We start from the raw sequence: 143,782 nt of genomic DNA, 5'->3' as shown, positions 1-143,782 counted from the left end.
CATCACATTCCCCCATGTTCTCATCCCCCATGCCCTCCCCTTTACCACACCCTGACTTCCAGTTTACCCAGAAGGACTCATCTATTTCCCCTTCCCAAGGTGATCCATGCATCCTTTTTAGGGTCCTCCTAAGTTATGAAGTTTCTCTGGAGCTGTGTATTGTGATCTGATTATCCTTTACATCTGGTATTCACTTCTGAGTGAATACATACCATGTTTGTCTTTCTGGATCTGGGTTACTGTGCTCAGGATAATTTTTTCTAGTTCCATCCATTTGCCGGCAAATTTCATGAAGTCATTGTTTTTACAGGTGAGTAATACTCCATTGTGTAAATGTACCATATTTTCTTTATTCATTCCTTTTGAGGGGCATCTAGATTGTTTCCAGGTTCTGGCTCTTATGAAAAAATGCTGCTATGAACACAGTTGTGCAAGTGTCCTTGTGGTATGATTGATCTTCCTTTGGGTATATGCCCAAGAGTGGTAATGCTGTGTCTCAAGGTAGATTGCTTTCCAAGGTAGATTGTTTTCTAAGAAACCCCCACACTGATTTCCAAAGTGGCTGTACTGCAAGTTATGTTCTGAACAAAACACCAGAGACTCAATCCAGTCCAGGAGGAGAGTCAGATGGAGGAGGTACAGCAATGAGAGTGCTCCCCTCATACATCTGAAATACTGCCTGCCAGTTCCTAAGGAGCTCAGTGTGACAAGATCTCAAGGTAACCTCTGCGTTTGACTAAGTCTGGATTTTTATTGCATGTGTAAGTCACAGGAGCCCTTGAGTGGCACACTGAACAGATTTCTCTCTCTCTCTCTCTCTCTCTCTCTCTCTCTCTCTCTCTCTCTCTCGTCAGAAATTCCAAAGAGGCTGATATCTAAAAAGTAAATTCTATTGAGAGGAGAAATTTATAACGGACCCCCCCCATCCTCCACTGCCACCTATTACAGGTGGAAGTTTATCCTCATAGCCTGTATAGTTGCTTCACTCAGATCAAGTTCATTATCTAGAATCAAGTCAAATAAAGTTACTGCAGGAATAAGTATATGCCAGTTATGTCAAAGAAGAATCTTTTAGGTGAAAATATCAGAAGATCTGACTATCAATGGGATAAATAAACAATATAAATCACATGGCAGTTGTATTGAGTCAGGCTGTTGTTGACATCAGTTACAAGCTCTATTATGTCAGTCTTCTAAGATGTTGGTTAGCTTGTAAGCAAGCCTTTCGTACACTTTCTTGATTGATGGTTGATACAAGAGGACCCAGATTACTGTGGGCGGGTAACTTGGGCTGATGGTTGAAGGTGCTATAACAAAGTAGTTTGAGCAAGCCATGAGCAGCAAGCCAGTAAACAGCATTCCTCCATGGCTTCTGTATCAGCTCCTGCCTCCATGTTCCTGCATTGTGTGAGTTCTAACCCCGAATTCCCTTAGTGATGGACTGTGCTGTATACAGTAAGATGAAAAAACCCTTTCCTCCCATTGTTTTAGGCATGGTATCTTCTCACAGCAATACAAACTCTATCTAATGATAATTAGGAAATATGTCCAATTGCAAACATGGGGATCAGTACTTAATTTCATTGTAGTATTAATAGAAATAATAAAGAACAGACTTCTGAAGAACATAGAGCTCATAGCACCACACTGAAAGGGAAAAGAAGTTCTCACCAGTCACTAACTGATAGCTTAGTGGTGGACTTCATCCCCTAGAACTCTAGGGAAAAATATCTTTTCTTTATAAATTATTTTTTGTTAAAGGGACGGAGAGGGTAAGGAAATGGGGGAGAGAGACCAGTAGCATATAAGGGACCCTATAGATTCGGATTTAGATCAAGCACTGAGCCAAATCAGCCATAAGAAGAGACACCTCTAAGCTCTTGTCTTTGATGTCAGCTTGAGCTATTTGGGTACAATGATTCCATCAGAGTGACTGAACTCTGCTTCTGGAATCAGAAAGCTAAACAAACCTAGATGAACATGTTTGTGAGGGTAGTGTAGGTATGGCTACGCTCCTCAGGATGAAGTCTGAGGTAACAGAGACAGGAGAGGAAGAGGAGAGAAGGCAAGCATGCTTTCCTTCTCAAAATCGCTTCAAGTTCTCCCAGTTTAATCGGCAGCCCCATGCTCTGTAGATTGCTTTTCTTCTCTATTCTTTTTATACAGAACAATGTTTTAAAACGACAGAAATTATTACAGCAACACTACATCTTTTGTTTTTGAGAAAGTTGAATGTAATGACCTGGACACTTAACAATTACACAAATGCCTTAAATGGTACTTAAAATTATTGCTCAGTATAGCAGAGGGGGGAAATAGGAGGGACAACATTAAAAGGAGGGAATGCAATTGGCAAAATCAGTACAGCTCGTTGGGCACTTGCTGTTTTTAGCAATTGGCTGGGCTCCTGTGACTGCCACCCATTAGGATGGTTTCTATGCAGTACACATTCTCTGTGACTCAGTACACCAAGCACTAGGAGGCAAAGGAAAACTGGCAGAAACCAAAGGAGAGCTGGCCAGTCACATCCCTGCTAGCCAGGAGAGCAGGCATCTCCCACCTTGGCACATATTCTCAGGATATCCTTTGCTCTGCCTTCTCTTATGTAATTCAGCCCTCTCCCCTCTGCATCTTCCCAGACTGACTCCTTTCTTATAGTTTTATTTGAGCAGGCCAAAGCTGCTCCAGTTCTCTTGACTATTTGTCAGGGAAACCAAGAGCAGGACTTCATTTTTGAGGATGTGGTAAGACATTTCTTTGGACTAAATAATAACCTGGTTGTTGAAGAATTTGCTGTTTTAGCATATGTGGGTTAATATGCTAGAGAGCACATTGATGAATGTGTCTACTTTTATGTTTACAGGTTGTTTTCTTCGAGGCGGGAGAGGAAGGGAGGGAGGGAGGGAGGGAGGGAGGGAGGGAGGGAGAGGTGATTCAATTTTCTGCAACTAGATAGCACTAAACACAACTCAATGAAATGCTGAAGCAGAAGCGTAGGTTGGGGCCTGCGTGAATCTCTCTCTCCTAAGGCTCAGCCTAAACAGAACCTTAAGAAATATTCTCAGAAGCAGATCTCTGTGTGTTTCCATGTTCCATCTGGCAAGAATGTTGGAAATCCAGGTTGAGAATTCTGACAGTGGCAGTCAGCTGTACAAGAGAGCAGTGGAATGAGACAGCCTGCACAGGACCAGTGCCATGAGTCTCCTTTCCGGGGGGGGGGGGGGGGGGGAGGGGGGGGCGGGTGGAGAGGCTGCTCTACTCATCCTCTGCCCCATATCTCCAAGTCCCTGCTTTTTGCTGCTCTGTGAATGTCCATTCATCTGCCATTTTGGGTGTGGGTTGGTAAATGTCAGGGGAGGCAGAGGCGACCAACATTACAGACATAGCCTTAGTCCTCCTTTCCCCTCAAACCTCAAGTTCAGTCACTTGGATTTTTAAATGCATCTATCATTGTCCACAGGGTCCAGGCAGCCTATTGGACAAAACAGGCTAATCCTAGCTGTGTCTTCCATCTTCTGTGACTTCTCACAGATGTGAAATACATGTACGTAGACACACAAGTGCAAATGAAAAAAAAAAGTTGTATTTCTCTACTTTGGTTATTTACTTTTTTTTTCCTTTGGCCAAAACATATGGTACACCAGCCATCTAAAATATATAGTGGGAGACACAGACTCCATCTGCTCTAATTGGTTCAACTGGCAGGTCTTTGTTCTTCTAGCTGATCACTCCAGCCTATAGGCTTTAGGCCCAGGGGCTCACACATGCCCCAATACCCCTACACATTGCAGCCCCACTTGCAAGCCAGCAGGCAGGACTCCTGCAGGCAGGCTGGAGTACCATTATCCCCCACCAGACCCTGCAACCTACAAGCCCCACCCTGCCCCCAAACCCACCCATCCTCTGAGATCACATCTGCTCCCAGAGACACAGAGTACCCCAGCTGCAAGTAGTCCAAGAGTTCTGAATGGACCAAGAGCTCCCATTGGAATAAGAGCTCCCATTGGACCAAGAGTGCCAGTTACAGTTAAAGAGGCTCCCTAAGACACAGACACTATTTATACCAATTGGAGGAAGAAATGGGTAGATACCAGTGCAAAAATACATTCAACAACACAAAGAGCAATATGGCAAAACTAGAGCCTAGTGGTTCTACATCAGTGAGACTTGACCATCACAATACAGAAGAAACAGAAGAAATCAACTTTAAAAATGACTTTAAGAAGATGATAGAGGCCTTTAAAAGAGAGATGAAAAATTGCCTTAAAGAAATCGAAGAAAAGACAAACAAAAAAATTGGAAGAAATCAATAAGTCCTTTAAAGAAAGCCAAGAAAACCGAGAAAAAGCAATCAAACTGGTGAAGGAAACACTTCAAGACTTGAAAACTGAAATAGAGGCAATAAGGAAGACACAAACTGGGGGAATGCTGGAAATGGAAAATCTGGTAAATGAACAGGAACTACAGATGCAAGCATAACAAACAATGCAAGAGATGGCATTGAAGATAAGATAGAGGAAATAGATTGATTAGTCAAAGAAAACATTAAAGCCAACAAAGTCATACCACAAAACATCCAGGAAAACTGGGACACCAGGAAAAGACAAAACCTAAGAATAATAGGGAAAGAAGGAGAAGAATACCAGCTCAAAGACACAGAGAATATACTCAACAAAATCATAGAAGAAAACTTTCCCAGTATAATGAAAGAAAGCCTTTGAAAATACAAGAAGCTTACAGACCACCAACTAGACTGGACCCCCAAAAAAGTCCCCTCGACACATTGTAATCAGACCAGTAAACATACAGAATAAAGAAAAAAATTAATAGCTGCAAAGGAAAAAGGCCAAGTAACATATAATGGGTGACTTGTCAGAATAACACCTGATTCTCAGATTCTCAATGGAGACTCTGAAAGCCAGAAGGTCCTGGACAGACCTTATACAGACACTAAGAGACCATGGATGCCAACCCAGACTATTATACCCAAAAAAACTGTCAATTGGCATAGACTAAGTAAACAAAATATTCCATAATAGAAACTGATTTCAACAATACTATCCACAAATCCAGCCCTACAGAAAGCAGTAGGAGGAAAAAACCAACCTAAGTCAGTTAGATACATCCATAAAAACACAGGCAATAGATAATTCCACAACAAAAAATACCAATGAAGGGAAACACACAACACTACAACCATAAAATAACAGGAATTAAAACCACTGGTTATTAATATCCCTTAATATCAATGGACTCAATTTGCCTATAAAAAGACACAGGCTAACAGAATGGATATGAAAATAGGATCTATCCTTCAGCCTCATATAACAAACACACATCAACTTCAAAGGCAGATAGCATTTCAGAGTAAAAGGCTGGGAAAAGATTTTCCAATTAAATAGACCCAAGAAACAAGGTGGTGTAGCTATCATAATATCTAAGAAAAGAGACTTCAAACTAAAATCAATCAAAAGAGATCAAGAAGGATATTATATATTCATCACAGGAAAAAATCCACTAAATTAAGTCTCAATTCTGAACATTTATGTCCCCAATACAAGGGCACCCACATTTGTAAAAGAAACATTACTAAAGCTTAAATCGCACATCAAACTGCACACACTAGTAGTGAGAGACTTCAACACCCCACACTCACCAATGGACAGGTCTACCAGACAGAAACTTAGCAGTGATTAAGGGAGCTAACAGATATTATGACTCAAGTGGACTTAATAGATACTACAGAACATTCTACCCTAAAAGAAAAAAAACAATATACCATCTTCTCAGTACTCCATGGAAACTTCTCTAAAATCGACCACATATTTGGTCACAAAGCAAAACTCAACAGATACAAAAAATTGGAATAAACTCCTGTATTCTATCAGACCACCATGGTTTAAAATTAGATTTCAACAACAACAAAAATTACAGAAAGCCTACACTCTCATGGAAACTGAATAATGCTCAACTGAATCACCAGTGGATCAAGGAAGAAATAAAGAAAGAAATTAAAGATTTCCTAGAATTCAATGAAAATGATTATACAACATACTCAAACGTATGAGATACTATGAAAGCAGTGGTAAGAGGAAATTCATAGCATGAAATACCCACATAAAGAAGATGGAGAAATCTCACACTAGTGCCTTAACAGCACACCCGAAAGTTCTATAACAAAAATAGCAAACCCACACTGGAGGAATAAATGCCAGGAATTAATCAAAATGCAGATTGAAATCAATAAAATAGAAAAAAAGAAAACAATACAAAGAAACAAAGTGTTGGGTCTTTGAGAAAATCAACAAGATAGACAAGCCCTTATCCAGACTAACCAAAAGGTAGAGAGAGGGCATCCAAATTAACAAAATAAGAAATGAAAAGGGAGACATAACAACAGACAATGAGGAAATCCAGAGAATCATCATGTCATACTTCAAAACCTATACTGCACAAAATTGGAAAAATCTGAAAGAAATGGAAAATTTTCTGGATAGATACCTCATACCAAATTTAAATGAAGATCAGATAAACAATGTAAATAGACCAATAGCCCCTAAGGAAATAGAAACAGTCATTAAAAGTCTCCCAACCAAAGAAATCCCAGGACCAGATGGTTTCAGCACAGAATTCTACCATAATTTCAAAGAACTAATGTCAATACTCTTCAAATTTTTCCATACAATACAAACAGAAGGAACATTATCAAACTCTTTTTTTAATACTACAGTTACCCTGGTACCCAAATCATACAAAGGTGCAAGAAGAAAGAGAATTACAGACCAATCTCCCTCATGAACATTGATGCAGAAATACTGAATAAAATACTGTCAAACCAAACCCAAGAATACATAAAAAAAATATACACCATGGCCAAGCAGGCTTCATTCCAGAGACACAAGGATGGTGGGACATACGAAAATCTGTCAATGTAATATACCATATAAAAAAACTGAAAGAAAAAAAAAACATGATCATCTCATTAGATGCCAAAAAAGCCTTTGATAAAATCCAACATTCCTTCATGATAAAGATGTTGAGAGATCAGGAATACAAGGAACATACCTAAACATTACAAGGCAATTTACAGCAAGCCAACAGTCAATAACAAATTAAGTGTAGAGAAACTCAAAGTGATTCCATGATGAAATTTGCAGGCAAACGGATGGAACTAGAAAATATCATCCTGAGTGAGGTACCCAGAAGGACAAACATGGTATGTACTCACTCATAAATGGATACTAGAAGTAAAGCAAAAGGGTAGCTAGACTAAAATTCACAGCCCCAGAAAAGCTAGCTTAAAAAGGAGAACCCTAAGAGGGACACATGGATTGCCCTGGCAAGGGGAAAAAGATGAGATCTCCATGAGTAAACTGGGGCTGGGAGGACAATGAATGGTAGGGGGTAGGGGATGAGAACATAAGGGAATGGAATGGTCGACTTGGAACAGAGACAGAGTGGGCGAACAAGGAAAGAGATACCATGATAGAGGAAGACATCATGGGAATAGAGAGAAACAGGGTGCTAGGGAAGTTACCAGGAATCCACAGGATGAACACACCTTAGGCTACTAGCAATAGTGGAGAGGTTGCCTGATCTGGCTTACCCTGTTAATCAGATTTGTCAATACCCTGTCATCATAGAGCCTTCATTTAGTAACTGATGGAAGCAGATGCAGAGATCCACAGCCAAGCACCAGGTTGAGCTCCAGGAGTGCAGTCAAAGAGAGAGAAGAAAGATTCTATAAGCCAGGGGCATCAAGATCGTGATGGGGAAACCTTCAGAGACAACCAAACCAGACTAGGGAACTTATGAACTGTGGACCAATAGCTGCTGAGCCTCCATATGACTGGACTATGTTCTCTGCACAGGAGAGACAGTTGTGTAGCTTGACCTGCTTAAAGGGCCCCCTGGCAGTGAGATCAGGATCTGTCCCTGGTACATGTGTGGGGCTTTTGGAGCCCAGTGCCTATGATGGAACACCTTACACAGTCTTGGTGCAGGGAAAGATACTTGCACCTGCCTCAACTGAAGGTACCAGGCTCTGCTGACTCCCCATGTGAGGCCTTGGCTTGGAGGAGATGGAAATCGGGGATGTATTAGGAGGAAGGCTGAGGGGGGAGGAGAGAGGTATCTGTGGTTAGTATGTAAAATTAATAGAAAACTTCTTAATAATAAAAAAGAAAAATAAAATATATAGTGTGCTTCTTTGTGGTACATTCACAGCCTTAGCACAGATTATTTTTGTCTTCTATTATGAGTAAAATGTAGGCATTATTTCCTCTCTGGTATCTCAGAAAGTTCCCATGCCAAAGCTGTGATACCTGTGCCTTTCCCTGGTGGGATGAACTGTAGCTCAGTAGCGGTACTAGAGGGAGATTCTGGGCTTTGAAGGCTATCTGTGCCTCTGTTGCCCCAAACTAGCAAACTGGGCAGAGGTTTGTTGAAGGAATGGACCGAACTGTGCCTCTGACAAGGGAACTGTACATATGATGAGCCAGCACCTGGTGGTGCTGTGGTCACAGCATTGGGGAGTTCCTCCTAAGCATAGTTCCACCTGACAGATTATACTGCTATGGCCTAAGAGACAGAAGGGGCCTTAAGAGTCAGACACACATTAATTTGTACTGTGATACCAGTGAAATCATGACATCTTATTTAGAGACTATAGTCGGATGTGTTGGTCAAATCTCAGAGCTCCGAGATTGTCTTGCTCTTCTTTATTGGAAACTCAACTCTCTCTTGCCTTCCTCTCAAATCCCAAGTCTTTTTATGTTTTTTTAGCTGTAAATATATTTTATTTTATAATTATTAATAAAATTCATACAATTTCAATGATCTTTAACATTTTTTAAAATTTTTTATTCATTTTGCATACCAACCATAAATTCCCCTCTCATCCTTCCTCCCTCTCTTCCTTTTACCTTTCCACTCCCCAACTTACCCCTCATCCCTTGCTTCAACAAGGTAAGTTCTCCCATTGGGGGACAGCTAAGCCTGGTACATTCAGTTGAGGCAGGACCAAGCCCCTCCCTGTTGCATCAAGGCAGAGCAAGGTGTCCGACCACAGGTAATGGGTTCCAGAAAGCCAGCTCATGCACCAGGGATAGATCTTGATCCCACTGCCCCTCAAATAGACCCAGCTACACAGCTGTCTCCTATGTGCAGAGGGTCTAGTCTGGTCCCTTGCAGAGTGCTAGTAATAGTGGTGAGGGTTCCTGAACTGGCTTACACTAGTAATCAGATTGGTGAATACCCTAACTGTCATCATAGAGTCTTCATCCAGTAAGTGATGGAAGCAGGTGCAGAGAATTTATAGCCAACTACCAGGCTGAGCTCCAGGAGTCCAGTTAAAGAAATGGAAGAGGGATTATATGAGCTACGGAGGTCAAGATCATGAGGGGAAATCTGCAGAGACAACTGAACCAAGCTCAGAGAAATTTACAGATTTAGGCTGACTGCTGTGGAACCTGCATGGGGACTGACCAAACCCCAGGTCTTTCAAACTGTATTTTCCTGTTCTGCTTTAATAAGAAGCTTCAGAATTCAGTTCAAGATTCTATGCCATTCAAGAGCTTGATTGTCTCAGTCACCCCTCAGACTTCTAGCTTCTATCCTAGCATAGTACTTTGAAAAGAGGACATAGTTAATACTGGCTGTTTGTTGATGAATTAAGTGACTAAATGACGAGTGAAACAACGGTTAATATGGGCACCTCAAGTACCATGTGTGGCTGTAATTTTCCCCTGAATTTATCAAGTCATATCCACAAGAATCAAACTCCATCATTACCCCTGGTAGAACTGGTGTCAGAAGAAAAAGTGGCTGTTGTCTAGATTCAAGTGTCTGGTCTTCCTAATGTCTATTTTGATCTTGAATAAAGATGTGCCAGCAAACTATACTTTGAAATTCTTGTATTTTGGTACATTTGGTAAAGGAAAAAGAATCCTGCTGGGACTCAAAAGTCCAATGTCTGTTGTTGATAAAAAATATTAGTTAAAGATGTGTTATATTTGTTGATGCTGTGGAATATTTGTTTAATGATGCAAAGATGTGTTGCATCCTTTTATGTTGCATTTGTTTAACTCTGTGCAATTATGTTACTTTGCCTGTTTAAAACACCTGGTTGGTCTAATAAAGAGCTGAACAGCCAATAGCTAGGCATGTACAGAACAAGACAACAAGGACCATAAAAATACGGCTCCTGGATTATGTTCACGGTGTCAGAAAGGAAGACACTGGAGGAATGTATGCGAATCCAAGTTCCACAAAGATGGATGGAACTCCTTTAACAGGAGAAAAAGGGTTTTAAGAGCCCCCTTGATAAGAAGTAGATAAGGAACTAAAATGGGATAAAAAGATAATAATTATAAATAAGTTATGGGCCATAAAGTGTAAAAAAAAAGACTCTATAGATATAAAACAGAACTTTGTAAAAGGTATGGGACATAATGAGTCTAAATAAAAAAGATTCATTATAGATATAATACAACATATTAAAAAAGTTAAATTACCAGTTCAAGATACCAAAAAATTATGCTTTTGTTTCCACAGAAAAAGTAAAAATTTACATGAGTTTTGGTCATTTGAGTTCCATGGGTTACAAATATTTGTCATCATTTAAAAACATTGTTTTCAAATTATTGTTGGTTAAGATAAAAGTTTAAATAAATGATTTTTTTGGTTTAAAGAAGCAGTTTAAGATATAAAAATTTAAAGGCTTAAACATGTCATGAGGGTTTAAGTACGTGATATTTTGGGTCTGAGTAAGTAATTTAAGATATAAAAATATGAAACTTTAAAGTCTGACTTGTAGTGGGTAGCCATTCCAGCTTTGATCTGGAAGTTCCAACCCCCATTGAGACTCTGGCAACTGTCATGCCTACCAGGCTGGGCCAGGGGAGGCGCCTGGAGACCCGAGATCTGGATGGGCCAGTGCTCTCTCTGTTCCGGGACCCTGAATGTTGGAGGTGGACTGAGCAGAACTCCAGAGAATACCGCTGGACAGCGATACACCTTCCCCAGACCCCGCAACCTACCTATCCCTTAATTTCTAAGTTACACCATTAAATAAATATCCTTTTAACTACGTGGAGTGGCCTTAATAATTTCACCAATACTAACTTTAAAGTTTAAGTAAGTTGTGAGGTTTGATATAAGTAAAGTTTATGTAGGGTCTAAGATATAAAGGTTTTAAGTATGGAAATATAAAAAAATATGGAAAGTATGTAATGTAAAAACAACTTATAAAGGGCTGAGGATACAAAGGCTTAAATAATGATTTTAAAAAAATGCTTTAAGATGTATAAAAAATAAAACATGTTTCAGATTTCTCTCTTTTGCTATTCTACTGTTATATTGAGACTCCAAAGTTTCATAATTTTCCTCTAACAAAATACCATTTGGAATTTTTATCTCTTTAAGAAGGTTCTTACAGGCTTCAAGAGATCTAAATCCACCAATGCCCACAGGCAAAGACAGACTTCAAAAAATTACTATCAATCTATGGTTTGTTTCTCCAACTGCCTATTTCCTTGAGAGGCACATCTTTTTTCTCTCTCTGAATATTGGAACTCCTCTTTCTTTTCTGCCAAAACCAGGCACTTAAAATTTCCAAATGTACACCTAAAAAAATTCCCCTTTAAAATTTCTTAACTTCATGTTCTGTCCATTAATATATATTTGTTTAAACAGATTTCTAATCACTTAAAGGTTACAGACTATTCTAACTGCTGTCTGCATGTCCCTAGCCTCACATGATCCTACATCATCTGGACAACAAATAGAGCAGTCTACTCTTCCTGGACTTGGTCAAAATTCCAGCCTTTTCGGTCCCCAACTAAGCTCCAAATTTCAACAAAAAGTAGTAAGATGATTACATTGTCCCTTATCATTCATTTATTAACAAAGGGCTGGAACATTGATTTCCTAACCTGGGATATACGGCTGAGGTGCCTACTTAACATATGCTATCAAAAAAAATTACTAATGTTCTCAATAGGCTAAAAGATTTATTGCTACTTTAATTTTGGGCATCACTATACTCATTACTACTATGAAAACTGTTGCTGCATTAATTTTAGGCATATCTGCTTTAATAGTTATTATTACCACCTTTGCTGTAGCTACCACTGCCTTAGTGCAAGAAATCCATACTACTCATTTTGTTAATGCATTAAATAAGAATGTTACCTTGGTTTTGTCAGAACAGTCCCTTATAGGTAAAAAATTAAAAACCAAGATTAATATATTAAAACAAAGGTACCAATCTTGGACAAGATTTGGCTAATATTCAAAATAGATTAGAGATTAGGTGTCATGCTACATATCAATATATTTGTGTCATTCCTCTGCCTTATAATGCTAGTCAAAGTTAAAAAAAGATAAAAAACATCTACAAAGAGTCTAAAAAGATTCAGATACCACTCATGACATAGAAGCTTTACAAAAAGTTATTAAGGCTATGAACAAAGCTCATTTCGAAAATGACTCTTTGGGGGCCGGGCGTTGGTGGCGCACGCCTTTAATCCCAGCACTCGGGAGGCAGAGCCAGGCGGATCTCTGTGAGTTCGAGGCCAGCCTGGGCTACCAAGTGAGCTCCAGGAAAGGCGCAAAGCTACACAGAGAAACCCTGTCTCGAAAAACCAAAAAAAAAAAAAAAAAAAAAAAAAAAAAAAAAAAAAAAAAGAAAATGACTCTTTGGATGCCTTAGCTCATGAACTTGAGTCAAATGTCTTCTCTCTTAATCCTCTAGATTGGACACAATATTTTACATTCATTGGGATATTGATTCTTCTTCTTCTTCTTTTTTTTTTTTTTTTGGTTTTTCGAGACAGGGTTTCTCTATGTAGCTTTGCGCCTTTCCTGGAACTCACTCGGTAGCCCAGGCTGGCCTTGAACTCACAGAGATCTGCCTGCCTCTGCCTCCCAAGTGCTGGGATTAAAGGCGTGCGCCACCACTGCCAGGCCAATTCTTATTTTTATCTTGGTTGTGCTATTATTTCCTTGTCTTTTCAAAATTATCCTACATTCCCTACACACAGTGAGGCATGATCTGCAGGAGCTGCATCTTAAAAACAAAAAGCCGGGAAATGCCACACCAACTCCAGTGTCATCCATGTGACAATACTTGCCTGTGACCTGCTTCTAGGGCTGACCTGCCCCTGGGGCATGGCTGAGAGGGAGCCCCTTAAGACTCCAGGTGCATATGTGTTTGGCCTCTTCTGGATATCTCATGGTCCTGGAAGCTGGATGGGACACCAAGCCAGAGTTCTCTGCTGGATGGCATCTCATCTCTCCTGGATCCTATAACCAACCCACATTGGCTGTACATTATTTCAGAAATAAACCTCTTTGATTACCAGATAAATTACATGGAATTTCCTCATTAGTTACAGTAATAATGTGATACCCTCCATGATGTAGTATGACACCCTTCACTGAAAGCTGAGCAGATCCTCAGGTTGTGTGTTCTCTGGTCTCTGCTATCTACTGTTTATTCCACATCTCTACTGTCACAGGTAGTAGATAATGGAGGCATTGGGTCAAAGTCAAGTTCACCATGGATGGGTTTGGAGAGGTAAGACCAAATACTAAGTTTCTAGGCTTTTAGTCTTGGGCTCTTCCCACTAAAGTAAAAAATCTGAGAGCCCAAGTCTGGGTTACTGAGGTAACCTTCTCCTATTTCTGAATATTTTCTTACTGAAAAGTTCAACTAAGGGAGAAATGTAGGTGTGTGTGGAAAGAGAGAGAGAGAGAGAGAGAGAGAGAGAGAGAGAGAGAGTGAGAGAGAGAGAATTGGCTTTTCAATAAACCTTATTCAGTATTTCAGTATTTAGGGGCATTAACCTACTAAAGAGAGTATATGAGTTACTGGTAAGCATCTCTAACACTAATATTGATAATCTCAGTGAAGACAGAAGTAACAGAACCCAGGATTTAAACCACTAAATGTAGAATCAAGGGGATACTGGTCATTATAAATAAATTATAACTCTCTCTATATATATTAATTATATATCATAATTAGTTCAGACAAGTGAGTACTGAGACATTCACTATTAACTCCTCCTAATGTTTCAGGCCAAATGGGTTTTATCACTTCTATATACACACACATTCTCATTTGTTCAAATTTAGCCCCCTTAGCAACTTCTGAATGCTTTCTTTTGTCCCTATCCCAATCTACTACAAGAAATTTTCTGAGGAGGGTTGAGCAAGGCACTAAGCACAGTATACATCATTAGCAGCCATTTTATTGTATGTTGTTTTAACAGAATAATAGTATTAGGCTTTCCCCTAGACCCATGGCTTACCTAGTCTCAGTTTCTTGGGTACTTTGTCAATGTCAGTTATGTATTCCTTCTCATGGTGTGGTACTTAAACCCAAATTAAATCATAGTTGGTTACTTTTTCAACATTGTACCACTGTTACAGAAGTATTATTTGTAGGCAGACTGCTGTTGCAGGTCTCAGGTTTTGTAACTGGGTGATATTGATGAATTCCTTTCTCCTCTGATAATGCTTAATGTATTTCAAGCACCATGAATGTTAGTAAAAGGTGTGTGTGTGTGTGTGTGTGTGTGTGTGTGAGAGAGAGAGAGAGAGAGAGAGAGAGAGAGAGAGAGAGAGAGAGAGAGAGAAGAGAGAGAGAGAGAGAGAGAGAGAGAGAGAGAGAGAGAGAGAGAGAGAGAGAGAGAGAGAGAGAGAGAGAGAGAGAGAGAGAGAGGATCACAGGAGTCAGAATCACACTGTTAAGTGTATCAAGCCAACTGAAACTCTTCGGTAAATCAACAGTTGAATCAAGGGCAATTGCATAGAGAGGGGCCTTGTGTGTACTCTGTATATCATTCCACTTAATATTTCTTAATCATTGCTGAACTGAGGAAGGATTGGAATGTTAGGATTGACCTGTTTCATCTCCAATGAAGGACTTTGTCCCTCTCACATAGCACTCTGTTCTCTCATGCATCACTCTGTCCTTGGTGTTCTGTTCTGTAAATTCCAGCCAGATGTCATGTCCTTCCTAAAATCTGAATCCAGTTCTCTCACTCCGGGAGAAGGCCTGAACAGATTTGAATTTTCCTCTATCATCTGAATTCTGAAAACTAAGTCCAGTTAGTACTGAGTGTTCTGTACTTCCTAATGAACAACGTGTGAATAACATTTTACCCAGATAGTTTTTCTAGTTTAGTTTTTAATCATTTCAAACAGAAAGCAGATCTACCTATTGCTTCCTTTTGGTCAAATTTCTTTTTGGAAAATATTTTATTGGGTTACAAACTCAACATAATTAAAATAAATAATTATACACATATGGATGTTCATATTTGTCTATATTTTTATCTCTGATCACAATGAGGATTTGTCATCACAGAAGATTTCTCCTATATAACACTTCATAACTTTTGCTGCTGGCCATCTTATTTTCCAATTGCCATTTTTGGTCAATAAATATTTTTACTATGTTTGTTTTTATCTTCTGCACCATATATAAATTGGGATCTTAAATTAGATTTTCTATTATGGTATTGTTTTAAATGTAAGTTATTATGTTAAGATTCATTCATAATATTTGTGAGTAATTCATTGTGTTTCTTAGTCATAGTCTATTATATGCATTGTCACAGTTAATACATTTCTTTTTCTATTGATAGAATCTAGGCTATTTATAGTTTTGTCAGGTGAAAAAAGTAGCCTATTGTAAATGTTTTGTACACATATATACACACACAGACACACTTATGCACACACACATTTCTGTATAAAAACTATTTTCTCTACCTTGGTGGATGGAAATACAGTACCTGAATGTTTTTATGTGGAATTTCATACATATGAGTAATGCATTCTGGTCATAATTTCTCCTCCATTCTCTCTATCTCCTCATCTACTTCCTTTCCTCTTGAAGTCTCACTCCCATTCATATCTTTGTGCTTGTGTGTGTGTGTTTGTGTATGTGTGTGTATGTAACTGTGAGTGTTAGTGTGAGTGTGTGTGTGTTTGTATGTGTGTGAGAGAGAGAGAATAGGCATCTGTGTGTAATATGTGTGTGTTTGTGTGTATATGTGAGTGTGACACTTCATATATACATATGTGAACATGTATGTGGAAGCCAGAGGACACTAGGTGTCATTAGTTATCTTCCTTTATACTGCTCACCCTACTTATGAGACAGGGTCTTTTATTGGACCTGGAGCTTGTCAAGTAATCTAGACTGTCAGGCCAGCAAGCCCAGGATGTACCTATCTCTACCTTCCTGGATCTGGAATTATATTGCCTATCTTTTTATGTGAGTACTGGGTATCTGAACTCAGGTCCACAGGTGCTTCATGTACCTAACCAATTCCCCAGTCCTTGAGGTCTGATGTTGGTTGGTGAGGTGAAGATGGGTGTCTCAGCTCCAGAAGAGGGAGGAAGAGAGAATCTATATTTACTTTTTAATTTTTTTATTTCTAGTCATCAACAGATGTGACAGTGCTCAGACATTTGGTGAAAGTGGAATTTTTTTACTCTTTTCACTAATTCAAAAGCTACTCCCATATGGAAGTACACATGATCAGAAGTAAAGCCTTTCCATCTATCTGAATATCTTCAGTTGCATAACTGTAAAATAAACATGATTATATACAAATGTATTTGTAGATAGAGTTTTCTCTCCAGGTCCCGCCAAGTCCCGGCAGTCCCTTAACCCACTTATAAAATAAACATATAGATGCTTATATTATTTAAACTGCTTTGCCATTAGCTCAGGCCTATCATTGTCTAGCTCTTACTCTTTTTTTTTTTTTTTTTTTTTTTTGGTTTTTTCGAGACAGGGTTTCTATGTGTAGCTTTGCGCCTTTCCTGGAGCTCACTTGGTAGCCCAGGCTGGCCTCGAAATCACAGCGATCCACCTGGCTCTGCCTCCCGAGTGCTGGGATTAAAGGCGTGTACCACCATCGCCCGGCTAGCTCTTACTCTTATATTCAGCCCATTTCTATTAATCTATACTTTGCCATGTGGCTCATGGCTCACTGGTACCTTACATCTTCCTTGTCCTGGTGGCTCCAGGCAGTCACTTCCTTCCCTTCCTGTCCTTTTTTTCCTTTTATTTTATTTTACAATAACATTCAGTTCTACATATCAGCCACAGATACCCTTGTTCTCCCCCCTCCTGCTCCTCCCCTTCCCCCCAGTCCACCTCCCAATCCCAACTCCACCCGGGCAAAGCCTCCCCTGAGGACTGAGATCAACCTGGTAGACTCAGTCTAGGCAGGTCCAGTTCCCTCCTCCCAGGTTGAGCCAAGTGTCCCTGCATAAGTCCCAGGTTCCAAACAGTCAACTCATGCAATGAGCCCAGGGCCTGGTACCACTGCCTAGATGCCTCCCAAACAGATCAAGCCAATCAACTGTCTCACTTATTCAGAGGGCCTGATCCAGTTGGGGGTCCCTCAGCCTTTGGTTCATAGTTCATGCGTTTATATTCATTTGGCTATTTGTCCCTGTGCTTTATCCAGGTTTCAACAATTCTCGCTCATATAAACCCTCCTCTTTCTCACTAATTAGACTCCCAGAGCTCCACCCGGGGCCTAGCTGTGGATCTCTGCATCCAGATTCCTCAGTCCTTGGATGGGGTTTCTGGCACAACTATTAAGGTGTTTGGGTGTTTGGCCATCCCATCACCAGAGTAGGTCAGTCCTGGCTGTCTCTCGACCATTGCCAGCAGTCTATTGTGGGGGTATCTTTGTGGATTTCTGTGGGCCTCTTTAGCACTTTGCTTCTTCCTTTCCTCATGTGATCTTCATTTACCATAGTCTCCTATTCCTTGTTCTCCCTCTCTGTTCTTGATCCAGCTGGGATCTCCCGCTCCCACAGGCTCTCTTTCCCTCGACCCTTGCTGTTCATTACTCCCACTCATGTCCAGGTTGTTCATGTAGATCTCAGCCATTTCTCCATCATTGGGCAATCCTCGTTTCTTTCTTGGGGTCTTGTTTTCCAGGTAGCCTCCCTGGTTATGTGAGTAGCAGTCCAGTCATCCTTGTTCCACCTCTCGTATCCTCCTATGAGTGAGTACATACCATATTTGTCTTTCTGAGTTTGGGTTACTTCACTCAGGATGATATTTTCTAGATCTATCCATTTGCCTGCAAACCTCATGATGTCATTGTTTTTCTCTGCTGAGTAGTATTCCATTGTGTATATGTGCCACAATTTATTTATCCATTCTTCAGTTGAAGGGCATCTAGGTTGTTTCCAGGTTTTGGCTATTACCAACAATGCTGATATGAACATAGGTGAGCAAGTGCTCTTGTAGTATGATTGAGCATTTCTTGGGTATATGCCCAAGAATAGTATAGCTGGATCTTGGGGGAGATTGATTCCCAGTTTTCTAAGAAAGCACCATATTGATTTCCAAAGTGGTTGTACAAGCTTGCATTCCCACCAGCAGTGGAGGAGAGTTCCACATCCTCTCCAGCATAAAGTGTCCTCAGTGTTTTTGATCTTAGCCATTCTGACAGGTGTAAGGTGGTATCTCAGAGTTGTTTTGACTTGCATTTCCCTGATGATTAGGGATGTTGAGCAATTCCTTAAATGTCTGTCAGCCATTTGAATTTCCTCTGTTGAGAATTCTTTGTTTAGTTCTATAGCCCATTTCTTAATTGGACTGTTGGTTGTTTTGATGTCTAATTTCTTGAGTTCCTTATATATTCTGGATATCAGTTCTCTGTCAGATGTGGGGTTGGTGAAGACCTTTTCCCATTCTGTAGGCTGTCGCTTTGCCTTGTTGACTGTATCCTTTGCTTTACAAAAGCTTCTCAGTTTTTAGAGGTCCCATTGATTGATTGTTTCTCTCAGTGTCTGTGCTACTGGTGTTATATTTAGAAAGTGATCTCCTATGTCAATGCATTCAAGACTACTTCCTATTTTCTCTTCTAGCAGGTTTAGAGTAGCTGGATTTATGTTGAGGTCCTTGATCCACTTGGACTTAAATTTTTTGCACTGTGACAGATATGGATCTATTTGCAGCCTTCTACACGTTGATATCCAGTTATGCCAGCACCGTTTGTTGAAGATGCTTTCTTTTTTCCATTGTACACTTTTGGCTTCTTTGTCAAAAATTATATGTCCATAGGTGTGTGGGTTAATGTCAGGGTCTTCAATTCGATTCCATTGGTCCACATGTCGGTTTTTATGCCAATACCAAGCTGTTTTTACTACTGTAGCTCTATAGTAGAGCTTGAAGTCAGGGATTGTGATGCCTCTAGAGGTTGTTTTATTGTACAGGATTCTTTTGGCTATCCTGGGTTTTTTTGTTTTTCCATATGAAGTTGAGTATTATTCTTTCCAGGTCTGTGAAGAATTGTGTTGGTATATTGATGGGGATTGCATTGAATCTGTAAATTGCTTTTGGTAAAATTGCCATTTTTACTATGTTGGTCCTGCCTATCCATGAGCATGGGAGATCTTTCCATTTTCTGACATCTTCTTCAATTTCTTTTTTCAGGGACTTAAAGTTCTTGTCATATAGGTCCTTCACTTGTCTGGTTAGAGTTACCCCAAGGTATTTTATGTCATTTTTGGCTATTGTAAAGGGTTATGTATCTCTGATTTCCTTCTCAGCTTCTTTGTCCATTGTATATAGGAGGGCTACTGATTTTTTTGACTTGATCTTGTATCCTGCTATGTTGCTGAAGGTGTTTATAAGCTTTATCAGTTCCTTGGTGGAATCTTTGGGGTCACTCAAATATACTATCATGTCATCTGCAAAGAGGGAAAGCTTGCCTTCTTCCTTTCCAATTTGTATCCCCTTAATCTCCTTATGTTGTCTTATTGCTCTGGCTAGAACTTCAAGTACTATATTGAATAAGTATGGAGAGAGTAGACAGCCTTTCCTTGTTCCTGATTTTAGCGGAATTGCTTTGAGTTTCTCTCCATTTAATTTGATGTTGGCTATTGGCTTGCTGTAAATTGCCTTTATTATGTTTAGGTATGTTCCCTATATTCCTGATCGCTCCAAGACTTTTATCATGAAGGAGTGTTGGATTTTGTCAAATGCCTTTTCTGCATCTTGTGAGATGATTATGTGTTTTTTTTCTTTGAGTTTATTTATATGGTGTATTACATTGACAGACTTTCGTATGTTGAACCACCCTTGCATCCCTGGGATGAAGCCTACTTGATCACGGTGGATAATTGTTTTGATGTGTTCTTGGAGTCTGTTTTGCAGTATTTTATTGAGTATTTTTGCATCAATGGTCATGAGGGAGATTGGTCTGTATTTCTCTTTCTTTGTTGTATCTTTGTTTGGTTTAGGAATCAGGGTAATTGTAGCCTCATAGAAGGAGTTTGGTAATGTTCCTTCTGTTTCTATTGTGTGGAACAATTTAGAGAGTATTAGTATTAACTCTTCTTTGAAGATCTGGTAGAATTCTGCACCGAAACCATCTGGTCCTGGGCTTTTTTTGCTTGGGAGACTTTTAATGACTGTTTCTATTTCCTTAGGGGTTATTGGACAATTTAAATGGTTCATCTGGTCTTGATTTAACTTAGGTATGTGGTACCTATCCTGAAAAATTGTCCATTTCTTTTAGGTTTTCCAGTTTTGTGGAGTAGAGTTTTTGAAGTATGACCTGATGATTCTCTGGATTTCCTCAATGTCTGTTGTTATGTCCCCCTTTTCATTTCTGATTTTGTTGATTTGGATTCTCTCTCTCTCTCTCTCTCTGTCTTTTGGTTAGTTTGGATAAGGGCTTGTCTATCTTGTTGATTTTCTCAAAGAACCAACTCTTTGTTTCATTAATTTTTTGTATTGTTCTCTTAGTTTCTGTTTTATTGATTTCACCTCTCACTTTGATAATTTCTTGGCGTCTATTCTTCCTGGGTGTCTTTGCTTCTTCTTGTTCTAGAGCTTTCAGGTGTGCTGCTAAGTCACTAGTGTGAGATTTCTCCAACTTCTTTATGTGGACATTTAGTGCTATGAATTTCCCTCTTAGCACTGCTTTCATAGTGTCCCATAAGTTTGGGTATGTGGTGCCTTCATTTTTATTGATCTCTAGGAAGTCTTTAATTTCTTTTTTTATTTCTTCCTTAACCCATTGGTGATTCAGTTGAGCATTATTCAGTTTCTATGAGATTGTAGGTTTTCTGTAGTTTTTGTTGTTGTTGAAATCTAACTTTAAACCATGGTGGTCTGATAGAACACAGGGAGTTATTCCCATTATTTTGTGTCTGTTGAGATTTGCTTTGTGGCTAAGTATGTGTCAATTTTAAAGAAAGTTCCATGGGGTGCTGAGAAGAAGGTATATTCTTTTTTGTTAGGGTGGAAGGTTCTGTAGATATCTATTAGGTCCATTTGGGTCATGACATCAGTTAAGTCCTTTATTTCTCTGTTAAGTTTTGATTTGGGAGATCTGTCCAGTGGTGAAAGTGGGGTGTTGATATCTCCCACTATTAATGTGTGGGGTTTTATATGTGGTTTAAGCTTTAGTAATGTTTCTTTTACATATGTGGGTACCCTTGTGTTTGGGGCATAAATGTTCAGAATTGAAACTTCATCTTGGTGGATCTTTCCTGTGATGAGTATATAATGCTCTTCTTGATCTCTTTTGATTGATTTTAGTTTGAAGGCTATTTTGTTGGATATCAGCATGGCTACACCCGCTTGTTTCTTAAGACTGTTTGATTGAAAAGTCTTTTCCCAGCCTTTTATTCTTAGGTAGTGTCTGTCTTTGAATTTGAGATGTGTTTCTTGTATGCAGCAGAAAGATGGGTCCTGCTTTCATATCCATTCTGCAAGCCTATGTCTTTTTATAGGTGAATTAAGTCCATTGATATTAAGGGATATTAATGACCAGTGATTGTTCATCCCCATTATTTTGGTGGTAGTATGTGTGTACTTCTCTTCTTTGGGGTTTACTGCTGTGGCTTTATCTATTGCCTGTGTTTTTGAGTGTGTATCTGACTTCCTTAGGTTGGAATTTTCCTTCTAGTGCTTTCTGTAGGGCTGGGATTGTGGATAAGTATTGTTTAAATCTGGCTTTGTTTTGGAATGTCTTGTTCATTCCATCTATGATGGTTGAAAGTTTTGCTGGGTATATTAGTCTGGGCTGACATCCATGGTCTCTTAGTGTCTGCATTACATCTGTCCAGGTCCTTCTGGCTTTCAAATCTCCATTGAGAAATCGGGTGTTATTCTGATGGGTTTGCCTTTATAGGTCACTTGGCCTTTTTCCTTTGCTGCTCTTAATATTCTTTCTTTATTCTGTATGTTTAGTTGTTTAATTATTTTGTGTCAAGGGGACTTTTTGGGGGGGTCTAGTTTGTTTGGTGTTCTATAGGCTTCTTGTATCTTCATAGGTATTTCCTTCTTTAAGTTGGGAGAGTTTTCTTCTATGATTTTGTTGAATATATTTTCTGTGCCTTTGAGTTGGTATTCTTCTCCTTCTTCTATCCCTATTATTCATAGGTTGGTCTTTTCATAGTGTCCCAAATTTCTTGGACATTTTGGTTTATGACTTTGTTGGCTTTAGTGTTTTCTTTGACTGAAGAATCTATCTCTTCTACTGTATCTTCAACACCAGAGATCCTCTCTTCCATCTCTTGCATTCTGTTGGTTATACTTGCATCTGAAGTTCCTAATCGTTTACTCAGATTTTCTATTTCCAGCATTCCCTCTGTTTATGTATTCTTCATTTTTTTCTATTTCCCTTTTTAGGTCTCAGACCATTTCCTTTATTTGTTTCATTGCTTTTTCATGGTTTTCTTTCAGTACTTTAATGTTTTCTTCCAGGACTTTATTGTTTTCTTCTAATTTGTTTGCCCTTTCCTCTAGTTGTTTATAGTGTTCTTCCCATTTTTTTTTCTTTTCCTCTACACAAGCCTATACCTTCTTCATGATGTTATTCATAAGGCTGTTTTCTTCTGCTTCTTCCAATTTTTGATGATGAGGTCTAGATGTTGGAGGCAGGCTAGGTTCTGGTGATGCTGTATTGCTCTTCATTTTGTTGTATGTACTTCTGCCTTGACATCTGCCCATCTCCTTGTGGTTTGTTCTTGGTCTTATCAGCGCACTTGGTTCAGACAGAGCTGATAGATTCAGGAAGTCTCTCTCTCTCTTGTCCAGATGGGAGCTTTCTTGTCCAAATGGGAACTCCAGGGCAGGATGAAAGCTCTTATCTAGATGGGAAGTCCGGGGCAGGATGGGAGCTCTTGTCCAGACAGGAAGTCCGGGGCAGGATGGGAGCTCTTGTCCAGACAGGAAGTCTGGGGCAGGATGGGAGCTCTTGTCCTGAAGGGAAGTCTAGGTCAGGATGGGTGCTTTTGTCCACAAGGGATGTCCAGGGCAGGATGGGAGCTTTTTTCCACAAGGAAAGTCCAGGGCAGGATGGGAGTTGTTGTCCAGAAGGGAAGTCTGGGGCAGGATGGGAGTCCTCTCTGGTCCAGAAGGGAAGTCTGGGGCAGGATGGGAGTCCTCTCTGGTCCAGAAGGGAAGTCTGAGGCAGGATGGGAGCTCTCTCTCTCTGGTCCAGAAGGGAAGTCTGGGGCAGGATGGGAGCTCTCTCTCTCTGGTCCAGAAGGGAAGTCCGGGGGAAGGTTGGGTGCTGGGGGCCAGTCTCTAAGTCTCAGGAAGTGGCTGGGGTCTTGGGCAGATGGGCGTGGGGGCAGTGTGTGGAGATTGCAGGGTCTGCCGGGGGTCTTGGAGTAGGGGATCGTTCCTGGTGGCACTAGAAGGGAACCTGCTGCATGGCCAGAACCTGGGGCCAAGTTGGGCAGGTCTTTCCATGTGGCTGGTGCCCAGGGATGGGGTCCGGGCTGAGCCAGGACACTCACCTCTGGTCCTGAAGGGAAGTCTGGGCCCCTTCCTGTTCTGTAGCTACAGTTTTCCTGCCTTGCCCACAGTCAGGACAAATTCTTGTCACCCGCCAGTCCCACAGCCGCTCAACCCAACCAAGTAAACACAGAGACTTACATTGCTTTATAAACTGTATGGCCATGGCAGGCTTCTTGCTAACTGTTCTTATAGCTTAAATTAATCCATTTCCACAAATCCATACCCTGCCACACAGCTCATGGCTTACTGGCATCTTTTCATGCTGCTTGTCAGGGTGGAGGCTTGCAGTGAGTCTTTCTGCCTTCCTGTTCTTTTATTTCTCCTCTCTGTTAGTCCCGCCTATACTTCCTGCCTAGCCGCAGCCAATCAGGTTTTATTTATTGACCAATCAGAGCAACTTGACATCCCACAGCACGGCCAAGTGCAGACCATCTCAGACACCTGCACTCAGGCCCGTGGTCCTAATCATCCTCTATGTGGACCTGCTGGGTAAAGCCATGAGGAACCTGAGAACGGGCTCCCACAGGACATACAGAACATCCCACAGCACTGTTCCCTTAATTCTCTTCTCTGTTAGTCCTGCCTATACTTCCTGTCTGGCTATTAGCCAATCAGTGTTTTATTTATTAACATATTTACCATATAAAACATCCCACAGCATGTAATGTTTAAATTTGGACATAGATAAAGACTTGTAGACACAAAATACAATACTACACAGCAGAATTCAAGGCTGTATTCTTCTACATGCTTGGAAAGTGCTGAAGTAGATTCTCTTCTTTGTAGGTGGACTTTACTGTCCTACCAGCCATTTCCCAAATTAACTACACAGAGGCACATTAATTATAAATGCTCGGGCAATAGGTTATACTTGTTACTAACTAGCTCTTACAACTTAAATTAACCCAAATTTCTCATTTACTTATTCTCTGCCACATGGTGGTACCTTCTTGAGCATGGTCTGTTTATCTCTTGCTTCTTTTGTGTCTGGCTGGTAACCCTGACAGTACAACCTTCTTCTTCCCAGAATCCTCCTAGTCTTGCTCTCTCACTCACACTCTTTGTGCACAACTATTGGTCAGTCAGCTCTTTTATATAAAGCAATCAAGAGGTGCCTTGGCAAAGATACATCTTTACACTGTACAAAAGGATTATTCCACAGCATCTGTTTTGTGGCTACACTGGGAAACTTCACAAAACTGTTTAATGTTAGACTAGAATGTGAAGATGACAGTATAGGGCTGTATGGTCCTCTTCTTGGGTTGATTTACAAGTGGGCAGAATTTGATGGCACCTCCAACTTGCTCTTGGGAGGATTGTGCAATATTTCCATTCTGTTTTATGATGTTTATTCAGAACTGTAGGCTTCAATCTTAATTATTCTGTTGTTCTGGAATATTAGTTATAGATGTGTTACATGTTTTTATGCTGTGGAAAATTTGTTTAATGATGTAAATATTTGTTGCATTCTATTATGTTGCATTTGTTTAACTCTGTAAAGCTGTTTTAATTTGCCTGTCTAAAACACCTGGTTTGTCTAAAAAAGATCTGAATGATCAATAGCTAGGCAGGAGAAAGAATAGGTAGGGCTGGCATGCAGAGAGAATAAATAAGAGGGGAAATCTGTGAAGAGAGATTGGGGTGCAAATGGAGAAAGAGAAGAGGACTCCAGAGTCCAGTCACCTAGCTAAAGAGCAAGCCACAGAGTAAGAAGTAAAGGAATGTATATAGAAAGTTAAAAGCCTGGAAGCAAAAGATAGTCTGGATAATTTCAGTTAAGAAAATTTGTCTAGAAACAAGCCAAGCAAGAGCCATTCATTTATAAGTAAGAATAAGATGCCGTGTAATTCTTTGGGTGCTGGATAGTGGGCCTCCAGCCCCCAAGGAAAAAAGAGGAAAAAGTGTAAAAACAAACAAGTATATTTTGGCATTCACTGTGGGTCTTAAATATTCCTATAGCCTGAGGAAACCAGAAAAAAAAAAAGCCCACAAAAACCAAAATAAATACTACTCCATTAAGAAAATCTGTCTTGTTGCACAGCACTGAAACAGTCTATTTCTCACCAAATAGAAACCAAAAGCCAAGTAAATATGTCTGCCAAAGTGCAGGGCACCAACATTCCATAGTTTGGGAGTTGAAGGTACCTCTGATTAGGCAGTCTGACTGGGTCTTAAATTTTAAGGTTGGCTTTCATAACCAAGGACGTGGGGTAAAGCCAGCCACCAAAGCATTAGCATAGGTCCTTCCACTTAGCAGTTTAAAGTTTGTTCACATTTCAAAAAAGACTAGAGATATGCAGTAAAGCAGGTTCACACAAGGAAAAAAAAAACCTCTAAATAGGTTCCACTGTGTTTTACAATGCATGAAAGTTTAAGAAAAAAGAAAAAAAGGCTATTACCAGTCATAGAAAGAAATAAATTATTTAAAGAGAGAGTATAAATAATGTAAAAGAAAAAGACACATAGTGATGCAAAATACACAGGGAATCTGGATCCTGTATAGTATTGTGTTTATTTTGAATTTTTTGAATGCCGAGGAGTAAATAACAGCTGCTATCAGACATGAACATGTGAACTTGACTGACAAATTGAGCCACCTAAATACTTTGGGGGTTATCTTAACTTTAAAATAATGTCAAAAATACGTTACATTGGAGAAGAGGTTTTGCTTTTGTTTCCATAGGAAATGAGAGTCTGTATGTTCCTTCTGAGTTGATGTGGATCATGTTTGTTTGGTGAAGACCTCCTGAATCTTGACAGGTGATATATATCAATAAAGGAAACAGCTAGTCTTCCCATGACTTGGCTGTCACCTCATGTTTTCTCAGGGAATCCTAAAGATGCCTTTACCTACAGACAACAGGAAGCAGTCTGGAGTACATGATGCCTACATTCCCAAAAGATGGGGTAGGTAGTCTCTTGTTATTTGGTGAGTTATGTCTATTTTGTAACATTTACAGGAATATAGAAATATAGGGTAAAAAGACAACTCTCAGTCTCATATGTTATGCATTGGAATGGGTTTTGACAAATTGATATAAATTTACAATTATTTTTGTTACATTGTGTATAAGCTTGTACTCATGTTTGGTGTATAGTGCTTATGTAGCTCATTTAAAAATGCAAAGTATAATTAAGAGATGAGTTTAGTAGTTAATTTATAATAATCAAACATGTAGTCACATCTGGTATGTTTTCATGATTAAACAGGTATATTTTAGACAGATAGATGGTTTTCAAATACTTCAAAGACCTACAGAATATAGCATTTAAGAAGTTTAATAACCTAAGATTTTCATGACAATAAGACATAATCTGATCCTGGAAGCACTAATTTACTTCATAAAGGGATGATAGGCATCAGAGAAACTCCAGGTGGAGTTTATTTTCAATGTGGTAAGACTAACCATTTGGGCAAGAAACTGCTTTTGCCTTGAGTGTTGACAGACTGCACATGTAATACTCACAGGAAAGTCACTGCTGAACTTCGTCAAAACAAGGCTGGACAGTCTTTCAAAATTGTCACTTCACAGAGGAGTCTGTTAGATATTCTGCAGGATTCAGAGGAAAGCAACTGATGAACATTGCCAATACAAGGCAGGAGAGTCCTTCAAATTTCCTGATTCACTGAAAAGTCTGTCAGATATTGTAGGCCTGGGCTGAAGGTGCATGCCCCAATAATACAGAGGAATTTTAGGTGACTGTCCAAAAAGCCAGTTGTCTCTGCTCTTAGGTCATCCTTTATTCTGGGGTCTTTGGTGTTAAAGACTAAATAGTTACAGTTTTTCTTCAGTTATGTTAAAACAAACTAGTTATAAAACTTTAGAATCACTAAGATAAGATAGACAATGTAATTTTTCTTTAAATTGTAAAATACTCATGGACTGAATATTGTAAATGTAATTCTTACTTAATAACTGTTTTGTTGTGTATAATTTTACTATGCTAAGTTAAAACTTTTCATTTTTATTTACTTTTTTTTGTTTGTTTTTCAAGACAGAGTTTCTCTGTGTAGTTTTGTGCCTTTCCTGGAACTCACTTTGTAGACCAGGCTGGCCTTGAACTCACAGAGATCCGCTTGCCTCTGTCTGCCAGGTGTTGGGATTACAGGCATGCGCCACCACAGCCTGGCAAATCTTTTCATTTTTGCTTAGGCCAAAAGGGGGAAATGTTATGGAATATTAGTTAAAGATGTGTTACATTTGTTTATGCTGTGGAACACTTGCTTAATGATGCAAGGATATGTTGCATTTGCTTAACTCTGTGAAGCTGTGTTACTTTACCTGTCTAAAACATCTGATTTGTACAATAAAGAGTTGAATGACCAAAAGCAAGGCAAGAGAAAGTATAGATAGGACTGGCAGACTGAGAGATTAAATAGGAGGAGAAATCTGGGAAAAAAGAACAGGAAGTGAAAGGAGAAGGAGTAGAGGACTCTATGGTCCAGCCTCCCAGCTACACAACAAGCCACAGAGTAAGAAGTAAAGAAAGGTACGTATTTTATTTTGGGGGTAAAGTTCTGCACTTAGGCCACTAACACATGTTCATGAGTTTGTGTTCATGAGATCTTGAGCAATAATCTTAGGTGTTTTCCTGAATCATTAGCTTACATTGACACTATCGGAGATTTTAATACTGGCACCTGGCATAATGGGTTATAGATATGGCAATAGGATACAAATGACAAATGACAGGGGAGGCAGAGTCTTGTAAGTTAGGGGGGAATGGGCCTATAAAAGGTTCATGCTACATGTCACTTCAAGATGCTGTCATTGACAGGATTCCACAGGGTTCCTTCATTCACAATTTAGAGAGTTAGAGGCAGTAAAGAGGATATTTTGGCTAGAGGACAAGGTAAATATTAACTCAGCACCCGTTCTTCTATCAACTCTGGTGAAGGAGGGTGAAACAGAATGTCCAATGGAAAGAGACCAGCAGAGACAAGGCAAAGAGCAAGAAGACATTTGGAAGAGCAGAGTAAGATCTCATTTTACCTCATTTCAAGGGCACAGCCAGTGCTTTGTGACAGAGGCTCACAGGGTCCCTTAGTGGCACACAGTTCTCAAGCTGTGCATCCTGTGCCTGTGCTCCACTTGATTTACAAATGGCTGAGCATCAGATTGGGCTTCTAGTGAGCTTATTTCTTCTTGAGGTTCTTCTCTTGGATGCTGCAAAAATCCTGACTATATCTACAGTTGGTGAGTGCTTGTTGGCAAATTAGAGTCTTATGAGACCAGTATACTTGGGTTAACATGTCTCATGCAAACAGCATGTACTGGACAGACCATGCAAGAGATTTTCAAACTAGGCTTAGATCAAACCTGGGGGAGGAAGGATGCATTGTAAAATATGGTGCTCAGAAGTGATTCTACCAAAGAGTGGGGGTAAATAGTAGATGGAAATAGCATCTGATGTGGAAACAGTAGCGGAAGACTGAGTAGTGTATTGTAAGGAAGACAAGAAAGGCTTCTCTACTAGCAGTTTAGATTGTGAGTAGATGGGAGGCATATTAGTCAAAGTGATCAGTCTATTCTTCCAAAAAAGGGAGCAATGAGCCTTTATTGATTTTCAGGGGTTTGGCTATGTCCATAAATATTTTTGTTTCCAAAAGTATTTCTTGTTCTTCTGAATAAGCACACAGTCACTGAAGTTTGCATGTCATTAGGGTGTCATCTTATTGTAGGTACTTCTAAGTTACTCTGAACACCACAAATATCCATGCTCTGTTTTTTGGACTGAGGCTCATAATAATTGGGTAGGGCTTTATATGCATGAATCACTGATAAAAGTCAGGGTTGGGTAGGGGAAATACATACTAGTACCAAAGGCAACAAACAACATCAAACCCATATATAGGCTTTGTGAAAACCCCCTTTTTTTTTTTTTTTTTTTTTACAATTTTTAACCTGTTTGCATTCATAGCTGAATAGGATTTCCCAAGGATTAGGACAGGAAAGGACACAGATAGAATAAGAAAGCAGAATTGATGAATGCATTATGTTATTTTAATCCTAATTTGGATACCTAGTGTTTCTGGTAAAGAGTCAAGATTCTAACATAGGTAACCTTCAAGCTTCTGCAAAAAAGAACATAGACACTTAATTTGTAATGTGTGAACACAATACACTCATAATAGATATTACCCAAAGCCAAATTGTCAGCAAATAACTCACATGTTGTACTTTAGGACCTCTAAAATTAATGATTTTTAAAAGTTAACCAAAAGCAAATGAAGCTGGATGGCTTAGTTAGATTTTTTTGTTTATTATAAGGAAAAACATTCTGAAGGGACTATGATTCTGCTCTTACTGACTTCTGACATCTGAGCTTACTCTGTAGCATTACTAAGGAGCTTTTGCAAATTAAGATATCTTGTCACTAACCCTTTTGTGCCTACAATTTGTGTATCTATCTCAAACTCTACCTCCTTTAGCTGTCATTGTCATAAGGGAATGCTCGTCTATAAGCATTTCATCGTTGGCTTCTAATGCTACTTTAGAGCAAAGCTATTGACATTATGGATTCAACAATGAACAGTAAGTTAGCTGTATCTGGTCCTCTTCACTACTACTCACTATCTCAGCAAGATGATGATAAAAATATATTCCTATTTGTGCTTATTGTAGAAGTATTTTTACCTGCATGTCTGTCTGTTTGCTACTTATGTGCCCAGGCACTGTGGGGTTCCTGAGAAGGCATCAGATCTTCTGGAACTGGAGTTACATGTGACTAGGAGCCCCCTTGACAGTGCCTGGAATTGAACCTGGGTCCTCTGGAAGAAGATCCAGTACTTTAAACACAGAGCAAACTCTCCTGCTCTCCCCCTTTGCAGTCTTTTTGTTTTGTGCTTTTTTTCTTTTTCTTTTCTTTTGAGAGAGCTTCTTTATGTTGTCCTGGCTGTCTCATAACTCTCTCTGTAGACCACCTGGCCTCAAACTTATAGAGATCCACCTGCCTCTGCCTCCTGAGTGCTAGGATTAAAGGTGTGAGCCACCTCTGCCTGGCAGATGATAATTATGTAAAGCAGGAGTTTTCTTTCAGCTGCTGTAGAAGTAACCATTACACAGAACTGGGCACTAGAATTTAGATGTACTCCTAAACCCTAGAATAACAGTCTCCTCAGACGGATAAAGGGACTGGGCTGCATCTGGCAAGGCTACAACTCACATTTATAATGTCCCATAATGAATTCATATACATTTTCTTTTTTTTTTACAATAAAGTTATATTTATTAGAAGAAAATATTAGCAATTAATTCATAAAACTGTGCTTTTAAAGTTTATCAGTATAGATATATTCTTGGTGATTTTACATTTCCTCTATGCCATATTTAATATTTTTTATTTTATAATTTAATCTAATTTTGCATACCATTTTTTTTGTTTGTTTTTTTTCGAGACAGGGTTGGTTTCTCTGTGTAGCTTTGCGCCTTTCCTGTAACTCACTTGGTAGCCCACTGATTCAATGTTAATTTTGTTAACAGTCTTGGAGTGTCACAGTTTTATCAAATATATCAACACAATGTCAATTTTGTATTGGATAAACAATTACTGTTGTCTTCACTAGGTAAGACTGGTTCTCCTATTTTCACCATTTCTTAGTTGACTCTGTATTTATGTTTGTTTTTGCTGTGTGTGTGTGAAGGGTTGAAGGATCTGTGCTTTCCTACATCAACTTTAGCATTTTTATGTTGTTCTTATTTGGTTCATGTCTTGCTGGTGAGACTTCATGAATATAGATTCTGATATTCTTAGGAGACACAATCTCACAGCAAACTCCATGTTCTTCTGATTCTTAATCATTCTGTCCCCTCTTCTGAAATGATATCTGAGCCTCAGGTGCAGAAGTTGTTTCATCCATCTGCTTTTGTGCTGGTATTTTTAATGTAATGAAGGTGAAGACACAACTCTTGATACTTCACTTTTTTTCCTGGGCTCACTGGCTCAGTTTGTGCAGTTTGAAATTCTCAGATTTTCTCCAGGATGAGCTCTTTCTTGTGAGTACTCATTAGAATGGCTGTTTCACTGGGCACCCCTTCTAAGTCTAATAAGAACAAGAACAGGAAAATCAGGGTGTAGTAGGCTTTTATCTGTGTTGTGTTATTTCAGACTACACAAATGTGAATGAAAAGAGTGATTCATACAATGTATAGATTCAACTTTCCTGACTTTTTCCTGCTCTGCCCCATTTTAATCATGGTGCTCTGAGTTCTCCCAATCACTTTGATCTCCCAGCTTTTATTGTACAAATTCCATTTCTCTTCTTAATTTATCATTCTCTGCTTCAGCTCTGGACTCAAACTATTGTTCTAAAGAAATTGTAGCCACAGAGAAGCTATTGTTTGATGATACTTGTGTAATATTTATACACTGTGTAAAGACATATCGCTGTGATAGGATTAATAAAGAGATAAATTGTCAATAACTAGGCAAGATGTAAAGGCAGGATTTCCAGACCTAGAGAGGAAATGGGGAACACAATCAAGGCACAGAAGAGATGGCAAGAAGATTGGGGGAAATCAGACATACAGAATGGAAGAAAGATAAAAAGCCACAAGGTAAAATGTAGATTACTATAAATGGATTAATTTAAATTATAAGAGCTAGTGGGACAAGCCTAAGCTAGGGACTATCATTATTACTTGATAATAAGTTTCTGGGTCATTATTTGTGAGCCATTAGCCCAAGTAAAAATCCTTCTATAGATACTTGTACCTTTCCTGAAGATCCTAGGATTGTTGAAGAATTTGTTGCCCCAGTTCCTCATGCATCTGATGTTCTTCATGAGCACCCCAGAATTATTGAGACCTCATGATGACCCTTAATGGCTTTATTCAAAATGGTAGAAACTCAGGTCCAAGAAGAGAAATTTCTTAAGGGTTCAATAAGCATCTCTCCCCATGAAATTTCTTTCACTGAAAAAATATCAGCCATCTTATTGTGATGTATTTTCCATCTCTGGTAATTTATTGAACAAAATGACTGGATGAAGCAACTTCTGCACCTGAGGCTCAGGGATCATTTTAGAAGAAGAGGCAGAATGATTAATGTAGTTATGAGAAGACACAGTGGAAAATGTACATGGATCAAGGATAAAGATTGTCTATTGTCCAAGCAGAGAAGCTCGTTAATCAAGAACCGTTAGATTTTTTTTAAAATTTTATTTTAAAATACTATTCAGTTCTACATAATAGCCACAGATTCCCTTGTTCTCTCCCTTCCTGCCCCCTCCTCTTCCCCCCAGGCCACCCCCCATTCCTGGAGAGATGGCTCAGCCATTAAAGGCTAGGCTCACAACCAAAAATATAAGAACCTTCAGATTTTTAAAATAATTTATTTTTAAGTTTGTGATTATGAGTCCTTTGCCTACACATAAAATATATAAGTGCATCATGTGCATGAAATGACCATGGAGGCCAGAAGAAGGTGTTAGAAATCCTAGAAGTAGAGTTTCAGGTGGTTGTGAGGTATCATGTGAGCGCTTGGAATGGAACCTGAGTCCTATATGAGAGCAGTAACTGCTTTTAACTGCTGAGCCATCTTTTCAGGCATTACCTTCCTATCTTTGGTAGTCAGAGCTCTGGGTTCACATCCTGGATATCATCTAAAATGTAATTGAGGGCATGGAAGTTTTGGTTTCCATTTATTCATTATGAGGCTTTCTGTGTCTTTACACTTACTTTTGGATTTCTTTATGTCAGCTATTTATGGTAAGCAGAATTCTTTTCATTAGCTTCACCAAAATGAACTTATGTTTTATTTCTAGGTGGAAGCCACTATGTGGTGATAAACCATGTGTCACAAATTCTTCAAGACCATGGACATAATGTGACTAATCTGCTTAATGAAAAGCTTATTATCCCAGGTACTTTTAAAATCAATTAATAAATTAAGTCACTTTAAATAAAAAATAATAGATTTTGTATAGAACTGTTTGATATAAGTTCTGTATTTGATCTTATTTAGATATAAATTGTGGTATGTGTGTTTGTGTGTGTGTATGTGTGTGTTTGTGTGTGTGTGTGTATGTGTGTGTGTGAAAGTATATATATATGTGCATATATAAGTTTTGGAGATCTCATTAGACTTTGTGGTCTTGTCCTCATATGATATACTTCTGTATTTTACATAGTGGTGTAGGTTGACTGTGATTGCCAGAACCTTTGGTATTGAACATTAGTGATCCTTAAGTATTAGGCCTACTAAAAGCTGATTGGCCTATGAAGGTATACACTTGGAAAGGAATTACATTGTCCATCCATGGGTAGATATTTTTACTCAGTGGAGTAGGTGTTTATGAAAGAATGAGCCTTTTCTTCTCTGGCCTCTTTCTTCTCTTTTGTCGTGTGGCTCAAGTGCTCACTATATATTAAACACATCCCCTTCCGTATTATGATGCAGTGAAAAGGCATCCAGCCAAGGCTCCACACAATAATCATCCTGGAGTGTTAATCTTTAAAACTATGAGATAAATAATTTTTTATGTTTATGTTTATTTTCATTGTGTATATTTATGTGTTATGGTGTATATTTCTGCATATGGGTACAAGTGCCCAAGGAGGCCAACCCAAGTGGTTGAATCACCTGGACCTGGAGTTAGCCAGAAGATGGGAACTGCCTAATGTGGATTTTTGGAACTGAACATGGGTCCTCTGCAAGAGTAGTATACACTTTAAACTGCTGAGCCATCTCAGTAAAATATTAACATGATAAATTAACAAACATCAGATATTTTTATGGCATTAAAAACAGATTAAATAACCCATTACTTGAATATCACTCACAGTCAACACTACACATCATTATTGATCATTTTGAGAAATTTTATGTCAAGTATGTCTAAAAGTAGTGTTGATTAGACATATTCTGCCATATTTAGGATTTTAATTATCTAAGGATATCTATATTCAGTGCCACATAAATCTGTTTCTATCTTTAAAAGACCTAAAATTTAAGAAATATTTTTCTAATTATCTTTTTATTTATGCTCAAAGTTTAGGATGTTTGACTGAGAAAACTCCAGATTCTTGAAGAATAACTGGCTCCCCCAAAACTCTGCAGAATGATATTAGAAGTTCTTACCTAGCTTATTGAGTACAGAGAATCATAAGTAAACCAAAACCCACCAGTCTCTGCTGATAGATTCAGGCAGAAGCCCAGAAAACTTCAATTCTTTGTTTATTGAATGTATTTTTTTTTGAGACAGGGTTTCTGTGTGTAGTTTTGGTGCCTGTCCTGGATCTTGCTCTTTAGACCATGCTGGCTTTGAACTAACGGAGATCCACCTGGCTCTGCCTCCAGAGTGCTGAGATTAAAAGTCACCACCGCCTGGCTATTTGATGTATTTATATATTTAATTTGCCTTAATATTCTGGGTTCATAAGTGGAGTTCATGTTTATCCTGTTTTGTCTAGTCTCATAACCTTTGACTATTGCTCAAAGCTATAGACTCTCTGATCTTTTAACAAGCTATGCACAAAAGGTCTGCAAAGAAATCCTCCATGTCTGTTGACCAATTGTCTTTAATTCTTAGATGCAAGTGTCGTTGACCTAAATTTTCTTTTGTCTTTTATATTCTTTTTCTTCTCTCTCCCTGTCACCATGCCCTGCTATTTGCCCCCCTTCCTGTGTTCTCTTCTTTCTTTTTCTTTTTCTTATTTTTTCTCAGACAGGCCCAAGCTTTCATGGAACATATTCATATACCCATGGTTGTTCTCAAACTCAAGGAATGCTCTTATCCTAGCTTCTCAACTTCTGGGTTTATAGGCATGAGTCACCAGTCCCAACTCAGAGGTCCTTTCTACTTCCATAAACATTGGACATTTCAGATGTGATAATGGGTTAGACTTTCTTTTTATTTCCCAGTAGACTTTAAGTGGATTTGTGATTAGTGGATTTAAGTGGATTAGTAACAACATTACTAGAGCATGTTTATCCAACCTTCAACTGAAACTCTGTATTGAAACATGTGAACATTAATTATTTGTCTGGATCACTTAATTCTGTGGTTATTCAACCTGAAAAACTGTATGACAGACAACTTGAAGAAATAAAGGTATTTGGCATTCACATGATTTGCAAATATTTGATAGTGCCAGGACGGAAGGGTGAATGGTTTGACCTTGTAGTTCTTTCGTTTCTATAACACGCTTCCTTACACTTACTGTCAACCTTCATTGACCTATGCAGATCTGTCTTCAAGACCTGGAATTTGAAGAACTTAGGGAATCAATTAGACTACTGTTTATAATGTTAACAGAAACATATTATTTCAATTTCAATGTACTTTATACACAACTGTAACAATCAATACAATGATCCAAGAAGATTGTTTGAATTCAGAAATACATGATCAGGAAAAACAAGGAAATAGACACCAGTGATCATGTATTAAATTTAAGCAGAGTAACTGTTTCCTAGAACTCTCCCAGGACAGGTCAGTTTTAACATGTACTATAGATTATACCTGGGAAAGCACAAAAGTACACCAAAAGGCCATATCCAGATTCAGGATACCCTGAGGAGAGCGCTAGGAATATCCTTTTACAAGATTGGGTTCTATAGCTATGTTCTATCATGCAACAAAAAATAACATATCTTATAAATTGAATTTAAGTATCTGTTGCAGCAAGTATGAAATCATGTCTGAGAACAATCCAGAGAACAAATACACTTGAGGTAAAAGGCCCTCTCCTCTTTTCCCTGGAGCTTCTCTCACAGATCCCCAAGGCCTTATTCATAATGTGTTAATCTTTTGACCACATTAGCACTCACCATAAAGAAATCTATGTAACCAGATGGTTCTCTCCTGCCTGCCAGTACCTGATTATTCATTCAGAGACTTTTATTAGTCATAAATCCTTGGTCAACAGCTCAGGCTTATTACTAGCTAGCACTTACAATTAAATTAACTCATATTTCTTATCTATGCCTTGACATGTGGTTCGTGACTTGTTAACCTATTTTTTCTACACATCCTGCTTCCTTGGCAGCTGGATGGCATCTGCCCCATCTCTGCCCTTCTTCATCCCCATCTTAATTTAATTGTATCACCTAACCTTATTCTGCCTGGCCATTGGCTAAAACAGTTTTATTCATCAACCAATTACAGCAACACATATTCACAGTGTACAGAAAGACATCCCACAGCATATGTATGTATGTATGTATGTATGTATGTATGTATGTATCTGTCTGTCTATGTATCTATCTATGTATCTAGATATCTACCTAACTGCCTACTTACCTATCTGTCTATCTATCATCTAGTGAAAGGTTTCCATGTATACCAGGCTGGCTTCACAACTGCTTTGTATTAAATGATAACCTTGATTTTGTGGTCAAACTTCCTTTACTTTCTGAGTTCTGGGATAATAGATGTATGCCATAAAGTTTTGTATGGTTCTTGAGTACAAATACACTAGCCAGGCACTATAACAACTGAGCCACATATAAATACCTGTCTGCCCCAACTTTCAAAAGGAACATATATCAATCTAAATGTTGTTTTTGTTTTGGGGCACCAGTCCAATAACAGCAGAGATCCTCGGTGATTTGCTACAAATATTCAAGCCAGGACTTGTTTGTATATATGTCCTGCCTGACCAGACAACCTTCATCCCTTCTAGTAGGCTGGTTCTTCTTTGTCATGGTAGTTAGTTAAAAAAGCAGATAGAGCAGATATGATGATATCCCTAACTTAGAATTTAGTTTCAGATTAGAACACAGGCATTTTGTTCTCTATCTGTTTATTGACTTTAGTCCATAGCAACACAATGTATGAAACTTTCATTCACTATGTAAGGTGAAGTTGATTTAATACTTTTGGTTCTACATCTTAAAACATACCATTATCATTAAATATCAGAATTCTCAACCTGACAGACAGACAGACACACACACACACACACACAATCTCTCTCTCTCTCATATACACAGGCAGCGACAGAGAGGCAGACACACACACACACACACACACACACACACACAGAGAGAGAGAGAGAGAGAGAGAGAGAGAGAGAGAGAGAGAGAGAGAGAAAGAGGATTCTCATAGGAGTCAGAATAGCACTCTTAATTGTTCCAAGCCAGTTGAAACTCTTCTGTAAATTAAGAGTTGAATCAAGGACATTGACATAGAGAGGGATTGCTGTGGATATTATTCTGTATAAATAAAATGCTGATTGGCCAGTAGCCAGGCAGGAAGTACAGGTGGAACAAGGAGAGAGGAGAATTCTGGGAACAGGAAGGCTGAGGCAGAGAGACACTGCCAGTCACCTCCATGAGAAGATGTTAAGATACTGGTAAGCCACGAGCCATGTGGCAACTTATAGATTATTAGAAATGTGTTGATTTAAGATAAAAGAATAGTTAGCAAGAAGCCTGCCATGGCCATACAGTTTATAAGTAATATAAGTCTCTTTGTGTTTTCTTGGTTGGGTTTGAGCAGCTGTGGGACTGGCAGGTGAGAGAGATTTGTCCTAGCCGTGGGCCAGGCAGGACTGGAGAAAACCCTATCTACAAGGGACCATCTGTGCCTTCTGTATATCGTTCCATTGACTATTTCTTAATCATTGCTGAACTGAGGAGGGATTGGAATATTAGGATTGACCTGTTTCTTGAAAATCTCCAATGAAGGACTTCTTCCCTCTAACATAGCACTCTGTTCTCTCATGCATAACTCTATCCTTGCTGTTCTGTCCTGTAAATTCCAGCCAGATATCAGGTCCTTCCTAAAATCTGAATCCAGTCCTCTCACTCAGGAAGAAGGCCTGACCTAATTTGAATATTTTTCCATGAGTTGAGTTTTGAAAACTAAGTCCTATTAGTACTGAGTGTCCTGTACTTTCTAATGAACAAATGAATAACATTTTCCCCACATAGTGTTTCCAGTTTAGTTTTTAATCACTTAAAATACAAAGAACACCTATTATTTCTTTTTGGTCACATTTCACTTTGGAAAGTATTTTATTGGGTTACAATTGACAAAGTCATCATAATTACTATATATTTACACGTATATTTATATCTATACCTACCTATACTTAAATATCTGAACACATGTACATTTATCATCACAGAAGATTTCTCCTCCATGGCTCTTCATAATCTTTGCTGTTGGCCATATTACTTCTCAATAGCTACTGGTGGTCAACAACTAATATTACTATGTTAGTTTTTGTCTTCCTTGTTTTATATAAATTGGATTATAAGTTATATATACTTTTATTGTAGTGTTTTAAACAAAGTTGTTGTATAAAGGTTCATTCATAGTGTCTGCAAATAATTCTTTGTGGTTTTTAGTCATATTCTATTGTGTGCATTGCCATAGTTAACTTATTTAGTTACTATTGATAGAGAACAGGCTACTTATAGCTTTGTGTGGTTAAAATTAACCTGTTGTGAATATTTTTATATACACATGCACACACACAGACACACACAAACACATTTCTATATACAAATTATTTTTTCTACATTGGTAGCTGGGAGTTCAGTGCCTGAAAGTTTTTTTTTTTTATATAATTTCATGCACATATGTAATGTATATTCTGATAAATACTTACTCCCCCATGTTTTCTATCTTTTTATCTAGTTCCCTATTTACTTCCCTTCCACTTGCAAATTTTCCTCCCATATTCTTGTCTTGGTGTGTGTGTGTGTGTGTGTGTGGTGTATGAGAAAGAATGTAGTGTGTGAGAGAGAGAGAAAAAGAGAGAGAGAGTGAGAGAGAGAGAGAGAGGAAGAGAGAGAGAGAGAGAGAGAGAGAGAGAGAGAGAGAGAGAAAGAGAGAGAGAATCCCACTGTATTTAATATTTAACCAGAACCACTGAATTTATTATTATCCAGAACCACTGTATTTAACCAGGGCAATCATTGAGTGAGCCTGGGTGTGGAGCTATCTTCTGGAGTTGGGTGACTCACTCGTGGCCCAACCACTGATGGCAATGTCCTTCCCTCCCCCAGTATCCATGGACAGTCAGCAGTTTTCCCCCATGAAGGGCAGAGTTGCATGGGTCATTCCTCATCCTGATTGAAAGTAAGATCCAGTGTAGGCAGACCAAGCTCCTGTGAGATCATGAATGCAACAGGCATGGCATGTTCAGAAGGAGAGTGTTTTATGACCCTTCTCCCCACCATCCAGCTCTTATCTTCTTTTTTCCCTTATTCTGCTGTGTTCCTTGAGTCCCAGAGGGAGGGATATAGATGCCCTTTTGAGGACCAAGTACTCAATAGTCATTTACTCTCAGTACATCAAACAGACATGAGTCTTTGCATTTACTGTATTTATTGTAATTGCTGTAAAAACAAGCTCTTAGATGAATGCTGGGAGCAAGGCTTATAATACATGGGTATAATCATACATATCTGGAAGGTCATTTGAAATCTTGAACATTTAGTGAAACAATAGAAGTAGTTTCCTCTGTAGGCTATAAGACCTCCTTTGTAATGGGCTTTTGATGAGGTTTACAGTGACAGGTCTTTTTTTCTCCTCTGTACAACAGGCTTGAAATTCAGTCACAAGGAGGGTGATTACCTCTCTAACAGCTCCACCACTATTACACCACTGGGCACATTTTCCCTGTGTATTAGTGTTGTAACATGGAAGTTCAATTGCTAGATAAAAGCTCTGATTTTTCCACCTAGGCCAGTGTAGCACTGTGTGCCAATATGAAAGCTAGCCAAAGTAGTGGAGATTTCAATCAATTCCTGCTTGATTTTCTTCTGCCTGATAACCACACTCTGTGGTGACTCTAGAAATACCGTCTTCTGTTCTAGTTGGGCCATTAAGATCAATTGCAATGGCATATGGTGTCTTGAGGGCTTATGGGCTTCCTGACCAACAAATCATAGGAACCTGTCCCATATCTGACACTGGAATTTTTGTTTGATCACCGTGGCTTCTGAGATCAGCATTATCTAAATAAGCATAATATCTCTATTTAAAAAAGTAAAAAGTTGTTGTATGAGTGTTCTTGACATTAAATTTGTGTACTTATTGTGTGTATGCATGCTCATGTGTGGACACATGTGAAGATCATGGGAAAACCTACCGGAGTTGAAACTCTCTTTCCAGTGTCTGAGTCTTAGGAATCAAACTAAGCCCATCAGGCTTGGCAGTGAGTGCCTTAACCTGATAAACTGTCTACTGGCCCTTTGAGGTTTTATGTTTTTCTTTCAAAATTAGCTTTTAGACTAGCAGATTTCCATATGGTTTCTGTATAATCTTTAGTTTTGTGTAGTCCTTCTCCACATTTCCCCCAAATTTCTGCCCTCTTTACCATTGAAATTTTGCTATTCTCACAATTTTCTCTACTTCCCTTTTCAGATGTCCTACTGTCAGTACTATTTTTCAGGATTCCCCTCCCGAGCCATTTCCTCTTTACAATCTCTACAAACATTTGAAGATTAGAAATGGACACATTGCTAGCATATCCCTAAAACAGGCAGTGAATCTTTTTCTCCCATTTCTAGTCATTTATTCATAGATATTTGAATCCTGACTATATGGGAAACATGATCATCTACAGATAAAGTTAAGAATACATATAGTAACATGAAGTACATTGTCCTAGACTCTCAATCTAGTTCTACCTTTCTGAATCTGTACACATGTGTTCAATTGCCATCTATTATTCTGTTGAATCAGTTTCTTCAAGATGGGGGCGAGCACGGTAAGAGAGTGCATTAACACAAAAAAGATTTCACTACAAATAAGCACCTTCTATGCTTTTACAAAGTCACTAAATATAAAGCTAGAGAAAAATAAAGATTGATCCCTCCTCAGTGAGACTAAGTATTCACAGTCTTAAGTATAAGGTAATTTCCCAAAACATCCCATGATGGGCTTGGTTGTGCAACTAATGAATACTAAAGTTCTTAGCACTTAGCTTAGTCAGTTTGACAAAAAAGTAGTGCTATGGATTCCCTATAACTCAGAATATTTAACAATGCTACCAAAAATGGAAGGAAACTGAGTCTTCAATGACTAGAATCTATCAGAAAATATCTTTTTAAACCAAAGATGTTTTGTCCACCCTATTATAGCTGAAAGTTTTCCTGTGTCTACCCGGCTCCCAAATCCTCACAGTCCTGTAGCTGCTCAGACCCAAATGAACACACAGAGGCTTAATATTATTTATAACTGCATGGCCATAGCTCAGTCTTTTCACTAGCTAGATCTTAAAATCTTAAATTAACCCATTTCTATAAATTTATACTTTGCCACATGGCTTGTTTATTACTGGTATCTTTACATCTTGTTTCTCATGGTGGCAGCTGGTAGACTCTCCTCTGTTTTGCCTTTCTCTTTCTTCCTCTCTAGTTAGAATGTCCCACCTAACCCTATTCTGCCTCACCATTGGACAAACATCTTTATTTATCAACCAATCAGAGCAACATGTTTTCACAGCATACAAAAGACAGTCCCCCATCACTTCCCCTTTTCTTTCTAAACAAAAGGAAGGTTTTAACTTTAACCGAGTATAATTACATATATCAAGCAAGAATTACAGTTACAATGTCTAGTCTATTTGTATTTTGTAAAATTAAAGAAAATATTTTATCTATTCTATATTTATGAGTCTAAATATTATATCTAATTTATCTTTTATTATAACCAAGGAAAACCATAATTGTAACTATCTAGTCTTCAACTACATCAATGATTTCAGAAGGATATAATATTACCTAAGAAAACAGGAAGAGCACTGTAAGCAACTTCCAAAAAATCTAGAATGACAGAGACAGCTGGCTGCCTGGACAGTCATCCAAAGTTCCTATGTAACATTTGGGCATCCATCTTAGGAATATAGGCCTAGTCTCTCAGTCATTTTTTCATGAGTCTTGTAGAAGGTCTAGCAGTTTCTTCTGTGAAGCAGGAACCTGAAGGACCATCTTGCCTTGCAAAGATCAGCGGTCACCTTTCTATGGGTCCTGCATGTCCAGTCGATACAACATTTTGTCAAGCAGTCTAGGCAAGAACAGCTTCTTGCCCAAATGGCTATTTTTGCCAGGAAGATAAACTCCATATGGACTATATTCAATGCCCATTTTTCTCTTTGAAGTAAATAGGTGCTTCCAGGAGCAGAAGTAGTCTAAGTTTTTAAAACATTTTAAATGCCATATTCTATAGGTCTTTGAAGTTTTGAAGATTGCCTACCTAACTGAATTATATGTATGTATACCTAGAAAAGTTAACATAACTATAAGTTTGACTATCATAGAAGACTAATTATTACTCTGTATTTCTTAATTATCCATTACAATTTAAATGAGTTATAGTATATATAAACATAATACTTTAAATGAGAGTAGAAATATACATACAGTATAACAAAATTAACTCTAAATTTGTATCAATAAACTAAAATCCATAGCAATGTAAAACATTTTTAAACAAGCTGCTCTTTAAAAGTAGATTCAATAATCTGTCCTTTCATGCTATCATATTTATATCATATCTCCCTTTTTTCCTTAGAAAGATATTGAGTATGAGCAATAACAATTTATAACCAATAACTTAAACAAAGCCAAATATCCACAATCCATTTTTTTTGGGAATGTGGGCAAAGTTTTCTAGGCTACTTCATGCTGATAAAGGGCGCTATATTCTTATGGGGATCCTGAGAAAATTAAGAATTATGGTCAACTCCTGACTGGAGTGGTCTGTGACATTGTATTTCTGGGCCAGTAGCCTTGAAGCTGTTTTTGGATGTTGGATCATCTTGGCCATGGTGTCATTAGAGACCTTTCAGGGGGCCTTGGCTTGTCAAATCTGATGTATCTTAATCTAGAACAAATCCATTGCCTCTTGCTTCCTGTGGAAACAAAAGCAGACCCTCCTTTCCAAAGCAACATATCCTTAGATCCAAATTTGGAAGTCAAGTTACCTTTAAAATATGTATATTGGCTTAATTTAGCAGCCTTTACCATCAATGTCTTCCTGCAGTTTAAAATATCAAATACAACATAATCCGATTCTCTGTGTAATATCCATCTTTACATGGCCTATTTTTGTAGTACCTTTACCATCTCTTTAAAGACTTTATTTTTTTAAAAAAACTATTTCTTTATATAACTGTCTATATTCATTTTCTTCTCTCTTCCAAGCCTACATGTACATTTTTACACACACTATACACCATTTAAAGTCTTGTTCCATTTGAATCTGTCTTATTGTGAATCTATTGCTTTAAATTGCATCATTACTAGAACTGAAATGGAAGCTTTGGCTGCTGGCTCTGCCCACCTCAGTTTTCCAACAGGGTGGTGGTATGGTGGTACATCTACTGCCATCTCTGGGTCTGGAAGCCAAATGTACCATGACCTATCAGAAGCAGTGTGTAGTGAAGAAATCTTTCATGTGTTATTTTTTGTATGTACTAGCAAAGTCCAAATCTACAAAGCACCGCATTTTATGGCTTGGAGACACCTCTGTGTACTATGGCCGGAATCCGCAGCCATGCTGCAGATCAAGTCCACATGCCATGAACCCGTCATAGGGTAGCTGAAGCCTACAGGATGGCAGGCAGAGTCTCTGTGTGTTCAGATTAAGGGCATGTGCTACCACCACCTGAGTTCTGTTTATGGCTGGCTATGACCTCTGATCTCCAGGCAAATTTTATTATCATACAAATAAAATATCACCACACCTTATCTCCATTTAAAAATAAAGTTTGCAGTATTTTTAGATTTATAAAGAAACAATTCCTGAAACAATATTGTTGCAACTGCTGGCATCATAATAATAAGGGCACGGTATAGTCCATATCATAAGAACACTTTTATAGAATAAATATTCATGTACTTTGCTTAAGCATGTCAATACGTACTCACTGCTGATGTGGTTACCACTCTAGAGGATGTAGGGTCTGGTATAATGAAGTCAATAATTAGGTAGACTAGTCTCATGCAATAGCCAGCTTTATTCAGAGCATCAGACAATTTAAACTCTAGGGGTTAAGAAGAGTCACCTGAGCAAAGTATCCAAGGGTCTTTGTAAACTTTGTTCTGATATGCCTTAATGCCATTAATAATGTTTCTACTGGTGCAATTCCTCTGATATTATTGCTAATTTAGAGATATGAAATGTAAGGAAATTCTTTTGTAATTTTCTCTAAAATTATTGTGTATGTTCATCTATAACCCTTGACGCACACCCAATTCCTTCTTTTGATTGTTTCTTGACTTCCCTCAGTGATGATGGGTGTCATTCTAAGCTTCTCATATTTATAGCTTCCTCCAGAGAGACCTAACCAGAATTGTCAAAGAGAATGACAATTTTGAGAGGTCTAAGGCTAAAATCAAGCTCGAAGTGAACCTATGATTGTGTTGTAATGATTCTGTGGGTGCTTTTCCATGCAACATCATTAATAGCATTTTTTATCTGTAGATATGGAATCAGTAGGGATATAAAGGGCATTTTCCAGGATCCTTTGTCACTGTTATCTGTGTTGAGTGGGCATCAATATTCAGTTGGATCTATTAATTGGATATTATGTCGTACAGAGTAGTGATCCTAACTATTTACTATGAGCACTACTCCCTTGCAGACACAAAGGTGAGAGTCCTTCCACAGAGGACACACATTCATAGTGAATGCTGCAATCTACAATCATGACTGAGTCTGAGATTCTAATATGAGATTGGGTTGAGACACGTGATTCATCAACAATGCAAAGGAAATCCCAATCCTATATTCTGTCTTCAAATACTAATAGAAACTACAGGGAGTCTCATGTGAGGATACTGTTGTTGGCTTACTTGCCTTGATTTGAAATTCTTACCAACATCAAGAATGGATGCATTGAGATTTTTCCTGTAAATGAGAAATATAGATTGAAATTGTCAGGAGTTAAACTTCAATACTGCAATCAGACTTTTAATTAATACATGAGTAATAAGGACAAGTGCCAGAGTGGCCAGTTAAGGAATGGTGGCCTTTTTCTTTCTTTCTCTCTCTTTCTTTCTTTCTTTCTTTCTTTCTTTCTTTCTTTCTTTCTTTCTTTCTTTCTTTCTTTCTTTCTTTCTTTCCTTCTTTCTTTTTCTTTTCTCCTCTCCCTCCCTCCCTCCCTCCCTTCCTTTCTTTTTTTTGAACAAGCATTTTGCCAAAAGCTAGAACCCTTGAATTTTCAAACAAACCTCAAACAAACATGGAAACAACACTCTGTTCTGGCACCTGTTTATTCTCCAAGCGCTTGGCTGCCTCAAGAAACAGGTTTGTGAGTTGAAAGCCAATGGGGCCCCAAAACATGACCCAGCCGCAAATCAAAGAAACAAATAACCAAACTCCAAACATGAAATGAACAGCAACAAAAAGGCAAGCAAGCAAATCAACACTTTGCATATTTCATTTTAATTTTTGTATGAAATTCAGGGGCTCTGCAGTCAAACTGACTTATAGTTAACTATAAACTCTAACCCACTATAGTGACAAAGTAATGAATAATTTAGACTGTTTTCCTTTATACTTTCTCACATGTAAAATGAAAAATGATAGCTGTGTCTTTAAATGAAAGTGGTTGCTAGAATTTTACATTACTGTAGACTATATAAATGCTCTTGTATTATTGTAAAGTCTCAATAAATGTGGTGATAATTTTTTGTGCTCTAACAAATAAAGTTTGCTGGAGATCAGTGTGTGGAGCTAGCCACTAGTTAACCACAGAAGCCAGCCGGTGGTGGCACACACCATTAACCCCAGCACTTGGGATCTCATGCCTTTGATCCTAGTACTTGGGATTCACATGCCTTTAATCCCAGTACTAGGGAGGTGGAGACAGGAAGTGATATGGCTGGGTGGAGAGAGGAATATAAGGGAGGAGAAGACAGGAGCTTGGCCCTTTCAGGCTGAGGAGCTGGCAAGGTAAGAGGTGGCTGTGGCTTGCTCCTTGTCTCTCTGATCATTCAGCATTTACCCCAGTATCTGGCTCCAGGTTTTTAGTCTGATCAGTTAATATTTATACTACAAATAAATATTGCTGGATTACAGAATTGAATGGATCAAAAGAACAAAATCACTGAAGAAGAAAAACCAAATTTCTGCACTGATATAAAATTAAATTAATTATATTTATCCCCATAATAATGTGTGGTATATTATGATAAATTTAAATTTTACTCAATTGATGTTTTCTTAGAATTTAAAGTGGAGAAAACATCATACCAGGTTATCAACTGGCATCTATCTGAAGATAAGCAAAAAGAAATTGATAATAGAAGACAACTCCTTGTAGAAGAATTAGTTCATTACAGGTAACTTGTTTCAATTCTTGGAACCAAATATTGCTAATCAAATATTATGCTCACATGATGCTTTGAGTGAATTTAAGAGAAATGATGACTGGGTGAATTGGTAGATGTGAGGATGGTTTTTGTTTGGTGGTGCATGGGGGATGACTGACAACTTGATAAATCATAGGATAATCCATAGAAAGTGGAAGATGAGCCGTCTAGGCCTTGTTTTTTACCTGTCATCTGTGCATGTAGTCTCAATGAAGTCAACTTCTCTATTCAGGGAAGGAGGAGCCACCTTCTTCCATCTACCTTGTCACCTTCTTACATAAGTTCCTTAATGGAGGAAGTCACTTGACATGGCTGGACCATGCTTTGGTCCTTTTCCTGTTAAACTCATTTAAAAGCTTTCCTTCTTCCTTTTTATTGAAAGCAGTTCTTTTTATCATATGATATATCCTGATACCAGTTTCCCCTCCTTCTATCCTCCCAATTTCTCCCCACCATCCTCCCACCCAGATCCACTCAATTTCTGTCCCTGTGTCACTCTCAAAAACCTAACAATATTCTGAGGGATAATAATAAAATATAATAACATAAAAGCAAAAATATCTAGCCAGGCAGTGGTGGCACACGCCTTTAATCCCAGGAAATGAGTTCCAGGAAAGGCACAAAGGTACACAGAGAAACCCTGTCTCAAAAAACAAAAAACAAACAAACAAAGCAAAAATATCAAACCCTATTTGGACAAGAAAAAACAAAGAAAAGGAAAAGAGTGCAAGAGAAGGCACAAGAATCAGAGACCTACTCTTGTACATACTCATAAATCCTATAAAAATCACTAAATTTTCCTCATATTGATTTAGAGGTCCTTATTTTCTTGAGGTGGCCCATACCCTCTGGTTCTTTCACTGCCTCCTATTTCTCTGGGTTCCCTAACCACCAAAGGGAGAGAATTGATGGAGACATCCCAGTTAGAGTTGAGTGTTCCAAGATCTCTCATACTCTGCATAATATCTGGCTATGGGTCTCTATATTTGTTCCCATCTGTTATAGCAGGAAGCTTCTCTGATTATGTCTGAACAAGGCCCTTATCTACCAGTATTGCAAAATGCCTTTAGAAGTCATTTCATTGCTACATTTCTTGTCTTGTTTTTATAGACCAATATTATTTGGTTTTACCCTAGGTCCTTGGGCTATTTAGTTTCAGGTTCTTGATCACCCATGCAATGTTTGGTATGTTTCATCTCATGGAGTGTATTTAAAGTCAGATCAGTTAGTGGTTGGTTACTCCTACAAGCTTTGTGCCTCCATTGGCCTAGCACATCTTGCAGGCAGGACACCATTGTAGATCACTGGTTTTGTGACTGGCTTGGTGTTTATGTTTCTATTTTGGTACTGTGCAGATTATGTTTCTGTACCAAAGATGCTAGAACCTCAGCTCTATCTAGGCAACAGCTCACTTTCTCCATGTTCAATGGTCTGTGTATGTGTTGTCTTCAGCAATAGAGTCTTGCTGTCAGTTTGTGGAGAGTAACCTATAGTTTTGGCAACTGCCTGTTGTTTTGCGGGGACTTCTGTGGGACCCCTTTGTCCAAATCTCAATTAGGCTGACTCAATTATGGTACTGGAAGTTCGTTTGGTGGCAGGAGATGGCGAGTTGGGACTCTGTCTTGTTCATCATTTGACAATTTTACTGAGATCACCTTCATATATGTATACATTTAGCAAGTGTCTATTATGATAGGTTTCCATTGTACCCCTAAAAGGTCCATTTATTTTATCTGTGTCTCCCTGTATTCCCTCCCTCATCACTCTCCTCCCATCCCACTTGATACACCCATCCCAGACCCTCTCTTCTATCCAATAACTATCTAGTCTATTTTCCTTTCTTAATGAGTTTCCCCATTCATGTGGCCCCTTACTCTACACCGAACCTCTGTGGTTCTATGAATTGTATCTTGCTTATCATTGACTTAACAGCTAATGGTCAGATGTTTGTTTAAAATATTTCAATGGCTAGGTCATACAGATGAGTCTGAGGCTTTTAGTCTTTGACTACAGAACCTCCTTTGTCTTCTATATGGATGACAAGTATAGATTTGTCTCTTAGTTAATGTCCTTTTGTCGCTAGAGTTTTCCTGCCTTGCCTACAGTCAGGACAAATCTCTGTCACCCGCCAGTCCCACAGCCGCTCAGACCCAACCAAGTAAACACAGAGACTTATATTGCTTACAAACTGTATGGCCGTGGCAGGCTTCTTGTTAACTATTCTTATATCTTAAAGTAACGCATTTCTACAAATCTATACCTTGCCACGTGGCTCGTGGCTTACCAGCATCTTCACATGCTGCTTATCCTGGCGGTGGCTGGCAGCATCTCCTTCTGCCTTCCTGTTCTTTTATTTCTCCTCTCTGTTAGTCCCGCCTATACTTCCTGCCTAGCCACGACCAATCAGGTTTTATTTATTGACCAATCAGAGCAACTTGACATACAGACCATCCCCCAGTACAGCCAAGTGCAGACCATCTCAGACACCTGCACTCAGGCCCATGGTCCTAATCATCCTCTATGCAAACCTGCTGGGTAACGCCACAACAAACCCAAGAAGGGCTCCCACAGGACATACAGAACATCCCACAGCATCCTTTTTTAATATTTAAAATTTTTTCTTTTCTTTTTATTAAGAGATTTTTCTATTCATTTTACATATCACCACAGATTCTCCTGTTCTTCCTCCTCCCAACTCCCAGCCTTCATCGCTCAACCTACCCCTCCTTCCCACCTCTTCCAAGGCAAGTTCTCCCCTGGGGAGTCAGCAGAGCCTGGTATCTTCAGTTCAGGCAGGTCCAGTCCCCTCCTCCCTGCACCAAGATTGAGCAAAGTGTCTCACTAGGTATCCAAAACCCAGCTCATGCAGTAAGGACAGGTCACTGTCTCACTGCCTGGGGGCCTCCTAAACAGTTCAATCTAAACAACTGTCTCACTTATCCAGAGGGCCTAGTCCGGTTCCATGCAGGTTCCTCAGCTATTGATTCTCGGTTCATGTGTTTCCACTAGATTGGCTAATTGTCTCTGTCCTTTTTCCAATCATGGTCTCGATATATCTTGCTCATATAATCCCTCTTCTCTCTCATCGATTGGAGTCCTGGTGCTTTGCCTGTGGCTTGCCCATGGATCTCTGCATCTGCTTCCATAAGTAACTGGATGACGGTTCTATCATGACAGTTAGGGTGTTTGGCCATTCAATCATCAGAGTAGATCAGCTCAGACACCATCTCGATGACCGTTGGTGGTCGTCTATAGTGGAGTCATCTTTTTTGGATTCCTGGCGACCTCTCTAGCACTCTGATTCTTCCTATTCCCATTTTGTTTTCATTTATCATGGTATTTCTTTCCTTGTTCTCCTACTTTGTTCCAGATCCAGCTAGGACATCATGCTTCCCAGAGATCTCTTTCCCCCAATCCTTGCCCTCCATTAACCCACCCCCTCACCCCAAGTTTGCTCATGTTGATCTCATCCCTTATTCTGTTGCTGGGTGATCCCTGTGTCTTTCCTAGGCTCTTCTTTATTAGGTAGCCTTCATGGTGCTGTGAGTTGTAGTCTGATTATCCTTTGCTTTACATCTAGTGTCCACTTATGAGTGAGTACATACCATGTTTGTCTTTCTGAGTATGGGTTTCCTCACTCAGGATGATATATTTTAGTTCCAACCATTTGCCCACAAACCACATGATGTCATTGCTTTTCTCTGCTGAGTAGTACTCTATTTTTTTTTTTGTTTGTTTTTTTCGAGACAGAGTTTCTCTGTGTAGCTTTGCGCCTTTCCTGGAACTCGCTTTGGAGACCAGGCTGGCCTCGAACTCACAGAGATCCACCTGCCTCTGCCTCCCGAGTGCTGGGATTAAAGGCGTGAGCCACCACCGCCCGGCTGAGTAGTACTCTATTGAGTATATGTGCCACATTTTCTTTATCCATTCTTCAGTTGAAGGGCATCTAGTTTGTTTCCAGATTCTGGCTATTACAAATAATGCTGCTATGAACATAGCTGAGCATGTGTCCTTGTGGTATGATTGAGTATTCCTCGGTTATGTGCCCAAGAGTGGTATAGCTGAATCTTGAGAGTGATTGATTCCCAATTTTCTTTTTTTTTTTTTAATAATTATTTTAGTTTTACATATCAGCCATGGATTGCCCTGTCCTCCCTCCTCCCACCCCCTACTTTTCTCCCCTGATCCTCCCCCATTCCCACCGCCTCCAAGGCAAGGTCTCCCCTGGGGATTCAGCTCAGCCTGGTAGATTCAGCTGAGGCAGGTCCAGTCCCCTCCATACTATACCAAGGCTAAGCAAAATGTCTCAGCATAGGCCCTAGGTTCCAGAAAGCCAGCTCATGCACTAAGGACAGATCCTGTCCCACTGCCTGAGGGCCTCCTAAATAGTTCAAGCTAATCAACTGTCTCACTTATTCAGAGGACCTGATCCAGTTTCATGGGGGCTCCTCAGCTATTGATTCATAGTTCATGTGTTTCCTCTAGTCTGGCCATTTGTTCCAGTGCTTTTTCCAATCATGGTCTCAATATCTCTTGCTCATATAATCCCTCCTCTCTCTTGCCAATTGGAATCCTCGAGCTCCATCTGGGGCTTGGCCATGGATCTCTGCATCTACTTCCATCAGTCACTGAATGAGGGTTCTATCATGACAATTGGGGTGTTCGGCCATCAGATCAACAGAGTAGGTCAGCTCAGGCTTTCTCTTGACCATTGCCAGTAGTCTATTGTGGAGGTATTTTTGTGGATTTCTGGGGACATCTCTAGCACTCTGATTCTTCCTATTCCCATGGGGTCTTCATTATCCCAGCACTTGGGAGGCAGAGGCATGTAGATTTCTGTGAGTTTTAGGCCAGCCTGGCCTACAGAATGAGATCCTTGACAGGCACCAAACCTACACAGAGAAACCCTGTCTCAAAAAACAAACAAACAAACAAGCAAAAGGCTCTCTACATGAGCAACCTGGACATGGGGTCGGGGGTAATGGAGGGCAAGGGTCTGGGGAAAGAAAGCTTAGGGGAGCGGGATGTCCTAGCTGGATCAGAAACAGAGTGGGTGAACAAGGAAAGAGATTCCCAATTTTTTGAGAAAGCGCCATACTGATTTCCAAAGGGGCTGTACCAGTTTGTATTCTCACCAACAGCGTAGGAGTGTTCCCCTTGCTCCACATCCTCTTCAACATAAGTTGTCTTCAGTGATTTTGATCTTAGTCATTCTGATGCGTGTAAGGTGGTATCTCAGAGTTGTTTTGATTTGCATTTCCCTGATGACTAAGGATGTTGAGCAATTCCTTAAATGTCTTTCAGCCATTTGATCTTCTTCTGTTGAGATTACTATGTTTAGCTCTAGAGCCCATTTTTTAATTGGGCTGTTAGGTATTTTGATGTCTCAATTTTTGGGTTCTTTATATATTCTGGATATCAGCCCTCTGTCAGATGTGGGGTTGGTGAAGATATTTTCCCATTCTGTAGGCTGTTGTTTTGTATTATTGACTGAGTCTTTTGCTCTGCAAAAGCTTCTCAGTTTCAAGAGGTCCCATTTATTAATTGTTGCTCTCAGGGTCTGTGCTACAGGTGCTATATTTAGGAAGTAATCCCTGGTGCCAATGCATTCAAGACTACTTCCTACTTTCTCTTCTTTTTTATTTTATAATTTAATTTAATTTTATGTATCAGCCAGAGATTGCCTTGTTCTCCTCCCTCCAGCCCCCTCCCCCTGCACCTTACCCCCAGCCCACCCCCCATTCCCATCTCTTCCAGGGCAAAGACTCCCCTAAGGATTGAGTTCAACCTGGTAGATTCAGTTCAGGCAGGTCCAGTCCCCTCCTCCCAGGCTGTGCCAAGTGTCCCTGTATAAGCCCCAGGTTTCAAACAGTCAACTCATGCACTGAGTACAGGACCCGGTCCCATTGCCTGGATGCCTTTCTCTTCTTTCAGGATCCGAGTAACTGGATTTATGTTGAGATCTTTGACCTATTTGGACTTAAGTTTTGTGCACAATGACAGATATGAGTCTATTTGCAGTCTTCTACATATTGACATTTAGTTATGCCAGCACCATTTGTTGAAGATGCTTTTATTTTCCATTGTACAGTTTTGGCTTCTTTGTCAAAAATTAGGTGTTTATACATGCGGATTAATGTCAGGGTCCTCAATTCAGTTCCAGTGGTCTACATGTCAGTTTTATGCCAGTACCAAGCTGTTTTTATTACTGTAGCTCTATAGTAGAGCTTGAAGTCAGGGATCATGATGCCTCCAGAGTTTGCTTTATTGTACAGGATTCTTTTGGCTATCCTGGATTTTTTGTTTTTCCATATAAAGTTGAGTATTGTTCTTTCCAGGTCTGTGAAGAATTGTGTTGGGATTTTGATGGGGATTGCATTGAATCTGTAGATTGCTTTTGGTAAAGTTGTCATGTTTACTATGTTAATTCTACTTATCCATGAGCATGGGAGATCTTTGCATATTCTGACATCTTCTTCATTTTTTTTTTCAGGGACTTAAAGTTCTTGTGATACAGGTCCTTTGCTTGCTTAATTAGAGTTACCCCCAAGTTTTTTTTATATCATTAGTGGCTATTGTAAAGAGTGATGTTACTCTGATTTCTTTCTCAGCTCTTTTGTCATTTGAATGTAGGAGGGCTAAGGATTTTTTTTAGTTAATCTTGTAAATCACCACATTACTGAAGGTGTTTATCAGCTGTAAGAGTTCCTTGGTTGAATTTTTGGGGTCACTCATATATAATAACATGTCATCTGCAAATAGGGAAAGTTTGACTTCTTCCTTTCCAAGTCGTATCCCCTTGATCTCCTTATGTTGTCTTATTGCTATAGCTAGAACTTCAAGTACTATATTGAACAAATATGGGGAGAGTGGACAGCTTTGTCTTGTTCCTGATTTTATTGGAACCACTTTGAGTTTCTCTCCATTTACTTTGATGTTGGCTGTTGGCTTGCTGTAAATTGCCTTTATTTTGTTTAGGTATGTTCCCTCTACTCCTGATCTCTCCAAGATCTTTATCATGAAGGGGTGTTGGATTTTGTCAAATGCCTTTTCTGCATCTAGTGAGATGATCATGTGGTGTTTTTTATTGATTATATGGTGTATTACATTGATAGATTTTCTTATGTTGAACCATCCTTGAATGCCTGGGATGAAACCTGCTTGATCATGGTGGATAATTGTTTTGATGTGTTGTTGGAGTCTGTTTGCCAGTATTTCATTGAGTATTTTTGCATCTATGTTCATGAGGGAGATTGGTCTGTAGTTCTCTTTCATTGTTGCATCTTTGTTTGGCTTGGGAATCAGAGTAACTGTAGCCTCATAGAAGGAGTTTGGTAATGTTCCTTCTGTTTCTATTATGTGGAACAATTTAGAGAGTATTGGTATTAACTCTTCTTTGAAGATCTGCTAGTATTCTGCACTGAAATCATCTGCTCCTGTGCTTTTTTTGGTTGGGAGACTTTTAATGACTGATTCTATTTCCTTAGGGGGTTATTGGACAATTTAAATAGTTCATCTTGTCTTGACTAAATTTAGGTGTGTGGTACTTATTCAGAAAACTGTCCATTTCTTTTAGATTTTCCAGTTTTTTGGAGTAGAGGTTTTTTAAGTATGACCTGATGATTCTCTGGATTTCCTCAGTGTTCATTGTTATGTCTTTCTTTTTATTTCTGATTTTGCTAATTTGGATGCTCTCTCTCTCTCTGCCTTTTTTTAGTCTGGATAAGGGCTTGTTTATCTTGTTGATTTTCTCAAAGAAGCAACTCTTTGTTTCATTAATTATTTGTATAGTTCTTTGTTTCTATTTTATTGATTTCAGCTCTCAATTTGATTATATCATGGAGTCTGTTACTCCTGAGTGACTTTGCTTCTTCTTGTTCTAGAGCTTTCAGGTGTACTGTTAAGTCACTAGTGTGAGATTTCTCCCACTTCTTTATGCAAGCCTTTAATGCTATGAATTTTCCTCTTAGTACAGCTTTCATAGTGTCCCATAAGTGTGGGTATGTGGTATATTTGTTTTCATTGGTTTCTAGGAAGTCTTTAATTTCTTTCTTTATTTCTTCCTTGATCCATTGGTGATTCAGTTGAACATTATACAGTTTCCATGAGATTGTAGGATTGCTGTAGTTTTTGTTGTTGTTGAAATCTGATAGAATACAGGAGGTTATTCCAATTTTTTGTATCTGTTGAGATTTGCATTGTGGCCAAGTATGTGCTCCATTTTAGAGAAGTGCTGAGAAGAAGGTATATTCTTTTTTGTTAGGATGGAATGTTCTGTAGATATCAATTAAGTCCATTTGAGTCATAATATCAGTTATGCACCTTTTTCTCTGTTAAGTTTTGATTTGGCAGATCTGTTCAGTGGTGAGAGTGAGATGTTGAAATCTCCCACTATTAATGTGTGAGGTTATATGTGTGATTTAAGCTTTAGTAATGTTTCTTTTACATATGTGGGTGCCCTTGTGTTTGGCGCATAAATGTTCAGAATTGAAACTTCATCTTGGTGGATCTTTCCTGTATGTAATGCCCTTCTTGATCTCTTTTGATTGATTTTAGTTTGAAGTCTACTTTGCTGGATATTAGTATAGCTACACTAGTTTTCTTCTTAAGACCATTTGATTGGTAAGACTTTTCCCAGTCTTTTATTCTTAGGTAGTGTCTATATTTGAATTTGAGGTGTGTTTCTTGTATGCAGCAGAAAGATGGGTCCTGCTTTCGTTTCCATTCTGTAAGCCTATGTCTTTTTATAGGTGAATTAAGTCCATTGATATTAAGGGATATTAATGACCAGTGACTGTTAGTTCCTCTTATCCTTTGATGGTAGTGTGTGTGTATTTCTCTTCTTTGGGGTTTACTGCTGTGGAGTTATCTATTGCCTGTGTTTCTTTGGTGTATCTGACTTCCTTAGGTTAGTATTTTCCTTCTAGTGCTTTCTGTAGGGCTGGATATATGGATAGGCATTGTTTTAGTCTGTCTTTGTCTTGGAATGTCTTGTTTACTCCGTCTACGGTGATTGAAAGTTTTGCTGGGTATATAAGTTTAGGCTGGCATCCATGGTCTCTTAGTGTCTGCATTACATCTGTCCAAGTCCTTTTGGCTTTCAAAGTCTCCATTGAGAAATCAGGTGTTATTCTGATGAGTCTGACTTTATAAGTCACTTGGCCTTTTTCCTTTGCTGCTCTTAATATTCTTTCTTTATTCTGTATGTTTAATGGTTTAATTATTGTGTAGCAAGGGGACTTTTTGGGGGAGTCTAGTCTGTTTGGTGTCCTATAGGCTTCTTGTATCTTCACAGGTATTTCCTTCTTTAAATCGGGAAAGTTTTCTTCTATGATCTTCTTGAATATATTTTCTGTGCCTTTGAGTTGGTATTCTTCTCCTTCTGTCCTTATTATTCTTAGATTTGGCCTTTTCATGGTGTCCCAGATTTCCTGGATGTTTTGTGTTATGACTTTTGTGGCTTCAGTATTTTCTTTGATTGATGAATCTATTTCCCCTATTGTATCCTCTACACCAGAGATTCTCTCTTCTATCTTTTGTATTCTGTTGGTTATAGCTGCATCTGCATTTCCTGTTCGTTTACTCAGTTTTTCTATTTCCAGCGTTCCCTTTGTTTGTGTCTTCTTTATCGTTTCTATTTCATTTTTCAGGTCTTGAACTGTTTCCCTCACATGTTTAGTTGCTTTTTCATGGTTTTCTTGGCTTTCTTTAAGGGATTTATTGATTTCTTCCAATTTGTAATTTTTCTTTTCCTCTATTTCTTCATTGATTTCTTCCAATTTTTTTGTTGTCTTTTCGTCAATTTAAGTTTTCATTTTTTCTTAAAAGGCTTCTAGCATCTTCATGATGCTATACTTAGGGTCACTTTCTTCTACTTCTTTTACATTGTGATATTCAGGTCTTGCTGTTGGAGGATGTGTGGCTTCTGGTGATGCCGTATTGCTGTTAATGTTGTTGTATGTAATTTTGCATTGATGTCTGCCCATCTCCTCCTCTAATAGGTGTAAGTGGTGCCTGTGTCTGAGCAAGTTGCTATTGGTCCACTCTCTGCTTGTTGTGTGTGTGTCTCAGGGGCCCCCTCTGGTTCCAATCTTAGTTCTTGGTCTCATTGGAGCAGGCAGATTTTGTGTCTCCAGGAGCTGCTCTTAGGTCAACCCTAACTTGTTGGTTCTGTGACTCATGAGCCATTTTTGGTCTTATCAGGAACCTTGGTCCAGTCAGAGATGACAGACTCTGTGTTTCAGGAAGCCTTTCTTGGTCCAATGAGAGGTGGAAGATTCGACATCTCAGACAGCCACTCTTCCTCTAATGAGGGGTGGCAGATTCCCTGTCTCAGGAGGTTACTCTTGTTTCAATGAGAGCTCTTTGTCCTATGAGAGATGGCAGTTTGGTTTCTGTGCCTCGGGAAGTGGCTGGGGTCTCAGGCAGGTGGGTATGGGGGCAGGGTGTGTAGCTTGCAGGGTCGGGTGTGGGATCTTGATGAGGGGAGCCTTCTTGCAGGAGCCCTACCTGCTGGCCAGCAACTGGAACAGAGCTCCTCAGTGGTTCCTGGGGATGGGCTGTGTTCCAGGGATGGGTCCAAGGGGCAGGACTCTCTGGGTATGAGCAGAGTCACTCACCTCTTGGTCCAGTGAGAGCTGGTGGTTTGCTTTCTGTGCCTCAGGAGGTGGCTGGGTTCTCAGGCAGATGGGTATGGGGCCAGGGCATGGAGATTGCCGTGTCCAGTGGGGGGTCTTGGTGAGTCAGGGGGCCTTGCCTAGGTGCCTTGCCTTCTGGCCAGCAACTGGAACACAGCTGGGCAGGGGATCTGGGCAATGGGCTGTTTCTTAGCTAGTTTCATTGGTCTCACTCATCTCTCTCTTAGAAAATTCTACTTAATACTCAAGATGGTACTCACAGCATCATGATTGTTTTTAGAAATATTTCATACTCACAGAATTAAAGATCACATATCTTTTGTCATATATTTGAAAGAAATCAAATTTTACTTTAGGCTAACATGGTTGTTATTTATTTACATTTTTGACATATGTATTGTATTTTCTTTTCAAGCTTGAACTCTTAAGGTGTGGTTCAAATTACAGGCAAAATACAGTCAAGTTGATGAGAATAGTTACTTCTTGAGAATTTTTACTCCCAGCACTCTGAAGGCAGAGCCAGGAGGATCTTTGTGAGTTCAAGGCCAGCCTAGTCTACAGAGTGAGTTCCAGGAAAGGTGCAAAGCTACACAGAGAATCCCTGTGTCAAAAAGAAAAAAAAAACAAAAAAAGAGAGAATTTTTACAATTGATTTACTTTAAAGGGATTAACATTCTACTACAGGTATTTAGTGATTATTATATAAAATATGTAAAAATGGAATTTAGGTGATAAATATTAATTATGCCATATTTTGATCTACATTCCATTATTATAACAGAACAACTCAATTTGGGTGAGTTTATAATGAAAAGAAGCTTATTCAGGTTATTGTTGTGGAAGTTCAAACTCATGGTGTCAACATCAGTCAGGGTGATTGAAAGCATCATGACAATGGCAACATAATGGCTTAAGAATGTGTGACTTGAAAAGTCAAGAGAAGAGAAAGAACAGGTTTATGTCTCCCATAGAAGTTAACTCAAAGGACTATTTGTACCATCTATAGGGTAAGGATTTCTAATAACCTTCTACAAAGATGTCTTCCTAAAGATCCCACTATATCTACACAGCCATATTGGGCACCAACTCTCTGACAGATGAACCTTTGAAGACAAATGATCAGAGAGCTAAAAGGGTATATATATGAATATATGTCAATTTATTCATGGATGCTAAGGGAAAACAGATGCACATATACAGGATAAGGTAGATCCAGTTGCAGAATCCTTCTGTTTTGCCCATGGATGAACAGCCCTCTAGTCTCTGGCCACACAAAGAGAGAGAAAGTACACACTCCCTCCTCAGTTTTAAACAGTCACATAACCAGAAAAAAATGCCTCTATCGGGCCAGATATCCCAAGGTCATTAGCAGTGTGAATTCCCACAACAGACAAACCACAGCTCTTTTAACTTGAAGTGGAGTTTAAAAGTGAGCAAAAGTAAGCCAGCCTGTGGGCTCCATCTTGTGGATCTTTTCACATAGGATGATATGGTTCACCCACCATATTGCTTATCTGCAAAGCATTGATGTGGAAAATTCCCGGGAAAAGTGCTGTAGGCAAGAGTCATCAGTACAATGACTAAAGTTGAAGACAGTCTTCAGTGTCAGTTTGATCAGTACAAGTTGTAAATTCTAACAATAAGCTTCCAATCACATTTATCTGTCCCATTAGAAAGTTAAGTTTGTATATAAAGTAATAGGCTTTGCTATTGACTTTTTAGAAAACATAAATGCCAGTATCTTTTGTTCTTGGTTCCCTCCTTCCTCCATAGCACTATTCCATGATACATGTATCTCTTTTGATGACTTTGTTATGTACTCTCATTGCCTCCTTTCTAATTTCATCACCTAAAAAGGCACACACACACACACACACACACACACACACACACACACACACACGCACTCATGCACGCACGCATGCACGCGCGCGCGCGCGCACACACACACACACACACACACTTATGTTTAGGTTTCATATATAAGAGAAAAAATGTGTGGGCTTTATATTTTATTTTTCTAACTGCTTAGTTGCTAGGCAGCAACTTGAAACATGATCTTGTTATTCCAATATTATCATTGGAAAGTTCCTTTGTGGGATAAATCATTAATGCAAAGATACGCAGAATTAAAAGAAATTGTGGGAGGCCAGTTCCAACCTTTTAAAGGGATCCAATGAGGAGAAGAGAGGAATAAAAAAACATTTTAGATAGAAAGATATCAAAGAGGAGAAAGACAGAAACACCGGATAGCTTTGGGAGGACCTGGATCAAAATCCAGCAGCCCCTTCTGCCTCTTCAAAAAGGCTTTTTATAACAATGCCAAGGGGCTGGGCAGAAGACCTCCTCCTTGCCATTAAAGCACACATCACAGTTAAGTGAGAAGCTTCCAAACACCTGGTAACCATGTCCATGGTCTGATCATTCCCTTATGCATCCCTGCTGGCTAGAGCAAGCTCAGATCCCACTAGGAAACTTCTGTGGGTCTCCAAAACTCTCCCTTCTTAATATTTTAGAGGGTCCCTCGGACTCCTCAGATAGACTTAGGTCTTTCTTCTCTAGTCAGCCTTACCCTTCCTTGAGATACACTTTCCATCAAGCATACTACCCTGTCTTAGGTTGGAAGCTAGCAAGAAGAATGTTACCTGTCCATGACTACCAGCCTCTGGCACGGGGGAAGTACAGAACTTAACTCAGCTTTAAATCAGGTCTCTAAGAGCTTGCAAATAGTTGAAAAAACCACAGCAATTCCTAGGGCTGCCACGCCCCCACCCCCAGTAAAGGAGTAGAGGATGACTAAGAGGAATATCCTTTTTGAATTGGTCTAAGATGTTTATAACAGCCTTAACTTTTCCAAGCCCTTTTTATACATTAATAATCTCTTGATTCAAATGCATTAAACAAATCAATAAACTACTGATGAAACTGCATCAAACTTGGAGACTCACTTAGCTTCACCAAATCATGGTTCATTAATATCACCAGGTTAACTAGTGTGAATATTCTATACATTCTCGTCTGAATTTTACTAGTCTGAATATTACTATACATATTTACAACTAGCATGAATATTACTATACATATTTACAATTCAAACTTACATTCAAAAGCAAATTCTCTACAGGACTACTTTGCAAACTTTAGCAAACATCTAAAAGAGATGTCTTAATAGAACCATTACATTTTCTTCCAATAAGACAGAGGGTACATGAATCATGATTAGTTACCATAGTGAACTCAAAATTGTTTCATTTCTGAGGTTTGCAAAATCTCAGAAAAGTCAGTCCTAATAATAGACTTAAAGTTCTCCTGAAAGTTTGAAACCAGAGCCTAATTCATTAGCAACTCTAGAGTCTTTGTATCCATTCCCTTGACCCCAGGATTTGGTGAATGCTGTAACACTCAGTACAATGCCACTCCGCCTGAGACAACTTTCCACTGGACCTTCCTAGCCATTCCAGAACCAGTGAAAATGTGCCCAGCAGTGGATAGTCACTGGTAGTGGTGGTAGTGGTCCTTTTATCTAATTTCATTGCAATTCTCCTGAATGCAAGAATTCAACTAAGTTCAAACAAATGTTGCTGAAACTTCACTCCCAGCTACAGAAGCAATTTCAATTAGCTCTCCCTACAGTGAAGGTGGAATTAGCATACTGAGCTACATTTTTTTTCAGCTAGTAAGACTCAGAAACTGTTTCTTCAAGGATCCTCTCATTGTTTTACAGCTGGCAATCAGAAGTAGTGTGGCTCTGGGCTCTATTTCATTCCAGCTTTTACATTCTCAGTACTTGAACACCAAATAGTGACAAAACCTTTGTTCCAAACTTCCTCTCAGCAGTGGGAGGGGGGAGTGCTGTGGGATGGTCTGTATGTCAAATTGCTCTGATTGGTCAATAAATAAAACACTGATTGGCCAGTGGCCAGGCAGGAAGTAGGTGGGACAAGGAGAGAGGAGAGTTCTGGGAAGCAGAAGGTTGAGGAGAGACACTGCAGCCACCACCAGGATAAGCAGCATGTAAAGATGCCGGTAAGCCACCAGCCACATGGCAAGGTATAGATTTATGGAAATGGATTAATTTAAGCTATAAGAACAGTTAGCAAGAAGCCTGCCACGGCCATACAGTTTGTGAGCAATATAAGTCTCTGTGTTTACTTGGCTGGGTCTGAGCAACTGGGGGACTGGCAGGTGACAAAGATTTGTCCTGACTGTGGGCAAGGCAGGAAAACTCTAGCTACAAATAGCACCCAACGTGGGGCAAGAGTTTCCACCTAAAACCTGAGTAAAAAGATTCTAAAACGGAGCTAAAAACAGTTCCTAGTTGTCTCTTTCAAGTTAGCAGCAGCGTGAGTGTTTGAGCTAATAGCTACTATGGCGGGTTCCTGGTGTTTGCGCTCGACCTGCAGTGTGGCGGGAATGAGGCCTCTGCAAGTGGCACATTAAGCTGCTTGGTGGATTTAGCCTTTGCTAGTACAAAACAAAAAGAGGTTTCTGGGCTACACGCTGCCTTGATATAAGCATAGACCCACTATTTCTGAGAGTTGATGGCTCCCAGAGCTGTTGGAAAACATACCACCATCATGTTGGGAAGCTGAAGTGGGAGAAGCCAGCAGCCACAACGCCTTTTCAGCCTTAGAAGGCTGCTGTTTAAAGCAATAGGCTCAAGGTAATATAAAGCATAAGCCACATAAAGATGGCTACCACACAGAGAATCTGGATTATGTTCTCTTTGATATTTGTAACTGAAGAAAAACATTTTATTGCAAAAGCTGTTGAGTTATGCCAAAATGTATATTTTAAAGGTACCTTGACTTCAAAATTTGGATATAAGGATATGTTACTTTGGAAAAGAGGTTCTGCTTTTGTTTCCACAGAAAGCCAGAGGCTATGGATTTGTTTCAGATTAAGATACATCAGGTTTGGCCAGCCAAGACCACCTGAAAGGTCTCTGATGACACCATGGCCCAGATGATTCAACATCCAGAATCGTTTCAAGGCAACTGGCTCAGATGATACAGCCTCATGGACTACTCCATGATCCTAAAATTTTCTTTGTATCCCCATAAGATACAGCGCCCCCCTCCAGCAGGAAGTAGTAAGAGAAGCTACGCCCAAATTCCTAAATATACCAAGCTGGCTTTGGAGATGTGTAAAAGTTAAAACCTTCCTTTTTAAAAAAAAAGAAAAGGGGAAGTGCTGTGGTATGGTCTGTATGTCAAATTGCTCTGATTGGTCAATAAATAAAAGACTGGCCAGTGGCCAGGCAGGAAGTAGGTGGGACAAGGAGAGAGGAGAGTTCTGGGAAGTGGAAGGCTGAGGAGAGACACTGCAGCCACCACCAGGACAAGCAGCATGTAAAGACGCCGGTAAGCCACCAGCCATGTGGCAAGGTATAGATTTATAGAAATGGGTTAATTTAAGCTATAAGAACAGTTAGCAAGAAGCCTGCCACGGCCATACAGTTTGTAAGCAATATAAGTCTCTGTGTTTACTTGGTTGGGTCTGAGCGGCTATGGGACTGGTGGGTGACAAAGATTTGTCCTGACTGTGGGCAAGGCAGGAAAACTCTAGCTACAGGGGAGGATTAGTCTCCTGCTTTCCCCAGACTGCAGGATGGAACATCAATGTCAGGAACATTGGTTCAGCTGCTCTCACTCCAACTCCTCTGGAGGAGCATCAGCAGCTAAGGTGTCATAAGAGCTGACATTCCTCTGTTCCACACAGTGCACCAAGTGCTCAGGCAGTCATCAAGCTTCATTTGGTGACTGAGGGTACAATACCTTCCTCTTTATTTTTTGAAGCTGCATCTTAAGACTGCCAGGAGCTCTTTCTACTATGTCTTGTTCTTGATAGACTTTTATTAGCCCAATGTTTCCCTCACTTGCATCTCAGGCAAAACCCAGGTTCATTATGTGCCCTTAAGCTTTTTCTACACCCAAAGCAACTTCCTGGTGTTTGACAGTTCTGCCTTGCCATGAGCTTTAATTTTTAAAGGGTCTCAAAGCAGACTGACAAGTAGCATTAGCATTTTAATTGCCTCCCGACAGGCAAGCTATGATCATCTCTTTCCAGTCCACCACCTTAACCTTAATATAAAACTGGACATGTCTGACTGCTTCCATGGGGTTTTTCTACTCTCACTACCTCCCCACCCAAGTCCCTGTTTAGGCACCATCTGTGGGAGGCCAGCTCCCACCTTTTAAAAGGTTCCTATGAGGAGGAGAGAGGAATAAGAAACATTTTAGACAAAAAGACAGCAGAGAGGAGAAAGACAGAAACACAGGATAGCTTCTGAAATACCTGGATCAAAATCGAATGGCCCTTTCTGACTCTTCCTAAGGGCTTTTTGTAAAAAAGGGGCAGGGCAAAAGATCTCTCCATTGCCATCAAAGCACACTGCACAAGCAAGTGCAGACCCTTCCAAACATCTATTAACCATGCCCATGGTCCAGTCATTCCCTTATGTAGCACTGCTGGGAAGAGGAAGCTCAGATCTCAGTAGGAAACCTCTCTGGGTCTCCACGGAAAATGACTTTAACATTGATGACTATAAAAAGCTGTAATCATGCAACTTACACAGATTGGTTAAGAGAGCAAGATTCTCAACAACAACAACAAATCATTATATAATGTGAAGTAAACAGCATTATACACCAGCCCATGGAGACTGCTTCTTTGAGATCTATATCATTGATGGCTTCTACTTCTTTGAGATCTACTATAATCCTTGATGGCTTCTAAGGCAGAAGAAAATAAACCAACACCTATGATGGACAGGAATAGATCCTTAAAGGAAATGTGATTCAAGAAGAAATAGTTTGGGAAGCAGAGCTATATCTATAGCAGAATAACTAAAGCTGAAGATTTTGAACAACAGCTGTAATTCACATGGAAATGTGGTGCAGCATTATTACCTGGAATATCCTCCCCAACTCTGATAAGCAAATATCATTAGGAAGAAAATAAATATCTCCCTGTAGTAAGGAGAGGAATAGAAAATGAATTTGTATGGGCCTATTTATTTTTAATTAAGAATATTTTATTTTATGAAAAGCAATGTGTTTTACATATTAAGTAACACTATAATTTGTATAGTGTTAAACAGGAGGGAAAAAATTCAAGCCACAGAGCCTCTTCTCATGAAATATATTAAAAATAATTTATTCTAAGTGTGTTAGGGTTTTATTTAGCTCAGCCTGCAAGACTCAAAGTCATAAGTCTATGACAAGCTTTGAACTTTTGGTACTTCTGTCTCCATTTCCAGAGTGTTGGATTATAGGCTTGCATTTGTCTAGCTGTGAAATACTTACTTTGAATGTAATAGTTTTCCAAATAGTATTAAGAAGCTCTTCAAAATATTTGTTGTTATTTTTTTTATAGGTCTAACCATCACACCAATATAAAGATCTTTGAATATTTTGTGGACTTATGCAGTCACTTATTAAGCAGAAAGGACATCATGGACTCCTTAAGAAAGAAGAAATTTGACTTACTCTTTTTAGATGCAACAGATCCTTGTGTTTTCTTGATTGCTGAGAAACTTGGGAAACAATTTGTGGCCTTCCTTCCCGTGCTATTTAGCATTATAGACTACGGGGTACCAAACCCTTTGTCTTTTGTCCCAGGATTTGGTTCCAGTTTAACTGACCAAATGGACTTCTGGGCCAGAGTGAAGTACTTCCTGATGTTCCTTGATTCATCCATGAAGCAAAGAGAAATACTTTCTCAATATGACGGCATCATCCAGGAGCATTTTGCAGAAGGCTCTCGGCCAGTTTTGTCTGAACTCCCAAGGAAAGCAGAGTTGTGGTTTGTCAGCTCCGACTTTGCCTTGGATTTTGCTCATCCCATGTTTCCCAACATCATCTATGTGGGAGGCTTAACTGACAAACCTGTTAGACCAATACCTCCAGTGAGTGATAACTTATCCCTCAGTTTATCTTTTATTTGGAGGCCTGCAGTGCTTAGATGGTGTCTTAGTTAAGGTTTCTATTGCTGTAAGGAGACTCTATGACCACAGCAACACTGATACAGAAAAACATTTAAAATTTGGGTGTCTTACAGTTTCAGAAGCTTAATCCATTATTATCATGGTGGGAAACATGGTGCCATGTAGGAACAAATGATATTGGAGAGGGAGCTCAGAGTTCTACAACTTCATCCATAGGCAGCAGGAAGTGAACTGTGACATCAGGCATAGTTGAGTATAGGATACCTCAAAGCCTACCCCCACAGTGACTCACTTTCTTCAACAAATGCCACACTCACTCCTACAAGGCCATACCTATTAATGGAGCCACTCCCTTTGGGGGCCATTTTATTTCAAATCACCATAGAAGAAAATTGTCACTTTGTAAAGATGTCCTGGAAGGAAGGAAGTACTCTAAGGCAACAGAAGAATTCTGAGTCTACATTTTTAGGTTTGTGAAAGTACAATGTTAGAATACCCCATGCTAAGTTTGAATACTTGGTTAGATGGTACAAAATGTGAGTTTCTTTTGTCTCTCTCTATTCCTGGCTGTGGTAGAATAACTCCTTTAGTTATTATTGATATTTCCAATTGAATTTTTGTGGCTGTGATGGCTGCCAACATAAGGAAAATCAGACTTTATATCAAAACTCTCAAAGAAGTTTAAAGACTATATATATTGAAACTTTGTGTCTATCAAACATTGCAACTATAAAAATATTACTTCAAATGTGAAATAGTTAACTTACAGAGAAATATGTCATCTATGCACAAAATATGAAAATAAGAATATGAAGAAAATGTAAGGAATTTAAAGAAGAAATAAATAATAACTTAAGACTCAACTCTACAGTTTTAGAATTAGACAACTATCCAGAAAAATTATCACCTTGAATAATACTATAGACCCAATAGAATTATTAGAAATATATAGATCATGCTTAAAATGTATTTGTAAGTGATTTTTTGTGCGTGAGTGCTTGCCCTGCAGGTATGTGTGTGCATCACATTTGTGCAAGTGCCCAGAAGAGGCCAGAAGAGGTTACTGGATCTCTTAGAGCTAGAATTACAGAGATTTGTGGTTGCTCTGTGGGAACTGAACTGTGGTCCTCTGGAAGGACAGCCAATTCTCTCAGCTGCTGAACTATCTCTCCAGTTCCGAGTGTTCATTCCAACAATAGCAGAGCACAAAATCTTCTCTAATGCGCAAAACAAATTCCTTGGTTCATGTATTACCCTTCCCACCCCCCAAAACAACCCCACGATTTGCAAATTCTCAGATTAATGTAAACATCTCTTACCACAGTGGGATGAGTAGAAAACAACAATATGTAAAATCAAAGGGAAAAATCAAGAGGAACATTTGAAAATATTATATATAAAGGGAAAGGAGACAAAACACAATGGAAAAATGGAGTGCAATAAAAACAAGACATAGGATATAATTCATAGCTATTATTTTCTCTATTAGTACAGACAAGGTATTTGAAATTGATTATCTAACCCTATATTATAAGGCACAAATAATGATGAGATGACTAAACAGGACACTAGCAGAAAGAAGGGGCTTAAAATAATCAAAGTGTAGATGCTTGAAACAATGAATAGAAAACATTAGAATCAATAAAATCAAAAGAGTAGTATGCTGAAAAGCATTAGAGTCATTGAGAATATAAATAAGAAAGAACAACAAGATAAGTTCTAAATAAAAAAATTATCCACTATTATTTAAAACAATAAAGATTATAAGGGAATTATACAAACATGATATATCATCAAATTAGGTGATCTACATGAGTGGACATATTCCTATGCATGTGTGTTAACATAACAGACTCAAGAAAAAATAGAAATTCTTAAAGTTATGGGAATAAATTAGACTGACCAATAATAAATCTTTCATTAAGGAAGTCTGATAGAACATGGATTAACTGGTGAATTAAGTGAAACACTTAAGAATTAATGCCAGTTCCTCTATAAATATTTGTGGCACTTCCACAGGAAAGAATACTTCTCCAGCCATTCTATGAATCTATAATTACTCTGTAAGCAAAGATAGAAAACAACATCAGAGGAGAAGACATTATACCACACAGCAATTGAAGGAATTTTGTTTACTGAATTTCCAGCATGAACATAAAATAATACAAAGGATGTCAAAAATAGTTAGGAAGGATCTCAAATTATTAAAGAAAAGAATGCCCTTAGCAATTGTAAACTCTGAAGATTACATTTTAAGCAGTAGAAATCAGTTATTCAAATAATATCTCGTGTATGTATTTGCTTGAAAGAGTAATCTATAAGAGCTGAAAGGTGTAGCACGAATTTTAAAAGGTCTTATTGATAAACACAAATCTGGAGCCGGGTATTAGGGTGATCACTGAATGATCAGAGAAACAGAACAATTCATCAAACCTCATCTTTAAATTCCTCGGCTCATCTTGTTTACTCAGACTGAAAGCCTCTGAGTCCTCATCAAAATGGATCTCAGGTGAACTGCTACTAAGAGCTAAAAGCTTAAAAATGCTCTAGTTCCTGGTCCTCATGCGTTATATACCTTTTTGCTTCCTGCTATCACTTCCCGGGATTAAGGACATGTGTCACTAAGCCTGGCTGTTTCCAGTGTGGCTTTGAACTCACACAGATCCAGATGAATCTCTGCCTCCAGAATGCTAGGATTAAAAGAATGTGCTACAACTGCCTAAACCTATATTTAATATAGTGGCTGTTCTGTTCTCTGACCCCCAGATAAGTTTATTGGGGTGCACAATATATCAACCACACAAAGTTACTTCTATTCAATGCAGTAACTACCCCAGACACAGCCATACAGGGACGATGAAAGTAGTTTTATCATATAGAACACAAACAACCAAAGCATGGGTTTATTTAACAACTTGTCTTGTTTCATGTCATAACTGCTATAACAAACCATTTTTTTTCAAATTTCTTTATGTTTATTATAGGACTTGGAAGATTTTATCATTAAGTTTGGAGAATCGGGTTTTGTCCTTGTGGCACTGGGCTCCACAGCAACAATGTATCAGACCAAAGAACTTATTACAGAGATGAACAGTGCCTTTGCTCGCCTCTCTCAAGGAGTGCTGTGGACATGTAAGGATGCTCATTGGCCTAAAGATGTCAGAATGGCTCCAAATGTCAAAATCATGGATTGGCTTCCACAGACTGACCTTCTGGGTAAGAACTTCCTAGACTTCTTACTTTATTTCCATTAATATGCTTTGAGACTTAATAGATAACTGATGTCTGAGCACTTGCAGTTGCAGAAGAAAAGGCTGCTGATAGGTGAAGATATATGTCCAGCAGGCAGGTAGAAGGAGCTAGAGTACTTGGGAGAATCAGTCTGTGCTCTAGACTTGTCATAGCAACAACTTCCTCATCCTTTTCAACACAGACAGATCACAATTCCCTAAATAGATATGTAGTCTTGACTTAAGAGTATTTATCATTGATCACAACAACACAATCTTGACCAATATGTGATCTATAACTACTCCTTGGGCAGTTGCCACCATTTGTTGCTGCTATTCTCACAGTGATGTGAGAAATCCTTGGTATTTTTAAACACACACACATATAGGTGTAAGCATGAAGACACATCTTGGTTGTTAGAAAGGGGCTGAAAACTCAGACACTTACAACATGGATATTGTGGGGTTGAGAACATAGAGAGATATTTCAGTACCAACCAATGTAAGCCCACAATACAATATGAAGACACTGATTTCTATAGCAACAGAATTCCCTAGAGACACTTCCCTTCAAATTTTTTGTTTCTATGTGATTTTATGGATACCTATATTTTCTATACTCAGTGGCTGAATCAGAGGTTTGTACCTAAGACTGACTCCAAAGACGCTGGGAAATTTTTCACATAGGTCTCTGTTCAGTAAAATCATAGGTTATACAATAGGACTAAGACTTGCTTTCTAGGAAAAATGGGTAGATTTTTGTGTGAGGTATAGTTTGGGATGATTTCTTTATGATCATAAGAAATGTTTGGTAGCTTTCAATATGGAGCAACAGTCAAGACCTGTAAATGCAGAAGTTTCTGGTCTATGATCCCCTTCTGTAAGCTTCTCAAAACAGAGCCGATAACACCCATAATATAGACTTATGTGAGATCAGACGTAAAAAGTAAGAGAAGGCCAAGGTTAGACAAGTGAAGAAGAAAGCATCAGTGGAGAAGATGAGGATGAGCAGAAGGACAAAGAAACTTGCCTGGCTTGTCACTGTCCTTGTAGCTGTGCCTGGGTTCTAGGTCTTAGATAGATTTTGAATGAAGTAAGGCATCTCTCTGCAGAGAGAAGGCTGGGTATCACATGCTGGAACATTGCAAATCTCTAAAGCAACATCAGTAAATTCATTCTCCTCAGCACATTGTTATTTCTTGGGTCTGCTGCTTTACCTGGAATCTGAAACGTTGATAGTGACAGATTGGATGATCTTTCCCTTTTGCAACAGCTTATCCTAGAATTCGTCTTTTTGTCACTCACGGGGGGATGAATAGCATAATGGAGGCCATCCAGCATGGAGTACCCATGGTCGGGATTCCCTTTTTTGGAGACCAGGCTAAAAACATGGTTGTAATAGAAGCAAAGAAAATTGGTGTTTCTGTTCAGCTAGAGACACTCAAGGCAGAGACATTTGCACGTACACTAAAAGAAGTCATAGAAGACAAGAGGTATGCAGCTCTATGGGGTTGGGGTCTCTTAGGCTGAATATAGGCTTAGTATTAATTGGACTGTGTAGTCTGTTTATCAACGAAACAGAATTTTGTGAGATGTGTTATAATACATGTATGATACGTGAAAGTCCTGCTTTTCCTTTGCTAATAATCCTAATTTTGGGTGAGGAGCTGAGAATATGCTTCTACCTGATGTGGTGCGATGACTTCTTATGGTCACATTATTTTTTTGATCTTTCATATTTTGGGTACCTATAATAGAATTTCAGTTGAAGCAGGAGAGATCATTGGCATGTTCTTTACGTGGCCAATCTCCCTGAATCATCAAATACCTAAAGAATTTCTATTGACTCAGAAGTTAATGATCTTAGTTACTATTGTATTACTGTGAAAAGGTACTATGACCAAGGCTACATGTAAGATAAAGCATTTATTTGGTTCTTGCTTACAGTTTCAGAGGGTTAGTCCATGATCATCATGGTGGTGACTGTGTCTGCAGGATGGTACTGGAGCAATAGAAGAGAGCTCACATCTTGATCTGCAGGCAGGAGGCAGAAAGAGCAAGAATGGGCCTGGTGAGGGCTTTTTGATCCCCGCCAGTTAGAAACCTCCTCCAATAAAGTCACAGTTCTTAATTCTTCCTTAACAGTCCACCAACTGATAAGTAAACATTCAAATATATATGACTATGGGAGCCATTCTCATTCAAACTACGACAAGGACAATTGCATGGCCTTAATGGGCTGAACTTCTCTCTTCAGGGTCTTTTTGTTGAACTCACAGAACCATCTCTCCAACGTTGTCCTTAGGAGAACATGTTTTTGGCTATTACTTTTTCTGTCCTTGAGGTCACTCATCATACACTACTTTCTTTTTAACACTTTGAAAGATTTGCAATATCTCCACCATGTGTGTCATTCTTGTCTGTTCCATACTAGCACATATGAAGCATGTACCATGAGGAAGCAGTGGTATCAGTTTCTACTCTGTTCCTGGGGCTCAGGACAGGTCTGTTATAATGGAACTTTTTACAAATCTAGCACAAATGCAATAGTAACAGAGACAAAAAGAGGTGACCCACATATTCCTTGCCCAACCAGCACAGTGATTTCATAATCAAACACGACTAAATACTCAGGTTTCAATGTCCCAATCACTTAATCAGACAGACATCATGTCACATAGGTTCACATATATTTAATGTGAGCATACCTTCAGCACAATAGGTGAAATCCTTACAGACATTAAAAATGTTTCTCTTCAAGGGTTAATTTTGATCCTTCTTGTATTAGGTTTTTCTGTTTATCTTTTCATTGAACATTTTTTAAATTGAACTTTTAGTTGGGACTCAGGTAGACAGTGTCAACAAAAATGTATGCTAACAATTTTGTTAAAGCTGACCTATGGAAATGTACTAGAAACAAAATGTGTGTGTGTGGGGGGGGCATGTGTATATGTTATAAAGTCCCAACTACTGGCACAGCACATAGGTAACACATTCTCTCTGTGTCTGCCCATAGGTTCAAGTCTGCAGCCATGGCTGCCAGGGCCATCAGGCGCTCTCATCCCCTGACACCTTCCCAGCGTCTGGTGGGCTGGATTGACCACATCCTACAAACAGGGGGAGGAGCACATCTCAAGCCCCATGGCTTTCAACAGCCATGGCATGTGCAGAACCTGCTGGATGTCCTATTGTTCCTGTTGGGGCTCACTCTGGGCACCTTGTGGCTGTTGAAGAAAATGCTGGGCTTGTTGCTCAGGTCCCAGGGTGTGGTCAGGAAGGAAAAGAAGTCCTAATGTTAGGGTTGGCCTGGGGAAGGATGCTGGAAATCTGGCTTTTTACATGCCTGCCCCTTCCCTAGCACAAAGTACTCCCAGGATTCTCCTCTTTCCCTCTTCTTGCTGGGGGACCTCCAGTTGTCCTCACTGTTTTCGGCCTCTTTCCTAACACTCATACAATACACTAACTGACTGGTGACTCCACTACCTGGATTGCCTGGCTCTAGTACAATCCTTTCTTTCCCAACTGTTTCTTCTCTTCACACCTTTCTGCCATTGACAGTGTTATGACAGTTTCATCCTCTCTGTGACTTCTATTCTCTGACTCTAATTTCTCATATTATTTGAGATAAAAACCCCAAATATTGGACAAATTCTACTTACTCCTTTATTTTTCTTATCTTATAATCTCTTTTAGAGTTCAGAATGCCTGGACTACTCCATTCTACTCTTCCTGTTAGGAAGGAACAGCCTCTGCTAGCATGTAATATCTACCAATTTATCTGATAATGACAACATATGAATGCCATCAATTCATTTTTCTTGGTAGAATACAAAATAAAGTTCACAGAAAATTGAAGAGTTTGGAGAAATCATTTTTGATATGACTTACATGATAAGTTTATTTCCTTATGTGTAAAAAATTTAAATAAGTAAAGAAAAGAAAACACAGTCTATCCACTTATTGAAGTAACAGCTATGTGTCAAATCGGATAAGCCAGAGAGAATGAATTTCAATGCCATTAAGTAAGAAGATACAAAGAGAAGCGATATACATAGCATTCCTGTTGGGATGAACTGTAGCTCAGTAGCAGGTCTAGAGGGAGATTCCGGGCTTTGAAGACTGTCTTTGGCCCTGTTCCCTGAAACTAGCAAACTGGGCAGAGGTTTGTTGAAGGAATGGACTGTGCCTCTGACAAGGGAACTGTACATATGGTGAGCCAACACCTGGTGGCGCTGTGGTCACAGAGTTGGGAAGAAGTACCTTTTTTTTTTTTTTTTGTTTTTTTTTCGAGACAGGGTTTCTCTGCATAGCTTTGCGCCTTTCCTGGAGCTCTCTTGGTAGCCCAGGCTGGCCTAGAACTCACAGAGATCCGCCTGGCTCTGCCTCCCGAGTGCTGGGATTAAAGGCGTGCGCCACCACCGCCCGGCTTAGAAGTACCTTCTTGTAAACAGAGTTAAACCTGATAGTTTATACTGTTGTGACCAAATGTCAGACACACTTTAACAGGGGGTGGGACGTCAGTGAAATCATGACATCATATTTGGAATCTGCGGCTGGATGTGTTTTTCAAACCTTAGAGCTCTGAGTACGTCTCGCCCTTCTTTATTAGAAATACGACTCTCTCCTACCTTCCTCTCAAACCTCAAGGTCTTGCAAAATTTATTTCTTCTCTTATGATTTAATATGAGTCCTCAGAGTTCAAATTAAGTTTGAATGCCATCCTAGAGCTTGATTCTCTGAGTTACCCCTCACACTCCTAGCTTCTGTCCTAACATGGTACATTGAAAAGAGGACATAGTTAATACTGGCTTTGTGTTGACAAATTGACTAAATGATGGTTAATGTGAGCATTCGAGTATCGTGCTTGACTGTAATTTTCCCTCTGACTTTATCAAGTCATATCCAGAAGTATCTTCCTACATCAGCTCTGGTAGCATTGGTGTCAGAGGGAAAAGTGACTGAAGTCTGCATTCCTGTATCTGGTCTTCCCTAAGTCAAGTATGATTTTGCATGAGGAAGTGGCAGAAAAATACACTTTGAATTTCTTACCTATTGTTACCTATGGTAGAGGAGAAAGAATCCTGCTGGGACTCAAATCTCCAATGTCTGTTGTTTGTCAAGACTTATAGGAAAGCCATTGTACCAGTCCATACTTACTTTCCTGCTGTGGTTTTAACGTGTTCTCCCAAATTCATATGTTAGAAACTCAATTCCAAAGTTTATATGTCAACGACACTTTCCAGTAGAAGGTTTGTGATATAATTAAAGTTAAAAGAAGTCCACAGGGTGGGCCCTCCAGGATGGCTACAGTGTGGCTTTACCAAAAGAGAAGAGGGCCTGGGGTTGACATGCTTGTTCTGGTTGGCATATGATGCCCTTTCTGATGGTTACAGTACAGTTTTACCAAAAGGGGACGGGGCTTGGGACTGATGTGCTTGTTCTGCTATGGCATGGGATGCTCTTATGACGCAGTATGAAGCCCTACACCAGGTACTGAGCAGATCCTTGTACCATGTGTTCTCGTCTCTCCCGTCTACTATCTCGTCTACATCTCTATTATCATAGGTAGTAGATAATGGAGCCTTTGAGCTCAAACTCATAATCACCAGGGATGGGTTTGGAGAGGTAAGACCAAGGCCCAGGTTTGTAGGCTTTTTTTGTCTTATGATCTTCCCACTGAAATAAGAGATCTGAGAACCCAAGTCTGGACTGCCCAGGTCACCTTCTCCCTTTTCTGAATATTCTTACAGAAAATATCAACTAGTGGAGGATAGTTGTGTATATGGTGTGTGTGTGTTTGTGAGAGAAGAGGAAGAGAGAGAGAGTGAGAACGAGAGAGAGAGAGAGAGAGAGAGAGAGAGAGAAAGAGAGAGAGAGAGAGAGAGAGAGAGAGAGAGAGACAGAGACAGAGACAGAGACAGAGACAGAGAAAAGGAGAGGGAATTGTTTTATCATTTCTTTCCTATAAACCTTGTTCAGTATTCAGGGGCATTAGCCTACTAAAGCGTTTGTATGAGTGTATGAGTTACTGGTAAGCATCTTTGACAATCATATTCAGAATCTCATTGAAGACAGAAGTAATAGAATCCAGCATTTAAACCACAGAGGAGAACATGAAATGTAGGATCAAAGGGATATAGGGCATTATATATAAATAACTATAGCTATAACTCTATGTATTACTACACACACACACACACACACACACACACACACATATATATATATATATATACATATACATATACATATACACATATATCACAGAATTGGTTTCAGCAAGTGAGTACTGCTAAATTACTATTAATTCCTACTAATGATCCAGGCCTAATGTCTTTTCTCGCTTCTATAAACACACAATACCTAATTTGTTCAAATATATCATCCTTAGCAGCTTCTGAATGTGTCTTTTGTCCCTATCCCATTCTGCTACAAGAAGCTTTGCTAGAGAGGGTTGGGCAAGACACTGACCTATGAGTACAGTATACATGATTAGGAGCCATTTTACTGTATGTTCCTTTAACAGAATAATAGTATTGGGCTTTCCCCTAGACCCATGGCCAACCTAGTCTCAGGTTCTTGGGCACTTTAGCAGTGTCAGGTATGTGTTGCATCTCATGGTGTGGTACTTAGTCCCAAATCAAAACATAGTTGGTTACTCTCTATGGTGGTATTCTATTTGTACTGAAATGTGGGTTTGATTGTATGTTAATAAATAAAGTTGCCTGGGGGTCAGAGCTATTAGAGCCATAGAAAGAGCATGGCGGTGGTGGTGCACGCCTTTAATCCCATAGATCTCTGTGTGTTCAGGGATACAGCTAGCATTGGAGACATATGCCTTTAAGACCTAGAGGGCTGTACTTACAGGCAGTGATGAGGCAGTCATGTGTTTGTGTAGCAGGAATCTTAAAAGTTCTTATTAATAAAATCAAACCCGAGGCCAGTTATTGGGGTGAATACTGGAAGGTCAGAGAGACAGAACAAGCCACAGCTATCTCACCTACCCGGATCCTCAGCTGGTCCTGTTTCCTCGGACTAGAAGCCTCTGAGTCCTCATCCAGAATGAATCCCAGCTGTACTGTGCTGCTTCAAAGCCTGAAAGCTTAACCAGCCAAATGCTTAACCAGCCAAATGCTTCTAGTTTCTGGTCTTCACGATTTATATACCTTTCTGCTTTCTACTATCACTCCCTAGGATTAAAGCCTCACTTTCTGGGATTAAAGGCATGAGTCACCATGCCTGGCTGTTTCCAGTGTGGCCTTGAACTCACAGAGATCCCAGATGGATTTCTGCCTCTGGAATGCTAGGATTAAAGGCGTGTGCAATCACTGCCTAACTAGTGGCTTTTCTGTTCTCTGACCCCAGATAAGTGTATTAAGGTACACAATATTTTGGGGAACACAATACCACCATATGTTTGGGTTTACAACCAATTATAAGGCAGAACAGAAAGATTATTTAAAGACATACACACAGGAAATAGCTCTCTTTTGGGAAGCTAGGAGCACTGCAGGAGGAAGGGTAAGATTTTAGCTCTGAGCTTTGACCTCTCGGCTTTCTCTTTTACATTGGTTCTGTGTTTCTTATTTAATAAGATGGTTGGTTACATCTACAACTCTCTTATCAATTGTACAACTATTACACAAGTATAATTTTAGGCAAGCTGCTGCTGCAGGTCTCAGGTTTTGTAACTCAGTGATATTAATGAACTCCTTTCTCCTCTGGAAATGTGACATGAACTTTCACACACTATGCATGTTAGTCAAGGTGTGTGTGAGTGTGTGTGTGTGTGTGTGTGTGTGTGTGTGTGTGTGTGTGTGTTGTGAGAGAGAGATAGACAGAGAGAGACAGAGAGACAGAGAGACAGAGAGAGACAGAGACAGAGACAGACAGAGACAGACAGACAGAGAGAGAGAAAGGGAGAGGTCTATGTGTGTTTCTGTGTAGATATGAGTGTGACATTTCATACATACATATGTAAACATATATGTGGAAGGCAGAGGTTGACACAAGGTATTATTAGGTGTCTTCCTGTTTGTTGCTCTCCCTACTTTTGAGACAAGGTCTTTCACTGGATCTGGAGCTTGTCAAGTAATCTAGACTGTTAGGCCAGCAAGCCCAGGATGTACCTATCTCTACCTTCCTGGATCTGGGATTATAGTTGCCTATTTCTTTATATGAGTACTGAGTATCTGTACTCAAGTCTACAGGTGCTTCATGTACCTAACCAATTCCGCAGTCCTGAGGTCTGATATTGGAGGTGAGGTGAAGATGTGTATCTCTGCTACAGAAAAGGGAGGAAGAGAGAATCTACCTTTCTGTTGTATTTTTTTTTTTTTTACTTCTAGGCCTCAGCAGATGTGACAGTGCCGAGACCCTTTGGATGAAGATGGAATTTCCTTACTCTTTTCATTGATTCAAAAGCTACTGCCATGTGGAAGCAATCTCACACATGGCCAGAAATAAATCTTTCCCAGCTATCTGAGTATCCTTGAATCTAATGAAGTTAACAATGAAATTAACCATCACATTAACACATTTGAGAAGTATGGGAACAATAGATTGGGTGGTGATTTGTTGTGAAGAACAGTACAGCCCCCTTTCTCACATTATTTCTCCTTTTTGTCTCTTCAGTTGTATGACTGTGAAAGGAGCGTGATTATATATGAATACAATGCTTAAACTCAGACACTGGTAACGACTTGTAGACACAAGACACCATGTTGCAAAGCGGAATTCAAAGCTGTGTTCTTCTACATGCTTTGAAAGTAATGAAGCAGATTCTTTTTCTGCTTTGAGGCTGGGAAATGTCACTAAATCTGTTTAGTGTTCAAATAGAATGTGAAGATGACTGCATAGGCAGTGTGCTCCTTTCTCTTGGGATGACTGATAAGTGGCAGAATGCGAAGCAGTCCTGAGCTTGCCCTGGGGAAGATGGTGTAATACTTCCATTCTGTGTTATGATGTTCACCCAGAACTGCAGGTTCAATTTTAATTGTTTTCACTAAATAGTTATGACTTTCCTTAGTTACGATAAAAAGTAAATTTGGTATAAAACTTTAGAATCACTAAAATAAGATAGACAATGCAATATTTTCTCTAAATTGTTAAATACAAATAAATGAACTGAATACTGTAAATGTTATTTTTTACTTTAAGTGTTTTTGTTGTATATAGATTTACTATGTTAAAGTTAAAGCCTTTCATTTTTGTTTATACAAAAACGGGGGGATGTAGAATATTAGTTGAAGAAGGGTTACATTATTTTATACTGTGTAATATTTGTTTAATGATGCAAAGATGTGTTGCATTCTTTTATGTTGCATTTGTTTAACTCTGTGAAGCTGTGTACTTTGCCTGTCTAAACACCAGATTGAGCTCTTTATTAAGATCTGAACAGCCAATAGCTAGGCAGGAGAAAGAATAGGCAGGGCTGGCAGGAAGAGATGACATAGGAGGAGAAATCAGGGAAGAAAGATGGGGAGCAAAAGGAGAAGCGGAGAATGACACCAGGGTCCAGTGTCCCAGCCAAACAGCAAGCCATGGAGTAAGAAGATGAGAAAGGCTAATACTTTGTCTCTCAGGTAAAGTCCTGCAATTAGGCCATTAGCACATTTTCATGAATTTGTGAGTAGGGGGAGGCCTTGGGCAATAATCTTAGGTGTTTTACTGAATCATTAGCTTACATTGACACTATTGGAGATTTTAAGACTGGCACCTGGCAAAATGGGTTGCAGATATGGCAATAGGATAAAAATAGAGAAATGACAGAGGAGGCAGAGTCTTGTAACTTGGGGAATGGACCTATAAATGGTTCATGGTACATGTCACTTCAAGATGCTGTCATTGACAGCATTTCTCAGGGTTCCTTCATTCACAATTTAGAGAGTTATTTAGAGGCAGTAAAGAGGATATTGTGGCTAAAGGACAAGTTAAATATTAACTCAGCCCCTGATCCTCTATTGATTCTGGCTAAGAAGTTCAGTGTTTAATGGAAAGAGACCACAGCGACAAGGCAAAGAGCAAGAGGACATTTAGAAGACCAGAATAAGTTCTCCCCTTTTACCTCATTTCAAGGCCACAGCCAGTGCTTTGTGACAGAGGCTCACAGGGTCCCTTAGTGGCACACAGTTCTCAAGCTGAGCATCCTGTACCTGTGCTCCACTTGATTTACAGATGGCTGAGCATTGGATTGGGATTCTAGTGAGCTTATTTCTCCTTGAGGTTCTTCTTTTGGATGCTGCAAAAATCCTGACTATATCTACAATTGGTGAGTGCTTGCTGGGAATATAGTCTTGTGAGACCAGTATACTTGGGTTAACATGTCTCATGCAAATAGCATACAGTGGACCGACCATGCAGGAGATTTTCTAGCTAGGCTTAGATCAGACCTGGAGGAGGAAGGATGCATTGTGAAATATGGTGCTCAGAAGGGATTCTACCTAAGAGTGGGGGTAAATAATAGACTGAAATAGCATCTGATGTGGAAACATCACCAGGAGACTGAGTGGTATTTTGTAAGGAAGATGAAAAAGGCTTCTCTAGTGGGACTTTAAATTGTGAGTTGATGGGAGGCATATAAGTCAAAGTGATCAGTCTATTTCTGCAAAAAAGGGAGCAATGAGCATTTCATGATTTTTCAGGGGTTTGGCTGACATTCATAAACATTTTTGGTTTCAAAAGATTTTTTTTCTCTACAAGCACCCACTCACTGAATTTTCATGTCATCAGAGCATCATCTTATTGTAGGAACTGCTATGTTTACTCTGAACACCACAAATGTTCTTGCTCCATTGTTTGGTCTGCAGCTCATGATAATTGGTTAGGCTTTATATACATGAATCAGTGATAAAAGTCAGGGTTGGGTAGGGGAAATACATATTAGTACCAAAGGCAACAGACCACATTAAACCCATATATAGACTGTTTTAAAATATTTTTTTCAAATTGTTAATGTGTTTGCATTCATAGTTGAATAGGACGTGACCCAAAGTTTAAGGCAGGAAAGGACACAGATATAATAGGAAGGCATAGTTGATGAATGTGTTATGTTATTTTAATCCTAAATTGAATACCTATTGTTGTTGGCAAAGAGTCAAGATTTTAACAAAAGTAACCTTCAAGCTTCTGCTGAGAAGAAGGTGTATTCTTTTTTGTTAGGGTGTAATGTTCTGTAGATATTGATTAGTATATGTAGTCCATTTGAGTCATAACATCAGTTAAGTCCCTTACTTCTCTGTTAAGTTTCGATCTGGCAGATCTTTCCAGTGGTGAGAGTGGGGTGTTGAAGTCTCCCACTATTAATGTGTGGGGTTTGATGTTTGATTTACGCTTTAATTATGTTTATTTTACATATGTGGGTGCCTTTGTATTTGGGGCATAAATATTCAGAATTGAAACTTCATCTTGGTGGATCTTTCCTATGATGAGTATGTAATGTCCTTCTTGATCTCTTTTGATTGATTTTAGTTTGAGGTCTATTTTGTTGGATAGTGGGATAGCTACACCAGCTTTCTTCTTAAGACCATTTGACTGGAAAGACTATTCACAGCCTTTTACTGTGAGGTAGTGGAGTTGAAGTGTGTTTCTTGTATGCAGCAGAAAGATGTGTCCTGCTTTCATTTCCATTCAGTATGCCTATGTCTTTTTTATAGGTGAATTAAGTCCACTGATATTAAGGGATATTAATGACCAGTGATTGTTAGTTCCTCTTATCCTTTGATGGTAGTGTGTGTGTATTTCTCTTCTTTGGGATTTACTGCTGTGGAATTTTCTATTGCCTGTGTTTCATGGGTGTATCTGACTTCCTTAGGTTGAAACTTTCCTTCTAGTGCTTTCTGTCGGGCTAGATATATGGATAGGCATTGTTTTAATCTGGCTTTGTCTTGGAATGTCTTGTTCACTCCGTCTACGGTGATTGAAAGTTTTGCTGGGTATATAAGTTTAGGCTGGCATCCATGATCTCTTAGTGTCTGCATTACATCTGTCCAAGTCCTTTTGGCTTCCAAAGTCTCCATTGAGAAGTCAGGTGTTATTCTGATGAGTCTGACTTTATTAGTCACTTGGCCTTTTTCCTTTGCTGCTCTTAATATTCTTTCTTTATTCTGTATGTTTAATGGTTTAATTATTATGTAGCAAGGGGACTTTTTGTGGGAGTCTAGTCTGTTTGATGTTCTATAGGCTTCTTGTATCTTCATTGATATTTCCTTCTTTAAGTTAGAAAAGTTTTCTTATGTGATATTGTTGAATATATTTTCTGTGCCTTTGAGTTGGTATTCTTCTCCTTCTTCTATCCCTATTATTCTTAGGTTTGACCTTTTCATGGTGTCCCAGATTTTCTGGACGTTTTGTGTTATAACTATTTTAGCTTTGGTGTTTTCTTTGACTGACCAATCTATTTTCTCTGTTTTATCCTCCACACCAGAGATGCTCTCTTCCATCTCTTGTATTCTGTTGATTATGATTACATCTGTGTTTCCTGCTCATTTACTCAGATTTTCTATTTCCAGCGTTCCCTTTGTTTGTGTCTTCTTCATTGTTTCTATTACACTTTTCAGGTCTTGAGCTTTTCCCCTCACATGTTTAATTACATGGTTTTCTTGGCTTTCTTTAAGGGATTTATTGATTTCTTCCAATTTTTTGCTTATCTTTTCCTCAATTTCTTTATTGATTTCTTCCATTTTTGTTTGTCTTTTCCTCAATTTCTTTATTGATTTCTTCCATTTTTTGTTTGTCTTTTCCTCAATTTCTTTATTGATTTCTTCCAATCTTTTGTTTGTCTTTTCCTAAATCTCTTCAAGGGAATTCTTCATTTTTTTCTTGGTAGGCCTCTAGCATCTTCATGAAGGTCGCTTTCTTCTGCTTCTTCTACATTGTGATGTTCAGGTCTTGCTGTTGGAGGAGGGCTAGGTTCTGGTGATACCATATTGCTGTTTATGTTGTATGTATTTTTGCATTTACATCTGTTCATTTTCTCTGCTAATAGGTGCAAGAGCTGCCTGTGTCTGAGCGAGTTGGTATTGGTCCACTCTGTGCTTAGTGTGTCTGTGTCTCAAGGGCCCCCTCTAGGTCCAATCTTAGCTCTTGGTCTAATTGTAGCTGGCAGATTCTGTGTCTCAGGGAGCTGCTCTTGGCCCAATCCAAGCTAGCTGATTCTGTGACTCATGGGGCTGCTCTTGGTCTTCTCAGGGCTCTTGGTCCAGTCAGAGCAGACAGATTCTGTGTCTCAGAAAGCCTCTCTTGGTCCAATGAGAGGTGGCAGGTTCTGTGTCTCAGAAAGCCACCCTTGGTCCAATGAGGCCTGGTGGATTCCCTGTGTCAGGAGGTTACTCTTGGTCCAATGAAAGCTCTTGTTCCAATGAGAGCTGGCAGTTTGGTTTCCATGTCTCAGGAAGTTACTGGGGTCACAAGTGGATGGATATTGAGGCAAGGCGTGGCACTTGTAGATTGCAGGGTCCAATGGGGGATTTTGGTGGTGGTGGTGGCTTCGTGCAGGAATTTTCCATACTGTCTGGCAACTGGAGCTGAGTTGGGGCAAGGGTTCTAGGAGACTGAAAATTAAACATTTTTTAAAAGTTAAACAAAAGCAAATGAAGCTGTCTGGCTTACTTCGATTTTTTATTTGGTAATTATAATGAAGAGTATTCATTCTGAAGGGACTATGATTCTGCTCTTACTGACTTCTGACATCTGAGCTTACTCTGGAACATCACTAAGGAGTTTTTGCAAATTAAGATATTTTTGTCACTAACCCTCTTGTGCCTACAATTTGTGTATCTATCTGAAACTCTACCTCCTTTAGCTGTGGTAGTCATAAGGGAAAGCTCATCTGTAAGCATTTCATTGTTGGTGCCTAGTGCTGCTTTATAGCGAAGCTACTGACATTATGCATTTAACAATGAATAGTTGTAATGATATATTTTGTTCCCTAATAAAATTTGCCTGGAGATCAGAATAGAACAAACTACTAGATTAAACATAGATGCCAGGCAGTGGTGGCACACACCTTTAATCCTAGCACTTAGGAGGCAGAGATCCATCTGGATCTCTGTGAGTTCAAAGCCACCTGGATTACATGAGATTGATTCAGTCTTGGAGAGAAACAGAGACAGCCAGTGGTGGCACATGCCTTTAATCCCAGTACTTGGAAATCACATGTCTTTAATGTCAGCACTAGGAAGGAAGTAATATGGCTGGGTGGAGAAAGGTATATAAGGCACGAGGAGACAAGAACTAAGCCCATTTCAGCTGGAGACCTTTTGCCTGAGGACTCAGACATTCAGTCAGTCAGAGGATTCATGGAGTTGGTGAGGTGACCTGTGGCTTGTTCCTTTGTCACTCTGATCTCTCAGCATTTACCCCAAAATCTGGCCCTTTTTTTATGATCTTTAGAATTTGAGCAACAAATAGTAAGTTAGCTGTATCTGGATCTCTTCATTATCTATCATTATCCTGTCTCAGCAAGATGATGATAAAAAATATATTCTTACTTATGCTTATTGTAAGAATGTTATACCTGCATGTCTGTCTGTTTGCTACTTATGTGCCCAGGCCATGTGGGAGTTCCACAAAGGCATCAGGCTTTCTGAAACTGGAGTTACATGTGGCTATGAGCCTCTATGAGGGTGCCTGGAATTGAACCAGGGTCCTCTGGAAGAAGATCCAGTACTTTAAACACAGAGCAAACTCTCCAACCCTCCCCCTTTGTGGTCTTTTTGTTTTGTGCTTTTTTTCTTTTTATCTAATTTTGATAGAGATCTTCTCTATGTTGCCCTGGCTATCTGGTAACTTGCTCTGTAGACCAGGCTGGCCCCCAACTCATAGAGATATACCTGCATCTTCTTCCTGAGTGCTGGGATTAAAGGTGTGAGCTATCTCCACCTGGCAGATGATAACTATGTAAAACAGAAGTGTTCTTTCAGCTGCTGTAGAAGCAATCATTACACAGAACTGGGCACAAAAGTTTAGATGTACTCCTAAACCCTAGAATCCCACAATTTCCTCAGTGCCAGGGGCAGAACATTCAGAGACTTTCCCTAAATTTCTAAGGTGTGAATATTAGGAATATTTTCTTCCAAGGTAAAACTGAAAAGATGACTTGATATCTCAAGGAGTACTCACTCTGCTTGCCCTGCTGTGTTTCATCTACCTTCTCAACATTTTTTGAAGAAAGATGGGTCTTCAAATTCTGTATTCTCTGGCTCAAATGGTATTTACTTTTTGTTTGTCTAGGATAATAGAATACAATAGTTTGGAGGTGTGCCAGTATAAAGGGATTATTTTATTCAACCTTTCACAAAGGACAGTGGGTTCCACTTAGATCACTTTCAGAGATGGATCCTGAGTACCTCAGTGCTGGAGTGAAACACAGATTATAGACATGGGCTTGAACCTTCTGCTCTGTTCTTCCTAGAGGAAAAGAAGGGTGAAGGGACTGGGCTGCCTTTTGTAGGACTGAAACTCACATTATGTCCAAAATGAATTCCTTTATATTTTCTAATGAGAATCATTACAGTGGGGACCTGCACACTCTTGTTAAAAATAGTGACTCCATTTTCCACCTGCTTTCAAAATTATTAATTTATTTTTTGAAATTATAATGTCATTTCTTTTTCTCTTTTCTCCCTCCAAACTCTCCCCAAAATATCTCCCTGTTCTCTTTCAAATTCATGCCCTCATTCTTCATCATTTGTTGTCACACGCACACATTCATGTGTATATACACATAGACTACTAAGTATAACCTGCTCAGTCTGTATAGTGCTACTAGAATATTGGGGGATATATTAAGGCAACTCCATGTAGATAAAAGGGAGGTTTTTTGGGGGGTAATGTGCAGCAAGTAAAGAGATTGGTTACAGTATCTGGGAGAGGTGAAATGCAGTCCAGTGGTATTCTCTGGAGAGCTCTGATTGGTTTACCATCCAGCATCCAGAATCACCAGAAACCAAGAGAGTAGGCACATCCAGATCATGGGTCTTAAGGGATCCCGTCTTGGCCCCACCTCAGGGTAGGGTCATAGGTAGGTGTGACAGCTACCAGAAGACTCACTGGGGGTAGTACTTTCCAGTCAAAGCTGGTACATCTAGCTACCTACTACACTAGTATGTATGTTTTTAGGGAGGTCAGGAAGCATTTATCTGAATTGTTCTATTATCAATAACAATTCTGGAGTCAGATATTGGGGTAAAACCCTGATAATTCAAGAAAGCTGCAATGGAAACCAGCTGACCCTCTCCATCCATATTTCCCAGACTGAAAGGACCTACATATCTTTGTATGCTCTCTATTTCTTCCCATGTTCTCTATCATATCCTGGGTCCTAAAAATTTTCCATGGCTAATTCTGGCCATATAGTCATAGACACTGCCCCCTGATTCAAGGTTAACTTTGTTAACAGTCTTAGAGTGTCATAGTTTGATCTATGATATCAAAACCATGTCCATTTTGTATTGGATAAGCAATTACTGTGGTCTTTCCTAGGTAAGATTCGTTCTGCCATTTTCAGCCTTTCTTACCTGTGTCTATATTTTTGTTGTTTCTTTTTGTTGTATATGTGAAGGGTTGAAGGCTTCTGTGCTTTCCTACATCAACTTTAGCATTTTTATGTTGTTCTTATTTAGCTTATGTCTTGCTGGTGAGACTTCATGAGTTTAGATTCTGATATTCCTAGGAGACAAAATCTCACAGCCAACTCCATGTTCTTCTGACTCTTAATCATTCTGTCCCCTCTTCTGAAATGATCCCTGAGCCTCAGGTGCAGAAGTTGTTTCATCCATCTGCTTTTGTGCTAGTATTTTTAATGTAATGAAGGTAAAGACACAACTCTTGAAACTTCACTTTTTCCCCGGCCTCACTGGCTCAGTTTGTGCAGTTTGAAATTCTCAGTTTTTCTGCAGGATGAACTCTTTTTCATGAGCACTCATTAGAATGGCTGTTTCTCTGGGCACTCCTTCTCAGTCTAACGAGAACAAGAGAAGGAAACTCAAGGTGCAATGGGCTTTCATCTGTGTTGTGTTATTACAGACAACACAAATGTAAGTGAAAAGAGTGGTTCACACAACATATAGTTTTAACTTCCCTGACTTCTCCAGCTCTGCCCCAATCATGGTGCTTTGATAACTTTGACCTCCCAGCTTTTGTTGCACAAATTCCACTTCTTTTCTTAATTTATCTTTCTCTGCTTCAGCTCTGGACTCTAATGTTCTAAAGAAATTGTAGCCACAAAGAATCTATTGTTTGATGATACTTGTGGGATATTTATACACTGTGTGAAGATATATTGCTGTGATTGGATAAGGAGCTGAATTGTCAATATTTAGGCAGGAAGTATAGGCAGGACTTATGGACACAGAGAGGGAGTGAAGGATATAATTGAGGAACAGAAGAGATGGTAAGGAGATGGGGGGAAATCAGACATACAGAATGGAAGAAAGATAAAAAGCCACAATTTAAAATGTAGATTAATATAAATGGCCTAATTTAAATTATAAGAGCAAGTGGGGTAAGCCTGCTCTAAGGCCTAGTTTTAAGAATTCATATTAAGTTTCTGTGTCATTATTTGTGAGCTGGTGGCCCAAATAAAAATCCTTCTATAGCTACTTGTACATTTCCTGAAGATCCCAGGATTTTTGGAGAATTTGTTGCCCCAGTTCCTCATGCATCTGATGTTCTTCATGAGCACCCCAGAATTATTGAGATCTCATGATGACCCTTAATGGCTTTATTCAAAATGGTAGAAACTTGGGTCTAAGAAAAGATATTTCATAAGGGCTCAATAGCCATCTGTCCCCATGAAATTTTTTCACTGAAAAAATATCAGCCATCTTAATGTCATATATTTTCTGTTTTTGTGGTAATTTATTGACCCAAATGACTGAATGAAGCAACTTCTGCACCTGAGGCTCAGGGATCATTTCAGAAGAGGAGCCAGAATGATTAATGTAGTTATGGAAAGACACAGTGGGAAATATCCATGAACCACAGGATGAAGAGTGTCTAATGTTTGAGCAGAGTAGCTCATTAATCAAGATGGGAACCTTTAGAGTTTTGAAAAAGATTTATTGTTATGCTTGTGTTTATGAGTGCTTTGCCTGCACATATAGTATGTAAGTGTAGCATGTGCATGAAATGCCCATGGAGGCCAGAAGAGGGTGTTAGATCTCCTGGAACTAAAGTTTCAGGTGGTTGTGAGTCACCATGTGAGTGCTGGGAATTGAACCCAAGTCCTCTATGAGAGCAGCAACTGCTTTTAACTGCTGAGCCATCTTTTCAGGCATGACCTTCCTATCTTGGTTGAGGATTGCTATTGGTCAGAGCTCTGGGTTCATGTCCTGGATATTACCTAAAATGTAATTGAGGGCATGGAAGAGCTTATTTCTGTTTATGCATTATGAGGCTATCTACGTCTTTACACTTACTTTTGGATTTCTTTGTGTCAGCTTTTTATAGTAACCAGAAATCTTTTCATTAGTTTTCACAAAAATGAACTTATGTTTTATTTCTAGGTGGAAGCCACTATATGTTAATGAACCGTGTGTCACAAATTCTTCAAGACCATGGCCATAATGTGACCAGTCTGCTTAATGAAAAGCTTCTCTATCCAGGTACTTTTGAAATCAATTATTACATCAAGTCACTTTGAATAAAAAATAATGGCTTTTGTATAGAACTGCTTGATATAAGTACTGTATTTGATCTTATTTAGATATAAATCATGGTACAGGTGTTTGTGTGTGTTTGTGTTTTTTTATGTGTCTGAATGTGTATGTGTGGGTATATAAGTTTTATAGACCTCATATGATAAACTTCTGTATTTTACTTCCTGATGTAGACTGACTGTGATGGCCAGAACCAATGATATTGAGCATTATTGATCCTTAAGTACTAGGCCTAGTAAAAGCTGATTGGCTTATGAAGGTATACACTTGGAAATGAATTACATTGTCCATCCATGGGTAGATATTTTTACTCAGTGGGTTAGGTGTTTATGGAAGAAAGAACCTTCCCTTCTCTGGCCTCTTTCTTTCTTTTGTCATGTGGCTCAAGTGCTCACTATACATTAAACACATCATCTTCTGTGTTATGATGCAGTGAAAAGGCATCCAGCAAAGGCTCCACACAACAGCTCCACATAATCCTGGATTGTCAATATTTAAAACTATGAAATAAATAATTTTTTATGTTTATATATATTTTCCTCGTTATATTTACATGTTATGGTGTGTATTTCTGCATATGAGTACAAGTGCCTAAGAGGGCCAACACAGGTGGTTGAATTACCTTGACCTGGAGTTAGCAGGCAGTTGGGAGCTGCCTGATGTGGATTTTGGGAACTGAACATGGGTCCTCTGCAACAGTAGTATACACTTTAAACTGCTGAGCCATCTCATAAAATATTAACACTATAAATTAAATAATATCAGATATTTTGTTATGGCACTAAAAAGAGATTAACTATCCCAATACTTGTATGCCACTCACAGTCAATACTACACATCATTATTGATCATTTTGAGTAATTTCATGTCAAGTATGTCTAAATGTATTGTTGAACCAACATATTCTGCCATATTTAGGATTTTAATTATCTAAGGATAGTTACACTCAGTGCTGCATGAATCAGTTTCTATTTTTAAAAGCCTTACAATTTAAGAAATATTTTCTAGCAATCTTTTTATTTATGCTCAGTTTTAGGATGTGTGATTGAGAAAACCCCAGATTCTTGAAGAATAACTGGCTCTCACAAAGCTTTGCAGAATGATATCAGAAGATTTTATTTAGCTTAGTGAGTACAGAGAATCAGAAGCAAATCAAAGACTGATATCATTCTGCAAAGCTTTGAAGATTCTCTTAAGTAAACCAAAACCCACCAGTCTCTGCTGATCGATTTGGTCACAGAAACCCAGAAAACTTCAATTCTTTGTTTATTGGATCTATTTTTATACATTTAATTTGCCTTAATATTCTGGTTTCATAACTGCAATTCATGCTTATCCTCTTTTGCCTAGTCTCATAACCTTTGATACATTGCTCAGGCCTATAGACTCTGTGATCTTTTAACAAGCTATGCACTAAAGGTCTGCAAAGAAATCCTGCATGTCTGTTGACCAATTGTCTTTAATTCTTAGATGAAAGTGCTGTTGACCTAAATTTTCTTTTGTCTTTTATTTTCTTTTTCTTCTCTCTCCCTGGCACTATGCACTGCTATTTGCCCCTTTCCTTTGTTCTCTTCTTTCTTTTCTTTTTATTAGTTTTTCTGACACAGGCCCAGGCTTTCATGGAACATATTCATATACCCATGGTTGGTCTCAAACTCAGGGAATGCTCTTATCCTAGCTTCTCAAAGTCAGGGTTCATAGGCATGAGTCACCACTCCCAACTCAGAGGTCCTTTCTACTTCCATAAACATTGGACATTTCAGATGTGATAATGGGTTAGACTTTCTTTTTATTTCCTAGTAGAGGTTAAGTGGATTAGTGAATAGAGAAACAACATTACTAGAGCTTTTTTTTTTTTTTTTTTTTGGGTTTTTCGAGACAGGGTTTCTCTGTGTAGCTTTGCGCCTTTTCCTGGAACTCACTTGGTAGTCCAGGCTGGCCTCGAACTCACAGAGATCTGCCTGGCTCTGCCTCCCGAGTGCTGGGATTAAAGGCGTGTGCCACCAACGCCCGGCTTACTAGAGCATTTTTATCCAACCTTCAACTGAAACTATGTATTAAAACATGTAAACATTAATTATTTGTCTGAATTACTTTTATTCTGTGGTTATTCAACCTGAAAAACTGACAGACAACTTGAAGAAATAAAGTATCTAGGGTTCACATGATTTTCAGGTATTTGATAGTGCCAGGATAGAAGGGTTAATGGTTTGACCTTACAGTTCTTTCGTTTTATAACTCGCTTCCTTACACTTACTGTCAACCTTCGTTGACCTATGCAGATCTATTTTCAAGAATTGGGATTTGAAGAACTTAAGGAATGAGTTACACTACTGTCAATAATGTTACAGAAAAATATTACTTCAGTTTCAATGTACTTTATACACAACTGGAACGATCAAAACAATGATTCAAGGAAGGTTGTTGGGGTTCAGAAATACACGATCAGGTAAAACAAGGAAATACACACCAGTAATTACATATTAAATATTAACAGAGCAACCCTTTCCCAGAATTTACTCAGGACAGGTCAGTTTTAACATGTACTATAGATTTTATCAGGGAAAGCACAAAGGAGTGCCAGAAGGCCATATCCAGATTCAGCATACCCTGAGGAGAGCCCTAGGAATATCCTTTTACCAGATTGCATTCTATAGCTATGTTCTGACATGCAACAAAAAAAAAACATGTCTTATAAATTGAATTTAAGTGTTTGTTGCAGGAAGTATGAAATCATGTCCAATAACAATCCCAGGAAAAAAATACACTTGAGGTAAAAGGCCCTCTCCTCTTTTCAATGGAGCTTCTTTCACAGTTCCCCAAGGCCTTGTTCATAATGTGTCAATCTTTTGACCACATTAGCACTCACCATAAAGAAATCTATGTAACCAGATGGTTCTCTCCTGCCTGCCAATTCCTGAATATTCATTTAGAGATTTTATTAAACATAAATCCTTGGTGGAAGGCTCAGGCTTATTACTACCTAGTGCTTACATTTAAATTAATCCATATTTCTTATCTATGCTTTGCCATGTGGTTCGTGGCTTGTTGTCTCATTTTCTACACATCCTGCTTCCTTGGCAGCTGGCTTGTATCTGCCGTGACGCTGCCCTTCTTCATCCCCTTCTTAAGTACAATTGTATCACTTAACATTATTCTGCCTGGCCATTGGCCAAAACAGCTTTATTTATCAACCAATGAGAGCAACACATATTCACAGCATACAGACAGACATCCCACAGCATATGTATGTATGTATGTATGTATGTATGTATGTATGTATCCATGTATGTATGTGTCTATCTGTCTACCTACATACCTATCTTTCTGTTTATCATCTAGAGAAAGGTTTTCATGTATACCAGGCTGGCTTCAATATTGCTTTGTAGTAAATGATACCTTGATTTTCTGGTCAAACTTCCTCTACTTTCTCAGTTCTGGGATAATAAATGTCTGCCTTAAATTTTATGTATGGTTCTTGAGAACAAATGTAGAACTTTGTGTACACTAGGCAGGCACTGTAACAACTGAGCCACATATAAATACCTGTCTACCCCACTTTTCACTAGGTATATATCTCAAGCTAAATGTTGCTTTTGTTTTGGGGGGACCAGTCCAATAACAGCAGAGATCCTCAGTGATTTGCTACAAATATTCAGGCCAGGACCTGTTTGTATACATGTTCTGCCTGACCAGCCAACCTTCATCCCTTCTAGTAGGCTGGTTCTTCTTTGTCATGGTAGTTAGTTAAAAAAGCAGATAGAGCAGATATGATGATATCCCTAACTTAGAATTTAGTTTCAGATTAGAACATAGGCCTTTCTTTCTCTATCAGCTTATTGACTTTAGTCTATAGGAATGAAATGTATGAAACTTTCATTCACTATGTAAGGTGAAGTTGATTCAGTACTGTTGGTTCTACATCTTAAAACACACATTTATCCTTAAATACCAGAATTGTCAAGGTTACGAACAGTCAGTCAGACAGATAAACAGACAAGCACGCACGTACGCACGCACGCTCGTACGCGCGCACGCACGCACGCGCGCACGCACGCACGCGCGCACGCACACACATACACACACACACACACACACACACACACACACCTCGAATCTCTCTCTCATATACACAGGCAGAGAGAGAGACAGAGACAGAGACAGAGAGAGACAGAGAGACAGAGAGACTGAGAGAGAGAGAGAGAGAGAGAGAGAGAGAGAGAGAGAGAGAGAGATCATTCTCACAGGAGTCAGAATCACACTGTTATTTGTTTTGAGACAATTGAAACCCTTCTATAAATCAACAGTTGAATCAAGGACAATGGCATAGAGAGGGAACATGTGTGCCCTCTGTATAGCATTCTACTTGACTATTTCTTAATCACTGCTGAACTGAGGAGGATTGGAATGTTAGGATTGACCTGAAAGACTTTCTCCCTCTCACATAGCACTTTGTTCTCTCATGTCCACCCGTCTTCTGAGTTCTCGCAGTCCTGTAGCTACTCAGATCCAAATGAACACACAGAGAATATAATGTGTAACTGCATTATGGCTCAGGCTTCTCACTAGCTAGATCTTACATCTTAAATTAACCCATTTCTATAAATCTATATTTGCCACATGGCTCATGGCTTACTGGTATCTTTACATTTTGCTTCTCCTGGTGGCGACTGGCAGCCTCTCCTCTGTTCTGCCTTTCTCCTTCCTCCTCTCTAGTTAGAATGTCTCACCTAACCCTATTCTGCCTCAACATTGGCCAAACAGCTTTATTTATCAACCAATCAGAGTAACATGTTTTCACAGCATACAAAAAGACAGTCCCCTATCACTTCTCCTTTTCTTTCTAAACAAAAGCATGGTTTTAACTTTAACCTAGTATAATTACATATATCAAGCAAAAATTATAGTTACAATATCTAGTCTATTTGTATTTTGTAAAATTAAAGAACATATTTTATCTATCCTATATTTGTGAGTCTAAAATATCATATCTAATTTATCTTTTATCATAACCAAGGAAAACCATAACTATAACTATCTAGTTTTCAACTACATAAATGACCTCAGAAGGATATAATATTACCTAAGTAAACAGGAAGAGCATTGTAAGCAACTTTCAAAAATCTAGAATGACAGAGACAGCTGGCTGCCTGGACAGTCATCCAAAGTTCCTCTGTAATGTTGGGGCATCCATCTTGAGCCTATAGGCTTAGTCTCTCAGTCACTTTTTCATGAGTCTTGTACAATGTCTATCAGTTTCTTCTGTGAAGCAGGAACCTGAAGTACCATCTTGCCTTGCAAATTTCAGTGGTCACCTTTCTATGGGTCCTACATGTCCAGTCGATACAGCATTTTGTCAAGCAGTCCAGGCAAGAACAGTTTCCTCCCCAAATGGCTATTTTTACCAAGAAGAAGATAACTCCATATAGAGTGCCTTAAATGCCCATCTTCCTCTCTGAAGTAAATTGGTGCTGCCAGGAGCAGACGTGTCTCATTGTCCAGAAATTCTAAATTTTTAAAACATTTTAAATGCCATATTTTGTAGGTTTTTGAAGTGTTTGAAGATTACCTACCTAACTGAATTATATCTATGTATACCTAGAAAACTTGACATGACTATAAGTTTGACTATCACAGAAGACCAATTATTGATCTGTATTTCTTAACTATCCATTATGATTTAAATGAGTTATGTAAATGTAATACCTTTAAATTTGTATCAATAAACTAAAATCCATAGCAATGTAAAACATTTTTTAAACCAGTTGCTCTTTAAAAGTAGATTCAATCATCTGTCCTTTCATCATATCATATCCCCCTTTTTACCTTAGAAAGGTATTGACTATGACCAATAACAATTTGTAACTAATAACCTAAACAAACACAAATATCCATAATCCATTTTCTAGGAATGCGGGCATAGTTTTCTAGGCTACTTCTTGCTAATAAAGGGCACTGTATTCTTATGGGGATCTTGAGAAACTTAAGAATTATGGTCAAGTTCTGACTGGCATAGTCTGTGATGCTGTATTCTCTGAGCAGTTGCCTGGATGTTGGATCATCTGGGCTATGGTGTCATTGGAGAACTTTCAGGGGGTCTTGTCTGGTCAAACCTGATGTATCTTAATCTAGAACAAATCCATAGCCTCTTGCTTCCTGTGGAAACAAAAGCAGACCGTCCTTTCCAAAGCAACATATCCTTAAATCCAAATTTTGAAGTCAAGATACCTTTTTTTCAAGTTTAATTCAGCAGCCTTTACAATCAAATGTCTTCCTGCAGTTAAAAATATCAAAGACAATATAACCCAGATTCTTTGTGTAATATCCATCTCTACATGGCTTATTTTTATACGATCGTTACTGTCTCTTTAAAGAGTTTATTTTTTAAAACTATTTCATTATATAACTGTCTATATACATATTCTTCCTTCTTCCAAGCCTACATGTACATTTTTACACACACTGTAAACCATTTAAAGTATTGTTAGATCTGAATTATTGTGAATTTATTGCTTTAAACTGCAGCATTACTAGGACTGAAATGGCAGCTTTGGCTGCTGGCTCTGCCCACCTCAGTTTTCCAACATGGTGATGGTATGGTGGTACATTTATCACCATCTCTGGGTCTGGAGGCTATGTGTACCACCAACTATCAGAAGCAGTGGGTCTATGCCTCCAATAAAGCAGTGTGTAGCCCAGAAAACTTTTATTTATTTATTTATTTATTTATTTATTTATTTATTTATTGGTCTGAACTAGCAAATGCTAAATCCACCACATAGTACATTGTGTGGCTTGGAGACACCTCTGTGTACTATGGCAGGAATCCACAGCCATGCTGCAGATCAAGCCTGCATACCATGATCTTGCCATAGGGTAGCTGAAGCCCACAGGATGGCAGGCAGAGTCTCTGTGTGTTCAGATTAAGGGCATGTGCTACCACCGCCTGACTTCTGTTTATGGTGGGCTATGACCTCTGATCTACAGCAAATTTTATTATCATACAAATAAAATATAATCACACCCTATCTCTATTTAAAAATGCAGTTTGCAATGTTTTTTGATCTATAAAGAAAAGATGCCTGAAAGAATATTACTTCAAATGCTGGCATCATAATATAAGGGCACAGCATAGTCCATGTCAAAAGAACACATTTGTGTTTTTTTTGTGTGTGTGTGTGTGTGAATAAATATGCATGCACTTTGCAGAAGCATGTCAATACATACTCACTGCTGATTTGTTTACCACTCTAGAGGCAGTAGGGCCTAATATAATGAAGTCAATAAATTAGGTAGACTAGTCTCATGCAATAGCTAGTTTTATTCAGAGCATCAGGCAATTTATACTCTGGGGGTTAAGAAGAGTCACCTGAGGAAAGTATCCAAGGGTCTTTGTAACCTTTGTTTTGATATGCCTTAATGTCAATAATAATGTTTCTACTGGTACAGTTCCTCTGATTTTAATGCTAATTTTGAGATACAAAATGTAAGGAAAGTCCTTTGTAATTTTCTCTAAAATTATTATGTATGTTCTTTTATAACCCTTGACTCACACCCAATTCCTTCTTTTGATTGTTCCTTGACTTCCCTCAGTGATGGTGGGTGTCATTCTAAGCTTCTCATATTTACAACTTCCTCCAGAGAGACCTAACCAGAATTGTCAAAGAGAATGACAATTTTGAAAGGTCTAAGGCTAAAATCAAGCTCGAAGTGAACCGTTGATTGTATTGTAACGATTCTGTGGGTGCTTTTCCATGTAACATCATTAATAGCATTTTTTTTAGCTATAGATATGGAATTGGTAGGGATATAAAGGGCATTTTCCGGGATCCTGTGTCATTGTTATTTGTGTTGTGTGGGTATAAACATTCAGTTGGATCTATTCAGCTGGATATTATGTCATACAGGGTAGCGATCCTAACTATTTACTATGAGCACTACTGCCTTGCAGACACAAAGGTAAGAGCCTTTCCACTTGGAGACACATTCATAGTGTGTGCTGCAATCTACAATCGTGACTGAATCTCAGATTCTAAAATAAATTTGGGCTGAGACACATGATTCAGGGACAATGAAAAGGAAGTCCCAATCCTATAGTCTGTCTTCAAATAATAATTGAAACTCTCCAGTGAATCTCATGTGAGGATTCTGTTTTTTACCTAATTGTCTTGATTTAAATTCTCATAAATAGCAAGAATCAATGGTTTGAGGATTTTTTTTTTCTGTAAATGAGAGATATAGGTCGAAATTGTCAGGAGTTAAACTTCAAAATTGCAAACAGACTGTTAATTAACACGTGAGAAATGAGAAGTGCTAGAGTGGCCAGTGAAGGCATGGCAGCCTTTTTTTCTTTCCTGATTTCTTTCTTTCTTTCTTTCTTTCTTTCTTTCTTTCTTTCTTTCTTTCTTTCTTTCTTTCTTTCTTTCTTTCTTTCTTTCTTTCTTTCTTTTTCTTTCTTTCTTTCTTTCTCTCTCTCTCTCTCTCTCTCTCTCTCTCTCTCTCTCTCTATCTCTCTCTCTCTATCTCTCTCTCTCCCTTCCTTTTCTTTTTGAATAAGCATTTAAACTAAAGTCAGAACCCTTGAATTTGATCAAACAAACCACAGACAAACATGGAAACACCACTGCTGTGGATATTGCTCTGTACAAATAAAATGGTGATTGGCCAGTAGCCAGGCAGAAATCATAGGCAGGACAAACAAGAAAGAAAATTCTGGGAAGTGAAAGGCTTAGGCAGAGAGACCTGCCAGCCACTGCCATGACAAACAAGATGTAAGGTATCGGTAAGCCACGAGCCCCATGGCAACTTATAGATTAATAGAAATGGGTTAATTTAAGATAAAAGAAATAGATAACAAGAAGCCTGCCATGGCCACATAGTTTATAAGTAATATAAGCGTCTGTGTGTTTATTTTATAAGTGTACTGTCAGACTGCCGGGGCTTGGCTGGGGACCTGGAGAGAGAGCTCTCCAGATTCACACCACTTTGTCCTGGCGCTGTATATACTCCAAGTGCTTTGCAGCCTCAAGAAACAGGTTTGTGAGTTGAAAGGCAATGTGGGCTACTAAACATAACCCTGCCACAAATCAAAGAAACGAACAATCAAACAAACAAACTCCAAACATGAAATGAACAGCAACAAAAAGGCAAACAAGCAAATCAACACTTGGCATATTTCATTTTAATTTTTCTATGAAAAGCAGGGACTCTGCAGTCAAACTGACTTGTAGTTAACTATAAACTCTAACTCATTATAGTGACAGTTAATGAATAATTTTATACTGTTTTCCTTTATACTTTCTCACACGTAAAATGAAAAATAATAGCTGTGTCTTTAAATGAAAGCTGTTGCTAGAATTTTACATTACTGTAGACTGTATAAATGTTCTTGTATTATTGTAAAGTCTCAATAAATGTGGTGTCTTTTTTGTGCTCTAACAAAGAAAGCTTGCCTGGAGATCAAAGTGTTGGGCTAGTCACTAGTTAACCATAGGCAGGCAGTGGTGGCACACACCTTTAATTGTAGCCCTTGGCATCTCATGTCTTTGATCCTAGTACTTGGGAGGCACATGCCTTAAATCACAGTGCTAGGGAGGTGGATACAGGAAGTGATATGGCTGGGTGGAGAGAGGAATATAAGGGAGGAGAAGAAAGGAGCTTGCCCCTTTCAGACTGAGGAGTTGGCAAGGTAAGAGATGGCTGTGGCTTGCTCCTTTGTCTTTCTTATCTTTTACAATTTACTCTAGTATCTGGCTCCAGGATTTTTTTTTATGATCAATTAGGATTTATACTACAAATAAATATTCCCAGATTACAGAATTGAATGGATCAAAATAATGAAACCACTGAAGAAGAAAAATCAAATTTTTGCAAAGAAATAAAATAAAATTATTTTTATCCCCATAATAATGTGTGGTATATTATGATAAATCTAAATTTTACTCAATCCATGTTTTCTAAGATTTTAAAGAGGAGAAAATATCATACCAAGTTATAAACTGGCATCTACCTGAAGATAAGCAAAAGGAAATTGATAATAGAAGACAACTCCTTGCAGAGGAATTAGTTCATTACAGGTAATTTGTTTCAATTCTTGGAACCAACTTATTGCTAATCAAGTATTACAAATGGGGAGATGATGGTCACATGATGCTTTGAGTGAATTTAAGAGAAATGATGACTGGGAGCACTGGTGGATGTGGGGATGGATTGTGTTTGAGTTGTGCACTGTGGATGACTGACAGCTCAATAAATGATGGGATAGTCTCTACAAAGTGGAAGATGTGCCTTCTAGGCCTTGTTTTTACTTGTCATCTGTACATGTAGTCTCAATTAATCTGGTGCAGTCACTTCAACTTCTCTATTCAAGGCAAGAGGAGCCTCCTTCTTTCATGTACCTTGTTACCTTCTTACATAAGTCCCTTAATGGAGGAAGTCACTTTACATGGCTGTGCTTGCCTTGGTCATTTCCTGTTAAACTAATTTAAAAGCTTTCCTTTCCCCCTTTTTATTCCAAACATGATATATCCTGATTGCAGTTTCCCTTCATTCTATCCTCCTAATAGCTCCCCACCTGTGCTCCCACACGGATCCACTCTATTTCTGTCACTCTGTCATTATTAGAAGCCAAACAATCTTCTAAAAGATAATAAAATATAATAACATAAAGCAAAATATCACATCAGAGTTGCACAAGAAAAACAAAGAAAAGGAAAAGGGTGCAAGAGAAGGCACAAGAATCAGAGACCTGCTCTTGTACATAATCATAAAACCCATAACATCACTAAAATGGATGTGTGTGTGAGTGTGTGTGTATGTGTGTGTGTGTGTGTGTGTGTGTGTGTGTGTGTGTGTGTGAGAGAGAGAGAGAGAGAGAGAGAGAGAGAGAGAGAGAGAGCTGCCTCAGTCTCTCTGAGTTATATTTGCTTTTCTCATGTTGATTTAGAGGTTCTTGTTTTCTTCATGTGGCCTAAACCCTCTGACTCCTTCACGGCCTGCTATTTCTCTGGGATCCCTAACCCCCAAAGGGGGAGAATTGATGGAAACATGCCAATTGGTGTTGAGTGTTCCAAGATCTTTCACACTTTGCATAAAATATGGCTATGGCTTTCTATATTTGTTCCAATCTACTACAGCAGGAAGCTCCTGGGATTATGACTGTACAAGGCCTTTATCTAGGAGTATTGCAAAATGCCTTTGGAAGTAATTTCATTGCTTCATTTCTTGTCTTGTTTTTATAGACTGATATTATTTGGTTTTACCCTAGGTCCCTGGGCTATTTAGTCTCAGGTTCTTGATTACCCATGCAGTGTTTGGTATGTTTCATCTCACAGAGTGGATTTAAAGTCAGATCAGTTAGTGGCTGGTTACTCCTACAAGCTTTGTGCCTCCATTGGCCTAGCATATCTTGCAAGCAGGACAACATTGTAGATCACTGGTTTTGTGACTTGCTTGGTGTTTATATTTCTATTTTGGTACTGTGTACAGTATGTTTCTGTACCAAAGATGCTAGAACCTTACTTTATATAGGCAACAGCTCACTTTCTCCATGTTCAATGGTCTGTGTAGGTGTTGTCTTCAGCAAGAGAGCCTTGTTGTCAGTTTGTGGACAGCAACCTATAGTTTTGGCAATTGCATGGGTTGTCTGGGGAATTTCTGTGGGACCCCTTTGTGTAGCAGGAATCTTCAAAGTTCTTATTAATAAAATCAAACCTGAGGCCAGTTATTGGGGTCAATGCTAGTAGATCAGAGAGACAGAACAGGCCACAGCTATCTCATCTTGCCATTTCCTCAGCTGGTCCTGTTTCCTCAGACTGGAAGCCTCTTAGTCCTCATCCAGAATGGGTCTCAGCTGAATTACTGCTCAAAAGCCTGAATGCTTAACCAGCCAAAATCTTAACCAGCCAAATGCCTCTAGTTTCTGGTTCTCCCGCCTTATATATCTTTTTGCTTTCTACCACCACTCCCTGGGATTAAAGGCTGGCTTTCTGGGATTAAAGGTGTGTGTCACCATGCTTGGCTCTTTCCAATGTGGTCTTGAACTCACAGAGATCCAGAGGGATTTCTGTCTCTGGAATGCTAGGATTAAAGGCGTATGCTATCACTGCCTAACTAGTGGCTTGTCTGTTCTCTGACCCCAGGTAAGTTTATTAAGGTACACAATATTTTGGGGAACACAATACCACCACACCTTTGTCCAACATCTCAATTAGATTGACTCAATTATGATACTGCAAGATCATTTGGTGGCTAGATATTGCAAGTTGTGACTCTGTCTCCCACATCATTTGGCAATTTTACTGAGATCACCTTCATATATATATATATATATATATATATATATATATATATATATACATACACATATATATGTGTATATATACACATTTTAGCAAGTGTCTATTATGATAGGTTTCAATTCTATCCCTAAAATGTCCATTTATTTTATCTGTGTCTCCCTGTATTCCCTCCCTCATCACTCTCCTCCCACCCCACTTAACACCCCCATCCCAGACCCGCACTTACACCAGTAACTATCTAGTCTATTTTCCTTTCTTCATGAGCTCTCCCCATTCTCAGTGGTCCCTTACTATTCACCTAACCTCTGTGGTTCTATGAATTATAGCTTGGTTATCATTGACTTAACAGCTAATGGCCAGAGGTTAGTTTAAAACTTTTCAATGGCTAGGTAATACAGATGAGCCTGAGGCTTTTAGTCTTTGACTACAGAACCTCCTTTGCCTTCCACATGGATGACAAGTACGGATTTGTTTCCTGGTTAACTTCATTGGTCTTACTCATCTCTGTCCGAGAAAATTCTACTGAATATTCCAGATGGTACTCAGAGCACCATGATTCTTTCTGGAAATATTTCTCACTCACAGACTGAAAGATCACATATCTTTTGTCATATGTTTGAAAGAAGTCAACTTGCACCTTAGTCTAACATGGTTGTTATTTATTTACATTTTTGACATATATATATTGTATTTTCTTTTCAAGCTTGAACTCTTGAAGTGTGGTTCAAATTACAAGTAAATTACAGTCAAGTTGATGGGAATAGGAACTTGTTGAGAATTTTATAATTGATATACTTTAAAGGGATTATCATTCTACTACAGGTATTTAGGGATTATTATATAAAATATGTAAAAATGAAATTTAGGTGATAAATATGAATTATGCCATGTATCAATCTGCATTCCATTGTTATAACAGAGTAACTCAATTTAGGTGAATTTATAATGAAAAGAAGCTTATTCAGGTTACAGTTGTAGAGGTTCAACTCCTGGTGTCAACATCAGGCAGGTTGATTGAAAGCATCATGATAATGGCAACATAATGGCTAAAGAATGTGTGACTTGAAAAGTCAAGAGAAGAGAAAGAGGGCTGGAGAGATGGCTCAGCCGTTAAAGGCTAGGCTCACAACCAAAAAAAAAAAAGAGAGAGAGAGAAGAGAAAGAACAGGATTATGTCTCCCACAGAAGTTAACTCAAAGTCTAATGAGGACTATTTTAACCCTCTATAGGGTAAGGGTTTCTTATAACCTTCTACAAAGGTATGCTCCTAAAGATCCCACTACATCTACACAGCCATATTGGGCACCAACTCTCTGACAGGTGAACCTTTGAAGACAAATGAACAGAGAGCCAAAAGCATGTATATGTCAATATATGTCAATTTATTTGTGAGTGCTAAGGCAAAACAGACTCACATATACAGGACAAGGTAGATCCAGTTGCAGAATACTTCTGTTTTGCCCATGGGAGAATTGAACCAGCCCTCTAGTCTCTGGCCACACCAAGAAAGAGAGAAAGTACACAGCCCCTGCTCAGTTAAATAGTCACATACCCAAAAAATCCATGCCTCTATTATGCCAGATATCCCAAGGTCATTAGCAGTGTGAATTCCCACAACAGACAAACCACAGCTCTTGTGACTTGAAATGGAGCTTAAAAGTGAGCAAAAATAAGCCAGACTCTGGGCTCTCATGTTGTGGATCTTTTAATGTCAGATGGCATGGTGCACTTGTGAATCTTACCAGGTTGCTTATCTGCTAAGCATTGATGTGAAAGGGTTCCTGGAAAAGTGCTGTGTGGAAGAGTCATCAGTACAATTACTAAAGTTGAGGACAGTCTTCAGTGTCAGTTTGAGCAGTAGAAGTTGTAAATTCTAAAAATAGGCTTCCAATCATACTTCTTCTTCCCATTAGAAAGTTAAGTTTGTATATAAAGTAATAGGCTTTGCTATCTACTTTTTAGAAAACATAGATGCCAGTATCTTTTCTTCTAGGTTGCCCCCTTCCTCCATAGCACTATTCCATTACACATGTATCTCTTTTGATGACTTTGTTATCTGCTCTCATTGCCTCCTTTCTAATTTCATCATCAAAAAGGGAAATAAACACACACACACACACACACACACACACACACACAAATTTAGGCTTCATATATAAGAGAAAAAATCTGTGGGTTTTATATTTATTTTTCTAATTGCTTAGTTTCTAGGCAGGAACTTGAATCATGATCTCCTTGTTCCAATATTATCATTGGAAAGTTCCTTTTGTGGGATAATATATTCAAGCCAAGATATGCAGGATTAAAAGAAATTGAGGGATGCCAGCTCCCACCTTTTAAAGGATTCCTATGAAAAGGAGAGAGGAATTAGACACATTTTAGATAGAAAGATAGCAAAAAGGAGAAAGACAGAAACACAGGATAGCTTTGGGAGGACCTGGATAAAAATCCAACAGCCCCTTCTACCTCTTCAAAGGCTCTTTTAATAACAATGTCAAGGGTAAGAGAAAAAGACCTTCCCCTTGCCATCAAAGCACACTGCACAGTTAAGTGCAGACACTTCCAAACACCTGCTAACCACACTCAATCATGGTCTGATTATTCCCTTATGCAGCCCTGCTGGGTAGAGCAAGCTCAGATCCCACTAGGAAACTTCTGTGGGTCTCCAAAACTCCCCCTTCTTAATATTTTAAACGGTCCCTCAGACTCCTCAGATATCCTTCCTTAGATCATTCTTCTTCCCTAGTCAGCCTTACCCTTCCTTGAGATACACTTTCCATCAAGCATACTCTGCCTTAGATTGCAAAGCAGCAAGAAGAATGTTACCCTTCCCTGACTACAGGCTTCTAGCAGTGGAAGTACAGAGCTTAACTCAGCTCTGAATCAGGTCTCTACTAAGAGCTTACAAATACTTGAAAAAAAAAAAAAAACCACAGGAATTCCTAGGGCTGCCACCCTTCCAAAGGAGTAGAGGATGACTAAGAGGGATATCCTTTTTGAATGTGTCTGTAATGTCTATAACAGTCTTAATTTTGCCAAGGCCTTTTTTTACATCAATAAACTCTTGATGCAAACGCATTAAATAAACACATTAAATAAACAAACTAGTGATGTAACTGCATGAAACTTAAAGACTCCCTTAGCTTTACCAAATCATGGTTCATTATTATCACCAGGTTAACATAATTCTTGTCTGAATGTTACTATACATATTTACAACTAGCATGAATATTACTATGCATATTTACAACACTAACTTACATTCAAAAGCAAACTCTCTACAGGACTACTTTGTAAACTTTAGCAAACATCTTAAAGAGATCTCTTAACAGAAATATTAATAATTTCTTCCAACAAGACAGAGGGTACATGAATCATGATTATCATAGTTACCATAGTGAATTCAAAACTGTTTCATATCTGAGGTTGCAAATGCTCAGAAATCAGTCCTAATCATAGTCTTAAAGTTCTCCTTAAAGTTTGAAACCAGAGCCTAATTCATTAGTGGCTCTAGAGTCTTTGTGTCCATTCTCTTGACCCCAGGGCAGGGCAAAAGATCTCCCCTTTGCCCTCAAAGCACACTGCACAGCCAAGTGTTGACCCTTCCAAACACATGGTAAGCATGCCTGTGGTCCAAGCATTCCCTTATGCAGCCTTACTGCCAGAGCAAACTCAGATCTCACTAGGAAACCTCTCTGGGTCTCTACAAGAAATGACTTTAACACTGATCATTATAGAAGCTGTAATCATGCAACTTATACAGATTGGCAATAGAGCAAGATTCTCAACAACAACAACAAAAAATCATTATACAATGTGAAGTAAATAGCATTATACACCTGCCCATGGAGACTGATACTCTGAGATCCACTATAATCATTGATGGCTTCTAAGACAGAAGAAAATAAATTAACACTGATGATGAATGGAAATAGACTCTTAGAGGAAATGTGATGGAAGAAGAAATAGTTTGGGAAGCAGAGCTATATCTATATCAGAATGACTAAAGCTGAAGATTTTGAACAACAGCTGTAATTCACATGGAAAGGTGGTGCAGCATTATCAACTTGAATATCCTCCCCAACTCTGATAAGCAAAAATCGTTAAGAAGAAAATAAATATCTCCCTGTAGTAAGGAGATGAATGGAAAATTATTTCCTATGGGCCTATTTATTTTTAATTAAGAATATTTTATTTTATGGAAAGCAATGTGTTTTACATATTAAGTAACACTATAATTTGTATAGCGTTAAACAGAAGGAAAAAATTCAAGCCACAGAGCCTTTTCTTATAAAATATATTAAAAATGAATTCATTCTAAGTGAGTTATGGTTTTATTTAGTCCAGCCTGCTGTCCTCAAGTCATAAGTCTGTGACAAGTCTTGATCTCCTGATACTTCTTACTCCGTTTCCAGAGTGTTGGATTATAGGTTTGTATTTGTCTAGCTGTGAAATACTTTGATTGAGTATAACAGTCTTCCAAATAGTATGAAATTGCTCCTCAAAATATTTGTTTTTTTTTTTTTTAAACAGGTCTACCCATCACACTAACATAAAGATCTTTGAACACTATGTGGACTTATGCAGTCACTTATTAAGCAGAAAGGACATCATGGACTCCTTAAGGAATAAGAATTTTGACCTGTTATTTTTAGATGCAGCAGATCCTTGTGTTTTCTTGATCGCTGAGAAACTTGGGAAACAATTTGTGGCCTTTCTTCCCATGCTATTTAGCATTATAGACTATGGGCTACCAAGGCCTTTGTCTTTTGTCCCAGGATTTGGTTCCATTTTAACTGACCAAATGGACTTCTGGGCCAGAGTGAAGAACTTCCTGATGTTCCTTGATTCATCCATGAAGCAAAGAGAAATACTTTCTCAATATGACAGCATCATCCAGGAGCATTTTGCAGAAGGTTCTCGGCCAATTTTGTCTGAACTTCCATGGAAAGCCGAGTTGTGGTTTGTCAGCTCTGACTTTGCCTTGGATTTTCCTCATCCCATGTTTCCCAACATCATCTATGTGGGAGGCTTAACGGACAAACCTGTTAGACCAATACCTCAAGTGAGTGAAAGCTTAGCTTTCAGTTTATCTTTCATTCAGAGGTCTGCGGTGCTTAGATGGTGTCTTAGTTAGGGTTTCTATTGCTGTAAAGAGACTCTATGACCACAGCAACACTGATAAAGGAAACATTTAATTTGGGTGGCTTCCAGTTTCAGAAGCTTAGTCCATTATTATCATGGTGGGAAACATGGTGCCATGTAGGAAGACATGATGCTGGAGAAGGAGCTCAGAGTTCTACATCTTGATCCACAGGCAACAGGAAGTCAACTGTCACATCAGGCATAGCAGAGCAAAGGAGACCTCAAAGTCCACCCCTACAGTAACACACTTCCTTCAACAAGGGCATACTCAGTCCTACAAGGCCATACCTCCTAATGGCACCAATCCTTTTGGGTGCCATTTTATTTCAAACCACCATAGGTGGAAATTGTCCCTTAGAAAAGATGTCTTGAATGAAAGTACTCTAAGGCAACAGAAGAACTCTGAGTCTAGATTTTTTGGATTGTGATAGCACAGTGTTAGAATACCCCATGCTAAGTTTGAATACCTGGGTAGATGGTACAAAATGTGAGTTTCTTTTGTCTCTATTCCTTGCTGTGATGGAAAAAATCTTTAGTTAGTATTGGTATTTCTATTTGAATATATATATATATATATACATATATATTTGTAAGTATATATATATATATGTATATATATATATATATTAAATACAGTGAATGTCAAAACACTTAGAATGTGTTAAGGAGGTGGGTTCTTCATAATGAAACAGATAATACTTTCAGAAGACATGTACCTAGACAGAACTTATCACTAGTGACAAGAACTGCTTCTGTTATTCTGTGTCCCCAGCCTGTTGAGCACTAGGTACTCCATCTAGCTACTGTAAACCATCAAAGCTGCCATGTAGTGTGCATTTCTATGAAGGCTCAGAATCACTATCACTGAAAATTTATAAGTACAGTGAGCTAAGGATGTTAGATTGCTTGTTCCCTGTCACTGTGGGGTTCCCTCACCCATGAAGGGAATATAAACCATGGTGGCCAAGATGCTGAAATGATGAAGATGATATTTGTCCTGTGTTCAGATCAAAGCAGAGAGGGTATGGATTTGTTCTGGCTCTGTTGGGCACCACAGTGCCCATCCTTCCTTGCAGTTTGTGAGAACAAGTGTTTGGGGAGTGATCAGTGATATCTATCATCTATCTATCTATCTATCTATCTATCTATCTATCTATCTATCTATCTATCTGCTTTACATTAATCTTTACAAAGATCATTACATTGGTGTCATGGTTGGACCTGTAAAAAATTAACAACAAATATTTTGAGGAGCTTTTTCATACTGTTTGGAAGACTGTTTTATATATATATATATATATATATATATATATATATATATATATATATATATATATATAAACTTTTTGAAGGAGCTTTCGGATATGGGCTTTAGATAGAATCTCCTGAATACCCAAGTTGGTGAAATAGGAGTACAGTATACAGGTTTGGGGTTCTCTGACAGAATCTTTATGTGGTAGAAGATATCTTACATTTATAAATCCAGATGTGATTGCCAGAGCTCCCCCCTTCTGGACTGATGGGTCAGATATTGGCACACAGAGAGATGAAGGGATTGTTACAAAGTGGGAGGAAATGTTTCAAAATAATACATGACACAAGAGTCTGGAATCACTTTATGGGGTATTCCAATACTTGTTTTGTAAGAATTAAGTGAGAAGCAAATAGACTGTGGTGGTTGCCAACATAAGGAAAATCAGACTTTATATCAAAACTCTCAAAGAATTTTAAAGACTACATATATTTGAAACTTTGTGTTTATCAAACATTGCAACCATAAAAATATTACTTAAAATATGTGAAATAGTTAACTTACAGGGAAATATGTCATCTATGCACAAACTATGAAATAAAGACTATGAAGAAAAATGTAAGTAATTTAAAGAAGAAATGAATAATAACTTAAGACTTCAATTCTACAGTTTTAGAATTAGATGACTATCCATACAAATTATCACCTTTTATAATACTATAGGCCCAATAGAATTATTAGAAATATATAGATCATGCTTAAAATGTATTTGTAAGTGACTTTATGTGCCTGAGTATTTGCCCTGCATGTATGTGTGTGCATCATGTTCCTGCAAGTGCCCAGAAGAGGCCAGAAGAGGGTGATGGATCCCCTAGAACTAGAATTACAGAGAATTGTGATTGCTCTGTGGGAACTGAACTGTGGTCCTCTGGAAGGAAATCTACTGAACCTTCTCTCCAGTTCTGAGTGTTCATTCCAACAACAGCAGAGCACATATTCTTCTCTAATGCACAAAACAAATTCCTTTGTTCGTGTGTTAGCCCATGCCACACCCCAACCCAACCCCAAGTTTTGCAAATTCTCTGGTTAATGTAAATATTTCTTACCACAGTGGGGTGAATAGAAAACAACATAATGTAAATTCAAAGAGAAAAATCAAGAGGAACATTTGAAAATATTATATACCAAGGATAAGGATACAAAACACAATGGAATGAGGGAGTGCAATAAAAACAAGACATAGGATATAATTCATAGCTATTATTATATTTATTAGTACAGCCAAGGTACTTGCAATTGATAATTTAACCCTTCAATATAAGGCAGAGATAATGAAGAGATGACTGAACAGGATGCTAGCAGAAAGAAGGGACATAAAAGAATCAGAGTGTAGAGCATTGAAATAATGAATAAACAAATTTAGAACCAATAAATTCAAAAGAGTAGTATGCTGAAAAGCAATAGGATCATTAAGAATATAAATAAGAAAGAACAACAAAATAATTAAGTTCTAAAGTAAAAAATTATCCACTATTAAAACAATAAAGATTATAATTGAATTATACAAACATGATATATCATCAAATTAGGTGATCTACATGAGTGGACATATTCCTATGCAAGGCTGTTAACATAATTGACTCAAGAGGAAAATAGAACATCTTAAAGTTATGGGATTAAATTAGACTGATCAATAACAAAGTCTTTCATTAAGGAAGTCTGATATAACATGGATTAACAGGTGAATTAAGTGAAACACTTAAGAATGAATGCCAGTTCCTGTATAATTATTTGTGCCACCTCCACAGGAAGGAATACTTCTCAAGCCATTCTATGAATCTGTCATTACTAGGTAAGCAAAGGTAGAAAACAACACCAGAAGAGAGGACACGATGCCACACAGCAAGTGAAGAAATTTCGTATACTGAATTTCTAGCATGAATATAAAATAATACAAATGATGTCAAAAATAGTTAGGAAGGGCCTCAAGTTATTAAGCAAAAAGAATGCCCTTAGCAATTAAATTACTCTGGAGCTTACATTTTAGGCAGTAAAAGTCAGTTATTCAAATAAAATCTGGTGTATGTGTTTGCTTGGAAGAGCAAACCATGAGAGTCCAAAGGTGTAGCACGAATCTTAAAAAGTCTTATTGATAAAGACAAACCTCTAGCCAGGTATTGAGGTGAATACTGAATGATCAGAGAAACAGAACAAATTATCCAACCTCACCTTGCCAATTCCTTACTTCACCTTGTTTCCTCAGACTGAAAGCCTCCGAATCCTCATCCGAATGGATCTCAACTGAACAGCTGCTAAAAGCTAAAAGCTTAAAAAGGCTCTAGTTACTGGTCCTCATGCCTCATATACCTTTTTACTTCCTGCCATCACTTCTTGGGATTAAAGGCGTGTGTCACCATGCCTGCTATTTCCAGTGTGGATTTGAACTCACACAGATCCATATGGATCTCTGCCTCTGGAATGCTAGGATTAAATGTGTGTCTGACCACTGCATAAAACTATATTGAATATACTGGATGTTCTGTTCTCTGACCTCCAAATAAGTTTATTGGGGTGCACAATATTTCAACTACACAAAGTTGAAGAGATGACTGCTGTTCAATGCAGTAACTACTCCAGACACAGCTATACAGGGACTCTGAAAGGAGTGTTATCATATAGAACACAAGCAAGCAAGGCATGGGTTTATTTAACAACTGGTCTTGTTTCATGTCACACCTGCGTTAACAAACCACTTTTTTCTAATTTCTTTATGTTTCTTCTAGGACTTGGAAGATTTTATCATTAAGTTTGGAGAATCGGGTTTTGTCCTTGTGACACTGGGCTCCATAGCAACAATGTATCAGACCAAGGAACTTATTAAGGAGATGAACAGTGCCTTTGCTCACCTCCCTCAAGGAGTGCTGTGGGCATGTAAGGATGCTCATTGGCCCAAAGATGTCAGTATGGCTCCAAATGTCAAAATCATGAATTGGCTTCCCCAGACTGACCTCCTGGGTAAACATCTCCTAGACCTGTTACTTTATTTCTTTTAATGTGCTTTGGGACTTAACAGATAACTGATGTCAGAGTGCTTTGACTTGCAGAAGAAAAGGCTGCTGATGGGTGAAGATATATGTCCAGCAGGCAGGTAGAAGCAGCTAAGGTTCTTGGGAGAATCAGTCTGTGCTCTAGACTGGCCATAGCAACAACTTCCTCATCCTTTTCAACACAGACAGATTTCAGTTCCCTAAATAGATATGTAGCCTTGACTTGAGTATTTACCATTGATCACTCCAACACAGTCTTGACCAATATGTGAGCTATAACTACTCCTTTGGCAGTTGCCACCATTTGTTGCTGCTATTCTCACAGTGATGTGAGAAATCCTTGGTATTTATAAACACACACACACACACACACACACACACACACACACACACACACACGTAAGCATGCAGACACATCTTGGTTGTCAGCTGAGCTGAAAACTCAGACACTTACAACATGGATATTGTGGGATTGAGGACATAAGGAGATATTTGAGTACCACCACACATAAGCTCACAGTAATATATGGAGACAATGACTTCTTGAGCAACAGAGAATTCCCTAAAGCCACCTCCCCTCAAATTATTTGTTTCTGTGTGACTTTATGGATACACTTTTCTACACTCAGTGGCTGAATCAGAGATTTGTACTTAAAACTGTGACTCAAAAGAAGCTGGGAAATTTTTCACTTAGATCTCTGTTCAGTAAAATCACAGGCTACACAATAGGAAAAAGACTTGCTTTCCAGGGAAAATGGGTAGATTTTGAGTGAGGTATAGTTTGGGATGATTTCTGTATGATCATAAGAAATGTTTAGTAGCCTTTTTTTCAATATGGAGCAAGAGACACGACCCGTAAATACAGAAGTTTCTGGTCTATCATCCCCTTCTGTAAACTTCCCCAAACAGAGCAGATAACACCCATAATATAGACTTCATGTGAGATCAGACGTAAAAAAGCAAGAGAAGGCCAAGGTTAGACAAATGAAGAAGAAGGCATCAGTGGAGAAGATGAGGATGAATAGAAGGACAAAGAAACTTGCCTCACTTGTCACTGTCCTTGTAGCTGTCCCTGGCTCTAGATCTTAGATAGATTTTGACTGAAGTAAGGCATCTCTCTGCAGAGAGAAGGCTTGGTATTACATCCTGGAACATTGCAAATCTCTAAAGCAACATCAGTAAATTCATTCTCCCTAGCACATTGGTATTTCTTGGGTCTGCTGCTTTACCTGGTATCTGAACTTTGATAGTGACATACTGGATGATCTTTCTCTTTTGCAACAGCTCATCCTAGTATTCGTCTCTTTGTCACCCACGGGGGAATGAATAGCATAATGGAGGCCATCCAGCATGGAGTACCCATGGTGGGGATTCCCTTTTTAGCAGACCAACCTGAAAACATGGTCCTAGTAGAAGCAAAGAAAATTGGTGTTTCTGTTCATCTAGAGACACTCAAGGCAGAGACATTTGCACTTACACTGAAAAAAGTCATAGAAGACAAGAGGTATGCAGCTCTCTGGGATTGGGGTACCTTAGACTGAATACATGTTTTGTATAGTCTGTTTATCAATGAAACAGAATTTTGTGGGATGTGTTATAATACATGCGTGATTCCCTGAAAGTCCTGATGCTCTTTTGTTATTAATTCTAATTTTAGGTGTGGTACTGAGACTATGCCTCTACCTAATGTGGTGGGATGATTTCTTATACACACATTATCTTCATTTTTTTTCACTTTTTAAAATTTATTTTTCTATTATCAGCTTGATACAGTATAAATTCTTACCCTAATTGTGAAATGTTTCATTGCGGCTTGCCCAGTAATTGAGTAAAACCAAAACTTATTATAAGCCACAGTCATCCTAGGGTCCCCCCTGCTATATAGACTCCCGGGTTCTGTGGGTTGCAATCTGATTGTTCTTTGCTTTATATCTAAAATCCACTTATGAGTGAGTACATACCATGTTTGTCCTTCTGGGTTTGGGTTACCTCACTCAGGATAATTTTTTCTAGTTCCATCCATTTGTCTGCAAATTTCATGCTGTCATTGCTTTTCTTGCTGAGTAGTACTCCGTTGTGTATATGTACCACATTTTCTTAATCCATTCTTCAGTTGACAGGCATCAAGGTTGTTTCCAGGTTCTGACTATTACAAATAGTGCTGCTATGAACATAGCTGAGCATGTATCTTTGTGGTATGATTGAGCATTCCTTGGATATATGCCCAAGAGTGGTATAGCTGGGTCTTGAGGTAGATCGATTCCCAATTTTCTGAGAAACTGCCATACTGATTTCCACAGTGGTTGTACAAGTTTGCATTCCCACCAACAGTGGAGGAGTGTTCCCTTTGCTCCGCATCCTCTCCAACATTGACTATTATTAGTGTTTTTGATCATAGCCATTCTGACAGGTGTAATGTGGTATCTCAGAGTCGTTTTGATTTGCATTTCTCTGATGATTAAGGATGTTGAGCATTTCTTTAAACACCTTTCAGCCATGATCTCTTATATTTTGGATAGCTATAATAGAATTTCAATAGAGGCAGGAGAGATCATTTGCATGTTCTTTAGGTGGCTAATCTCCCTGACTCATCATATACCTATATAATTCGAATGGAATTAGAAGAGGACTGTCTTAATTACCATTGTATTGCTGTGAAAAGGTACCCTGACTAAGGCTACATGTAAGATAAAGCATTTATTTGGGTCTTGCTTACAGTTTCAGAGGTTAGTCCATGATCATCATGGATGTGACTGTGGCCACAGGCATCTGCTTATCCAGATGCATAAGAACTCACGTAAAGCAGTCATACACCATTATCATTAACATTCATGTGATAAAATACATACACAAATCTAACAAATGGCTAATACATAGTAAAGGCTAAGCATACTACTATGTAATATTATAAATAAATAACTTGGAGACTTTAGAGTACTATGTCATCTATTCATTTATGAAAACATTCATTAAGATTTTAAATGCAAATTCATTCCTTAGAGTAAAACAAACTCTTCTATGTTATAACAAGTATTGGGTCATAAGTATTCAAATCTATTCATTAATTTACAAATAACCCAAAGAATTCTGTAATGTTCAATAGAAGTATGTAATAAAAACATTGCATATGTTCTATTGTGATGTCTTTAGCAATTGTTTACTGAAATAAAACGCAAACATCAATCTTTCAAAATAGGAGCAATAGGTGAGAACTTACACCTTGATCTGCAGGCAGGAGGCAGAAAGATCAAGACTATGCCTGGTGTAGGCTTTTTGAAACAACCCAGTGAGAAACCTCCTCCAATAAAGTCACAGTTCTTAATCCTTCCGTAACAGAGCACCAACTGATAAGCAACCATTCAAATATATGTGACCACGGGAGCCGTTCTCACTAAACTACGACAAGGACAATTGCATGTCCTTAATGGGTGACCTTCCCTCTTCAGGGTCTTTGTGTTGAACTCACAGAACCATCTCTCCAACGTCATACTCTTAGGAGAACATGTTTTTGGCTATTATTTCTTTCTGTGCTTGAGCTCACTCATCATACACTACTTTCTCTTTAACACTTTGAAATATTTGCAATTTCTCTACCATGTGTGTCATATTTATCAATGGCCTATGGAGAGCCTGCTCCAAGACCACCTCCATGGTAATGCAAGAAAATACACAAAGGCAGTAAAGACTAGGCCTTTTCGATCTGAGGGTATTTAGAAATCAGTTCTTATCTCTCCAGTAAAATAAGAAAACACACATACTTTCTGATGTTAACTGTCTCTTTTACTTCATCTTAACAATGGCCTCTGACTCTTTCTGTCTCTGCATTGCTACATATCTCCACACTGCTACCTTCTATATGGACAGCTACCTGTCTATCTTTACATGCATATGGCCATACATCTCTATACACAGTTATATCTGTTTTCACATGTCTACATATCTCCACACTGCTACCTTCTATATGGACAGCTACCTGTCTGTCTTTACATGCATATGGCCATATATCTCTATACACAGTTATATCTGTTTTCACATGTCTACATATCATTCTTTTACAAACATTTCTCTTCTATATCTCTTTTCTATACAGTTTCATTTTCCTCTTCTCCACATAGCTACAAATCTCTTTGGCACAGTTACATCTGCACATTTCTTCTCTCTACTCTGTTACATTTTTCACATATTATTACATCATTTTTTCACTCTTTACTCATTCATTCTTTCATTCATTAATTTTCTCATCTTAGTCTCACACTACTTCTTCTTATCTGCCCAACTTTGGGCAATTACATGTTACATTTTTCTCTCTGCCCATTCAGCTACATTCCTCAGTTAGCACATGAATTTACAGACACTCACACACTCACTCTTACCCTCTGCCCAGCTCTTAAACTGTTCATTAATATCATTTGCCCTCATTCATTCTCTTACATTACCTAATGCTTCTTATTCCTCATTTCTCACCCAGCATTCACACACACTTCACTCACATTCTGCACAACTTCCTCCTCTACATTGCCACTTTCTTCATCTCTCACTCAGCACACACCAGCACCCAAACCCACACACCCCCTGCACACACACAAACAATTCACTCACATTCTGTGTCAGTTCTCACATAAATCTACACATCTGTCTCTCTCCATACTGCCACTGCTCTCTTACAGCCAGCCAAACTCTTATAAGTTACATTTTCAGGACCCTACCCGTTCTCACAACACAAGGTAATTCACATAGATTCTTTTAGGCTAGCAATGTCACATTGATTCGTGCATGTAGCTCTAAGTTGGTGAGTTATCCCAGACAATAAGTAAACACTTGGCTGAACCTTGAGCCTATACTGAGGCTGGGACTGTGTGCAGAGGGCCAATAACTGAGAAAATTATGTCTAAAGTTGCTCAATCTCTGACCTCGAATAAGCAAAACAACACCTGGAAAAACGGCTTCAGGTATTTGTCTCTAGAGGCAAGCAGCCAGCTTTGAATCTGTTCTGAAGTCTAAAGTTAGCTGTCTGTATAAAAGGCTATCTTTGTGATTGATAATCCTATGTCAGTTTGAGTAATGTAAAATATCCTAGTATAGTTTCTATACATCAAAATAATACAGCTTAAGTAGAAATCAGCTTCCTGACCATTCACCACTATATATGTGCCAATAGATGGAATATATTCTAGAGATAAACACACAAGCAGTGGGAAAGCATCAATAGCTGTTCTTAGGAAAGAAATACAGTAGCACATGAGAAAAATGACAGGCAGGAGCAACTGGTCAGTAATAGTAACTCCAGGGCTTTGTCAAGTGGGGCTTTCTGCTAGGGAGTTATACGTCTGTTGGTCGACTTGTCAAACACTTGTAGACACATTTCTAAATTGTCTCATTAAATAAAAAACTCAGAGCCAAATACAGGCATGAAAGCCTTAGAGAGATCAGGGAAATAAGGAAAGCCGCAGCAAACCTTACCTCACCAACTCTGCAGCTTCCAAATGCAAGTTGCTTCCTGTCTACACATGTTTGTATGCCTTGCTGTTATGCCATATGATTTTCTCTTTCCGTTCAGCTACACCACTTCCTCTGCCTACACAGCTCTGTCACTTCCTGTCTGTACAGACTTCCAGATCTCCATGTTAAATTAGTTTTGGAATTTAAGGTGTGTGCTACCACACCTGGCCCTGTTTCCAGTGTGGCCTGAACACACAGAGATCCTGCCTGCCAAGTGATAGGATTAAGGGCAAGTGCTATTGTTGCCTGATTTCTTTGTTTACTTATAGTGGCTGACCTTTTCCTCTGATCTCCAGGCAAGCTTTATTTATTAAAGCATACATAAAATATCACCACATTTCAGCACAAATGAAATATCACCACAAACACTAGTTGTCACCTGCTATATACACCCACAGCCCTTGGCAATGTGTGTCTATTGCACACTGGCACATAGAAAGCATGCACCATGAGGATCAGTGGGTATCATTTTGCACTATGTTCCTAGGGCCCAGGACAGGCCTGATATAAAGGAAGTTTTCACAAACACAAAAACAGGTGATCCACATTTCCCTAGCCCATCTAGGACAATGATTTCACAACCAAACAAGACTGAATACTCAGGTTTCAATGTCCTAATCACTTAATCAGACAGACATCCTGTCACCTGTGTTCAAATATACTTAATGTGAGCACACCTTTAGTACCATAGGTCAATACTTACAGACATAGCCATTTTTAAAAATTTCCCTTCCAGGGTTAATTTTGATCCTTCTGTATAAGGTTTTCCTTTTTATCTTTTTATTGAACTTTTAGCTGTCAAGTATATGCCAGCAATTTTGTTTGAAGCTGATCTGTGGGTCTATATTAGAAAATGATGTGGCTATTACAAAGCAGAATGCTAGAGAGGTCCCCAGGAACCCACAAAGATGACTTCACTATAGAATACTGGCAATGGTCGAGAGGGTACCTGAGCAGTCGAGAGGGTGCCTGAGCTGATCTACTCTGGTGATCAGATGGCCAAACAGCCTAACTATTATGATAGAATCCTCATCCAGTGAGTGATGGAAGTAGATGCAGAGATCCACAGCCAAGTTCCAGGCAGAGCTCCAGGAGTCCAATTGAGGAGAGAGAGAAGGGGTTATATGAGCAAGAGATATGTATACCATGATTGGAAAAACTACAGAGACAACTAGCCAAACTAGTGAAAACACATGGACTATGAACCCAAAGCTGAGGAGCCCCCATGGTACTGGACTAGGCCCTCTGGATAAGTGAGACAGTTGTTTAGTTTGAACTGTTTAGTGGGCCCCCAGGCAGTGAGACCAGAACCTGTTCTTAGTGCATGATATGGTTTTTTGGAACCTAGTGCCTATGCTGAGACACTTTGCTCAGACTTTGTGCAGGGAGGAGGGGCTTGGACCCGCCTTAACTGAATGTACCAGGCTCTGCTGACTCCCTAGGAGAGACCTTGCCTTGGAGGAGTTAGGAATGGATGGTGTGTTGGGTGGGTGGGTGGGTGGGTGGGGGAGACTGAGGGGTGGGAGGAGGTAGGATAGGGAAATTGTGGTTGATATGTAAAATAAATAGAAAATCTCTATATAAAAAAAAGAAAAGAAAAAGATGTGTGTGTGTGTGTGTGTGTGTGTGTGTGTGTGTGTGTGTGTGTGTTTGTGTGTTTTGTATGCCTGTTATAAGGTCTCAAGTACTATCATAGCACATTGGTAACACATTCTCTCTGTGTCTGCCCATAGGTTCAAGTCCGCAGCCATGGCTGCCAGGGCCATCAGGCGCTCTCACCCCATGACACCTTCCCAGCGTCTGGTGGGCTGGATTGACCACATCCTACAAACAGGGGGAGGAGCACATCTCAAGCCTCATGGCTTTCAACAGCCATGGCATGTGCAGAACCTGCTGGATGTCCTATTGTTCCTGTTGGGGCTCACTCTGGGCACCTTGTGGCTGCTGAAGAAAATGCTGGGCTTGTGGCTCAGGTCCCAGGGTGTGGCCAGGAAGGAAAAGAAGCCATAATGTTAGATTTGACCTGGGGGAGGATGTTGGGAACTCTGGCACTTTACATGCTTGCCCCTTTCCTAACACAAGGAACTCCCAGGGTTCTCCTCTTTCCCTCTTCCTGCTGCTGGACCTCCAGTTGTCCTCACTATTTTCTGCCTCTTTCCTAAAACTCACATAGTGCATTCACTGGTGACTCTACTACCTGGATCCCCTTGCTCCTGTACAATCCTTCCTTTCCCAGCCATTTCTTCTCTTCACTCCTTTCTGCCACTGACAGTGTTATGACAGTTTCATCCTCTCTGTGGCTTCTATCATCTCATCTAATTTCTCATATCATTTGAGATAAAAAATAGACAAATTCTATTACTCCTCTATTTTTCTTATCTTATAATCTCTCTTTAGAGTTCAGAATGCCTGTCCTGCTCCATTCTACCCTTTCTGTTAGGCAGGAACAGTCACTCCTAGGATGTAATATGAACCAATTTGCCTGACAATGACAACATGAATGAAGTAACCTTATTTTTCTTGGTAGACATCAAAATTATAGTTCATATACAGTTGGAGGGTTTGGAGAATCATTTTTGATATGACTGATATGATAGATTTATTTCCCTATGTCTGAGAAATTATAATAAGTAAGGAAAAGGAACTACATTCTATCCACCTATTGGAGTAATAGCTGAAATAGAAATAACAGAATAGCAGTAAAACAGAATAAACTAGAGATTTATAAATTGATTCAACATCAACTTCAGTGATATTAAGTAAGAAGATAGAAAGAGAAGTAATAAATGTAGAATGTCCTATTTGATAGAAGTTCAGGGACAACAAGCAATGTGTGGCTATTCATAAAATATTATTTTTGAAACCAAGTGTACATGGGAAAATCCTGTGACGGTTTATCTGCAGTGTGTGGATGAGGATCACATATCACAGCTCATATTACACACAGCCTCTTGATTTTCAAGTTTGTTACTATTGTATATATAAAAATGTTAAAATAGAAAAATAGTTAAACCCTTAAAATAAAATATATACAGAAATGAATGCACTTCTTTCACCAGCATTTTTATAACTATACAAGTATGAAAAAAAAACTATTACAATGACAGTTGAGAAAGTTTAATTTGCACATTAAATTCTCAGATTAAAGACAAAGATAATTGCAAATGACCTTGCAATTTACTGTTTGTATTTCATAGTTGTGGATTGTGTGGATTGTTATATGAGAATGCATTATCTTTGCATAAGTTTAGAGAATAAGCAAATATTTGATGACATTTAAAGTTTCCAAAGCTACTAAAAGGATATTGGAGAAATTATTTTGGCCACTCCACGTAGTTAAAAGGATATTTATTTAATGGCGTAACTCACAAATTAAGTGAAAGGTAGGTCGCAGGGTCTGGGGAAGGTGTATTGCAATCCAGTGGTATTCTCCGGAGCTCTGCACAGTTCACCTTCACCGTTAAGCGTCCCGGCACAGAGAGCGCACAGAGAGAGCGCTGGCCCATCCAGCTCTTGGGTCTCCAGGCGCCTCCCCTTGCCCTGCCTCGTAGGCGTGACAGTTGCCAGAGTCTCAATGGGGGTTGGAACTTCCAGATCCAAGCTGGAATGGCTACCCACTACATCTCCCCCTTTTTGTCTAAATAAGAAGGTTCTAAACTAATACAAGACTATATACAAAGGAATGGTTATCAAATATTGTCCAGAAATAATGAGGGATAATGACCTAGATAAGATGTAACTACAATCAATGCAAACAATATCAAGGAAGAAACACATATGAAAATCCAGAGAAGTATAGAGCATAGGTAAATGGCATGTCATAAAGATCATTCAAAGGTGTCCTATCCTAAAGAACCTGAATCTAATACTTAATATGTTCTATCTAAGATATTATATATACTAAGTTGTAACTATAACTGCTAGTCTTCAATCCCATCAAAGACCTAAGAAGGAACATAATGGTACCTGAGAAATGGTAGATGGATGCAAGCAACTTTCAGGAATCTTGCAAGAGTAGACCAAGACAGCTGGCAGCCTGGACAGTCACCTAATGTTTCTCAGCATTGTTGGTGCATTCAAATTGGCTACAGGTCTAGAGTATCTGACATTTTCAGAAGCAGGAATTCTGAAAGACCATCTTACCCTGTCTTGGCATAGTACAGTGGTCGCTTTCCTTGTGTCTTGCTTGTCCAGAAAGAACAGCATTGCATTTGTACTGTCAGCCATCAAGTCAAGGGCAGTTCTTTGCCCATTAGGCCATTTTGTGCCAAAAAGACAAACTTCCAAATGGAAATGTCTTAGAAGCCCAACATTCTCTCGGGATCAATTGGTGCAGCCAGCAGCAATTGTGTCTCACGTCAACAGAATTCTAAGTTATTTAAATGCCATATTCTCTAGGTCTATGAAGTGTTTGAAGATTACCTGTCCATCTGACCTAGGTATCTGTAAATCTGGATAACCTAACTAACGTAACTATAGAGATGACAGACATAGGCGACTATAAATCTATAAGTCTTATCTACCTAAATAACCTAAGGACTAAGGCTTCATGTAAACAAGGTAAACAGTCTATAAGCAAATGTATGGTGAAGAATGATGACTTCAAAATTGTGACAATACACAAGATATTTATAACAGAGGTAGGAATATATAGTGCGATATACAATATGACAATAATCTTAAATATATATCAATATACCGAATATCCTAGACAGAAGTAGAACATATATAAAGTATGACAGATATAAATTTACATTTGTATTAATATAAAAATGTTTCAAATAAGAGTAGAAATATATGTACATTATAACAAATATAGTTCTGTATTTGTATCAATATACAAATTATCTTAAACAGGAGTATAAAAATAGTTTACATTTGTATCAACATATAAGAATCTATCACAGTACAAATTACAGTGCAAATTATCTAAGGTTGCTATTTTACTAAATTTGTTTGCTAGTATAAACAATGATTTACCATCATATCTTATACCTATCCGTTCCATTTCTCCCCCGCCTTTTTTTTTTACAATACTGAGTCTAATATTTTCTTCCACCCCCAACCCTATAACCATCATCCATAATAACCCTGAGAATTATGACACCTAAGGGAGAAGGGGCGTCGTTTTCTTAGAATTGCTTCCTGCCGTTTAGGGGGTGATGTTATCTCTGTTGGGTACTGTGAGAAAGCTCAGATAGTTAAATCTCAGTTAGACTAACTGTAGGTTCTGCAGCAAGTTTTGGAGTAATGGTTAAGATTGTCTGAAATTCTGGTAAGAAGTGTAGTATGATGATGATTACCATGGCATCATTCTGGATTGGGTAGAGTTGTTGTTGTTGGGGCCCCATCTTCTTTCTGGAGACTTCTGAGATTGCTATTGGAAAAACTTATTTGTTATAAAAAATGGGAGGTTTGGATTTAAAGAGGACATAGCATGTAAGAAAGGATTCTGAGATATCAAGAGTAAGCATGGAGAGAATTAAAATTTTGAAGACAATGGTCCCTTTTTATTGGTTTCCTTCTGTCTCACACCAGAGGGCTCTTCTGATACGGGACTGAAGAATCTCTCAAACTTTTCTTTTAGCAATATGCTTGGGTTTAGAGAAGGAGTGAGCCAATTCCATCTCCAAAGCCAGCTTGGCTTATAATTGAATTGGAACCACAACTTTTCTAGATTGATAGAGAGATAGATGTTAGACAGTGAGATTTTACCATGTGTAGATTGGTACCAATAGATTCTACCTTTCTGCTGTAAACATCCGGATATCTAAGACCTTATGAGTTTTGGAAGATGGGTATTTCCATTATCCCGGAAAGACAAAAAAAGAACCCTACCCCACCCTTTGATTGTTAAATTTTTCTTACAACTTGTAGAGATGTCACATTGGTGGATGATCTTTTACTTCTCTTCATCAAGGGGTTTTTCCTGTTCGAATCGAATTTTTATTAGTTTTGTTGGTTTCCATAGCTTTTCTTCTCCTGAAGAAACAAAGGCAAAACCCCTTCCCCAACGTAGAACATATCCAGGTTTCCATTCTGAGGTCAGCACATCCTTGAAATAAACTGGTTGGTTTAGCTCAGGAGTTTTGTCTGTCGTCCAATGTCTCTCCGCAGCTGTTGTTCCTTTCTCATTAGCATTGAGAAAATTCAAGGTTAATAAAGCACTATGCAGTCTATTTCTAGGAGTCATTGTTACCTGTTGCTGTTTATTTAGCATATCCTTTAAAGTTCGATTGGATCTCTCTATGACTGCTTGGCCTGTGGGATTGTGTGGTATACCTGTAACATGCTTTATATTGTAATAAGCAAAGAATTGTCTCATTTTATTGGAGACATATGCTGGGGCGTTGTCTGTCTTAATTTGTACAGGTATTCCCATTATGGCCATAACTTCTAATAGGTGTGTAATCACAGAATCAGCCTTTTCAGAACTCATAGGAATTGCCCATTGAAATCCTGAATAGGTGTCAATGGTATGATGTACATACTTTAATCTTCCAAATTCTGCAAAATGAAACACATCCATCTGCCAAATTTCATTTCTTTGTATACCTTTTGGATTACTCCCTACAGGTAATGGAGTTTGGTTATAGATGGAACAAGTAGGACATTTTTTCACAATATCATTAGCCTGTTGCCAAGTGATGGAAAAATCCTTCTTCAAACCTTTGCTATTTACATGGTGTTTCTTATGACATTCTGAAGCTTCTAGCACATTACCTGTTAGTAACTGATCAATCTCATTATTACCTTGTGCTAAAGGTCTGGCAGACCTGTATGGGATCTGATATGTGATATATATATATATATATATATATATATATATATATATATATATATATATATAGTTCCCTTTTTCTGATGATTTCCTGCAATTGTATGAATAATGAAGTAATGAAGTTAATTCTGTATTATCAGGAATAAATTCAGCAGTTTCAATATGTAAAACAACTCTCTCTGCATATTGAGAGTCAGTGACTATATTGAGGGGTTCTGTGAAGTCCATCAGTACCATAAGAATGGCATACAGTTCTGCCTTTTGTACAGAGCTATATGGACTTTGCACCACTTTACTTAAGTCTCCTGATTTATATCCTGCTTTCCCTGATTTTTTTGCATCAGTATAGAATGTCAGGACTCCAGAAATTGGCTTTTGTCGTACAATGTGAGGAAGGACCCATTCAGTCTTCTTTATGAATTCTATTCTCTTGCTTTTGGGATAGTAGTTGTTAATCTCTCCCAAAAAGTTACTGCAGGCTCTCTGCCAGTATTCATTATCTTTCCATAGTGATGAAATTTCCTCATTAGTTAACGGTACTACAATTTCTGCTGGGTCCATTCCTGTCAACTGGCGAAGTCTTAATTTACCCCTTTGAATCAAATCAGAGATCTTTTCTATATAAGTCTTTAATTTCTTATTTTGTTTATGTGGTAGGAATATCCATTCCAATATAATATATTCCCAATAATACCTGTTGGGGAATGTCTGGAGGGGAATATGACAAGAATGTATTTAAGTTCTGGATCCACATGATCCACATGTGCTTCTTGAATTGTCTTTTCTACTAGAGCCATTTCCTTCTCAGCTTTGGCTGATAATTCTCTTGGACTATTTAATTCTTTGTCCCCTTCTAGAGTATTAGCCAAATTTTGTAGTCCATCTTTGGGTATTCCCATGATACCCAGTAAGTTGGAAATGCTTCCTAATAACTTTTGAAAATCATTAAGAGTCTTCAATCTATCTCTTTTTAGTTGTACCTTTTGGGGTCTAATTTTTTGTAGCTCTATCTTATATCCTAAGTAATTAATAGAATCTCCTCTTTGTATTTTTTCAGGAGCAATTTGCAGTCCCCAGTGAGGCAAAACTTTTTTTACTTCTTCAAACATGCTTGCTAATGTATCTAACTTTGGGTCAGCTAATAGGATATCATCCGTATTGTGATAAATTATGGATTGTGGAAACTTTACACGAATTATCTCTAATGGTTTCTGCACAAAGTATTGACACAAAGTAGGGCTGTTTAACATTCTCTGTGGGAGGACCTTCCATTGATATCTCTTGACTGGCTGAGAATTGTTATAATTAGGTACTGTGAAGGCAAATTTTTCTCTATCATTTTCTTGTAAGGGTATGGTAAAGAAAGTTTTTTTTAAGTCAGTAACTATTATAGGCCATTTTTTGGGTAGCAGAGAGGGCAGGGGCATCCCAGTCTGTAGGGAGCCCATTGGCTGAATTACTTTATTAATAGCTCTCAGATCTGTCAGCTTTCTCCAATTCCAATTACCGGACTTTTTAAAAACACCAAATACAGGAGAATTCCAAGGGCTGGTAGATTCTTCAATGTGTTGAGCATTTAAGTGCTCTTGAACCTGCTGCTCTAAATCTTGTAGCTAGCCCGGCTAGCTCAGTCTGTAGAGTATGGGACTCTTAATTCCACGGTCATGGGTTTGTGCCCCACGTTGGGCACCAGATATTGGAGAAATTATTTTGGCCACTCCACATAGTTAAAAGGATATTTATTTAATGGTGTAACTCACAAATTAAGTGAAAGGTAGGTCACAGGGTCTGGGGAAGGTGTATTGCAATCCAGCTGTGTTCTCCGGAGCTCTGCACAGTTCACCTTCACCATTCAGCATCCCAGCACAGGGAGCACACAGAGAGAGCGCTGGCCCATCCAGCTCTCGGGTCTCCAGGCGCCTCCCCTCGCCCCGCCTTGTAGGCATGACAGTTGCCAGAGTCTCAGTGGGGGTTGGAACTTCCAGATCCAAGCTGGAATGGCTACCCACTACAAAAGGAGAATTTTATTTTTTTATTTTTATTTTTATTTATTTATTTATTTATTTATTTATTTATTTATTTTTGTTTTTTCGAGACAGGGTTTCTCTGTGTAGCTTTGCCCCTTTCCTGGGACTCACTTGTAGCCCAGGCTGGCCTCGGACTCACAGAGATCCGCCTGGCTCTGCCTCCTGAGTGCTGGGATTAAAGGCATATGTCACCACTGCCCGTCGTAAAAGGAGAATTTTAAATGGGGATTTGGAAAGAGTAGTGACATTACCATGTGGGCTTATTTCACCTTAAGGGATGACCCCAAATTCATCATTTTATGTGCTAAAGATAGGAGGAGCTCAACACAGAGGTACAGATATGAGACTTTTATAATTTTAATTAACCTGTTATTCCCTAAATCTGACCAATACAAAGATAAGAAAGAAAAGCAGTAGTCTTTCACTAGGAAGGAGTAGACCTCAGTAATATAGTCTAGTCTCTAAATACCATTTCCCATGAAAAGGAATCCAGGTTCCTTGAAAATGTGTGGTTTGAAGAACCCATTTCCTGCGTACCAGCCCTGGTCCCTGCGTCTGCCCGATAACATTCCACATAAGCCACACCCGACCTCCAGACCCCACCATTCTCTTGCCCAATCTGCTCTGCTCACATATAACACTGAATTGACAAAAAAAAGTCCCTGTGCTGGGATCTCATGACCAATTCCCAGGATATAAAAGATCAAGGCAGCATCTTACCCCTAAACCTATCAGGCCTATAGAAATATTTGTTGACAAGAAATCCCTGTATGAATCCCAGGATGCATAATTTAAAAGAAAATTATAAACTTCATCTAAATTCAAGGAGCTTAAAGAAAACACAAAGAAACAAATATAACAAAATTAACAACGAAGAACTTGAGAAGAATAAACACCTGAGTGATGCCCATTTACAGCCTGGCATAGATGAAGGAGGGACTAGAGGGGCCCTACTCCTCAATAGTGAGCTGTTTTCTGATGATATATCTTGGGAGAGGGGTGTAATTGTCTTTAGTCCTGAATCCACTGGTACTCCATCAGTGTTTTTAAATTAATTAATATTTTTTATTCATTTTACATATCAACCACAGCTTCCCCTCCCTCACCTGCTCCTGCTACCCCCCACCTCTCCCAACCCATGCCCATGGGCTTCTCGGAAAGGGTAAGGCCTCCCATGGGGAGTCAACAAGGCCTATAACATTTGGTTGAGGGAAGACAAGCCCCTCTCCCCACATCAAGACTGAGCAAGGCATCCCAGCATATGGAATGGATGCCAAAAAGCCAGCTCATACACCAGGGATAGATTCTGGTCCCACTGCCTGGGGTCCTACAAACAGACCAGGCTACAAAACTGTCACCCACATGCAGATTAGTCCCACGCAGTCTCCCCAGCTGTTGGTCCATAGTCCATGAGCTCCCACAAATTCAGGTCATCCATCTCTCTGGGTTTCCCTGTTATTATCTTGACCCCCACCCATTGCTCCTATAATCCCTCTTTCTCACTTTTACTGGACTCTTAGAGTTTGGCCTAGGGCTTGCATGTGGGTCTCTGCATCTGCTTCCATCAGTTACTGGGTGAAGGTTTTATGGTGACAGTTAAGGTAGTCACCTACCTGATTGTAGGAACTGAATGACAGTTCCGGCATTATCTTCCCTATTGTCAGGGGTCTTAGCTGGGGTCATCCTTGTGGATTCCTAGGTATTTCCCTAGCATTAGGTTTCTTAGTCTTATAATGGCTCGCTCTATTGAGAAACCTTTTCCTTGCTCTCTCCTCCTCCAACATGACCATCACACTCTCCAATGTTCTCATCCCCCATGCCCTCCCCTTTAACACACCCCAACTCCCAGTTTACCCAGAAGGACTCATCTATTTCCCCTTCCCAAGGTGATCCATGCATCCTTCTTAGGGTCCTCCTAAGTTATGAAGTTTCTCTGGAGCTGTGTATTATGATCTGGTTATCCTTTACATCTGGTATTCACTTCTGAGTGAATACATACCATGTTTGTCTTTCTGGATCTGGGTTACTGTGCTCAGGATAATTTTTTCTAGTTCCATCCATTTGCCTGCAAATTTCATGAAGTCATTGTTTTTACAGGTGAGTAATACTCCACTGTGTAAATGTACCATATTTTCTTTATTCATTGCTTTTGAGGGGCATCTAGGTTGTTTCCAGGTTCTGGCTATTATGAAAAAAATGCTGCTATGAACACAGTTGTGCAAGTGTCCTTGTGGTATGATTGATCTTCCTTTGGCTATATGCCCAAGAGTGGTAATGCTGTGTCTCAAGGTAGATTGCTTTCCAAGGTAGATTGTTTTCTAAGAAACCCCCACACTGATTTCCAAAGTGGCTGTACTGCAAGTTATGTTCTGAACAAAACACCAGAGACTCAATCCAGTCCAGGAGGAGAGTCAGATGGAGGAGGTACAGCAATGAGAGTGCTCCCCTCATACATCTGAAACACTGTCTGCCAGTCCCTAAGGAGCTCAGTGTGACAAGATCTCAAGGTAACCTCTGTGTTTGACTAAGTCTGGATTTTTATTGCATGTGTAAGTCACAGGAGCCCTTGAGTGGCACACTGAACAGATTTCTCTCTCTCTCTCTCTCTCTCTCTCTCTCTCTCTCTCTCTCGTCAGAAAATCCAAAGAGGCTGATATCTAACAAGTAAATTCTATTGAGAGGAGAAATTTATAACGGACCCCCATCCTCCACTGCCACCTATTACAGGTGGAAGTTTATCCTCATAGCCTGTATAGTTGCTTCACTCAGATCAAGTTCATTATCTAGAATCAATTCAAATAAAGTTACTGCAGGAATAAGTATATGCCAGTTATGTCAAAGAAGAATCTTTTAGGTGAAAATATCAGAAGATCTGACTATCAATGGGTTAAATAAACAATACACATCACATGGCAGTTGTATTGAGTCAGGCTGTTGTTGACATCGGTTAGAAGTTCTATTATGTCAGTCTTCTAAGATGTTGGTTAGCTTGTAAGCAAGCCTTTGGTACACTTTCTTGATTGATGGTTGATACAAGAGGACCCAGATTACTGTGGGCAGGTAACTTGGGCTGATGGTTGAAGGTGCTATAACAAAGTAGTTTGAGCAAGCCATGAGCAGCAAGCCAGTAAACAGCATTCCTCCATGGCTTCTGTATCAGCTCCTGCCTCCATGTTCCTGCACTGTGTGAGTTCTAACCCCGAATTCCCTTAGTGATGGACTGTGCTGTATACAGTAAGATGAAAAAACCCTTTCCTCCCATTGTTTTAGGCATGGTATCTTCTCACAGCAATACAAACTCTATCTAATGATAATTAGGAAATATGTCCAATTGCAAACATGGGGATCAGTACTTAATTTCATTGTAGTATTAATAGAAATAATAAAGAACAGACTTCTGAAGAACATAGAGCTCATAGCACCATACTGAAAGGGAAAAGAAGTTCTCACCAGCCACTAACTGATAGCTTAGTGGCAGACTTCATCCCCTAGAACTCTAGGGAAAAATATCTTTTCTTTATAAATTATTTTTTTGTTAAAGGGACGGAGAGGGTAAGGAAGTGGGGGAGAGAGACCAGTAACATATAAGGGACCCTATAGATTTGGATTTAGATCAAGCACTGAGCCAAATCAGCCATAAGAAGAGACATCTCTAAGCTCTTGTCTTTGCTGTCAGCTTCAGTTATTTGGGTACAATGATTCCATCAGAGTGACTGAACTCTGCTTCTGGAATCAGAAAGCTAAACAAACCTAGATGAACATGTTTGTGAGGGCAGCATAGGTATGGCTACGCTCCTCAGGATGAAGTCTGAGGTAACAGAGACAGGAGAGGAAGAGGAGAGAAGGCAAGCATGCTTTCCTCCTCAAAATCGCTTCAAGTTCTCCCAGTTTAATCGGCAGCCCCATGCTCTGTAGATTGCTTTTCTTATCTATTCTTTTTATACAGAACAATGCTTTAAAACGACAGGAATTATTACAGGAACACTACATCTTTTGTTTTTGAGAAAGTTGAATGTAACGACCTGGACACTTAACAATTACACAAATGCCTTAAATGGTACTTAAAATTATTGCTCAGTGTAGCAGAGGGGGAAATAGGCGTGACAACATTAAAAGGAGGGAATGCAATTGGGAAAATCAGTACAACTCTTTGGGCACTTGCTGTTTTTAGCAATTGGCTGGGCTCCTGTGACTGCCACCCATTAGGATGGTTTCTATGCAGTGCACATTCTCTGTGACTCAGTACACCAAGCACTAGGAGGCAAAGGAAGACTGGCAGAAACCAAATGAGACCTAATCAGTCACTGTGGTGCACATCCCTGCTAGCCAGGAGAGCAGCCATCTCCCACCTTGGCACATATTCCCAGGATATCCTTTGCTCTGCCTTCCCTTATGTATTTTGGTCTTCTCCCCTCTGCATCTTCCCAGACTGACTCCTTTCTTATAGTTTTATATGAGCAGGCCAAAGCTGTTCCAGTTCTCTTGACTATTTGTTGGGGAAACCAAAGGCAGGATTTCATTTTTGAGGATGTGGTAAGACATTTCTTTGGACTAAATCATAACCTGGTTGTTGAAGAATTTGGTGTTTTAGCATATGTGGGTTAATATGCTAGAGAGCACATTGATGAATGTGTCTACTTTTATGTTTACAGGTTGTTTTCTTCGAGGTGGGAGAGGAAGGAATGGAGGGAGAAGGGGAGGAAGGGAGGAAGGGAGGGAGGGAGGGAGGGAGGGAGGGAGGGAGGGGTGATTATTCAATTTTCTGCAACCAGATAGCACTAAACACAACTCAATGAAATGTTGAAGCAGAAGCGTAGGTTGGGGCCTGAGTGAATCTCTCTTTCCTAAGGCTCAGCCTAAACAGAACCTTAAGAAATATTCTCAGAAGCAGATCTCTATGTGTTTCCATGTTCCATCTGACACGAATGTTGGAAATCCAGGCTGAGAATTCTGACAGTGGCAGTCAGCTGTACATAAGAGAAGTGGAATGAGACAGCCTATACAGGACCAGTGCCATGAGTCTCCTTTCCGGGGTGGGGGGTGGGGGGTGGAGAGGCTGCTCTACTTATCCTCTGCCCCATATCTCCAAGTCCCTGCTTTTTGCTGCTCTGTGAATGTCCATTCATCTGCCATTTTGGGTGTGGGTTGGTAAATGTCAGGAAAGGCAGAGTTGACCAACATTACAGACATAGCCTTAGTCCTCCTTTCCCCTCAAACCTCAAGTTCAGTCACTTGGATTTTTAAATGGATCCATCATTGTCCACAGGGGCCAGGCAGCCTATTGGACAAAACAGGCTAATCCTAGCTGTGTCTTCCATCTTCTGTGACTTCTCACGCATGTGAAATACATGTACGTAGACACACAAGTGCAAATGAAAAAAAAAAGTTGTATTTCTCTACTTTGGTTATTTACTTTTTTTTTCCTTTGGCCAAAACATATGGCACGCCAGCCATCTAAAATATATAGTGGGAGACACAGACTCCATCTGCTCCAATTGGTTCAACTGGCAGGTCTTTGTTCTTCTAGCTGATCACTCCAGCCTATAAGCTTTGGCCCAGGGGCTCACACATGCCCCAATACCCCTACACATTGCAGCCCCACATGCAAGCCAGCAGGCAGGCTGGAGTACCATTATCCCCCACCAGACCCTGCAACCTACAAGCCCCACCCTGCCCCCAAACCCACCCATCCTCTGAGATCACATCTGCTCCCAGAGACACAGAGTACCCCAGCTGCAAGTAGTCCAAGAGTTCTGAATGGACCAAGAGCTCCCATTGGAATAAGAGCTCCCATTGGACCAAGAGTGCCAGTTACAGTTAAAGAGGCTCCCTAAGACACAGACACCATTTATACCAATTGGAGGAAGAAATGGGTAGATACCAGTGCAAAAATACATTCAACAACACAAAGAGCAATATGGCAAAACTAGAGCCTAGTGGTTCTACATCAGTGAGACTTGACCATCACAATACAGAAGAAACAGAAGAAATCAACTTTAAAAATGACTTTAAGAAGATGATAGAGGCCTTTAAAAGAGAGATGAAAAATTGCCTTAAAGATATCGAAGAAAAGACAAACAAAAAAATTGGAAGAAATCAATAAGTCCTTTAAAGAAAGCCAAGAAAACCGAGAAAAAGCAATCAAACTGGTGAAGGAAACACTTCAAGACTTGAAAACTGAAATAGAGGCAATAAGGAAGACACAAACTGGGGGAATGCTGGAAATGGAAAATCTGGTAAATGAACAGGAACTACAGATGCAAGCATAACAAACAATGCAAGAGATGGCATTGAAGATAAGATAGAGGAAATAGATTGATTAGTCAAAGAAAACATTAAAGCCAACAAAGTCATACCACAAAACATCCAGGAAAACTGGGACACCAGGAAAAGACAAAACCTAAGAATAATAGGGAAAGAAGGAGAAGAATACCAGCTCAAAGACACAGAGAATATACTCAACAAAATCATAGAAGAAAACTTTCCCAGTATAATGAAAGAAAGCCTTTGAAAATACAAGAAGCTTACAGACCACCAACTAGACTGGACCCCAAAAAAAGTCCCCTCGACACATTGTAATCAGACCAGTAAACATACAGAATAAAGAAAAAAATTAATAGCTGCAAAGGAAAAAGGCCAAGTAACATATAATGGGTGACTTGTCAGAATAACACCTGATTCTCAGATTCTCAATGGAGACTCTGAAAGCCAGAAGGTCCTGGACAGACCTTATACAGACACTAAGAGACCATGGATGCCAACCCAGACTATTATACCCAAAAAAACTGTCAATTGGCATAGACTAAGTAAACAAAATATTCCATAATAGAAACTGATTTCAACAATACTATCCACAAATCCAGCCCTACAGAAAGCAGTAGGAGGAAAAAACCAACCTAAGTCAGTTAGATACATCCATGAAAACACAGGCAATAGATAATTCCACAACAAAAAATACCAATGAAGGGAAACACACAACACTACAACCATAAAATAACAGGAATTAAAACCACTGGTTATTAATATCCCTTAATATCAATGGACTCAATTTGCCTATAAAAAGACACAGGCTAACAGAATGGATATGAAAACAGGATCTATCCTTCAGCCTCATATAACAAACACACATCAACTTCAAAGGCAGATAGCATTTCAGAGTAAAAGGCTGGGAAAAGACTTTCCAATTAAATAGACCCAAGAAACAAGGTGGTGTAGCTATCATAATATCTAAGAAAAGAGACTTCAAACTAAAATCAATCAAAAGAGATCAAGAAGGATATTATATATTCATCACAGGAAAAAATCCACTAAATTAAGTCTCAATTCTGAACATTTATGCCCCCAATACAAGGGCACCCACATTTGTAAAAGAAACATTACTAAAGCTTAAATCGCACATCAAACTGCACACACTAGTAGTGAGAGACTTCAACACCCCACACTCACCAATGGACAGGTCTACCAGACAGAAACTTAGCAGTGATTAAGGGAGCTAACAGATATTATGACTCAAGTGGACTTAATAGATACTACAGAACATTCTACCCTAAAAGAAAGAAAACAATATACCATCTTCTTAGTACTCCATGGAAACTTCTCTAAAATCGACCACATATTTGGTCACAAAGCAAAACTCAACAGATACAAAAAATTGGAATAAACTCCTGTATTCTATCAGACCACCATGGTTTAAAATTAGATTTCAACAACAACAAAAATTACAGAAAGCCTACAATCTCATGGAAACTGAATAATGCTCAACTGAATCACCAGTGGATCAAGGAAGAAATAAAGAAAGAAATTAAAGATTTCCTAGAATTCAATGAAAATGATTATACAACATACTCAAACATATGAGATACTATGAAAGCAGTGGTAAGAGGAAATTCATAGCATGAAATACCCACATAAAGAAGATGGAGAAATCTCACACTAGTGCCTTAACAGCACACCTGAAAGTTCTATAACAAAAATAGCAAACCCACACTGGAGGAATAAATGCCAGGAATTAATCAAAATGCAGATTGAAATCAATAAAATAGAAAAAAAAGAAAACAATACAAAGAAACAAAGTGTTGGGTCTTTGAGAAAATCAACAAGATAGACAAGCCCTTATCCAGACTAACCAAAAGTTAGAGAGAGAGTCCAAATTAACAAAATAAGAAATGAAAAGGGAGACATAACAACAGACAATGAGGAAATCCAGAGAATCATCATGTCATACTTCAAAACCTATACTGCACAAAATTGGAAAAATCTGAAAGAAATGGAAAATTTTCTGGATAGATACCTCATACCAAATTTAAATGAAGATCAGATAAACAATGTAAATAGACCAATAGCCCCTAAGGAAATAGAAACAGTCATTAAAAGTCTCCCAACCAAAGAAATCCCAGGACCAGATGGTTTCAGCACAGAATTCTACCATAATTTCAAAGAACTAATGTCAATACTCTTCAAATTTTTCCATACAATACAAACAGAAGGAACATTATCAAACTCTTTTTTTTTTTTTTTGAGTAAAACTGAAATTTATTATATGCCACAGTCGTCCTAGGGACCTCCATGCTATATATATAGCCTCTATGGTTCTATGGGTTGTGGTCTGATTGTTCGTTTTATATCTAGAATCCACCAATGAGTGAGTACATACCATAACTGTCTTTCTGGGTTTGGGTTACCTCACTCAGGATGATTTTTTCTAGTTCCATCCATTTGCCTGCAAATTTCATGCTTTCATTGTTTTTCTCTGCTGAGTAGTACTCCATTATGTATATGTACCACATTTTTTTCATCCATTCTTCCGTTGATGGGCATCTAGGTTGTTTCCAGGTTCTGGCTATTACAAATAGTGCTGCTATGAACATAGCTGAGCATGTATCTTTATGGTATGTATCAGCATTCTTTGGGTATATGCCCAAGAGTGGGATGGCTGGGTCTTGAGGTAGTTCGATTCCTAATTTTCTGAGAAACCGCCATACTGATTTCCACAGTGGTTGTACAAGTTTACATTCCCACCAACAGTGGAGGAGTGTTCCCTTTGCTCCACATCCTCTCCAACATTGGTTGTCATTGGTGTTTTTGATCTTAGCCATTCTAACAGGTGTAAGATGGTATCTCAGAGTCGTTTTGATTTGCATTTCTCTGATGATTAAGGATGTTGAGCATTTCTTTAAATGTCTTTCAGCCATTTTTAGTTCTTTTTTTGTGAATTCTCTGTTTAGCTCTTTAGCCCATTTTTTAATTGGACTGTTCAGTGCTTTGATGTCTAGTTTCTTGAGTTCTTTATATATTGTGGAGATCAATCCTCTGTCAGATGTGGGGTTGGTGAAGATCTTTTCCCAATCTGTTGGCTGTCTTTTTGTCTTATTGACTGTGTCTTTTGCCCTGCAAAAGCTTCTCAGTTTTGAGAGGTCCCATTTATTAATGGTTGTGCTCAGGGTCTGTGCTGTCGGTGTTTTATTTAGGAAATGGTCTCCAGTGCCAATGCGTTCAAGAGTGCTTCCTATCTTCTTTTCTATTAAGTTTAGTGTAACTGGATTTATGTTTAGGTCTTTGATCCACTTGGACTTGAGTTTTGTGCATGGTGACAGATATGGATCTATTTGTAATCTTTTACATATTGACACCCAGTTATGCCAGCACCATTTGTTGAAGATACTTTCTTTGTTCCATTGTATAGTTTTGGCTCCTTTGTCAAAAACCAGGTGTTCATATGTGCATGGATTAATGTCAGGGTCTTCAATTCGATTCCATTGGTCCGTATGTCGGTTTTTATACCAGTACCAAGCTGTTTTTATTACTATAGCTCTATAGTAGAGTTTGAGGTCCGGGATGGTGATGCCTCCAAGGGTTGCTTTATCGTATAGGATTCTTTTAGCTATCCTGGGTCTTTTGTTTTTCCATATAAAGTTGAGTATTTTTCTTTCCAAGTCTGTGAAGAATTGTGTTGGGATTTTGATGGGGATTGCATTGAATCTGTAGATTGCTTTTGGTAAGATTGCCATTTTTACTATGTTAATCCTACCTATCCATGAGCATGGGAGATCCTTCCATTTTCTGATATCTTCTTCAATTTCTTTCTTTAGAGATTTAAAGTTCTTATCAAAAAGGTCTTTCACTTGTTTAGTTAGTGTTATCCCAAGGTATTTTATATTATTTGTGGCTATTGTAAAGGGTGATGTTTCTCTGACTTCTTTCTCAGCCCTTTTATCATTTGTGTATAGGAGGGCTACTGATTTTTTTGAGTTGATCTTGTATCCTGCCACTTTACTGAAGGAGTTTATCAGCTGTAGAAGTTCCCTGGTAGAGTTTTTGGGGTCACTTATGTATACTATCATATCATCTGCAAATAGTGAAAGTTTGACTTCTTCCTTGCCAATTTGTATCCCTTTGATCTCCTTTTGTTGTCTTATTGCTCTAGCTAGAACTTCTAGTACTATATTGAATAAATATGGGGAGAGTGGACAGCCTTGTCTTGTTCCTGAATTTAGTGGTATCGCTTTGAGTTTCTCTCCATTTAATTTGATGTTTGCTGTTGGCTTGCTATAAATTGCTTTTATTATGTTTAGAAATGTTCCTTGTATTCCTATTCTTTCTAAGACCTTTATCATGAAGGGGTGTTGGATTTTGTCAAAGGCTTTTTCAGCATCTAGGGAGATGATCATGTGGTTTTTTTCTTTCAGTTTGTTTATATGGTGTATTACATTGACTGATTTCCGTATGTTGAACCATCCTTGCATCCCTGGGATGAATCCTACTTGGTCGTGATGGATGATTGTTTTGATGTATTCTTGGATTCGGTTTGCCAATATTTTGTTGAGTATTTTTGCATCAATGTTCATGAGGGAGATTGGTCTGTAGTTCTCTTTCTTTGTTGCATCTTTGTGTGGTTTGGGTATCAGGGTAATTGTAGCCTCATAAAAAGAGTTTGGTAGTGTTCCTTCTGTTTCTATTGTGTGGAACACTTTGAAGAGGATTGGTATTAGTTCTTCTTTGAAAGTCTGGTAGAATTCTGCACTGAAACCATCTGGTCCTGGACTTTTTTTAGTTGGGAGACTTTTGATGACTGTTTCTATTTCTTTAGGGGTTATTGGTCTATTTAAATGGTTTATCTGGTCTTGATTTAATTTTGGTATTTGGTATTTATCCAGAAAATTGTCCATTTCTTCCTGGTTTTCCATTTTTGTGGAGTACAGGTTTTTGAAGTATGATCTGATGATTCTCTGGATTTCCTCATTGTCTGTTGTTATGTCTCCCTTTTCATTTCTGATTTTGTGAATTTGGGTGTTCTCTCTTTGCCTTTTGGTTAATTTGGCTAGTGGTTTGTCTATCTTGTTGATTTTTTCAAAGAACCAACTCTTTGTTTCATTGATTTTTTGTATTGTCCTCTTGTTTTCTATTTCGTTGATTTCAGCCCTCAATTTGATTATTTCCTGGCGTCTATGTCTCCTGGGTGAGTTTGTTTCTTTTTGTTCTAGAGCTTTCAGTTGTGCTGTTAATTCATTGGTATGGGATTGCTCCATCTTCTTTATGTGTGCATTTAGAGCTATGAATTTTCCTCTTAGCACTGCTTTCATAGTGTCCCATAAGTTTGGGTATGTTGTACTTTCATTTTCATTGAATTCTAGGAACTCTTTAATTTCTGTCTTTATTTCTTCCTTGACCCATTGATGTTTCAGGTGGGTATTATTCAGTTTCCATGAGTTTGTGGGTTTTCTATAATTTTTGTTGTTATTGAGTTCTAACTTTAAGGCATGGTGGTCTGATAAAATACAGGAGGTTATTCCAATTTTTTTGTATCTGTTGAGATTTGTTTTGTGTCCAAGCATGTGGTCAATTTTTGAGAAGGTTCCATGGGGTGCTGAGAAGAAGGTATATTCTTTTGTGTTAGGATGGAATATTCTGTAGATATCTGTTAGGTCCATTTGAGTCATAACATCTGTTAGGTCCTTTATTTCTTTGTTAAGTTTCAGTCTGGTAGATCTATCTTTTGGTGAGAGTGGTGTGTTAAAATCTCCCACTACTAATGTGTGGGGTTTGATGTGCGTTTTAAACTTTAGTAGTGTTTCTTTTATGAATGTGGGTGCTTTTGTATTTGGAGCATAAATGTTTAGAATCGAGACTTCATCTTGGTGGATTTTTCCCGTGATGAATATGTAATGTCCATCCTGGTCTCTTTTGATTGATTTTAGTTTGAAGTCTATTTTATTAGATATTAGGATAGCTACACCAGCTTGTTTCTTAGGTCCATTTGCTTGGAAAACCTTTTCCCAGCCCTTTACTCGGAGGTAGTGTCTGTCTTTGGAGTTAAGGTGTGTTTCTTGTATGCAGCATATGGATGGGTCCTGTTTTCTAATCCATTCTGTTAGCCTGTGTCTTTTTGTAGGTGAGTTGAGACCATTGATATTGATGGATATTAATGACCAGTGATTGTTAATTCCTGTTATTTTTTTGGTTGTGTTGTGTTGTCCTTCTGTGGTGTATGTTGGTGTAGGATTATCTATTGCTTGATTTTTCATGGATGTGTTTAGCTTCTTTGGGTTGGATTTTCCCTTCTAGTGCTTTCTGTAGGGCTGGGTTTGTGGACAGGTATTGATTAAATCTGGTTTTATCCTGGAATATTTTGTTTACTCCGCCTATGGTGATTAAGAGTTTTGCTGGGTATAATAGTCTGGGTTGGCATCCATGGTCTCTTAGTGTCTGCATGAGGTTTGTCCATGATCTTCTATCTTTCATAGTCTCTATTGAGTAGTCTGGTGTTATTCTGATGGGTTTGCCTTTATATGTTACTTGGTCCTTTTCCTTTGCAGCTCTTAATATTTTTTCTTTATTCTGTGTGTTTAGTGTTTTGATTATTATGTGGCGAGGGGACTTTTTTTTTGGATCCAGCCTATTCGGTGTTCTGTAAGCTTCTTGTATCTTCATAGGTATTTCTTTCTTTAGGTTAGGAAAGTTTTCTTCTATGATTTTGTTGAATATATTTTCTGTGCCTTTGAGTTGGTATTCTTCTCCTTCTTCTATCCCTATTATTCTTAGGTTTGGTCTTTTCATGGTGTCCCAAATTTCCTGGACGTTTTGTGTTAGGAATTTTTTGTCTTTATTGTTTTCTTTGACTGACGAATCTATTTTCTCTATCGTGTCTTCAGTGTCAGAGATTCTCTGTTCCATCTCTTGCAATCGGTTGGTTATGCTTGTTTCTGTAGTTCCTGTTCGTTTTGTCAGGATTTCTATTTCCAGCATTCCCTCAGCATGTGTTTTCTTTATTGTCTCAAATTCATTTTTCAGATCTTGGAATGTTTCTTTCATCTGTTTAATTGCTTTTTCTTGGCTTTCTTTGATTTCTTCCCATTTTTTGTTCGTTTTTTCTTCCATTTCTTTAAGGGAGTTTTTTATTTCCTCTTTAATGGAGTTTTTCATTTCCTCTTTAAGGGAAGTTTTTATTTCCTCTTTAAGGGAGTTTTTTATTTCCTCTTTAAGGAAAGTTTTTATTTCCTCTTTAAGGTAGTTTTTCAATTCCTCTTTAAGGAAAGTTTTTATTTCCTCATTGAGGGAATGTTTTATTTCTTCTTTAAGGGCCTCTATCATCTTCTTAATGTCATTTTTAGGGTTGATTTCTTCTGTTTCTTCTGTCATGGTATGTTTAGGTCTTGCAGGTGTAGAATCACTAGGTTCTGATGTTGCCATATAGGTCTTTATGTTGTTGCCTGTATTTTTGCACTGGCGTCTACTCATCTTTTCCTCTGTGAGGTGCAGGTGGTGTCTGTGTCTGAGAGTGCCTCTCTTGTTCTAATTTTTAGTCTTGGTTTAGTAGTGGTTCTTGGTTAAATTGGTGCTATTGGGCTATTTCTTCAGGGGCAGCTGATTTCGATCGGTGAATTATATACTTATGATTCTGGTGATCTGGTTTGGTGTCTGGGTAGCGCCTTCTTCTGTGTTCTCAGGTCACTTTTTGTTCATTTGTCAACTCCTCAGCTGATCTTGTTTCTTCAGACTTTAAACTGTAGGCATCTGAATCCTCTCCCAGATGGGTTTCAGCTGAGCAGGGTAGTCTCACCAACACCTCCAAGTTGTTGGGTTTCACAGGATCAGCAGCTGGGCCCTGGGTTGTCCTCAGATGGAGTGTTCAGATTCGTTCTGATTCTGACCCACGGAGATAGCTTCTTCCCCAGATGTTGGGGTTAGGGGCGTCCCTGTTCCAAGCTGCGTCTGCTTGTCTCCGTCCCTGGTCTGTTTACCTCTGCGGTCCGCCGCCGGGCCTGTATGTCCCTATCAGCTGCCGCTGGGTCTGTCTGCCTCTGGGGGCCGCCACCGGGCCTGAATGTCCCTGTCGGCCGCTGCCGCCGGGCACGTCTACCTCAGCGGGCTGCCGCTGGGCCCGTCTACCTCTACAGGCCGCCACCACAGGCCTACCTGCGTCTGCTTGTCTCCACCGCTGGGCCTGTCTACCTCTGTGGACCGCCGCTGGGCCTGAATGCCTCTGCCGGCTGCCTCCGGGCCTGAATGTCCCTGTCGGCCGCTGCCGCCGGGCCCGTTTACCTCAGCGGGCCGCCTCTGGGCCCGTCTACCTCTGTGGGCCGCCGCCACAGGCCTACCTGCGTCTGCTTGTCTCCACCGCTGGGCCCGTCTACCTCTGTGGGCCGCCGCTGGGCCTGAATGTCTCTGCCGGCTGCCGCCGGGTCTGAATATCCCTGTCGGCTGCCGCCGCTGGGCCCGTCTACCTCCACGGGTCCCCGCCGCAGGCCTACCTGCGTCTGCTTGTCTCTGCCGCCGGGCCTGTCTACCTCTGTGGGCCGCCGCTGGGCCTGAATGTCTCTGCCGGCTGCCTCTGGGACTGAATATCCCTGTCGGCTGCCGCTGCTGGGCACGTCTACCTCAGCGGGCTGTTGCTGGGCCCGTCTACCTCCGCGGGCCGCCGCCGCAGGCCTACCTGCGTCTGCTTGTCTCTGCCGCCGGGCCTGTCTACCTCTGTGGGCCGCCGCTGGGCCTGAATGTCTCTGCCGGCTGCCGCCGGGCCTGAATGTCCCTGTCGGCCGCTGCCGCCGGGCCCGTTTACCTCAGCGGGCCGCCTCTGGGCCCGTCTACCTCTGTGGGCCGCCGCCACAGACCTCTCAAACTCTTTTTTTAATACTACAGTTACCCTGGTACCCAAATCATACAAAGGTGCAAGAAGAAAGAGAATTACAGACCAATCTCCCTCATGAACATTGATGCAGAAATACTGAATAAAATACTGTCAAACCAAACCCAAGAATACATAAAAAAAATATACACCATGGCCAAGCAGGCTTCATTCCAGAGACACAAGGATGGTGGGACATACAAAAATCTGTCAATGTAATATACCATATAAAAAAACTGAAAGAAAAAAAAAACATGATCATCTCATTAGATGCCAAAAAAGCCTTTGATAAAATCCAACATTCCTTCATGATAAAGATGTTGAGAGATCAGGAATACAAGGAACATACCTAAACATTACAAGGCAATTTACAGCAAGCCAACAGTCAATAACAAATTAAGTGTAGAGAAACTCAAAGTGATTCCACGATGAAATTTGCAGGCAAACGGATGGAACTAGAAAATATCATCCTGAGTGAGGTACCCAGAAGGACAAACATGGTATGTACTCACTCATAAATGGATACTAGAAGTAAAGCAAAAGGGTAGCTAGACTAAAATTCACAGCCCCAGAAAAGCTAGCTTAAAAAGGAGAACCCTAAGAGGGACACATGGATTGCCCTGGCAAGGGGAAAAAGATGAGATCTCCATGAGTAAACTGGGGCTGGGAGGACAATGAATGGTAGGGGGTAGGGGATGAGAACATAAGGGAATGGAATGGTCGACTTGGAACAGAGACAGAGTGGGCGAACAAGGAAAGAGATACCATGATAGAGGAAGACATGGGAATAGAGAGAAACAGGGTGCTAGGGAAGTTACCAGGAATCCACAGGATGAACACACCTTAGGCTACTAGCAATAGTGGAGAGGTTGCCTGATTTGGCTTACCCTGTTAATCAGATTTGTCAATACCCTAACTGTCATCATAGAGCCTTCATTTAGTAACTCATGGAAGCAGATGCAGAGATCCACAGCCAAGCACCAGGTCGAGCTCCAGGAATGCAGTCAGAGAGAGAAGAAAGATTCTATAAGCCAGGGGCATCAAGATCATGATGGGGAAACCTTCAGAGACAACCAAACCAGACTAGGGAACTTATGAACTGTGGACCAATAGCTGCTGAGGCTCCATATGACTGGACTATGTTCTCTGCACAGGAGAGACAGTTGTGTAGCTTGACCTGCTTAAAGGGCCCCCTGGTAGTGAGATCAGGATCTGTCCCTGGTACATGTGTGGGGCTTTTGGAGCCCAGTGCCTATGATGGAACACCTTACACAGTCGTAGTGCAGGGAAGATACTTGCACCTGCCTCAACTGAAGGTACCAGGCTCTGCTGACTCCCCATGTGAGGCCTTGGCTTGGAGGAGATGGAAATCGGGGATGTATTAGGAGGAAGGCTGAGGGGGGAGGAGAGAGGTATCTGTGGTTAGTATGTAAAATTAATAGAAAACTTCTTAATAATAAAAAAGAAAAATAAAATATATAGTGTGCTTCTTTGTGGTACATTCACAGCCTTAGCACAGATTATTTTTGTCTTCTATTATGAGTAAAATGTAGGCAGCATTTCCTCTCTGGTATCTCAGAAAGTTCCCATGCCAAAGCTGTGATACCTGTGCCTTTCCCTGGTGGGATGAACTGTAGCTCAGTAGCGGGACTAGAGGGAGATTCTGGGCTTTGAAGGCTATCTGTGCCTCTGTTGCCCCACACTAGCAAACTGGGCAGAGGTTTGTTGAAGGAATGGACTGAACTGTGCCTCTGACAAGGGAACTGTACATATGATGAGCCAGCACCTGGTGGTGCTGTGGTCACAGCATTGGGGAGTTCCTCCTAAGCCTAGTTCCACCTGACAGATTATACTGCTATGGCCTAAGAGACAGAAGGGGCCTTAAGAGTCAGACACACATTAATTTGTACTGTGATACCAGTGAAATCATGACATCTTATTTAGAGACTATAGTCGGATGTGTTGGTCAAATCTCAGAGCTCCGAGATTGTCTTGCTCTTCTTTATTGGAAACTCAACTCTCTCTTGCCTTCCTCTCAAATCCCAAGTCTTTTTATGTTTTTTAGCTGTAAATATATTTTATTTTATAATTATTAATAAAATTCATACAATTTCAATGATCTTTAACATTTTTTAAAATTTTTTATTCATTTTGCATACCAACCATAAATTCCCCTCTCATCCTTCCTCCCTCTCTTCCTTTTACCTTTCCACTCCCCAACTTACCCCTCATCCCTTGCTTCAACAAGGTAAGTTCTCCCATTGGGGGACAGCTAAGCCTGGTACATTCAGTTGAGGCAGGACCAAGCCCCTCCCTGTTGCATCAAGGCAGAGCAAGGTGTCCGACCACAGGTAATGGGTTCCAGAAAGCCAGCTCATGCACCAGGGATAGATCTTGATCCCACTGCCCCTCAAATAGACCCAGCTACACAGCTGTCTCCTATGTGCAGAGGGTCTAGTCTGGTCCCTTGCAGAGTGCTAGTAATAGTGGTGAGGGTTCCTGAACTGGCTTACACTAGTAATCAGATTGGTGAATACCCTAACTGTCATCATAGAGTCTTCATCCAGTAAGTGATGGAAGCAGGTGCAGAGAATTTATAGCCAACTACCAGGCTGAGCTCCAGGAGTCCAGTTAAAGAAATGGAAGAGGGATTATATGAGCTACGGAGGTCAAGATCATGAGGGGAAATCTGCAGAGACAACTGAACCAAGCTCAGAGAAACTTACAGATTTAGGCTGACAGCTGTGGAACCTGCATGGGGACTGACCAAACCCCAGGTCTTTCAAACTGTATTTTCCTGTTCTGCTTTAATAAGAGGCTTCAGAATTCAGTTCAAGATTCTATGCCATTCAAGAGCTTGATTGTCTCAGTCACCCCTCAGACTTCTAGCTTCTATCCTAGCATAGTACTTTGAAAAGAGGACATAGTTAATATTGGCTGTTTGTTGATGAATTAAGTGACTAAATGACAAGAGAAACAACGGTTAATATGGGCACCTCAAGTACCATGTGTGGCTGTAATTTTCCCCTGAATTTATCAAGTCATATCCACAAGAATCAAACTCCATCATTACCCCTGGTAGAACTGGTGTCAGAAGGAAAAGTGGCTGTTGTCTAGATTCAAGTGTCTGGTCTTCCTAATGTCTATTTTGATCTTGCATAAAGATGTGCCAGCAAACTATACTTTGAAATTCTTGTATTTTGGTACATTTGGTAAAGGAAAAAGAATCCTGCTGGGACTCAAAAGTCCAATGTCTGTTGTTGATAAAAAATATTAGTTAAAGATGTGTTATATTTGTTGATGCTGTAGAATATTTGTTTAATAATGCAAAGATGTGTTGCATCCTTTTATGTTGCATTTGTTTAACTCTGTGCAATTATGTTACTTTGCCTGTTTAAAACACCTGGTTGGTCTAATAAAGAGCTGAACAGCCAATAGCTAGGCATGTACAGAACAAGACAACAAGGACCATAAAAATACGGCTCCTGGATTACGTTCACGGTGTCAGAAAGGAAGACACTGGAGGAATGTATGCAAATCCAAGTTCCACAAAGATGGATGGAACTCCTTTAACAGGAGAAAAAGGGTTTTAAGAGCCCCCTTGATAAGAAGTAGATAAGGAACTAAAATGGGATAAAAAGATAATAATTATAAATAAGTTATGGGCCATAAAGAGTAAAAAAAAAAGACTCTATAGATATAAAACAGAACTTTGTAAGAGGTATGGGACATAATGAGTCTAAATAAAAAAGATTCATTATAGATATAATACAACATATTAAAAAAGTTAAATTACCAGTTCAAGATACCAAAAAATTATGCTTTTGTTTCCACAGAAAAAGTAAAAATTTACATGAGTTTTGGTCATTTGAGTTCCATGGGTTACAAATATTTGTCATCATTTAAAAACATTGTTTTCAAATTATTGTTGGTTAAGATAAAAGTTTAAATAAATGATTTTTTTGGTTTAAAGAAGCAGTTTAAGATGTAAAAATTTAAAGGCTTAAACATGTCATGAGGGTTTAAGTACGTGATATTTTGGGTCTGAGTAAGTAATTTAAGATATAAAAATATGAAACTTTAAAGTCTGACTTGTAGTGGGTAGCCATTCCAGCTTTGATCTGGAAGTTCCAACCCCCATTGAGACTCTGGCAACTGTCATGCCTACCAGGCTGGGCCAGGGGAGGCGCCTGGAGACCCGAGATCTGGATGGGCCAGTGCTCTCTCTGTTCTGGGACCCTGAATGTTGGAGGTGGACTGAGCAGAGCTCCAGAGAACACCGCTGGACGGCGATACACCTTCCCCAGACCCCGCAACCTACCTATCCCTTAATTTGTAAGTTACACCATTAAATAAATATCCTTTTAACTACGTGGAGTGGCCTTAATAATTTCACCAATACTAACTTTAAAGTTTAAGTAAGTTGTGAGGTTTGATATAAGTAAAGTTTATGTAGGGTCTAAGATATAAAGGTTTTAAGTATGGAAATATAAAAAAATATGGAAAGTATGTAATGTAAAAACAACTTATAAAGGGCTGAGGATACAAAGGCTTAAATAATGATTTTAAAAAAATGCTTTAAGATATATAAAAAATAAAACATGTTTCAGATTTCTCTCTTTTGCTATTCTACTGTTATATTGAGACTCCAAAGTTTCATAATTTTCCTCTAACAAAATACCATTTGGAATTTTTATCTCTTTAAGAAGGTTCTTACAGGCTTCAAGAGATCTAAATCCACCAATGCCCACAGGCAAAGACAGACTTCAAAAAATTACTATCAATCTATGGTTTGTTTCTCCAACTGCCTATTTCCTTGAGAGGCACATCTTTTCTCTCTCTCTGAATATTGGAACTCCTCTTTCTTTTCTGCCAAAACCAGGCACTTAAAATTTCCAAATGTACACCTAAAAAAATTCCCCTTTAAAATTTCTTAACTTCATGTTCTGCCCATTAATATATATTTGTTTAAACAGATTTCTAATCACTTAAAGGTTACAGACTATTCTAACTGCTGTCTGCATGTCCCTAGCCTCACATGA

At 39.1% G+C, this 143,782-nt stretch overlaps 2 protein-coding genes across 2 annotated transcripts; both read left to right on the top strand.

Annotated features, from left to right (window-relative positions):
• The first annotated feature begins 28,735 nt into the window (after window positions 1-28,735).
• Window positions 28,736-72,242, top strand: LOC143266846 (UDP-glucuronosyltransferase 3A1-like). Its single transcript, XM_076551785.1, has 7 exons — window positions 28,736-29,010; window positions 33,579-33,677; window positions 46,951-47,065; window positions 65,110-65,641; window positions 68,665-68,896; window positions 70,184-70,403; window positions 71,927-72,242. Exons 1-7 carry the CDS (start codon window positions 28,917-28,919, stop codon window positions 72,201-72,203), a joined length of 1,569 nt encoding a protein of 522 aa, XP_076407900.1. The 5' UTR covers window positions 28,736-28,916; the 3' UTR covers window positions 72,204-72,242.
• A 5,857-nt stretch (window positions 72,243-78,099) lies between these two features.
• Window positions 78,100-117,000, top strand: LOC143268651 (UDP-glucuronosyltransferase 3A2-like). The gene is made up of 7 exons (XM_076551784.1): window positions 78,100-79,180; window positions 87,417-87,515; window positions 97,531-97,645; window positions 104,402-104,933; window positions 109,049-109,280; window positions 110,597-110,816; window positions 116,545-117,000. Exons 1-7 carry the CDS (start codon window positions 79,087-79,089, stop codon window positions 116,819-116,821), a joined length of 1,569 nt encoding a protein of 522 aa, XP_076407899.1. The 5' UTR covers window positions 78,100-79,086; the 3' UTR covers window positions 116,822-117,000.
• The last annotated feature ends 26,782 nt before the right edge of the window (window positions 117,001-143,782 follow it).

Source organism: Peromyscus maniculatus, chromosome 15 (assembly GCF_049852395.1).
Source record: "Peromyscus maniculatus bairdii isolate BWxNUB_F1_BW_parent chromosome 15, HU_Pman_BW_mat_3.1, whole genome shotgun sequence".
NCBI classification, from domain to species: domain Eukaryota; kingdom Metazoa; phylum Chordata; class Mammalia; order Rodentia; family Cricetidae; genus Peromyscus; species Peromyscus maniculatus.
This window is presented reverse-complemented; position numbering and strand designations above follow the sequence as displayed.

Excerpts from the sequence above, each read along its gene's own strand:
- LOC143266846 (XM_076551785.1), top strand. The coding sequence starts at position 28,917 with ATGGCTGAGCATCAGATTGGGCTTCTAGTGAGCTTATTTCTTCTTGAG. Across the intron at positions 29,011-33,578 it reads CCTGACTATATCTACAGTTG|GTGGAAGCCACTATGTGGTG; the intron begins GTGAGTGCTTGT and ends TTTTATTTCTAG. Across the intron at positions 65,642-68,664 it reads CTGTTAGACCAATACCTCCA|GACTTGGAAGATTTTATCAT; the intron begins GTGAGTGATAAC and ends TGTTTATTATAG.
- LOC143268651 (XM_076551784.1), top strand. The coding sequence starts at position 79,087 with ATGGCTGAGCATTGGATTGGGATTCTAGTGAGCTTATTTCTCCTTGAG. Across the intron at positions 109,281-110,596 it reads TCCCCAGACTGACCTCCTGG|CTCATCCTAGTATTCGTCTC; the intron begins GTAAACATCTCC and ends CTTTTGCAACAG. Across the intron at positions 110,817-116,544 it reads AAAGTCATAGAAGACAAGAG|GTTCAAGTCCGCAGCCATGG; the intron begins GTATGCAGCTCT and ends GTCTGCCCATAG.